The sequence below is a fragment of the Nycticebus coucang genome, chromosome 2 (genome assembly GCF_027406575.1).
Source record: "Nycticebus coucang isolate mNycCou1 chromosome 2, mNycCou1.pri, whole genome shotgun sequence".
Lineage (NCBI taxonomy): Eukaryota > Metazoa > Chordata > Mammalia > Primates > Lorisidae > Nycticebus > Nycticebus coucang.
The window spans coordinates 183,482,674-183,623,248 of record NC_069781.1 but is presented as its reverse complement, the minus strand read 5'-3'; the positions used below and the strand labels follow the sequence as shown (position 1 = coordinate 183,623,248).

The 140,575-nt window shown below is 57.8% G+C and overlaps 2 protein-coding genes and 1 pseudogene across 8 annotated transcripts in view; all 3 read right to left on the bottom strand.

Moving 5' to 3' along the window:
• The window catches only part of ZFPM1 (zinc finger protein, FOG family member 1), a 69,163-nt gene extending 17,532 nt beyond the window's left edge, over positions 1-51,631 (bottom strand). For 2 of the 7 annotated variants that reach the window (XM_053554696.1, XM_053554716.1), the window contains exons 1-4: positions 50,923-51,631; positions 22,654-22,758; positions 20,129-20,254; positions 636-769 (exon numbers count right to left, since the gene is read on the bottom strand). In XM_053554696.1, the coding sequence (XP_053410671.1) occupies positions 636-769; positions 20,129-20,254; positions 22,654-22,758; positions 50,923-51,523 (966 nt within the window). In that variant the 5' untranslated portion in view covers positions 51,524-51,631. Of the gene's footprint in view, positions 1-635; positions 770-20,128; positions 20,255-22,653; positions 22,759-50,223; positions 50,890-50,922 lie in introns of those variants that run through there. The other 5 variants (XM_053554724.1, XM_053554706.1, XM_053554750.1 and 2 more) reach the window with 5 other exon arrangements.
• Positions 51,632-60,736: 9,105 nt separating this feature from the next.
• ZNF469 (zinc finger protein 469) lies at positions 60,737-108,443 on the bottom strand. Its single transcript, XM_053554684.1, has 3 exons — positions 108,297-108,443; positions 75,409-75,473; positions 60,737-73,378 (listed from the first exon to the last, which is right to left on the bottom strand). Exon 3 carries the CDS (start codon positions 73,250-73,252, stop codon positions 61,889-61,891), a length of 11,364 nt encoding a protein of 3,787 aa, XP_053410659.1. The 5' UTR covers positions 73,253-73,378; positions 75,409-75,473; positions 108,297-108,443; the 3' UTR covers positions 60,737-61,888.
• Positions 76,829-77,775, bottom strand: LOC128561014 (pre-B-cell leukemia transcription factor 2-like; annotated as a pseudogene).
• Positions 108,444-140,575: the final 32,132 nt, after the last annotated feature.

Sequence of the window (140,575 nt, the reverse complement as noted above, 5' to 3'; positions counted from 1 at the left end):
CTATTGCCCTGGGTAGAGCGTAGTGGCATCACAGCTCACAGCAACCTCCAATTCCTGGGCTTAAGCGATTCTCTTGCCTTAGCCTCCTGAGCAGCTGGGACCATAGGCACCTGCCACAATGCCCAGCTATATTTTATTTTTTATGTTTTTGGTTGTAGTTGCCATTGTTTGGCAGGCCCGGGCCACATTTGAACCCGCCAGGTCAGGTGTATGTGGCTAGCACCTTAGCTGCTTGTGGCATATTTAAAAAGAGACCTTGTTATACCTGTCCCTACCAGCTGCAAGAGGAAACCAGACCATTCTGCTGAAAGTGGAAGTTAAATCCCAGATGGACAACAGAGGGATTCGTGTCAGGTGGGGTGGGATGGGGGAGAGGGGCCCTATCACCAAGGGACATTAGTGAGTATGGACAGGCCATGAGGGGCCTCATAGAAGGACCCATGGGGATGGCCCTGGGCTCTCTCCACTGTCCCCAACACCACTAGGTCCCACTTAAAGAAGCCCTCCTCTAGTAAGCCCTCCTTGGGGTCCTGAAGGCTCTCCTGGGCCCCCCACATTAGCACACAAAGGGGCTGTGCCCTAGTCAACGCTGCCGTGCACCCGAGTGTGGAAGGGCTCTGGTCGGGGCTCCTTACCGGTTCTGCCTGCCCAGGGGATGGGGCTCTGGTCTGGATGTTTCCGCTGAATGGGCCCCAGGACAGGCCCGCTGTGAGGCTGAGTCGGGCCCGCACATGTCTCTGCCCGTCCTGCAGCACCAGCTCCAGCTCATCTGCAGAGACACAGGGCAGGCATGAGGCATGGAGTTACCTAAGGCAGAGGAGGGCAGGCACCCCTGAGGCTAGGGCTGCCCCTGTCCATGGTCATTTCTTGGGCTATGGGGCTGAGTGGTCCAATGACCTTATGTCATGTGCTGACTTGTGACCCCCAAGAAACACATTCACCTGTAAGAATGTACCCTCGTTTGGAAAAAGGGTCTGTGCGGATGTAATTAAGGCTTGTGAGGTGAAATTATCCTGGGTTATCAGATGGGCCAGAAGTGTGAATGGTGTGGCCACCAGGGGTGCCCCGAGCCCCAAGAAGCTGCAGGATGGGGGTGCTCACCTGCCAGGCACTCCCAGGACACTCAGCCCAGCTGCCACCTCCCTTCTTGGACCTCAGTCTCCTATGGGATGGCAGGGAGGATGTAGCCCCTCCCTCACAGGGGGTCTCTCAGGACACACTCTCTGCTGGGAAGGCTGGGCTACTTCGTGCCTCTCCTGCTGCAGGGCTGCCTGGCCCACGGAGGCCTCACGTGGCCTGTCCTGTCCCTGGCTGCAGCATTGTGGCGGCCCCACTTCCTGGAGCCCCGATTGGGCAGGCTGTGGCCTTAATGGGCCGATTATCAGATAACTACCCGCCTAATGGCAGAGATAACATGTAAATACTCTGGGAGGCCTGCTAAAACGTTTTAACTGGGTCTTTGTCTTCTCAGGCAGATAAGATGGCAGAGACCCAGGACGGAGGCTGACCCAGGACTGAGGCAGAGAGAGGAGCTGCCCCTTTGTCAGCCCCCAGCGGGGGACGAGCCAGGGCAGGAGGTTGGCAACAGAAAGCAGGCCGGGTTGCCTCATGGCTGTCCACAAGGGACTAAGTCCTCTGCCAGCCCACCCAGGATGCCTAAGGCCTGGCCCTGTGCTCTGACCCCTGGCCACCCTGCTTCCTACAGGGCTTAGCATAGAGAGGGAAGCCAATGAGGGCTGGGGCCCAGCTTAGGGATAGGACATGGCCCTAGGGGACACCTAGTCACCTGTTCCTGTGATGTTTATCCCCCTACAGACAAAATGAAGGTCCGTGGAGGCCATGAATCTGGGTCCCAGACCCTCCTGGGTACACCTGTGTCTCTGGCCCCCACCAGGCCTTCAGGTGGGTATTGGAGAAAGGGGGCAGACTTCCCCAGGGGGTCAGCCAGGCACTTTGTCCATCTGTTTGTCAGGTCCTGAGATCAACCAGCCTGTGGATCACCCCTCCCACTGACCCCCCACTCAGGGCAGTGAGGCCAAGGGCTGGCATCCAGACCGCACCTGGACAGGCAGAAATGCTAAGCCAGACAGGTGGGCTTGTACTCAGGCCTGAGGACAAGGCCACTCATAGATCTCTTCTCCTGCTGGGGCTGTGTGGGCCAGGGTAGGGCGGGAAGAGGACCCCCACCTGAGACACATGACTTTCTCCTGTGTCCACAACACCTGTGACAGGAGCCACTGCTCCTGGGCCATGTTGCCGCCTGCAGTCTCCGTACCTGCCTCCCGGTCACACCGGTTGGGAGCCGAGACCCCTCCAGCCCCTGCCCACCCAGCCTGCTCTGCACCCTCGGCAAACGGCTCTGCTCCCTAATCGGAACTGTAGGGCGGCCCCGAGCCTCCTAGATAAGAGTGTGGCCGGCATTTCTTGTGGATATCACGCACTGCCAGAGAGGGCCGGCTGCCGATACAGGCAGCCGTTCTGCACTTGAAGGGCTTGGTGGCGGGGGTGGGGGGTGGGGGTAGAGTAGGGGCCTCCAGGGAGCCCAGGGGGCTGAGGGATGTGGGAAGTGGGAACAGGGTGACAGTCACCATGACAACCTGCACCTGGTCCAGGGCTGGGCCAGCTGTTCCTGAGGGTGTGTGCTGACAGAGCGCCTCCTGTGGGTGGACGTGGGCACGCAGGTGCCTGGCTGATCACCCAGCCCTGCCCAGTGCCCTTGAGCTGGGTGTGACCTAGGCAGCTGTCTATGGTGGCCCCTGGTGATGCTCAACATCCATCTGCTCGCAGAACCTACTTCCTGCCCAACCCCCACGTGGCCAGAACAGGCTCAAGTGTGGTTAAAGCCCAGTTGGCACCTCCAGAAACCGGCAGTGAAACTGCACCAGAAAAGTGGGGGTGGGTGAGGCCACCCGCTCCTGGCAGACCCAGCTTAGGTCTGAGGGTGAACAGAGGCATTGGTGAGGATTAGCCATCATGAGGGGCCAGGCTGCCGAGACGGGGACAGCAGGCAGAGCGATGGGCGGAAGGTGGCACCGTTGTTTCTAAAATGGTCTCTATAGTAGCCAGAGGACGAAGACAGTGGTGGCCATGGGGAGATGGTCTCCCAACCACACTGGGGAGGAACGCAGGCCCTGGGAGGCTGAGGAACATCAAAGCCCGCTAGACACTCTGACGAAGGCAGAGCCAGACCTACCACCAGTCTCTGGACTCCTGGCTGTGGTTGTGCAGTCACCCACTGGGCAACCTGAGGCAGTGAGAGGGAGATACAGCCTTTGCCCTGGGGGCAACTGGGGAACAGTCTGTGGCCAGACATCCCCCCTGCCCCTAGGCACAAGCAGTTCATAGACCTCTTCTTTGGCTGGGGCTATGTGGCCAGGGTGGGCTTCCAGGGGGAGGTGTCCTACCCTGGTGGCCTGTAGTGACCAATCGCTCTGCTTCCTGCCATAGCTCCAGAACATCTGGGTGAGGCCAGCACAGAGAGGGGCCAGGGACAAGCAGGTTCTGCCCAAGAGTCCCCCCCACCTAGAGAAGGGGGACAATGTCCCCTGTCCCCAAGAGCTCACAATCCTAACATAATCCAGGTCCCCGATTACAGGGCCTTAGCCTGCACACTCCGCAGGCCCCTCGTGGGTACACAGAGCGGGCAGGTGGGGTTTCAGCCAGGGCCCTGAGCCAGGCTTGGTCAGGACCGAGCACCCTCTTCTAGGCTGAGGTGGGGGGCACAGCCAGTGTGTCCTGTGGCTACTTCTCCTTGCCCTCCATCAGTGTCCCTTTCTGCAGATAAGACAGGCTCCACGCTACAAGGGTGGATCCTCCCATGGGGACTGTGGCCATCACTACAGTCCCAGCACTGGGATAAGGACTAATTTATTCTGACAAACAACCCTGCACATGCCATTTCCAGAACAAACACTCTGCGCTAGGATTCAATTTCACTCCCTAACATCTGCAAAGAACCAAATGAAAAATTTCAGCCATTGCATATTTATGATGTAAATGCCTCTGTGGGTCCAATAGCCTTTGATAATACCCTGTGGGGACAAGAGGGTGGGAAGAAGACAGAAAAAGGAGCCAGGGCTGAGTGCTGCTGACCCAGGGCCAGGTTACCACCTACTCTGCAGAGCCTAGAGCCTGGGTAAGGAGTGGCCAGGCTGATCTAGTCAGAGTCCAGGGCCTTCTGGGGCTTTGGGTGGGAGAGTGGGCTCTGGAATCAGCAGCTGGGCCACCCTGCCCTGCCTGCTTGCTGGTGGCCATGGGTGTGCTGTCTTTAGTTAGTCTCATCTGGAGAAAGGGGTGCTAGCATGACCCCTGCTGTAGGCCTGTGGCTGGAAGTCTCAGGGACATGTCCCTGGTGTCGCTGGTGTGGCCAGCACTGTTCTCTCTCAGCTACCCAGGTGGGTTGAAGAGCTGCCTCTGCCCTCTGACCCTGGAGGCCCTTGGTGGTCCCCTCAATACAGATATGACTTGGGGAAGCAGGTAAAAAGGTGCCCTATGGGTTTGCAGGAATGCCAGTGAACTTGGGGGCTTCCTCATGTACTCCACGGGCCTGCCTCTCCTTAAGGGGCCAGCTTGGTCTGTGCTAATGGCCAGTGGCCTCCTGAGTGCATAGTACAGCCCCCAGCCCCCACCCAGGATGGGTTGTGGCCACACCAACACCCACTTATCTAATCGCCTATCACTCTGCTTGGGCTGCCAGTGGCTCCCACAGGCCAGCTGGGCCATGGCTAGGAGTGGCCCTATCTCAGGGATCATGCTGTTTGCCTTTGATAAAAGTCACAAAAAGAGGAGAGAAAAAGGAGGGAGGGGAGGAAATCCCCAGACTGGTGGGGTTCTAGAAGGCTTTGTAGGCGGGGAGGCTGGAGTACAGGTCGTGGCCCTGAGAACATCTGCTCCCTACACGTCCTGCGCAAACACAGAAGTTGGGGCCAGAGAGGGCAAGCAGTTTCCCAAGGTCATATGTAGATAGGGGTGGCCGGCCAGCTGGCAGGGGGCCCGTGGGGGCACAAACACACTCTCCCAGGACAGTGGGCAGGGGCCCATGAATGCACACACTCTCCCAGGACAGCAGGCAGGGGGTCTGTGGGAACACACACACACATTTTCCCAGGATATCGCTGTGTGCTCAGCTCCCCTCATGGACACATCCCACAGACCCTTGGGGCCTGGAGCCCACTTCATAGAGAATGAGTGACTTGTCCAAGGTCACTGACTCCAAAGTCCAGCCCTTCTCCTGCTCCTTGGGTGACCCTCCTGACTGGAGTGACAGCTGTGGCCCTAGGACAGATAACAGGAAGGGGTGGGGGAGGGCCACTGCCATCCAGGGTGTGGCTGTCCTCCTCACTACCCCAGCTACTGACCCTGGACCTGCCCTCCCGAGACTGTGCTGCCCTGGGGGTTGTTGGGTGTGTGTGGGGGCTTACTAACCCAACTGGTAGGGAACAGTGTTAAAGCTCTGCCAGCCCCTTGGGGGTCTCTCTCTCACCTGCCTGGCCAGCTCCCAGCCAGACAGGTTCACTTCCCTCTAAGCCAGTAGTTTTCAACCTGTGGCTCATGACCCACAGGAACTGTATTAAAGGGTTGCAGCATTAGGAAGGTTGAGAACCACTGCTCTAAGCCCTCAATCTCCTCGTGTGAATTGGGGGCCACAGCACCCGCCTCAGCTATTGCCAGGCGAGACGACGTGGTGGGTGAGGTGCTAATAGGTGTGTAGCACAGGGTCGGCCCATAGTAGGTGCCAGTGAATGCTCAGAATAAGCACACCCTGTGAAGGGCCTGGGTGCCAGTCTGCATGACCAAGCCTCACACTCCACATCTAAAAACCAGGATAGCGCCAGCCCCACCTTCCAGGAGATGGGCTCTCAACTGTTCAGGGACAGGGCCATGGGGCCAGGAAGGGGGAAGGTCATGCGACTGTGAGCAGGCCTAGCTGTGCTGGGTTGTTGGGAACTGAGGAGGGGAGGGGGCTATCTGAACATCAGAGGCCTGTGGTTGGGCCCCTTAGGTCCTGTCCTGTGGCTAGGAGGGAAGAGTTTGTCCCAGGTGGATGTCATGATTGCCCAAGAACTGGCTGGGAGAAAAGCTGGACCTGGTGAGAGGTAGCGGGGGTGCTCACAGCTGAGGTCCCTCAGCTTTTGGCACATCCCTGATTCCCCAGGCCCCTTCCTGCCAGCCCCTTTTCTAGCTTCTTGTTTATAGGTGGGCAACCAGGGTCCAGAGGAGGGAGCAATTACCCAAAGCCGCTGTGTGGGACTCAGGGTGGGCTGAGGAAGGCGGCACCCTGTCCTGGGGAGGGATGTTGGGCTCTGGAGCTTTTCTCCCCATCAGCAAAGGAGCCTGACCATGTTGCGGGGCACCCAAACACCTGGCATCATTTACGAGGCCTTTTCTGCTGTCATGGGGGGGCCAAGGGACTGCCACCTCACCTCTAGGCCCCAACGTCTGCTGGAGCTGGGAGCATCTCCCATGTGGGCCAGTTTCCCCAGGCTAGGGGAACCAGCAAGACCCTCTCACCCAGGCTACTGGCAGAAGACTGGTGATGTCCTTCACCTTCTCTGTCCCACTGACCAGACATCCTGCCAGGGCACAGAGAAGCCTGAAACGCCCCTGGGGACAGGAGACACAGAGCCATGGAGCCCTGGCAGTCAGTGTGCTCCTGGATCAAGCTATACCTGAATATTAAACCAGAGAACAAAAGGGAGTCGGGGCTTTGTCCCACCTCTGGGTAGATCCCTACACTCTCAGACCTCAGCTCTTATCTGAAAACTTGGGAGACTGGGACAAGGAGTTGAGGGGACATGCCTAAGAGTGAGCTTTGGGGCAGACACAGCTTACTCCTGCTCGCATCAATCAGAAGGCTTGGAAATGTCGAAGAACACGTCCCAGTTCACGCACCCAGAAAGCAGCACAAGACTCAGGTCCCTCTGACCCCAACCCTGTCCATGCCCACTCACTTGCAGCAAAACCCATCCTGCAGCCAGGCCCCAGCACTGTCCCTTCCCATTCACAGGTGGGAGTCACTGAGCTGAGGGGCAGAAAATGGTCCTGCAAGGCTGGGGTGCTGTGGACCAGGCAGTGGCTGAGATGGGAGTAATCTGATACATGCTACTGAGAGGGGAGTCCATGGCACCCACCAGATAAGACGCAAAGCCATAGTGGCCGTTGACACACATGAGCTCCAGAAGCAAAACCACTCCAGGGCTTGGTGGACTGGCCCACCCTGCCTCTGGCCTGGACACCTGCCCCACTCCCAGGAAGATCTGATCCTTGCCTTCCCCAGCTGGGACCCACAGGCCATGATGTGTGCAACGGGTTCCGCGTCATTGTTGCAAATCCGATTTCACCTCCGACTGCAGATCTCGGATGTGCAGACACACTGCACATCCCACCCCCGCCTCCACCCCCAAATGCTGTTACACTCTTGGGTCCCCAGTCCTGGAGACAGGATGATGAGTGAAACCAATGGAGAAACTGAGGGAAAGGACTTGCCCAGGGTCCCTGAATCCTGGAACTCACTCAGCCCACCACACAGGACTCCCTGGGTGACCCCCACCCTGGAGGATCCCATCCCACTGCCTCCTGGGGGGGTCTCCAATTCATATTCCCCTGCCCCTGCTGGCTGGCACTGAGTGCCAGGCCTCTGTGGGAACATAGTCCCCAGAATGCCCTGACAGTCAGCCTGACCCAGGGTAGGTGGGATGTGCAGACCCCCAAGTTCTTCCAGGATGAGGGTGTCCCCTCACCCCAGGTCAGAGGTTACCAAGAGCTTTAAGCCCTAGAACTGCCTTCCTGGGATGCTTCCTTTGGACCCTGCACTCATAGGTCCCAGGTTGGCTATAGGGGGCTGGACTGTAGGGGGTTCCTACAGGATGGGACACACCTGTCAGTCAAGAACTCCAGAGCTTGCACACTGGGTATAGCACTTCTCCTTGACCAGTTCTGCTTGGAGCTGGGGCAGAGCCGGCTGGCAGCAATGGTCCTGGGAGCTGGCGCGGACATGGGCTGGCACAGGGGCCAGCAGTGCCAGGCACGCGCACCCCAGGAAGCCCGGCCCTCCCCCTCGCCTGCCTGTCCTCAGTTCCCCAGCACCTCCTAATTGAGTGAACACCTTGATTATTTATTAAGTCTGCCTGCTGGCTGGACTGTCTGCTCCCCTACTCCAGGGCTGGGCTGTTAATAGCTATGTCCCCAAGGCCCTGGAACATCGGGGATATGAGTGCCTGTGTTTGGAAGTAGCCTGGCATGTGGCCTGGGAAAAGGTGCAGCCTGCTTCCACTGGGCACAGGAGGGCCCTGTGGCCCATGCCGCCTCCTCTCTGTATCTGCTATCACCATGGTGTCCTCCCTGAACCCATGACCCTGGTGGGGGCAAGGTCACTCTAGCCCCACCTCCTCACAGAGGCCTTGGCTCTCAGACTGCCTGTCTAAAAGAGGCAGCAAGGGGCAGCAGGTGAGTAGGGGTACAGCCTGGCCCCACCTGGGCCTGGAGTGCACGGTGCAGCCACTGCCCACAGCTGCTGCGAGAGGGTGCGGCAAAGAGGGCGCCCGTGCCGGAGCCCCCGGCCGTGCCCGCCCCACCGGCCAGCTGGTGCCTGTGAACTTCTTTCCCTATCGCTTGGAACATCGCTGGGAATTATTGATTTTTTGACACAGAACAACAGCCCATCTTTATCGGGCTGAACCCTGGCCCCGGCTAATGGCAGAGCTGGAGCCACCTGGGAACAGTAGGCCACACAGGGTGGGGCCCGGCCCCCAGGTCCCGTCCTGGGACCTGTGGACCCCTCACACTCAGGAGGGCATGGGATAGGACCCTGAGGGGTCCCACGCAGGCCCAGAGCTGCCTTCTCTGAGAAAATCCCAGAGGGGGTCACAGTGGGAATACAGTGGAGGTCATGGTGGGGAGATGGTCTCAGACACCATCCTACCACGGCTGGACCCACAGGAGGGGCCCCAGGATACACGTGGAGCCCTTGTCTCTCCACTGGCCTTAGGGGCTGTGTGCTGGGCCCAGGGAAGCGCCCTTTCTTCTCCCTCTTTCAGACAGTATCTCCTGGGGTCACCCCAAAGCTCAGAGACTCTCCAGGCTTCTCAGGAGCTAAGCACTCTGAGTTTTCCCACCTGTGAAGTGGGGAGGGGAGCCGCTCAGCTTCTGGGCCCTGGGACGCTGGTCTTCAGGGGTCCTGTAGATGAGAGCTGGGGTGAGGATCCCAACTGATCTGCCAGGCAGGCTAGGGCAGGATGAGAGATAAGCTGTTTGCACAGGAGGACTGTCTTCACCTCATCTTGGCCCCTGGCCCGGTGCCCTGGATACCCCTGAGGACTCTCCTTCATGCCCAGCCTCCTGATGACTACCTCTCAGCCTGGCCTGGCCAGTACCCCCTGCTGCCAATGCTGGCAGGTGTGTTGGGGTCTGGTCCCTGTTTGTCCTATCCACTTGTCCCTGGGGGCCCTGTCCCTCCTCTTGAGCCTGGGAGTAAGGGCAGAGGAGGGTCTTGTCAGAGGCCCTGGGGGCTGCCCTCAGCCTTGGACAAGGCCTGTCCCTCTTGGCCCCGTAAGCATCTGGCCCCCAGAGATGACTGAGACAACACCGCCATCTAAGGGACCACAAGGACCTCGGAGCCACAAAAGACCTTCTGGAAAAAGGCCCCTGCACACCTGCGGGCCTTTCACACGGTCTCACCTGCCCAAGTCCCCAGGCTCCAAGTGGGGCCCAGGATCTCTGCCCCAGTCAGTCCAGCACAACCTGTGTCTCTGGCAGGCAGAGGGACATTGATTGCTAATGTCCCCCTCTGCCCCCCACCCCTGTGCAAGCCACATGTGGTTCTAGGTGGAGCCAACAGCTATCTGCTTTCATGTACTGATCAACTCAGTTACAGATGAAAAGACTGAGGCCCAGAGAGGACCCGGCCACACAGTGAGGTGGGGTAGTTTGAGTTCAAAAAGGAAAGGAAGAATGATGACGGGGCCAGGCAGCACTTGGGCAAGGAGGGGAACGCTGAGGAGGAGAGTAGGCCTGGAAGGCAGAGCAGGTGGGGCCCTGCTGCAGACATAGCTTCTTCCCTCTGCGCCTCTGCTCAGGAATGCTTGGGGTTCCCTACTGGTCCTCAAATTGAGCCCAAGGCCCCACAGCGACTCTAGGGTGGACCCAGATCAGGACCTGGGGCTAAGCTCCTGATTATATCCACATGCTGCAAGCAGGGCACTGGGCTTCTGGTTGAGTAGGGAGTGTAGGGGTGGACGCCAGAGCGCCTGTTCTGTGGGGCTGAGGAGGGTGCCTTTGAGCCCAGTGCTGGACTCCTCATGAGACACAATAAGCCCCAAGATAGCATCTCACTTCATCTCAGGCTCTGCTCGGCCCTTTCGGGCAGGATATGACCAACCCTCAAGCTGATGGTGGCCCTTTGTCCCATCTCCGGGGACCGATCTTATCATTCGTGTCCACCGCCACCAGAATGGAAGAATGTGTTGAGGAAATCAAAAGTTACGCACAGAGATTGAACAGTAATAAATAAATAAGATGCAGCCATAACCGTGTGGCAGGGCAGGGGGCTGGGTGTCAGGGGTCACTGGGGCTGGTGCCCATCCCAGGTCTGAGCGAGCCTCACCTCGTGCGAGGCCCGCCGGCTTGTTGGGCCTTGGTTTCCTCACTGATCAGAGCCCATTCCCTGGGGCTCAGGGGTGGGCCCATGACAGCAGCACCAGCCCAAGGTGCTGGGCCACCAATGGCTGTCATCACCAATCATGCGGACGTGGGCTGGCTCAGGGGCCAGCAGTGCCAGGCATGCGCACCCCAGGAAGCCCGGCCCTCCCTGTCACCTCCCTGTCCTCAGTTACCCAACGCCTCCTAGGGAGCCATGGAGTGGATACCTTGCGTTTATTAAGCAATGCTTCAGTGTCCCTCCCAGGGCAGGAGGTGGTGGCGAAGCCAGGCCAGTGTGGGGAGAGATGGCTTGACAGAAACCCTGATGTGTCCCCACCTGAGGCTACTGCGGTGCTGCTGGAGCAGCCAGGAGCTGTGTTGACCCCACATGTGAGCCATGTGCCTCAGCCTGCCCTGCCCCAGCCCACAGATGAGGAGTCTGGGCCCAGAATAGGGCATGACAGGCCCAAGGTCTCCAGTGAGAGAGGTGACAGCTGGCAGCCAGGCCTGCCCCTGTGCCAGCGGGCATAATGGTGATGCCTTATAGCAGTGATGGCACGGGCCACAGCAATGGCACCGATGGTAGTGGCGGCAGTTACAGTAAACACCGGGGGTCAGTGACAAGAGCTAGAACAGGGGTACCCGCAACACTCAGGACTGTCCCAGCATGAGTGACACTTACAGTGCTTGTGGCTGCACTGGTGGTCACACTGGCCATGGTCATGATGATAAGGGCAATTGTGCCAGTGACCACTGGCCAGCCCTGTCCTCCTGGTTGCCTGTGGACACTCATTGAGGAGACATAGCCATGTGGCAGGCCCAGGACGGAAGCTTCTGGAAGGCCGGCACCAAGGCTCCCACAGGTGAGGGCCTGGTGGGCCTGCCTGCTGCTGTCTGGGAAGGGCTGGCTGGCCGGGCAGGAAGCCGGTGGGAGGGGAGGAGGAAGCCAGGCTCGATTAGCCCCATGACCGAGATAGGCTGCCCTGGCCGCAGATAGCCACTCCCGGAAGCGGGGTGAGGTCAGCTGGCAGCATGCGGCTGGTGGCCAGACCCAGCCCCACCCACCACCAGGATGGCTCCAGACCCGTGGTCCTCATCAGGTGCCCTCTGCCCACCCAGCCCTGCCAGCGCAGTGTCCACAGCACCAGGAGGCAGGCCATACAATCACTGTCCGTTCCTCTCCCACCTCTCCAGCCCACGCTTCCACATCTGGGAGTTGGGTGCCCAGGTGCCTGCTGTAGGTCACTCGGCCAGCGCTCTTGCAGTTGAGTCTTTTCCTGGGTCCCTTTGCATCTGTCCTGGAGCCCACCATCCGTCCCTCTCGCAGGCCAGTGAGATCCAGGGAAAACCCCAGCTCCCCACCATATAACTCCCACCTGGCCCCGCTGCTCTCCCCACTGCCCTCGGCCCCCAGGCATGGCCCTCCCCTGGGGCATGGGGCTTGACCCCTCCCAGGGAGCTCTTTGTACAGATGCCCAAAGGCACTGGCCCCCATGGGCCCGTTTCTCAGTCTGCATCTCCTGGCCACAGTCTGGTCCCCTCGCTGGCAGCTCTCCCTACAGTGGTGGCAGCGGCTGCAGGGGCTAGTGTCCATTTATTCCATCCACACCATACACCTGCAGCAGGGCTGTACACAGTAGGTGCTCACTAAGTACAAGAGCCAGGGAGTGAGCAGATGGTAACGAGCTCCTGTGTGGCTGTCCTTACCATGGCTGCTTGACCCCACAACAGAGTCGGAGTCAGAACCAGGTCAAAGAAGGGGCTCCCACATGGCCAGGGTCCCTGTGGCAGAGTCAGCACCTCTGGGGTGAAGAGCCACTGACTGCAGAATGGGGGCTGCCTAGGCCAAGGGGTCAGCAGTGTCGTCCTGCCTTAGCAGTGCGTGGCACCACAGGCCTCCCCGCGCCTGGGATGCGGGGCGGGGAGAGGAGGCCTCTGGCTGCAGATGGCCCCTGGGCTCTGCCCACAGGGCCTGGCATGGGGAGGGCAGTCCTGAGCGCTGGTGCTAGACACGGGCCAGGGGTACAGGGCCTGATAGGCCAAGGCCAATGTGCTGGGAGGGGGACCTGGAGGGCATCAGGGGAAGAACAGCCGAAGTAGCTGTCCATCTGTCGGCAGCCACCCATGGCCACATTGGCCAAAGCCTCTGACCTTGGAATCTAGGTTCCAAGACAACCACCCTGCTCTTGCTGGCTTGGCCAGGTGCACTTGGGCCTCAGGTCCTCTGCCGGGCTGTGCCAGATGCCACCCCACTGTCTTCGGCTGGCCACTGGTTTCCCCTCGTTCACTTGGGACTTGGCTCAAATGTCAGCACAGGTGGGCCCCCTCCTGCCACCCTTTGTAGGATACTTGGTGCCTTCACACAGTACAGTCCGGGCTCTCTCTGACTTTATGGTACCAGCCTCCTTCAGGAAGGCCTAGCACGTGCTAACCCATGAGCACTAGTTAGACAAACGACCCTTCTGCTCCTGGCCCCTCCTGGGCTGAACACTGTTCCGTGTCTCCCACAGCATACCTCCAGCAGAGCAGGCCCTTACCCTGTGATGCTTGGGCCCCTTGGGCATCACATTCCACTCCCCAAGCCCTGGGCTGTCCAGCTGTGGAGCAGGGAGGTCAAGACCGCACAAGGTGCCTGGGGTCTCAGAGGATATGTCCCTCTAGGGGGGCTTGGAGCAGGCTGGGGACCTGAGGTCCCACCTAGGGATGCCCATGTGGACCCCCTTTCTTGGGACACCCAGAGAAGGTAGCTAAGGTCCATTGTGGGGCCTAGTTTCTGGAGCTGACCCCAAGCTGACCCCACCATCCTCAGCACACCTCCCCCGTCCACTAATCTAAGACAAATAGGCCCTATCGGCTGCAGCGCCAGGCCTGGTGATAACGCAAAATAGCTGAAATGATTTTTCCCACCCACACATGCAGGGCTGGTGGGGAGGGCAAGCGTGGCCGGGTATCGGCCCATCTCCCGGGGCTGTCCGTCAGCACAGGCCGTCCTGCCTCAGCCGCCGCCCGCTGCCGATAACAGACCTTGAGGTTTGCACAGAAACTCCGGCCTGTGAGATTAGCCAGACGAGCACAGCCCAGATAACTAGCCTGACGCCCTCATGCACACGCAGGGGCTGAGGGCTCCCAGCTTCCAGCAGCCCTGCTGGGACCCTGGGGTGGGGATCCGCATGCGCCCCTGACAGGAAACAGCTGACAGGGGATGGCACACACCCTGACCCCTTCACTGTCTGGCCCCTGCCCAGATGCCTGCCTGAAAGCCTTTCAGTGACCACACTCTACAGCTAAGGAAACTGAGGGGTGTCCTTGCAGCTTATGGCCTTGAGCCCAAGTCCTGAGCTGCCAGTGCCTGTCCAGTCCCTCCACATCCCACTCAGGCCCATCATTCTCCAGCCCTGACATGCTGGCTGAGCCTCAGGCCTTTTGTACATGCCGGCTCTTTGTCTGAACACCTCGCCCCACACTGCTTTGTCTTTTGGTTCCAGCTTGGGGCCAGGGACCAGGGCCTCCCACCATGGTGCTGGCCCTCTCATCTCTCACACCTAGCCCTGACCCTTGGGTGTCCCCTCTGCTGGCTGGCAGAAGTCTGAGGACATGACCAGCTTCCCCTCTCTGCCTTCAGGGCTTGGATGGAGGTGGAGACAGAAAAGGCATCAGCTGGTTTGGGCAGTCAGGTTTGTGTTGAGAGAGAAAAGGAGAGGCCAGGAAAGAGGTCCAGGCCCTGAGGTGCTTATAGGTGAAGTAAGTGCCATTTCTGGGGCCCTCAAGATCAAACAGCCTGGCCAGATTGGGGCAGGTATCCAGACGAAGCCCAGAGCATACCTCGTCACCCAGCTCCACTGCCCACTGCTGGCCGGGAGAACTCAGCCGGGCTGCCTCCCCTGCTGAGCCCTAGTTTCCCAAATTATAAAGTGGGATTGACTAGAGCCTCCCTAGCAGGACTGTTTGCAGGATTATGAAAGATAATAAAGAGTTAAGCTCAATACACACAGTTAGTGTTCAACAAAAAGAGATTTTCCTCAAGTCCTGAGCAGATGCCCACTGGTATCCTGTTCTATAGTCTAGCAGTGTGGGTGTGTGTCTCTCTCTGTCCCCCTCTCCCCTCCGCATCTTCCTGGCTAGGGCAGCTGAGGCCTTTTGAGCCTCAGCGTGAAGTGGGGCCATCAGAGGCAGAAGCTTCTGGGGCTCGGAGGGCACCCCAGGCTGCATCCCAACCAAAGGCCCAGACTTCAGGGGAGCAGTCCCCAGTTTGGCCCTGGAGTCAGGGTGGGGGCAGGAACGGGGCTAAGGTCTTGACTTTGCATGGAGATGGTTTGCTGCAGGAGGGGGTTGGATTGTCACTCTAGGAATGGGCACAGTAAGGATGGCTTCCAGCCCACTTTCCTCCATCCCCACTCCAGCATGGCTTCTTCCTAAAGCCACATGACCTCAGAATAAAGCCAGGCCCTGGCCAGCTGTTAGGGGCAACCCCACTCACCATGCACCTGCTGCACCCACCATGCACCTGCTGGCCACCACCTTGGCCTCGCACTGGGCTTGCTTTTGCCAGGGCTAGTCCCTCCTCACGGAAAACCCTTGTAGAAAGCCGGACAGAACATGTTTGCCGAGCCCACTGAGGAGGTATGCATTACCCCCCAAGGGCAGCAGACACAACTGTGGGGTGCCCAGGTGGCACCTGCATTGAATTGGTAGCTCCAGGGAGGCCGAGGGCCAGGCAAGGGCTGTGGCCACCCACACTGGGATGGTCGCTGCTCTGCCCACCTCCAAGGTCTGGGTCCACAAGGCAGCCAGAGAGTCTCACCAAGTCCACACTGGGACTCAACCCTTTGCTCCTAGCCTCCCTCTTGCCCTCTAACCCAAGTAGAGTCGAGCAAAGCCCACATCCCCCCCCCCAACCAGCCCACGCCACCTTGCTCCCACTCTGCCCACTGTCGGGCCTCTGTGCCCTCTGCCCTGGCCACAGGGCAAGACAGATGGGAAATCGAGGCTTGGGGCTCAGTCTCCTCTCCCACCCTGGGAGGCCCTATCTCCACTCATAATTATCACTTTCTTATGTACTCTGGGGTTCACTTGCTGGTTTTGTTTGGGGCTCTGAGGTGGAAAGGTCTGGTCTGATCTATGATCCAGTCCTGGCAGGAGGACACAACCTCTGAGCTCTACCTGGCCTCTGTGGGTTTCTGCTGTATCCTCCAACCCCACGGTGGGGAGGATGCTGAGGCCACACTGTGGCATTGCTGCCACTGAGTCCCTGGTGCCTCCCCAGAGCCTCCTCACTACCAGGCAGGTGGCGGGGCCTGTAGGGTGAGCTCGTCCTTCCTGTGAGGCTGTGATGGCCGCAACCAATAGGGGAACCAGGTGGCTTCCCCCTGCTCCCCAGTCAGGTTACTCGGCTGCCCTGAGGCATGGACGTGGTGCCCCTCAGCCACAAGAGGGGAGCCAGGTCACAGACAGCAGCCTCTCCTGGGTAAACCTGTGGCACCCGGCCACCCCAGAGGGTAGTCCCCAGGCTGCCCAAAGAGGGCGTGAGCACCTGCCAGGCTCTGCTTCCTCATGATGGTTTCGCAAAGGGGCAGCATCTCCATTTAAAAAATGTGAGTGCTGGCTTGGCACCCGTAGCTCAGTGAGTAGGGAGCCAGCCACATACACTGAGGCTGGTGGGTTCCAGCCCCGCCCGGGCCTGCTAAAGAACAAATGACAATTGCAACCAATAAATAGCCAGGCGTTGTGGCAGGCGCCTATAGTCCCAGCTACTTGGAGATTCGCTTAAGCCCAAGAGTTTGAGGTTGCTGTGAGCTGTGATGCTGTGGCACTCGACCGAGGGTGACATAATAAGACTCTGTCTCAAAAAACAAAACAAAACAAAACAAAACAAACAAACAAACAAAAGTGAGCATCGAGGCCCGAAAGGCCAAGGGGCCACCTGGGGTTGCTCAGCAGAGCGGGGGCCACGGTCTGTGCCCCAGCCTCTCAGAACAGTACAGGGCTCCTCTCTGAAGCAGCAATAACCAGATCAAGACACCAGCAGCAGTAACACTTAGGAGTTTTGAGAATAATACCCAACACCCACCGAGAACCTCCTCAGAGGAGCTCCAGCGTCACTGGGTACCAGGCAGGGGCTGTACATGGTCGGGAGGTAACAGGAAACCATGGTGACAGCCACTTGCACGCCCTGGGAGCGTGTACAAAGGGCTCGCACATACAAGACCTCTCTGGTGTTTGTAGTGTGTGCTGAGGACCTCCTGGGCCTCCCTGGGAGCCCCCTTCTCCCTGGTGCATGTGGGCACCTCCTGGGGGTCTTCATGGTCACCTGCTTGGGGCTTTGACTACCGCGAGACAGGGCCTCCTGGAGGCATCTATGTGGGGCTGCAGGCCAGGCCTGTCCATGGGGCTGAGGTTGGCCAATTTCTCAGCCACTTTAGTCTCAGCTACCCTTCCTAGAGAAGGGTTTGACTGGGGTAGGGGGCCCAAGACACCTACAGCCCAGGTCCAGCAGCAGACAGTAGCCAGCGTGGACTGAGCACCAGCTGAGAGCTGAGCCTGGGTTCTAGGCTCATCCATGTGGCTGGGCAAGACAGAAGGGAAATCGAGGCTTGGGGCTCAGTCTCTTCCCAAAGCCAGATTGTGCATGGTGCTTGGGTCAAAGCCAGCTCCTCCCCTCCACTCCAGAGAGGACAAGTGGGTGGTACCCCAATCTAGCATCGCCAGCAGGGTCCTAGGCCAGGTGGGCAGGGGCTGGGCTTGCACTATCCCTACCCTTGAGGGTGGTAGGGTGGAAGAAGCTACAGGTCAGAGATCAGGAAGGAGACATGGAGATAATGGTGGGGGAGAGATGGGGAGAGACGGGGAGATGGGGAGAGATGGGGAGATGGAGAGAGATCAGCAGATGGGGAGAGATGGGGAGAGACACGGAGACAGGGAGATGGAGAGAGATCAGCAGATGGGGAGAGATGGGGAGATGGGGAGAGATGGGGAGAGATGGGGAGATGGGGAAAGATCAGCAGATGGGGAGACATGGGGAGATGGGGAGAGACGGGGAGATGGGGAGAGACGGGGAGAGACAGGGAGAGACGGGGAGATGGGGAGATGGGGAGAGACGGGGAGATGGGGAGAGACGGGGAGATGGGGATATGGGGGAGATGGGGATATGGGGGAGATGGGGAGATGGGGAGAGATGGAGAGATGGGGAGATGGGGGAGATGGGGAGATGGAGAGAGATCAGCAGATGGGGAGAGATGGGGAGAGACAGGGAGATGGGGAGATGGGGAGAGATGGGGGAGATGGAGAGATGGGGAGTGGGGAAGGGGCACGGGGCGAGCTGCTCATGCAGGACTCAGCAGGGAGTAGTCCGATGGATAGCAGGGAGGGTGTAGAGGGCAGGGAAGGGTACTAGGGACATGTGGGCAAAGGTGGCTGAGCCCCTGCTGCACCCTGAGCCACTGGGCTGGGTGCTGCCTCAGGCCTGCTGACCCCAACAGAGCCCTGATGCCCTGCAGCCGGCACAGGGAGATAAGAGCTTGCTGGGCCCCCTGCTTCCCAATGGGTGATAGCAAGTCCTGCGTGTCCTGATAGGTTGTGGCCACCGCAGCGGTTGGTGCAGCCGCATATCGGCCCATCACCGCCCGCTGCTCCCGAGTTTGTATCTGTGGGCACTGATAGGGGACCTCCGGCCCTGGGGGCAGCAGCACAGGAAGCCTGGGAGTGCCTGACCACAGCCAAGATCTGAGGCCAGCCTCATGGGCCAGGCCCCTGTTCCCTGGGGCCTCCACTATCCATCTGGAAAACAGGGGTGATGATCCTATATCCCACAGATGGATGGACACCACCCTGGGTGACAATGGAGCCCACAGCCAAACTCAAAATTAGACCCCCGTCTGCTGCTCCCTAGCCCAAGGCCTTGGACTTGGCCTTCAGGCCTGCCAGGGCCACCTCCTCTGCAGAGTGGGATCCACAGTGCTGAATGGTACCATGTGCCCTTGAGGGGGAAACTGAGGCAGTCAGACCTCCCCATGTAAGACCAGCACAGCTTGTACTGACATGGCGGTGAGGATGGGGCCTGTTCTTAGGCAGGTGCTCCCTGGTGAGGAGAAGACGCTGGGCACGTTTCTGCCAGGGCGCCTGGGGCCTCCCCTGCTATCTCTGGTTCCTGAGACACCCGAGCTGCAGCGTCTGCTGTGCTGCACCCGTCCCCTTCCTGGAGGTAGCAGGAGGAGCCCCAAGGGCTGGCAGAGGCGAAGTCCCAGGGGGAAAGACCAGGGGGAGATGGGGAGTGTGGAAGGACTTGCCCAGGACTCTCTAGTGCTAGGCAGCCTGCAGCCCATCCAACTGGCCTCAGCTTCCCAGAGAAGGGGGTCACCACCTGGCTGTGCCCACAGGCCAGCCCCTCCCTCTCTGGCCTCAGGCCTAGCTGTGGGACGAGCTGTTAAGTGAGCAGGGACCTCCCAGCACATGGGCCATCGCATCCACTTGGCATACACAGACAGAATGAATTGGCCACCACATTCTCTCGACATCTGGGACCCTGACAAACAGGATCACCTGTCCACCCTGACACCCTTCCCATCTTGGCCTCTGGGGCTCCCCGAGGAGAAACAGGGGTCCCCTATGCCTCAGCGAAGCCTGCCCTGATGCCCAGCAGGGCAAGGCCCTTGTGCCCATTTGCTTCTCCACAGACATGAACTTGTGAGCTCTTGAGGCTGCCTGCTCCCAGCATACACAGCAGGAGCTCCAGCAGCTTGCTGCATCAGATGTGTGCCCAGCATTGAGTACTCAGCCTCCATTCCCTCCCTCCCTTCAACGGGGAGTGTGCCATGTGCCACCACCCTGCCTCTGCTAGTGTCCCTCCCTCCCCGCCAGGGCCTGCCTCACGTGCCAGGCCCCTGTTCCCTGGGACCTCCTCTATCCATCTGGGAAACAGGGGCAATGATCCTACACCCCATGGATGGATGAAAACCACCCGGGGTGACAATGGAGCTCACAGCCATCCCAAGCGCCCTTCCTGGTGCCCTGGGCTGTGTTATTTATTCATTAGGAACTACAAACATCACTTCACTGCCCATTCTTCCCCACGTTCACAAGTGGATGGAATTTGACGCAGTCCCCACGAGGCAGCCACAGGAGACACATCTGTGGGATTGCTGGGATGTGTGGAGTAGGGCACCACATCATCCTCTCCGACATCCCTGTGGCCTGGCTGGAGCCACCCCAGAGTGGGGTGGGGTCCTCTCCTGCCCCACCGTGGCTCCAGACACAGCCTGTCTCCTGTCCGCCTCTAGATGGCTGCCCTGGGCTTCTGGGACATCACTCCTGACACCACTTGTTCCCTGACTCCTGGGATCCACACTGCTCTATCCATACCCTTCCATCTGGGATTCATGGGGCATCACATGAAATGCCTGCCTGCAGCTATGCCACTAGCCACTCGGGGCTGGCTAAGACCCGGGCTGCCCTGGGCAGGTGATGCTGCTAGACCCTTCCCTGCCCCCTTCCAGGTTACCTGGGCCGCTCCAGGGCCTGCCTGGCTGCCCCTCTGCTTCCTCCTGAGGCTTGGGCTCTGGGTCCCGCCCTGCCTTCTCCTCAGGGCCTCCTGGGGACATGGGGGGTGGTGGCGGTGAATTAGCATCTGCAAGGAGGAAGACACTGTCACGTTGCTGCTGAGACCTGAGTTGCTGCTGAGACCTGCGCTGGGAGGGCTACTGAGGCCCGGGGTGGCTGAGCACAGGTCCCAAAATGTCATCTCCCCTCCTGGCTTGCTCTAATTGGAGGGGAGGGAGAGACATCCCAGTTTTTCTCTCAGCCTCTTACTACCCCACATCCCTTTCATTAAGTTGCCCCCAATAATAATTGTTATCCCAGCTGCTGTTAATCATCAGTGTGAGGAGGGCTCAGAGGCACACCCAGGCCAGTGGCACATGCGTGGCCTCAGGCTCCCTGTCCCCTCTGCTGGCTGCTGGGGGCCCCTTCACCAGGCCCCGCACCCAATTCCAGCCCAAAGGGCATATTTGCCTTCCCAGCGGGCCTGATAACCACCTCAGCTCCCAATCGATGAGCTCCCATAAAGCCCCCCCCTTGGTGACGTCACGCGCCCAGCAGATTATTAATACCCGCGATAAGGGCCATGATTAACATCAAATAAATCAATCACACAGTATAAAAGTCCCATTATTTTTGGCTATAAATCAAAGTGGCTGGCATTTGAGCTCCAGCCACCGCAAGAGTGCCTCGCTGGACCCGCCTGAGTGGCAGACACTCTCCCGCGCCGTCTTATCGCGCCCATCTCTGTGTTATCACCGCGGCCTGTGCCAGGTGCAACCCTGGCTGTTTTTTCCAGCTCCCTCTCAGCCCCACCCTGCCCCGCGCAGCCCCGGCCCCACATCAGATAGGGAGCCTGGCTCCCCGGAAAGCCGGCCCAGGCCAAAGTCCACTAGCAACGCCACCTGCCCTTTGGTGCAGCCCCCCTGCCAGTCTCCTGTGGTGGCCAGCCTGGCAGCACCTAATGTGACGATGACGGCAGGGCCACCTTAGAGCACCACACGCCTCACACGTGCCTGCTCCTTGCAGCTGCTATGTGGGGGCTCATGCCCGGTCTATGGATGCAGAAACCCACGCCCAGCGAGGGTTAAGAGACAGGCTGGGGGGAGCCTTTCTGTACCACCAAGCAATGTGTGGCGATAGGGATGGTAGCGAAGGCAAATCACCAGCAGCAGCACGTCCCAGCCCTTCACCCTGGCCTGCCCTGCGGTGGGGCGTGTCCCCAGGGAGCCGAGGTCCCCCAGGGCCTTCCTGCTGTGGAGGGGCCAGGGCCAACAGGCTAGATGTGCAGGGCCTGGGGGAGGGCCCACTGGGCTCCAGACCTGTGGCTGTCCCAGTGGGGACCCTGACACTCAGACTGGGAAGTGCTGGGGTGGGGAGCCCAGCAAGAAGCCCCCCTCTTCCAGGGACCAAGGTCTGTCTTGGATCCCCGCCCTGCCAGTCCCTTGCCCACCCCTCATCCTACCCCAGGGCCTGTGCATGGCTGGTGCCACTGCCTTGTACATGGCCCTGGGCACACATGGGGTCCACGTGTCTGTGGGGTCTCTGCTCTTGGCTGGCCACCCCGCCTCACCCGCTGCCCACCCTCCAGACAGCTGTGGCCATGTCCCCCCTATGGGGGTGGTCCAGACTTCATATGCAGAGGTTTGCTGTAGAGTGGGTGTGATAGCACCACTGTGGCTGCTGATGGGGGGAGCCGGCTCGCATTCTCTGTGAACCAGCTGCTGCACTTTCAGACCCTGGGAAACAGAGGTGAGGGTAGAACCTCCATCTCTGCGGGCCCCTCCTGGGGTGTTTAGGGCACTGATGGCCATCCTTGGGTACCTGGCTTGAGCAGGCATCCTAGAGTCAGGGGGTCTTGGGAAATACCCTGCCCCTCAGAGAAACTGCCCCCAGGAGAGTATTGGAGGTGCCTGGGGTGGGGTAAACAGCAGATGAGGTGGGAGTTAGGCTGGCTCCAGACCCATGTGGGTCCCTAATTGAGTGCCTACAGGCTGTGTGACCCTGGGGAAGTCACTTGACCTCTCTGGGCCTCACTGCCTTATCAGTCAAATGGGATCCACGCCGTACCTGTGCACTGAGGCTATGCAAAGCACCTGGCAGGTCCCACATCTCAGCAGGCCCCAGAGCCCCCAAGGACAGCAGTTTCATAGAGGGAAACTGAGGCTGGAGGCATGGCCCTTGTGTGGTCACTCAGTGGTACCTATGTGCCCTAACCCTGGGGCCTCCATCTGGGCTTCAGTCTCCTCACCTGCACCACAAGGGGTTGGATTCCCAGAACCTGTGTACTAAGGTTCATTCCTGCCCTCTTCCCAGCCCTCAGGCCTCCCACCCGCTGGCCTCCCCTGGCTGGAAGACAGCTGGGCATCTTCTGGCCCTGCCAGGCATAGTCAGCCACAGACACCGCCCAGTATCACGCCCAATGCCTAGGTATGGCAGCTACGGCTCTGCAGGTGGGGAAACGGGGTGGGAGGGGTCTTCCCAACTCACCTGCGCTGGCAGGGCTTAGGGGCTCAGGCGCTTCAGGCTCCCGCTCTGTGAGGCTGGCGTCTGAGGTCTGTACATCCTCTCCAGCCTCCATGTCTCCAAGGGAACCTGCAGACAGAAGCCCGAGGGAGCCTGTGAGCAGCTTTGGGATGAGACCTCCCATCCCCTCTACTCTCCTGCACCCTCCACGCAGGCAGGGGCCTGGGCAGCTGGCAGGATGGGGTCAGCCACCACATAAGGCCAGAGCCCAAGAGGGGACGGCCTCCAAGCAATGTGTGAACCCACCCTTGCTTCAACCCCGACCCCTGCAGCAATTACAAAGCCTCAGGGTCACCTTGCCTGCCCTCCAACCTCTTGCCAGGATGAGAGGTCCGGCCACTCCTTGTGTCTCTCTCCCACCTGCTCCCCCCAGCACCAGGGGACCGGCTACAGGAGCAGTGTTGGGGCCTGTGGATCGGATGGATGCTGTGGCCCTCGTCCTGGCCCCTGGGCCCCAGCATCCCATCCACTGCCTGAAGGTAGGTACAGTTTGACCCACACCCTCATGCCTGCCCTTCTCTCAGAAGCCTCCCAGGGACCCCCATCCCTGAGGGGTTCCCTTACTTGGTCCCCATGGTCTGGGAATCCCCTGAGGGGGGCACCAGCACTCAGTACAGGCCTGCACCAGGGAGGCACTCACAGCTCAGTCAAATGAACACGTGCGTGACTAGAGGGCCACAGGCGTCTGTAGTGAGCTGGGGGCCGGGGTGCCATGGGGCCTGGGGCTCCCTCAGAGACTCGGGCACCAGGGTCTCAACAGGTAACAAGGCAGTTGGAGACAAGCCTACTTGGCCCAAGGAGGTGGCATCTTCCACCCAAAGTCAGGCAATGGGGTCCCCTGTATGGTCTGTGAGGATGGTGGCACCCAGGAGGCCCCCTCTCCCTGCCTCTAACTGCTTCCCAGGACCCCCGGTCCTGTCTCAGCCTGGGTCCTGGCGGGATCTGGGCGTGGGGCCACCTCCTGCCCTAAGGACCACCCAAGTTCATCCTGTGCAACACCTGACCTGCCCCCCACCCACCACGGCCTGCCAGGGAAATGACCTCCCACTGTCCCTGTCTAGCCTGAGGCATGGGAGAGGGGCACCCCAGTCCACGGATTCCCACAGAAGCCAAGCCCCTCTTATTCCTGAAGACAATAAGCAAGAGGAAAAGTCTGGAAAACCTTCCAACATCTGTAAGTCCACATGTCAGTGGTGCTGGATGGCACAGAGCAGACCTGCTCTGATGGGGTTGGGACCGAAGGCACCAGAGGGAGCCCTGAGCCAGGATGGAATGGGCACTTTGCAAGGATGAGCTCCCTGTCCCTGGAGGCAACCAAACAAGCAGATGGGGAGTGGCCTGGGTTTGCACCTCTGTGGCTCGGCGGTGCCTACCATCACTGTGACCACTCTGGGGATTTGATGGTCCCCAGTGTGTCCCCAGAAAACCACATAGAGGGCCCAGAATGCTCTTATCACATCCTGGCCCACCCCCTTGTCTGTTTTCCAGGGAAAGGCAGGAGCCGGCAAGAGCTCAGCCTGCTGGTGTCTGGACACCTGCCCTCCCTGTCACAAATGTGTGGCTGGCCTGCATCCAACACTGGCCACAGTAGCTGGCTCACGTCAGGGGACAGAGGCCCCGAGATCTGTGGGTGAGTGCGTGAGCATTGCTGGGACAAAGTCCCAGGTGACTTCCAAAGCTCACGTGGGGCTCAGAGGGGGAAACCAGGCTTGGGTTTGGATCCGGCTCCCCTCTCAGATCCCTGTAGCTAGTGTTCCTGGGGAGGCAGGCAGCAGATGCTTTTTCTGCCTCCTGCTGACACCTGAGGACCTTATGCTGGCACCAAACTGCCAGACGCTGTGGGGATGAACCCACTGGTGAGGAGACAACCAGAACCATGGATGGGCCTCAAACCAAAAACAAATTGTGAAAACGCAGTGAGGGAAGGAGGCGAGAAAGGGATGAAGGCGGCAGGTCTCCAAGGTGACAACGTCGCTGATATAAGACCAACGGCTGAGAAAAGACGGGACAGACAGGGCATCATGTGCAAAAACCCAGAGGGGATGGGTGGGAAGGAAAGGAAGGCTGGGGCAGGGTGTGGAGGGATGGAGGCTAAGAGCACAGAAGCCTGACAACACCAACCTCATAGACCACGAGAAAAGCAGATCCTTGTCCTGGGGTCACTGGGGAGCCATGGAAGGTCCCAGGGGGTGGTAGGATCACTTTCCCAGCCTCCTCAGAACTTGTCAGAGCTGTGATTACAGTAGAGGGCTGGGCTCAGCCCTGGGCTAAGGTCTACCTTTTCTCACCAGCAAGCCACACAGCAGGCTCCCAGGGCAACTTGTGCCCCTGGAACAGGGGGTGTGACCTGTGTGACCTCCTTCTACAGTTAGCCTCTGCTCCACACCTGTGTGGGTCAGTCTGAGTTGGCACTGGCTTCACCAAGCCACCCTCAGTTTTGCCAGCCTCAGTAGGAGTGCTCAAGGACACTAGCATTAGCATACTCGCCTGCCTCAGGGGTTGCCTGGGGCTGGGGTCCCTCCTGCTGGGCAGTGCAGGGCAAAAGGGCCGCAGCCGCTGCTTTGGCAAATGGGCCTGAGGCTTCCTGTCTTCAGGTATTTTGGGGCCAGACCACCGGGGCTGGGCTGATGCTGTAAGTGTACAGCAGACATGCCTCTGCCCACACCTGCACCCCCAGGAAGGCAGTCCTAACTCCTGGTGCCCCTCCCAGGGGGGCCTCAGACACCCAGGGAGGCCCTGAGCTCGTGAAGGGTTCTCCCATTTACCGTAGAACAAAGGCACCCGCTCTGCACAAAGCCGTGACAATGAGCGTGGAGAAAGCGCTGCCAGGCTAATTTCAGTTCCAGCCACAATTAAAGCATCCTTGACAATGCAGCACCATCGCCAACCAGCACATTGCACAGCCCACAAACAGGACGTGGAGAGGTGCCTTCTGCCCGGGCCACCTTGGTGCCGGCCAGGGGGCCGCTGGGCCCTGTTTGTGATGCACTGGAGTCTACAGGTTGCCTGGGGGAGCCACAGTGTGTTCTGCTGCCTCCCTGGACCCCAACTGCAGGCCAGGCTGACCCATGGCCAGGCAAGTTGACTGATGGATGTTGTGTCTCTGATGTGTGACCTTGAACAACTCACTCTAAGCTTGGTTTCCTCACTTGGAACTCACAGAAGCTCCCACCTCACAGGACAGGCTCGCTGAGCACCTGCGTCACTGGGGTTCAGCACAGGGCCACATGTATCATTGGGGCTCTGGACGGGGCTACCTACATCACCAGGGCTCAGCTCAGGGCCACCTGAATCACCAGGGCTCAGCACAGGGCCACCTGCATCACCGGGGCTCAGCACAGGGCCACTTGCATTACTGGGACTCTGCACAGGGCCACCTGCATCACTGGGGCTGAACACAAGGCCACCTGCATCACCGGGGCAGAGCACAGGGCCACCTGCATCACCGGGGCTCAGCACAGGGCCACTTGCATTACTGGGACTCTGCACAGGGCCACCTGCATCACCGGGGCTGAACACAAGGCCACCTGCATCACCGGGGCTGAACATAGGGCCACCTGCATCACTGGGGCTCAGCACAGGGCCACTTGCATTACTGGGACTCTGCACAGGGCCACCTGCATCACTGGGGCTGAACACAAGGCCACCTGCATCACTGGGGCTGAGCACAGGGCCACCTGCATCACCAGGGCTGAACACAGGGCCACCTGCATCACTGGGACTCTGCGCAGGGCCACCTGCATCACCAGGGCTGAACACAAGACCACCTGCATCACTGGGGCTGAGCACAGGGCCACCTGCATCACCAGGGCTGAACACAGGGCCACCTGCATCACTGGGACTCTGCACAGGGCCACCTGCATCACCAGGGCTGAACACAAGACCACCTGCATCACTGGGGCTGAGCACAGGGCCACCTGCATCTCTGGGGCTCAGCCCAGGGCCTGGCACACAGTAAGTGCTCAGAAAGCAATGGGCAATATCACCAGTGATCACCACCAAGAGCCTGTAGGCCTGAGTTGGGGGGAACTGTTAGATTGCATGCCCTCTTTCATAGATACTGCTCTTAACCTCCATGGAGCCCCAGGAGGACAGCCAGTCTTTGTTTCAGATGGGGAAATAGGTGCAGCGGTCTGGCTCATATCTCAATGTGTGGGGATGATATGTGTAGGGACGGGGTGCAGGAGGATGGGGGGGGATGTCACCTGTTGTGGTGGGGGTGGGGTAAAGCGGAGGCAGGACTGTGAAGGCTGCTGTGGTATGAGTCACCCACCACTGCGTGCCCGGTATCCCAAGAGGCAAGCCTGAGTCCTGTCCACTTTATGGATGAGTAAACTGAGGCCCAGCAAGGAGGGCTGATCTGCTCATGACCCTCAGCAAACAGTGTTGGGAGTACTGGGACAGGACCTGCCCCCATTCCCCAGCCCTCCCTGTCCAGTACTACCTGCCTGGGGTATCCTCAGGCCACGCACAGTCACCAGCACCAGGGCAGCGCTGGGCTCAGCCCTGTGGTGCCCGGAGTCCCTGGGTTATCGCTGCAAGCAGACGCCCGCGCGCCCATCCGTCTCTTGCTCATTAAGCCGGATGCCGAAATGGAAATGAAAACATAATAGCTATTTGATTGGGGGTGAGATATTTTGCATATTGGCTCAGCGCTGATAGTGGAATTTCATCAACTCCCTTTTTTCATGCTTTAAAACTGAATTACGGAGACAGGCTCTGTGCAGCAGGGTGATCCCAACTCCCTCCAAGGGCCTGCTGTGATTAACACAGCCCCCCTTTTGATGGCAAGGTGCTGGGGGGCTCCTCTAAAATGACAGCCTTGTGGAAAACTGAGCAGTCACTGAGGAGGGGAGAAAAACTCCCAGACTGTAGCCCTGGGGGGGTGGACCTGCGGCCGGGATCCAAATGGGGCTGTGGACAGGTACTTACCAGGAGTCTGAGGCTCCTGGTGAGGTCCCTGTGGTCCCCTTGGTTCCATGGCCTTGAGCAGGCTTCCAGGGCCACTGTGTGTGCCTGCCTGGGGCATAGGTCACGTCTGTCCAGGCCTCTCTAGAGGACCAATTTATTCTTGGTTTGCAGATGAGGAAGCAGAGGTGCAGGCAGCTGACCAGGCCCCTGTCAATGACAGGGTGGACACAGGTACCCCGTCTTCCCTGCCAGCATCCTGGCTTACCTGGGTGGTGCAGAGCCAGGGTGGGGGGGGCGGGCATCAGGCTGACCCGAGTGGAGGGGAGAAGGCCAGGCCTATTTCCACATAGCTCATCTGGCTGCTCAACACACCCCTCCCAAGCCCTGGCTTGGCCAGGCTCTATACCAGATGCTGGAGGTCTGACAGGGACCAACACCATCCTCAAGATGAAAGGGACGGAGGCCAGCATGGCCAGGATGGAGAGGCCTCCTGGAGGAGGAAGTAGCAAGGAAAAGGGACGTGCTGGGAGAGGTCACCAGCACTGTGGGCAGCAGGGTGCTGAGGCTGGGGGTCACTGCTCTCAGAGCTGATCCCCTCATAGACAACAGGGAGTGTTGAATCTCTTGTCAAGGGTGGGGGGGGGAGTAGGTTCTGAGCACAGCACCTGCTGTGACAGTTTCCACTCCTCAGGGAGATGCCTTGTCTTCCCCTGGAGGGTGGAAGCAGGTGAGGGACAGGGTGGGGGTGGGGGCCTGGGCGGGGCCATGGGGGCCAAAGGAAAATAGCCCCCTGTTGGCTTGCTCTTCTCACTGGCCCTGGGCAGTACTGGGGGCACCACCCTGTGAGGGGGGCTCTGGGCAGTACATAGCAGCCAGATAAGGCTGATAACAGAAGGAAATAGCAACAGAGTTGGACTTTCCCACTGCTGGGCAGAGGGGCAGCTCAGGGAGTATGGGATAGAGATAGGGGCTCACCGTGGGAGCTTAGAGAGCCTGGACATGGCCTGGTATTTGGGCCTGGCCACCATTCCAGAGGGGCTCTATCCCCCAAGCAGACCCAAGAGGCAGGTCAGAAGCCCAACCTCTTGGCTGGAGGGCAGTGTGACCCCTGGCAAGAGCCACAGTCTGGCTACTTTCAATGCACAGACATTGCAGTCACTGCCTACAGCCCTCAACATTGGACTTGTACACACAGTTCTGATGTGCCCTGAGCCACTCTGCAGAGCCAAGGTGGGGGGAAGGTTCATGAATCTCGGAAGACTTCCTAAATACCCAGATGGCTGGGCCCCAGAGCTGGTGATGCCTTCCATCTGCCATGTCTGCTCTCTAGGTTGGACATGGCCTGAAGCTGCCAAGGCAGTGCAGGGCCCAACCCCTCAGCCAGTGGCCCAGGATGACCACCAGCTCCCTCTGGCTGCCTCCTCTCCGAGTGGGTAGGAGACGCTCACTCCTCTGCCTGGAGAAGCATCCACGGTCCAGCCCTCTGCTCCAGAGCTGGCAAGTGGCCTGGGAGGTGTCCGCTGAGCTCCCCAGTGCAGAGTTCAGTAAGCTCTACACAACCGTTAAAGTGGCCCCTTACAGGGGAAGGTCTCACAGGAGGCTCTAAGGACACGCCAACATGCGCTCTGTTGGGGGGTTTATGGCAGAGTGTGTGAGGGTCTCTGGGCTTTTGAGAGGCCTCAGGGTCAGTGCCTACTAACAGTGAAGGTGGCAACAAAGAGGAAGTTAGTGGTAAGTGTGGTGTAGGTAGGCTGGCGCCACACTTGGGCAGAACAGAGAGCACCGGAAGCCCCTGCAGGACTGGGGAACAGGGCCCTCTGGGCCCAGATGCTGGCCCTGCTATCTTGCCACACAACCATGAGAGAAGGCCTGGGGGCAGAGGACACATCGGGTTGGGCAGCTGGACCCCTCCACTCCTCTACCAAGGGTCAGCCAGATGGCACTCACACACACCCTGCCACGGGGCTCCAGCTGATCCTCTGCTGGGTCTGAGGCCTGTGTACCTCTAAGGTTGTCCACACATCTGCCTCTGTGGCCAGCTGTGTGCTCCTGGAGGGCCTGACCCCAACCGCACAGCCACACAGCCCAACACACCCCGAACGCCAAGCCCAGGAGGTGCCGGCAAGTGCCCATGTCCCCACAGCTGGGCTCAAGTAGGGATACTAGGCAGAGCATCACACCACACTCTGGGCCATTCCACTCCAGTGGCCCCAAACTCTCTGAGAACGAGGACTCCACATTCTAATGAATCAGAGCCACTGGGGCTTGGGGCAGCTTCTAAAATATTAACTAACACACTGACTGCCACATTAGCAATGTTCTCCCTCCTTGAACCCATGGTATTTTATTAGGTCAAGCACATTAACTGCCATGTGAGTTGTATTTAACTCACACTAGTTTTGAGCTCAGGGCCTCATGAAACATAGTAACTCACATGTCTCTTGATCTAATTAAACACCTGGTCCCAAAGGGCGCCGGCCCCATATGCCAGAGGTGGCGGGTTCAAGCCCAGCCCCGGCCAAAAACTGCAAAAAAAAAGAAATTTTTTTTCTAGTGGGGAGTCAATGTGTGAGATGTGTGAGTTATGTGTGCTTCACAAGGCCCCAGGTTTAAAACCAGTGAGTCAAATACAACTCACATGACAGTTAATACATATTAAAAATATTTCATTAACATAATCCAGGTACAATAAAACTTATCCTTTTAAGTGCTGTTTGGCCTTTAAAGATATAAGTGGTGGTAACATGCCATCCGAATAAAGCTGAGGGCCTCCCCTGGCCCAGTCTTACCAAGAAACAGGCAGCAGGGTCCAGACACAGCTCATTTCTCTCCAAAAGTTACAGAGGGGTCAATGAAAACTGCAGGCTCTTTATAATGCCAATCATCTCCCAGCATTCTGTCAATTGTCCAGAGCTCTCCTTTGGCAGCCCAGCCATGTCCTACCTCATGGCCTGGCCTCCCCTCCCCAGTCCAGCCTCCTCCTTGCCCTCAGCCCTGTCCTCTCTGTGCCTGTCTCTGGCTGTCCCTCAGCAGATGGCAGCAGCCAAGGGAGCAAGGCCCAGCAGCACACTCCTGAGAAAGCTTGTCCCTTTGTCCCTGTCAGCTGTGCATTCAGTGTGAGGGCTGCTTCTGGAGTCCTGGGCCCAGGAGGGGGACCACAGCTGCCTGCCTCTCCCATCCCCTCCTCCACCTCCGGGCCTGCCCCTGCCAGCCTGCAGGGCCATTGCCTGTTCCACGCTCATGTAGAACTCAACTGCTTCCCTCTGAAGCTGTCAGCATTGATTCCGCTATACAACTGGTGTGTGAACGACCACCTACACCTGCCTACCCCCCACACTTGGCCTTTAGGTCACTTTCGTCCCTCACCTTCATGACGTGCCTCTGATCAGATGCCTCGCAGGGCTCCCCACAGCTCTCGGAGCAGCAGCCTGGCCTTGCTCAGTGCAGCACTGTCAGTGGCTCCACCTGCCTGGACCCCAGCCTGCTGGCCACCCCAGTCAGCCTCACCTTCTCACAGTGGCCTCTGCTCAGTGGTCATGCAGGTGTCTGCCTCAGTGCCACAGCCTGGGATCTAGAGTGGTGCAGGTGAACCCACGAATTACTGAGGGGCTGGAACAGACTGCTTGTGGGACACTTGGAGTGTCGGGGGCCCCCAGAGCAGGGATGCTGCACCCAGGGACTGGTGCTGGGTTTGGCACCAGAGGGGACCTTCTGGGGTGGGTAAGCTACCTCCCTGGCTGGGCGAAGATGCCCTGAGGGCTAGGTGGGTGTGGGGGCTCCAGGAGGGGAGTAACAAGGTTCAGGGAGGTGAGGCACCATACCTGGGGAGCTGGCACCCACAGTCCCAGTACCCCCATTCTCCTGTGGTTAAACCAGTAGCTGATGGGCAGAAATCAAGGTCTGGAGCTGCCCTGCACTGCCCAGCCCTCCATGTGTGAGCCCCCAGCAGTGTCAGGGGCCCCTCCTGAGGGCCCTACTGTGGGTAGAGGAAGGGATGGCAGAGAGCCCTCAGGGCAGTCACAGTTCTGGGGCACTTCCAGTCCTCAAGCAGCCCCAGACCTGGTGTCAATCCATTTCACCAATGAGGAAACTGAGGGGAAGAGTGGTTATGTCCCTTGCTGAAGGCCTCTCAGCAGCATGAGGTGGCCTGCTGTCACCTAGCGCTGTCTTTGGGGGTCCTCACTCTCCAGGCCAAGGCCTTTCTCTCCTCTCACCCGGCCTCAGCTTCTCTTGCTGGCCCCTTGTCTTCTTATCTGTCTTCCCCTTGTTCCCACAGCCAGGGCCTGGGTTCTGCCAGCCACTTGCCCCTCTCCGCCCTGTGGGGGTGTCCACCTGCCTCCCTGCTGGGGTGTGGGTGGAGGCTGGGAGGCACTGCGGCTACCTCTGCCCCAGGTCCCCATAGCATGTGTGCACAAAACCCCCACAGCTCAGAGCCTCTGCCAGGGCCTCATCTAGACTTGCTTGTCAGGAAACTGGCTCCACTGGACAGATGAGGAACTGAGGCAGAGAGCAGCCACAGCAGCCCCTGTTCAGCCCCATCTCAGGTCTCAGGCCTCAGGCCCGCTGCTCACTTAGCTTTTCAGGGCATCCCAGGCTCTGGGGCACAGGGGACCTGCCCAGGCTTTGCTTTATGCATCTGGCGAATGGGTGTGGACCTGCCAACCTTGCAGAGTTTCTGTGAGGAGTGAGGGAAAGTGCTGTGGGACGCAAAGAGGTTCTGGACGTCCCAGCAGCCTGGGGTGGGGGTGTTAATGGTGAATAGACAGGTCCAAGCCCAGAATGTGTGGGGGTGGAGCTGGAGGGCTGACAAAGACTGCAGACAACATGGAAGGCTGGGGCAGTGTGCGGAGCAGGAGCCAGGCCAGCATGGGGGCTGGCTCCAGGTGGGGTGGCCGTGAGGACTTCTTGGAGGAGGTGACATTTAAGCTGTGACAGAAGGCACCCTTGGGCAAAGCTCCTGCTGTGTTCTAGAAACTTGGAAAGTAGGGGGTGGAAAGAGGGGCCAGTCACAGGAGCCCTTGGAAGGAACTGGTGCACACACTGGGCTGAAGGAGGACCCGGCCAGTGGCTGCCATGGCCTGCCACCCACCTCCAGGCAGCCCCTCAGCTCTGGGCCATCTTCTTGGGCTCCCTCAGGACCCTCCCCCTGCCCTGACTCTGCCCCTTCTCTTGGCCAGGCCAGTGGGCTGGTCCCACACCCTGTCCCCAGAGGCAGGGGCCCGGGTGCAGCAAAGCAGGGAGGCGGAGGGGGAAGAAAGAGCTGGGGCCTGAGAAAGCCCAGCCGGCTGATAGGGAGAGATTGGTTTCAGCCGGAGCCGCGGGCCTGCCAAGTCCACATCCTATCGGCGCGGCCTGCGCTTACTCAACATTCATCACTGCTGAACTCGGAAACTTTATCAACGCTAAAGGTTGGCGCCATCTCTGGGCCTGGCCACTCCCGGCCCTCCGATGGGCCTGATAGCTGCTGATAGATTACACGAGATTGTTTCACTGTGGAGAGCCGATTACAAATGCTCCTTGGGGAGGGGGTGCAGACCACGTGGATCGTGGCAGGGAGCCAGGGATGGGATGTGGGTGTGGCAGCTGTGGTTGGGATTTGTCATGGACACACTTGGGACAGCGTGGCCGAGACCATGGGATGGGGTGAGGGCAGGGCCAAGGCCACATACAGTGCTGGGGCAGCCGGCTGAGGCCACGCATAGAAGCGAGCCTGGGGAGGAGGAGGAGGAGGGAGACAGCAGCGTGGAGCAGCAGGAGCGCCTCTCCCTCCAGATGGGCGATAAGGCTAAGGCGGGTGAGGCGTGGCCAATGGAGGGGGCTGAGTGGGATGGATGGAGGCAGATGGCTTCCCAGAAGGGGCCAGCTCTAGAGCGACAGGCCCTGCACCCAACCCAAGAGAGACAGCAGCCCACCCACCTCCCTCTTGGGGGGGCCCTCCGCTGCCTGGCCTGCACCGGTGCCCTGCTCTCACCCTCACAGCCACAGTGACAGAGGCTTTCCGCCCACCGGTCTTACAGATGGCTGAGGTCTGAGAGCCCAAGGCCAGGATGGGAAGTCCTAAGAGCCCACTGAACCCACGGTTTTCATTCACCTCATTGAGCCACAGCCTGAGAGGGTGGCCACCACCTCCCCTTCCAGGTGGCCTGTACCTCGGGGGCAGGGTTTATACCTGGGCCTGGGGGGCCTCAGGGTCCAGACTGGTGGCGTGACCCTTGGGTGTCATTCAGGGAGAAAAGAAGAGGCTGTGCCCTCTGGTCAGCCTTTGTTCTGGCTCTCTGGCCAGGTCCCAAGTTGCAGGATGATCCCATTCCTGCTGCACAGATGGAGAAACTGAGGCCAAGAGGGGTCAGTGACTCTGTAGGGCCTGTGCCCAGACCTGATCTAGGAAATCCTTGTGTCCATGGGGCCCAGAGCGTGCTGTCTGGGAATCTCAAGTGACATTGGAGTACAAATCTTGCTGCCCCCTCCCCCAGCCTGCTTTCTCAACTAAAAACTGGGAGTTAAACCATCAGCCTCTAACTCGGAGGCACAGCAGAGAATGGTGGGCACCAGGCTGGGGGTGGACCTTGGGGCTCCTGCTGGGAGGACAGTAGTGGTGACCCAGCAGGGTGAAGGTGCTTCATGCTACAAGCTCAGAAAGCGGTAAATGGCAAACTTTGTTATGTGTATTTTTATCACAATAAAACAGAAAATTAAAACAGTGCTGTCCCTGAGCCATGGAGCACACAGTAGGTGCTGCATGAATGCACAGCACTGGCTCTCCTGCCCGTGTGCATCACCCCCATCCACAGGGATGCCTTTTCTCATCACCAGCTGAGGCTCGCCGGGTTGCACCCTGGGAGGGGGCTGCTGCGTGGCCATGGCATGGCAGGAACCAGACAAGATGACCTGTCCTGAGAATGTCCCCAGCAAAGCTCTGCTGTCCATCAAGGTTTGGCTCAGCTTCCTGGGGTGTCTGCTTCTGCTTTCCACAGCCCAGCAGACCCTGTTCCCCACAGTCAAGACTCTCCCAGACATGGAAAACCCCTCAGAACCACCACGGAGGGCAGACGTGCCAGGCTGGCCTGAGTGCCAAACATCCTCACAACCCCTAGCGCCCCCATTTTATGTAAGAGGGCACTGAGCTTCAGGGGTTGAAGTGGCAGGCCCAAGGGGACCCTGTGAGTGGTGAGCAGGGATTGGCACTTAGGCCATGCGGCCACGTAACCCCTCTAGTGTGTGCGAGAGCCACACTGACTATGGTTGTCTCAGGCCTTGAGTCACTGGCCTGTGAGGGGGTGGAGGTGACCCGGGGCTTAAGGACACAAGCTGAGCCTGGCGGGTCAGTAGGTGGTCAGGGAGCCCTGCTCTTGCCTGGACTCCCAGAGCCACTGTGGTCAGGCAGAGTAAGTGGAGAGGAAGAGCCTGGTACACCACAGCTGCAGAGCCTGCCAGGAGTTCCTTCAGTCTCAGGGGGACTCCTGCCTTGGGCCTAGCCCCTCTGCGACCCTCCCTACGTGTGGCTGGCAAGGGCACGTGAGGACAGGAATGCCTATCCCTGAGGCTGGACTGCCACGAATGAGTTGCTGGCATTTGAACTGGGCCCTGCGCGGGGCACATACTGTGGCTCACGTCCCTGGGACGACCTTCCTTGCTCAGACCTTCTGCTCTGCTGTCCCCTCTGTGAGGACACCCTTCGCCATACCTCAGTGTCACCACCTGCCCTCCACCAGTCCCCAGCATGGTCCCTGCAGCTCTGCATCAGAACACCTAGGACCCTCTGGAGGAGGGATTCACTTCTGTGTATTCATTCCCTTTCCCCACCAGGTCACCTAGGGTGCCGGTCCAGGCCTGGCACTGGGCAAGTACTCGGTCCATTTGGAGAACAAAGTGGACCCAGCCCCTCCAGTACCCTGCTCCTAGGCAGGGAGAGCTCACATAGCCAACAGGGGGCTAGGCATTGGGAACCCTGGAGGGGTGAATCCAAGCCCTGCGCAGTGATGGGAGCCCTTGCTCTCTGCTGGTGACAGACCCCAGTACCCTGGCACTTTCCAGTGCTTTGCCTGGACAGTGCTTATCTTGGAGGCACTGACTTTTTCTTCAACTTTCCCTTTCTCCTGTTTGCTGTGCCTCCTGGGTCACAGACAGGCATGGTTGGTATTTATGGAGCACCTACTGTATGCCTGGCATAGTCCTGAGGGAGCCAGAGCTGCCCTCCTGAGAGGGAGCCCAGAGTGAGAAGGACCTACCCGGTGTGGCTTGCTAGGCTGGGTCCTCACTCTGACCCTCATGCCACCAGGAGGGCACCGGCAACCATTTTACGGGTTAGGGGAACTGAGAGCAAAGAGAGGCGAGGGGCCTGGGCCAAAGTAATGCCTGACTCTGGTCCGACAGCCCCTCCCCATTTTCTCCCCTTAGATCTCAGCCTAGATCATCCCTCCTCACCCGCCACTATTTTCCACTTACGCACTTTTGAGAGACACCCACACCTGCTGCTGATTTTCTGTTTGGGAGGCTGGTTACACTATAGGAGCCATCAGGGCTCCAGCCAGCAGTGCGGCCGCAGGAGCCTACCTCAGCCCCATCTGGCCGACAAGATGCACCATGGGGTGCAAAGTGCAAAGAACAGGATGCAACCCCCCTACAGTTTCCTGAGCATCTCCTATAGACATTTCTCCCGTGAATTCCTAACAATGGCAGACCTAGGTTTTCAGAATGTGCCATAACCACCCAGAGCAGACCTGCTACTGCCAGGGCCTCCCAGCAGGCACAGAAACCATCCCAGGAGGCACACGCACTGATCTCCCCCCGTGTTATAGATGAGGGAACTGTGGCTTGGCAAACGTCTTCTGTTAAGATGGTGCCCCATTGCCTGCCTGGCGGGACGGGCTCCGTATGGAAGTCATCATGGGTAGAAGGACCCAGTCGCAGGAGGCCGCCCAGCTTTGAACTCAGGCTCCCTCTGGCAGCCAGAGCTGACCGCAGTTATCTGGGGAACACCCACATCCTGGCCCTCCAGTTCGGGCCTTGGGTTCTGGGCTCTGAGGGTCAGGAGGCCATTGAAAGGCCAGCCTGCCCATCCCCGTGGCCAGGCAAATCAGGGCCCTGGCAATGAGCCCTGCGGAACATTAGGTCCAGCACTGGGCAGGGGTGGTGGCACCTGTTCCCTCTTTAAAGGCAGCCTGGGGAGGAGGCCCCGCCCTCGTCGTGGAGGCCCACCCAGGCACAACAGCTCAGCCAACCCCTGGGCCTCACTCCTGCTCATTTGCATGCTCTTTTCCATTGGATACCAGCCAGGGTTTACAGGTTGGTGCCTGGGCAGTGGGGGGCGGAGATCTAGTGGGGCCCAGTTCTGCAGGGCTGTACTCCCAGAGGGACCAGCTAGGGGGAGGAGGGGCTTGGATCTAGGGGTGCTGTGCTCTGGGGATCCCAGGTCTGGGTGGCTGCACTCTGGGAGGGCCCAGCTCTGGGGGGCTGGGATTTAGTGGGGCTGTACTCTGGGGGCCCAGTTCTGGGGGTGTTGTGCTTTGAGGACCAGTACTCGGTTCTAGGCTGGGGGGGGTCTCAGCTCAGGGGGTCTTGACTATGGGGCAGTGGGATATGAGAAGTCTGGTTCTGGGCATCTGGACTCTGGGGGAGCTAGGCAGTGGCTGGGCTCTGGTGCTATAGGACTGTGGGTGACCTGCCCCAGCAGGTCTGCATGGGGCGGAGGTGGGGGGCGGTTACTTCGGCTGCAGGGCAGGCTGTTTCCCTTTCTGCTAAGTTTTCATTAAAATCCATTTATGGCTGACTCGAGGACACTGCCTGGGTCACACAGCCCGGATGCAGGCACAACTGGGCTTCACCCACGAGCCACCCCTCGGTCCCAGCCAGGGATTCTTCCCTCCTGGGTGGGAGGCCTGTTGAGGGCAACTTATTTTTAGCTGTGCCTCAGGGATGGCTATTTGGGGGCTTTCTTTGCAAAATAATGCTGGTGATGAAGATGACTGCCCACCCTTCCCTTCCAAGCTGGCGGCACCAGCTTCTCCAGCTGTGTGGAGCTTGGGTGGGTGAATGTGCGTTGGCTTTTGTTCTTAGACTTTTGGGTGGGGTGAGATAGGGGAAAACAGAACCACTCAGGGCAGGCAGATAGATAACAGCAGTCAGTGACCCTATTGCCCTTTTTATCACAGTTCCCTTCTCGCTCTCTCTTTTTTTTTTTGGTTCGAGACCCACCTCCTACTGCGCTGGAACTGGGGGGTGGGGACCCCCCGTCTTGAGTCCCGGGGGGAAGGGGGGACAGCTTAGTGCCCTGCTGCCAACACTGCCCAGAGCTCCCAGCAGGAAGAGTTATAGGATTTGAGAGGCCGGAGGAGAAGCAGAGGGTCACAATGTCAGAGGACACCGGTAGTGGCAGGCAGTGGCTTTGCCCTGCAGAGTGCTCCCACAGAACATCTTGTTAGCAACTTGAAAGGACGCTGACTGGAGTGGGGGCACTGACCTCCAATTTCCTAGAAGAGGGTGGCAGGGTCCAGAAGGGGACAGTTGCTTGCCCAAGGGTTAGGTGCAGCTGAGAGTTGGGCTGAGGCCTCTTTGGCCTCGAGGCTGGTCACTTGCAGAGTGGTGCTGAGTGAATCTGGGCTGGCCACAACTGGGTGGGACAGAGCTGGTGGTGGGGAGACTTTGAGGCAGCTGGCCAGAGTCAGCTAGGAGCTGTGAGCTCTTGGCCTGCTGGGGTCACTCCATGCTACACTCCTCAGCCTTATTTGACGGATGTGGAAACTGAGGCTCAGACAGGAACATGTCCAAGAACCAGAGTGATTGGAGCAGGCAGGCTCTGAGCCCCTGTTGTGTCCTGTACCACTGGGTCTGGGTAACTCTGACTACAAGCGGGGCTTGTCCAAGAGAAGACTCCTGGACACCAGGACTACTGTTCTGGAGCCGCCTTGACAGGGCAGGGTCCTGGACCATCTATAAACAGCAGCCATTAGCCCAAAACTGTCTGAGAACTCTGGCAGGATCCACAAGGGTGGGCAGCAGGTAGAGAGGGCTCCAGTGAGGCAGACCCAGCCTCAGGGATCCCCAGCCCGGCACAGGACCCCCAGATAGTGCCCACTGCTGCTTCTGGGTTCATTAAGACCTGGATTTTTAACCCAGTTCTCTCCCATCCAAGTCCAAAGGTTGAGGATGCTGGAACTGCAGTGCCCACTATACAGGTGAGTAGACTGAGGCTGAGGGGTGTCATATCACTTGCCCAGGCCCTGCTCCTGAACTCCAGTCACTCCAAGTAACATGCTTTCTTCCTCCCCACTGGAAATAACTGACTTCCTTTAGAATACTGAAATAAAACCAAACCCTGAAGACTGCAAGAAACTTAACTTTCTCACCAAGGAGCCTATTTCCTGGGGGCAGATGAAATGACTCTAAGAAATAAGCAAGCCCAGAGCAGGCCAGTCTCAGCCTACACTCTGCAGCTCCCAGAGCAGGCCAGTCTCAGCCTACGCCCTGCAGCTCCCAGGATACGGCCCCCAGCAGTAACTTGCCCTCTGTATCTGATGAGAGAGGTGGGGTGCCCATGGCTGCAGATGCCCCAGAATCTCCATCCAGGACAGGGACCAAGACCTCGACCAGGCCTCTAGAATCCCTTCTGCTCCCTCCCATGCTGTGTGACCTTCGGTGAGTGACTCAACCTCTCTGAACCTTAAATTGAGTTCTCCAAGGCTTCTGGGAAGACAGCATAGACAACCCCAGGCCTTGCATGCAAGTGCTCAGGAAAGGGAGCTACTGCCTAACAATGGCCACCATTATGGAGTCGGAACCACCCAGAGAAGTCACTGCCCACCTGCCCACCCCATGCCCCCTTGGCTTCCTCCCTGTAGGATTCCCACAGAATCTCATTTCTCAAGTGTCACTTAAAAAATAAATCCAGAAAGAAGGAAAAATGGTCAGCTGCCTCATACCTGCTGGGAGCCCCAAGCAGCTCCCCTGGGGGATTTTCTGTCAGCAAAGGAGTGGCCTTCTCTGGCCACTGCCCCAAGAGACATGGCAGCTGCCTGTGCCCCATCTCCCCTCCTGCACAGCGGGGACCCTGCCCACCCCCCTGTGGCTGCCTCACCTGTCCCTCAGTGGGAGGATTAGCGCACGCCAGGCCCTAATCGCAGCTAATCGCACCATCAGCGACGGATCTCAGATCAGCTGAAGGAGGCGGCTTTATCCAGACAGACGCAGTGATGGCACCTGAGTCCCATCTGGGCGCTGTCACATGCGGCCACGAAGGCAGGATGGCTGGGACAGAGTGGGAGGCAGGCCCTCCCCTTTCCCAGCTGGCAAGTGGACTGTAGTGGCCCCCACGAGCTCTGAGCACCTCCTGGGTACCCAGGCCCTGTCCTAGGCACCAGGGAGCTGATGGGGCACCAAACAGGCCAAGTTCCTGCCCTGGGCCACTGCACCCTCTCCACAAACCCATGAGGAGGGTGCTTGAACCCACTTGACAAGTGAGGAAACTGAGGCAACGACTCACCCTCCCCCAGGGTCTGATCCTGGGCAAATGGGTCCAGACTCCCGGTTCTGCTGGGACATTCAGGAGGATCGCCACCCGTCAGGTGCTCCCACGTTACTGCTACTCCGCTCTCCCCTGAGCAGAGGTTTGCACCCTGTGCCTACCGAGCCCAGGCCTGGGCACAGTCTCCACACAGAGGCCTCAGTAGTGTGGCCTGGCCTGGGGGTCAGGGAGGGTGGGAGGGATGGCCAAGGGCTCCCCTCCTGGGCCCCTGTCCCCCCTTCCTACCTTCTTTTTCAAAAACATAATTTATCTGTGTATTATCAAGAAATCCAGACACTTTAATCAGTGAGCTATGAAGTCAGAATTTCCATTCTTATCTTCGGGAGGAGTGGAAATGGGGGAGATAGCGCCGCGCGGATCGCTGGTGGGAATGTTAATGGGTGGAGAGGCTGGGCCATTGGCCATGGCGCAGCTATCTCCTCCATTATCAACGCTGTATCTCGCCAACCATCTTGGCGCAGTAATGGGGCCAGTTCAACTTTCCCAGTTATCACAGGAGCTGAAACCTGTGCCCGCCAGAGGCCTGGACCAGGAGACAGTGTGGGGCGGTGGACCAGGCTTCAGCCTGCAGAGCCGTGAGGGAGAGGTGATGGCTGGCCAGCAAGGGCCTGGGTGCCCACCGACCACCAAAACTGTACAGTGAGGGGTGAGGGAGGTCCCTCTGCTTTCTGGATATGGGCCTAAGGCCCAAGAGGGGAAACTGAGGCAGGCCGCCTCAGGGTGCCAGGGGGCTGGGGTAGTCCCAGGCCTTCCTGAGCTGTGCAGAACCATGACACAGAAGGAGGGTAGGTGGTGTACAGGGAATGCGGGCAGGGGTGTAAACACCCTCTCCTTTTGCCTTGGGGCCTGAAGGGTCCTCTGTGCCCACTGGGATAGGTGTGGGAGCAGGAACCACATGTGTCTGTGATAAAGACAGCCGGGTGGGAGCACCCTGGTGGGCTCTGCCGCTGCAGATCCTGACTGAGGTGCAGCTCACCTGCCCCAGCATCACCCTCAAATGTTGGAGGGCTGCTCACATGTCTGCAGGGCCCCACGTGGGATGGGGCCCTGGGGCCTCATAAACACAGCGCCTCCATCCTAGGAAGGAAGGCACCCCATGTCCACCTGTTCCAGCCCCTAAGGAGAGAGGAGGATAAGTAAGGTATGGAATGAGGGTATCTATCACTCAAAGACCCCCAGCTGGCCAGAGCACTGTCCCATGGGTCTGGGAGCTCTGGGACCTGCCCTGGGCTTGCCTGGCTCAGCCTGTGCCAGACTTGGCCATGGCTCTGGCATCTGTCCTACAGCTCTAAGACCCAGACAGGGAAGGGACTCGTCCAAGTTCACACAGCCAGGGAGAACAAGTTGACACTAGTGCTGGACACTGCCTGGAACCACACAGAGTCCTCAGTTTCCTGGGTTTGAAATGGGTCTCCCAAGCCTGCAGGGAGCAGGGAAAGGTCCCCCATGAAAACCAGCACAGTCGCCATTTTGGGGCAGCTTTTCTAGCAGGGTTGGGAGCTCAAGCACCAGTGCTGGGTCTGACCTCTAAACTCTAGGCCTCAGTTTCCCCTTTGTGCACTGGGTCTTTTGTAAAGGCTGCTGAAAGCAGGATGTGAGGTCACATCTATAAAACCCTAGGCACAGTGCCACACAGGAGGCAGGGGCCTGGAAAGTACTCAAACGCCAGCTGTGACCTAGTGGCCAGCAGGCTTGGCCCAGCACTGCACACAGAGGCGGCTCAGGCCGTGGCTGGCAACAGCTTTGAGCCTTGGCCGCCCCTCCTGTTACAGGCTCTAAGTGCCTGATGCCAGAGGAGCCTAGGCGTGGCTGAGTAACCCTGGGTACTGCTGTGGGAAAGAGCCCTCTCCCTGTTCCCTGCCTTGATGGGGAATCGAGGCAGGTGGCTGTGACAAGTGCAAGTGCGCAGGGCAGATCAGGAGCGCTGGGGTCTTGGAATCAGATGCCAGGGGGAACTGGCAAGGAGCAGGCCCGAGGAAGGCTGAGTGCTGCAGATACCCAGGGGACAGAGGCAGTCTGGGGAGTGGTGCAATGGTCCCCTCTGCCTCTTTACTTTGATTTTGTGACAACACAGAGCACACAGGGGCTTGACCCAGGCTGTGGGGTCAGGTCCCACTAATCCTCTGCCCTGGAAGTGGGCATCACTGTCCACTTCAGGGCAAGAAACCAGAGCTCAAGGGAGTCGCATGATTTAGATGGAGACAAGGCACCCTCAGACCCAGCCTGTGCCCCACCAATCCCTACTCTGCAGATGTGGAAATGGTGGCTCAGAGAAGAGAGGTGACCCATAGCCACAGAGTCTGAGCCATGATTCCATGTCCCAGCCTGTCCTCAATGGTGTCTGTCCACAGGGCTGGAGGCCCCTGGGTTCAGAAACCCCATCGGGCTGTCTCCTCCTTCTCAGGAAACTGCACAGCTGCCAGTTCCAAGGTCCTGGGACACAGGTAGCCAGCCTGGGAGTTGGGCAAGGCTTATGCCAACTACCCCAGCCCCAGTCCGCTATTCTCTAGCAAGAAGATCACTTGTGTGCTGTGTGACCCAGGTATAGCCACCTATCCTCTCTGAGCCTTCATTTACTTGTGTGCAAAACGGGCTGGGAACCTTATCCTAGGTTAGTGTCTGGAGAGTCACAGGAGGGGATACCTGCAACGCACTTAGCAGACAGGAGCATGTGGGATGCTGGGCTGACATAGGCTGGAGGGTCCCTGTTCCCATCCAGCCCTGGGGCAGGGGATGAAGGGGACCAGGAGTGCCACAACCATAGAAGCTGCACTAGCCCTAGCACCCATTGTAGAGGTGGGGAAGTGGAGGCTCCAAGCAGCTACAGGCAGTGGCCCAGGGAGGCAGCTTATCTGTCTAACCCAGCTCTGGCCAAGGTCAGTTGCCACATTCCTACCCCAGCAGGGCCACTGCCTTCTTCCAAACAAGGGGCCATGAAGGAGGGAGACGGAGGAGGGGAGGACCCCAGGCTGGAGGAACCCTAGGGATGGCACGGGGCAGGACATGGGGCAGGCTTTGACCACCCCTGGGATCCACAGACCCAGCTCCTGCACCACCCTCCAGGGCCTTAGTTTTCTCACCATAAAATGGGTTGACCAATACTGACAATGATCTTAACAGCATGTAAGATCCCTGGGCAGAAAGAGGACAGATGGGGCTGGGGCACCAGGGTGTGCCACAGCCAGGGAGAGTCCCACTGCTCTTCAAAGGCTCATGCTGGAAGGGCAGGGGAGGCAGCAGACGGTGAAATGTCCAGCCCTCAGGGCTTCTGGCTGAGTATCAATAAGGCAACCAGCAGCTCCATGGCAATCAAGCCCACCAAGGAGCTGACCCCAGAACAACACCTGACAGTTTGCATCCAGGACCTGATGCACCCCACACAGAGGTGAGGGGGTGTTCTTCTTAGTAAACCCCCACTTGAAAAGCAGAAACTGGGGCACGAGAGGAGCCACTTGCCCCAGGGTCACAGTGAGGCACATCTCCTGTCCCCACCCCACCCCACCCCACCCCACAGGCAGTCTCCTGCTACAGGGTGGTTGGTCTGTAGCCCAGACTTGGGGGATGAAGCTCTGGTGCAGGCCATGGGGGTTGGGAACTGGGGGCCTCTTCCTGCTGTCCTCAGACCGTTCGGTGGTCCTGTGGACAGGCCCAACCCAGGTCCCCACCCTGACCCAGGACTCTAGGCCTGGTGCAGAGGGCTGCTGTATGTTAGGCACTATTGCATAGTGGCCCTGCTTGAATCTCAGTACAGCTACGCAGAAGGGGCCCGCGCTAGTCCTGTTCATGGATGAGAAAACCAAGGCTGGGACTAGGGACAATGCTGGCTATGGCTACTCATCTAAGAGCCAAATCCGTCATCTCCACTCTGGATTCTTAAGTCAGGTTCACGAGCTGAAGAAGCCCAGGCCTCTCCCAGAGCTAGACCCCTACCCACTGCCCCCAGGCCAGAGGCAGGACTCAAGTCCCAGCCTCTCAGGACCTTCTTGTCCTCATGGGAAAAATAAGGCACTGGAGTTGGGAGTGCCCAGTGAACCAATGGGCAAACAGAAGCAGAGAGGGGCACTGCACCGAAACACTGGGGCTCCTATGAGGCGCCACTCAGGCTGCTTGCCTGCCAAGGCCCTGCTCCTCCTGACCCACCTTCCAGGCTGAGATGAGCCCCCTGCCCTCCTGGCCCAGCCAGCTACAGCTGGGGACTCTTGCCGAGCCCCTTCTTTCTCACCCAGGGGGTCCTGGGGTCCCCTCACTGGGTTGCTGGGCCCCACAGCCCCCAGTTCTTGCTGGCTTAGTGCGAACCCTTCCAGACCCTCCTGGCCCTCTCCTCTGACAAGCAGCATGAGCTCCTGAGCTCCTTGATGGCTCTCTCAGGCAGGAGTGCCCTGGACTGAAGACCATCCCAGGACCCAGAATACCAATACCTGGGAATGAGCACTCCTCCTCCTGGCTGTGTGCCCTGGGCCCATCCAAGGCTGGGTAGCAGGAGGGGAGGGCTAGTCAGGCAACAGGGGAGTGCCAGGGGCCATTCTTGATTCCCCCCCAGTTCCTGTAGCCAGGGGCTGTGGACCACAGGGTCAGAGCCCACATGCGTTTACATGCTGGGCTGTCCTGAGAGACAGCACGGGAAGAGGGACTTCTCTGTCTCAGATAAGTTGGAAACCACAGTTCTGACCCCACCAACTGACCGTGAAGAGATAGAGGAGGAGGAAGGGGGGAAGAAGGGGAAAAGAAAGGGGAGGAGGGAGGAGGAGGGAGAGGGAGGAGGAAGGGAGGGGGGGAGGAAGAGGAAGGCAGTGGCAGCTGTCTCAGGGAACAGGTGTTTCCCTTTGACTCACAGAAATGCTCAAGGGGGCAGGTACTACCATTGTTGCCACTTTTCAGGTGGAAAAACTGAGACTTATGCAGGGCAGGCCACATCTCTGGTCCCATGGCTAGTAAATGGTAGATCTGAGCAAGCCATATCCATTTTACTCCCTTTGGTCATTTATTAGAGTTCCAGTGAGCCCACTATGGGAACAGGATAGACCCAGCCTGCTCTCAGGGGGCTCTCAGGACTAAGAAGGGCCAGCAATGGCACAGACTGTTGACAGTGGCCAGCCAGGGGCTCTGAGCACTGGAGCAGCCATGCAGAGGCCGGCAGACCATTTGTGAGACTGAACAAAGCCAGAGAGAAGTTACCAAGTCTTAGCTTGGACACAGGCCTGATGAGGCACTTGGCCCTGGGGACAGCTGACTTTCCTCCTCTTCAGAGCCACACTGTTTGGGACCTGGAGGTAGCTGAGCTCTCACCCAACAGTATAGCTGAAGACCTGGGACCTGAGTGGTTAGGATGTGCCCAGGGCACACAGCCAGGAGGAGGAGTGCTCATTCCCAGGTATTGGTATTCTGGGTCCTGGGATGGTCTTCAGTCCAGGGCACTCCTGCCTGAGAGAGCCATCAAGGAGCTCAGGAGCGTGGATGTGTAGCTGTGGCCTCAGTTTTCCCCTCTGTGAAATGGGGACAGGAGCCACTGGGCACCTCCAGTAAGGTCCAGGGGCAGGGTGGCCAGGCTGGCCTGCACACAGGCCCAAGCCGGGGTCCGTGGGGTTGGTGATACCAATCGGCGAGGCAACAGCTGCCTCCACGAGGAGGCCTGTCGATGGCAGATAGGCCGGCCGGGAGTATTATTCACAAGCCCGTCAAGCCCAGGACGTCTGGTTGGCATAGAAACAGGAGATAAGGGGCACAATTAATGGCATCACATTCCCTCCTCCTTTCTTCCCCAACTGACCCATTTAAATCCCTGGCGAGCTCGGTGCCATGTTGGGTTCCTGGTGACCTCCGGGGAGGGGCAGGCGGGCCCGGAGGTCCCAGGCCCTGGAGAAGGGCTGGGTGAAGCCTCCCTAGGGGCTGTCCCTGAGCAGGAATACCTCAGAAGGAGGCTGCCTGCCAGCCGGCAAGGGGAAAGATCCAGGGGCCTCTGCTCCCAAGGCCCATTTCCTAGATGTGAAGATTGAGGCCTGGGGGCAGGCAGAGGCAGGAGGATGGTGAGAAGGGTGTGATGTTCACAGACACACTGGGTAAGAGCACAGCCAGGACCCATCACTTCTTAGGGGAGAACCTTCTCTGTGGTTCACTTTTCCCAGATGAAAAAGAGTGATAAAAATAGGACTTGCTGTAAGTGAACACAGAGCTGGCCCAGTGTGGCTCTTCAAGTATTAGTTATTATTAATATTACTAGTAGCGTCAAACAAACAGGTGAGCTGTTGGTATTCCCTGAGGCCCAGGAGTGCAGAAAAATCACCACCGGCCTAGAGCCAGGGTGAGGCCCCACACCAGCTCCAAGGGGACAAGAATTTGGGCTCCAGTGTCCCCAGAGCCCTGGCTGGAGGTTCAAGGGCGGGGGCTCTGAGAGTCCCTCCCAGTCTCTAATTCCCAGGACTCTGCAGTTGACCAGGGCTAAGGCCAGCTTAGGGCAGGACTCACACCCCTCCTGACCCTTGAATGGCAGATACTCAGACACCTGTTTTTCAGAGAGTAAAAAAGGATGTGGAAGTAGCATGCCCAAGGGGAACCAAGCACTTTGGGTGGCCGGGCTACTGAAGCCCTTTCCAGCATTCCCTGCCATCACGCTGCAAGGTGGTCCCCGGAGTCTTGACCCATGGGGCCTCTCACACTGGGAAGGGGAGTGTAGACAGCTCTGTGCAGACAGCCACTCTCATGGTCATAAAGTACCTCAGAGACCACCGCATTGTCCTCCAGCCCTAGCCAGACTCTCTTTGGACCTGGAACTGGAAGGGGCCCCTGCCAGGCATGGCCAGCACTGTGACCAGCCTTGTGGTGGGCGTGGGTGCTAGAGAGAGCAGGCAGGTGCCTGCTTGGAGTGAGTTAGTCATCCTGTGGCCACCAATAATTTGTTGAATCAAACTCTGAGAATGTGTGAAAAACGCCCTGAGATGGAGCAGTGGGGTGGGGTGGGGGCAGGAGAACCCAGCCAGCCTGGTTTCCGTTGGCATTTGGGATGTGTGGGCTCCCAGTACTTTCAGCCCCACCTGAGGGCTCCCAACAGCCCTGGGGGCTTATTCCTGACCTGGCCTTTTTGGGGAGAGAGCCTGAGGTTCTATCCTAGTCCCCCCTGCCACCACATCTGTGCCCAGGTGGGTCTCAGTCTCCTTTCATTAAACTTGGCCAGAACCTCTCCTAGTCTCCTCTCTGGGTACAGTGCTGAACCCCCCCCACACACACACACAGTGTCACATGCCTTGGCTATAACCAGGAATCATTGCTCCATTTATCAGAGTTGGAAACTGAGGCCCTTCCCTGACCTGACTCCTCACTCTGCTCTCAGGCCTGCTCCCCAATTCACTCACCAGCCTCTTGCAGGCCACTAGGGCAGTGTCTGGGGCCCAGTGCTTACATACAGCCAGTGCACAGCGCCCCCCTCCTGCTTGGGGAACCTGCTCAAAAAGGCATCAGCACAGCGGGTTCCCCCCAAACAGCCCCAGCCACGGAAACCACCTTGATATTTTCTCTCTCAAGAAAACTCCGAGCAGGTTACACCTGATACTTGCAGGGAGCCAAAGCCCAATATGATTCATGGGGGAAAAACACCCTCTCCCCTTCGGAGGTGACAACCCACCTCTGGCTGTCTTGCACCATCTAAAAGGAATCAAGGCGGGGCGTCCTCCCTCCCCCAACCTCCTGGTGGGGCAAAGTCAGTTTTCTTCCTTCCTGACAGGCTGTACTGCCAGCCACAGGGCACGGATCAACTTCTTGGGAATTAAGCATGTTTGGGGAGCAAACTCCAGACGGACCAGAGCCGGACGGCTGCTTCCCCCCCACCCCCTCGCGTTCCAAGGCGCCCGCTCGCCAGGCCGCCACGCCCCCGCGCTGCAGTTGCCTCGAACCCTGCCGGGCCTGGTGGCCGTAGATAAGGCCTCTTATCGCCCTTGGCGATCGCCATCGGCCCGACAGGGCTGGTGCTTATCGGATCTCACATCGACCCGGGCGGGAGGAAAGCTGGCGAGCTGAGGGGCGCCGGGGGTCTCGAGCTGCGCCCTGCCCTGCGCTCTGCGCCAGCGCGGCCCGGCCTATCGTCTCAGCCATCTGGCCGGCCAAGGCCGCGCTCCCGCCTCGCCCTCCCCCCGCTCCCACGTTTGAAGTTAATAAATGGAAGCGCCTATCGCAGCCACCATCGGTTGCGCGCCTTATCAGCGCGGCACATCTATCTCCGCGCGGAACAAAAGGCGCACAGAGGCGCGGGCAGCTGCGCCCCAGCTTTGATGGGGGCGGAGAGGGGAGGGTGGCTCGACCCAAAAGCGCTCCGCCCCCCTCCCGCTGCACCCACAGCCGGGCCGCAGGTGAGGCCAGGGCAGGCGCAGGCCGCAGCAAGGGCCGCTAGCGCAGCCGCTGGCAAAGGGCGGCAGGGCGCCGCCGCTTGGTGACAATCAGCCTTCGCATCTTAACGTGCTGAGATCTGCCAGGGGAACGAGGTGCCCAGGGCCTGCAGCTGCAGGGAGGGTCTGGGCCGCCTCCTAGGTCTGGCCCCCTCCTCTGCCTGGGTACTGGAGGCTTAAGGGTAGGCTTGGGGGACTGGGTCCCAGTCCCCAACTGCAGGCTCGGCCTGACCAGTTGGGTTGGGCTCTCGCTGGCTCTTGAGCCCTTATCAGCGCTGGCAATCGGTTCCCAACCTGCGATCTCCCTGCCTGCGCTATCTGCATTTCTCATCACTCTGACACACACACACACACACACACACACACACACACACACAAAACCACACAGAGGCACACAGGGGAGGAGGGGAAAAGAAACCAGAGAGCCAGCGCAGACCGGGACCTGTGGGTGGTTTTTAATAGGAGTTGACATGATAGAAGGCGACTTTCAGAAAACAGGTCCTGGGTGCATTGGGGGAGCTGGGTTATGGGAACCTAGATTCATGCCTGCGTTCCCCCACCAGAGACTTCTCACAGGCGAGCCCACATAGGGTGCTGGTGGCAGTAGTCATGTAGGCATAGACGGCAGTGCCCTGGAGTCTGGGGATGGTCAATTCCTGGCGGACAGGGCACAGATGACCTGCCAGTTTGGCCTGGAGGCAGCGGCCCTGGGAGGAAGCCTGATGCCTGGCCCTGGTCTCCAAGGGCAAAGTTATTAATGAGGTAGGGTGGAGAGGGGCGCTTCCTGTGTCCTCACTCCCTAGAGGGGCCCAGCAGCCCAGGGGCCCCAAGAGCGGGAGGCACTCCTTCAGGGACACTGGCCACGAGAACATGCAGCCTAATTCTGCAGAGAGCTGCTCTCTGGCTCACTGGCAAGAGACTGGGCCTGGGCCAAGTGCCCGGGCCTCCTCCCTGACTGTGGGCAGCCCCCCTGGATGCCAGGGAGTGACTGTGGGCATCTGGGGGCACTATTTGCTGCTCATGCCACCTTGGTCAGGACACTGGGGGAGCCAGGAGAGGGCAGGGAGCGCTTGCGTTTAAGTCAGTGATGGAGCTCCAGGGTCTAGGTGGCTGGAGCCAAGTGCAGGGGCTGCAAGAGCTGCACCCCCTCCCAGCCATGCGGCTGTGCGGCCAACATGGGTGGCAGTGGAGTGGGCTGCCACTTACTTGGCCAAGCGTCTCCACACCAGGTATCCCCCTCCCCAGCTCTCTCTTTCTGTCTCTAGATACAAAGCCTGGGAGAGTCAAGCAAGAGATAAGATCACAATTTCAGCCCGTCCCGACAGAGCGATCTTATCAGGACGGGACTTGCAGAATGGAATATTTTAAACTTTATCTGAGCACAGATCGGGGCCACCCTATCGCCGCACCATCTCTGAGATGCGGGGGAGGGGCAGGCGGCGAGGTGGCCGCGCACCGCCCAGGCCGCGCCCCCAACTACCTTCCTCCCAGCCCTCTGGGCGGCAGCCCTTCTCGGGCCGGACCCTGGAGCCCGAGCCGACGCGGGGGCCTGGCCGGCCGGCGGAGATTAGGTGACGGCGCGCTTGGCACACAGAGTGGGGGGCGCGGCGCGGGGTGAAGGTCGCTGGCGCTCGAGGGCAGAGCGGGGCCGGGAGGCCGTGCGGGGGCGGCGCGCGGCTGCGGGGCCCCGGCGCAGGCCGTGGGGGGGGCGGCGGGCAAAGTTTGACTCACGCTTGATCTGCCGGGGGTTGCTCTGTTTTCTCCTGGACATGTCTCCGGCGCCGCGCGCCTTCCCGGCGGCCGCCTCTAGCCCCTGGCGGGCGGCGGCGGGCGGCGGGGGCGCGGCGGGGCCGCGGGGCAGCTCATGCCCCCGGCCCCCGGGCTCCGCGGCTGCCCCGGTCCGCGCCCCCACCCCGCTGCGCCTGGTCCGGGAGTCGCCGGCGTCAACGCGGAGGCCTGAGGCCACGGCCCAGCGCTGCGGGCGTGCGGACTGCCCGCGGGCCGGCGGGCGGCTGGCTGGTCCCGCTCCTCCACTCCCGCGTGCACGCCGCGCAGCTCGGCGTTTCTCAAGGGAGCCCACGGGCTGCGAGCGGCGAACCGGCGGCCGCGGCAGGGGAGCGGCGAGCTGGAGGGCCGGCGAGGGGCAGGGCATTCACGGGGCGGGGCCTGCGCGGCGCCGGTCTCCATTCGCCCCGCCTCGTCCCCGCCCCCGGAGTCCGGGCCCGCCCGCCTGGGCCTCTCGCCCGCCCCCAGCCCTGCCCCAGGTGGCCTGGACTTCCCCTCGCCGGTCCCGCCCCAGGCCCCGCCCGCCTGGGCCTCCTGCACCCCGGCCCGGCCCGGCCCCTGGCCCTGGGCAGATCCACAGCCTTGTCCACTCCTCCTTCGGCTCTGAGGCTGTGTCCCAAGGCCGGCCAGGACTCGGCGACCTACCCCGTCCCGCTACCCAGCGGCTCCAGGTCCTGCCGGGCTCCGTCGTCTCTGCTCCCGCCCCTCGGCACCAGCTCCGCCCCCAAAGCTGACCCGATCTGGTTGGGCCCTGAGACCCCCTGGGCCCCGCCCACGACGCTCTGCCCCCCGCCTCTTCACTCTGTGGCCCCGCCCCAAGGACTAGGCCCCGCCCTAGACCCCGCGCCTTGGGGGCCGGGAAGATCTGGTCGGAAATCTCCTGGCCTTGCCCAGACTTGGGTGTAGGGTGGTTTCTGGACCGGAACTTCCGACTGAGACTACGGTGACAGCTCAGACCGGCTGGAAATAGAGGAAAGGGCGCGGAAGCCAGCAGCCCTGGGCACTGCCTTTTGGCACCTCTCTCGTTGCTGACCAGGGGAACCTCTTCAGGGCAGCCCGCTGGAGGCCCGTGCAGGACGAGTCCAGCGATGCCTCTGCCTACATTTCCTGTCCTGTTTGGGACAGTCCAAGGCAGCCGGGTCCCTGGAGGCAGTACTGTCTGCTCCAGTCCCCAGAAACGAAGAAAATTGTGGATCAGGGACTGGCTCAAGGTCACACAGCAGCCAGATGGTATTATTATCATCATTTTGTCCTATTTCTTTTACAGATGGGGTCTCACTGTCGCTGAGGCTGGAGTGCAGCCGTGCAGTTGCGGCTCCCTGTAGCCTGAAGCGACCCACCCACCTCAGTCTCACTGGCTGAATTGTATATTACTTTGTTTTGACATTCTTGGTTTTCATTTAATGCCTGCCCCCTCTCTCCATATTCATAAGAAGCAAGCGTTAGCAGGGTCCAGGGGCTAAAAGGAAGGCCTTGGCAGAGAAGACCTCCGTGCCCCATCACACAATCATTCCCACCAACACCCCATGCCGGGGCTGGTGAGTGTCGTGTGCTCTGCTGAGACCTCGTATCCTTCCAACTTCTGTGCCCTGTGCCCAGCTCTGTGGTCAAGGAGAAGGGGAGAGACACTCCCAGAGCCCAGCTCTCTTGCCTGCCCCTGCCACCAGCCTCAGGGAAGGCCACAGGGCAGGGGAGTGGCAGGGAGGACAGCAGGCTGGGGTTGCTCCAGTCACCCATCTGTTGAGATAGGAACTCTGGGGCCAGGAGGCCAAGAGATTGGCCAAGGGTCACAAGGCTGAGGGTCAGCTTGTCTTGCTCTCTGCCATTGTCCTCCCTCAGCTGCTCTCTGGGGAGGGTGGCCCACATCTGACCAGTTCATGTAGTCCTGGGTCCCCAAAATGTTTGTCAGCTGTGTGGAGCACCCTACCTGTCTGGGGTTCCCACTGGGCCTTGCTCCTTACTAAAGGGAGGCCCCTCTATAGGACAGGACCTGGGAGCAGTGGCAGATCCCTGGAGGAGGTGGCCTTGGGTTGGCACCTGTGCTGGGTCTGAGGCTCCCAGGCTGGCACAGCTGGAAGGCCAGAGATCTGTGTTGAGATAGATTCGAGGGTCAGCAGGAGGAAGAGAGCCTCGTTCACTAATTCGTGATGTCTGTCCAGGGTGCAGGAGAAGATGGATGTTACTTTGGCCTCTTTTTGCCTGACCTGATTTGTTTCTATGATCCCATGTATGGATAAAAAAAACTCAGGCTCTAGGAAAAAGATCACCCAGCAACTTAGGGGCAGGCAGAGGGTCGAAAACAGAGCCTGTGGACCCAGCACCATCATTTGTGGGGCCCTGTCCAAGATGAGAATAGGACAATGTATGTGTGGTACCTGTGGCTCAAGGAGTAGGGCACCAGCCCCATATACCAGAGGTGGTGGGTTCAAATCTGGCCCTGGTCAAAAACTGCAAAAAAAAAAAAAGAGAGAAAGAGAATAGGAAAGTGTGGAGCTGCATGAGGAACTTAAACATTCTAGGGCACAGGAAGCAGAGTGCCAACCAAGCTGTGCCCCCACACCCCCAGACCCCCCTGTTGAGCTGGGCCAGGGCTGTTTCTTCAGCACAGTCCTCCTACACTCTGTCCCTCTACCTGCCTGGGAGGGGGTGATATACAGATGAGGAGCTACAGCTCGGGAGGGGAGGATGATGGCTTTGCACACACTACTGCGCCCTCAAGGAGGGGGTCTACTGATCATGACAGGCTGTGGGGAGCCCAGAATTGGAGCAACCACTGGATGAGGTGACATTAGGTGGGACTTCGTAGGAGTCTCTGCTCAGGTGGGAGAGGCACAGCAGGGTATGGGGTCACTCCAGGGTGTCCAGGCCGAGCCCACCTGGGCATCTCCACCTCCACAAGTTGCCCACTACAAACTTTAATTTCCATGTGTCTGTGAGGTGTGCCAAGATTCACATTCAAAGTCATCAATGGGGAAAACAGAATTGCATTTAACCTGCATTCTGCACTGTCACCACCCTAGGCCCCTACACCCCCGTTGGGGTTATCTCCTGCTCTCTAGATTTGAGCCATCAGAAGCTGCTGGGGTCCCCACCCTTATAGCAGGCTCCCTAGGAGGCACCAAGGGTACCCAGCCCAGGAACGTCCACTGCGGAAAGTCCCATCCTGGGTGCCCACTCAGGGGCAATGTCATCGTCACAGTCAGCATAACTTGCACTTCCTGGGCCCTTTTTTGGGGCTGGTCTGTGTTCTTTTGGGACTTTGTGCAGACCTCTGAAGGTTATGCCCACCAGGGTCTCCCAGGCTGGAAGTGGCAGAGTGAGGACCTGTAAGAAGTGCTGTTATGGTGGTGGCCCAGAGGCCTCTCCCCATGAAAATGACATCTGTCTGAAGAGCAGAGCCCAGAGCAGTGGGGGTGCACAAGGAAAGGCAGGGCCAGCACAGACAGGAGCCTGGGCTTATCATGGAAAGACGTGTGTGTGAGCCAACATGCTCACAGTTCCTCCTGCCCTGAGAGGCTCAGGGCCCCTGACCCCATCTCTGGGTTCTGCACCTTTCTTTATACTGGGAGGCCACGGAGGAGCCACTCAGAGGTGGCCTATGAGGCTCCCCACGCTCCCCAGCCTCCCTTCCTTGTTCCTGGACCTATATCAGTGCTCAACTCTGGGTTTGGATATGTGTAGGATAGCAGCCACAGCCACTAAAAATCACACTGATATATTGCCTGCAAGCCACACCAGGTCAACGTGAGTTTTGCATAACCCGCTGTGGTGGGGGCTTCAGTCACACCACATAATAGAGGCAGAAACCAAGGCTCAGAGTGGTTGAGCTACTTAGTGGCAGAGCTGGGGTGTCACCCCAGGAAAGCACCATCTGCAGCCCAGAGTGCCTGGGGCTGCCACAGCTGGGATGCACCCCAAGGTCTGGCCAGATGAGGCCTCTGCATCTGGGTTGCACCTGACTCCTCTACATGTTCCCCACAGTGTCTGTGATGTCATGTTCTCAGGGCTCTGAGGTGCTCTGACACACGCTGCCAGCCTACCCTGTCCTTCCTTGCCCACTGTCCACCACCCTAGTTGGTCCTCCACTGCAGGGGGAAGCCAGTGGGACCTTCCCAAGACCCATCTGTGGTAACCTCAAGCCCCGTCCTGCCCTGCCTTAATCTTTGAACCTCCCTGTATATGGATCCAGGCATCCTGTGGATCCACAAGCTGTTTTAAGCTGCCAAGTGCATTCTTACTGCCCATTGCCTGGCCTGGCCCTCTCTGTTCCTACTTGTGGGGCAGGCCCAGATGCCCAGCACTCAGCATTCTGCACTGGACATCTTACCCCAGCACTGTCAGGCTCAACATCATGGAGCAGCCTTGTTGAGCTCTGACATCCATCAATGCAGCCTGCTCACAATAGCTTCTGAGGAAGGGACTGGTAGGACTCCCATTCACCAGATGAGTAAACTGAGGCTCAGAAAGGGAAGTCACTTGCTGGAAGCCACATAGCAGGCCAGTGGCAGAGCTAGAGTTGCAGGAAACAAACTTTGGGCTGGCACTGGCAGCCACATCTGGGGAAGGGGTCCCAGGATCTGCCCTGGCCCCTGTCTGTCCAGGCCTCCCTCCCAATCCCCAGGCTCTTGAGCCACCGGCAGGCGTGCCAGGGACCGTCCTGACATTTGTCAGCGCTGGCTCTGTGAAGGGTTTAATTAACTTCCTGTTTCAATGGCGGGATAATGAGTTTTAAGCACCACGTGATTCAATAAGGAGGTCAAACGGCAACGCAGATGTCAAAATAAATTGAGGAATTGGGAGGCCGCCTGCTGGAGGGGGGGTTCGGTGGGCTCCTGGGTACTGCCTGGGCCATGCCCCTCTCCAGCAGGCCAGCTGCTGCCATGGCAGCCCCATCGCCACTGGGGCCAGGACTGGCCTGGGGCCCCACAGTCCCGACAGCCAGCAGCTCTCACAGGTTCACCCTCTGACAGCCGCAGACTGTCCTTGGGTGTAGGCTGGGAGGTCAGTCATGCCCTGCCCAAGTGGGTCCCATTGACCAGGCCAGGCAAGGTAACCGTAGGCATGGGCAGGAAGTCTCACCTAGACGTTTCCTAACGTCTGAGACTAGTAACGTCACAGACTTGTCTCCCAGCTCTCTCCCTTCCCTCCCTCCTTTCCCTCCCTCCTTTCCTTTCCTCCCTTCTCTTCCTGCTTCCTCTGTCATTCCACTTACAAGCATGTTGGGGGCCCCACTCGTGGCACTGAGCTCTACCAGTGAACAACGCACACATGTCCCTGTGTGTCGGGAGGAGAAGGAAGGGACAAAATGGATGATGGACTGTGGACACCATTAGAAGGGAGGAGGGAGAGGCACTGGGATAGGGTTTGCCACCTTGCAGGGGCCCGGGGGAGACTCCACAGAGAAGGTGACACTTGAGCGGAGACCCAGAGAGACCTGGAGGAAGGGAGAGGGGTGCAGCCCAGGCAGAAACTTGCCTGTGTGTGGCCCGGAGGCAGGCTGTGGGCTTAAGCTCAGACCTCCACAGCCCAGGTGAGGCCAGAAACCCTTACGCTCTCAGCCACAGCTCTGAGGGCTGTTAGCAATGGACAGGTGTGACAAAACACTGGTGCTCAGAAGCAGAGGACGTGTGCAAGAGCTGGCGCTGCTGGGTGAAAAAGGAAGCACATTTCCTGTCTCTCCTGTCAGAGCAAGATTCTCCCGGGAAGAGGTGACTCCAGAGAGTGCAGTGAGCCTGCAACGTGCTCTGAGATCTCAACAGGGGCCAAGAAGGTCCAGTAGGCTGTAGACCAGACCAGAACCTCCCAGGAGAGTGGGAAGCTATGTCCACAGCAGTCAGACACATCCAGAGGTCTGTCTGAGGAGTTTTAAGAGAGTTGTTCTGGGAAAGTGCTGTCAGATTAGACGGAAGGAGGCCCATGGATCCCCAACCTTTAATGGAGGGGAACAAGGCAAGAGGGCTGCTTAGCTGGAGCAGAGAGAACCATGCTGCTGGAACAGAGACCAAAGCAAAGCTCACAGCACCAGGGGTCGCTTTCAGGGGGCAGCACTGGGCCCCAACCAGCAGCCTCTGCGTGAGTCTGGCTGGATTTCAGAAGCGCTCTGAGCAGTGACGGCTGCACATCATCCTTTCCACTTCCCTGACAGAGCATTGAGAGCGTCTGTCTTCTGCCACATGTCCTAGCCCACGTGTCCTATGCCATGAGGCAGAAGCATTCTTTACGAGGAATTACCCAAGGGGCCTTGCCACTTCTGGCCTGACCCAGATGACAGGACCCTGGGCCTGAGCGTGACCCCAAAATAGGATGAGATTTCTAGGAAGGTCTTAAGAGAGGATGATAGTGTTTTGCAAGTGGGAGGAATATAAATAATTTATGGACAAAGAGCAACTTGGAGGGTTTTAGAATATGGCTCCCAAATTCTGCAGCACTTCTCCCCTGGGGAGGTCAAACTCAGGTGCCTTCTTGCATCTGGGGTCTGTGGCTGCCTGACCAGCAGATTATGGTAGAAGTCGCCAGCTTCCAGCCCTGTCCCTGCAGAGGCCTGCGGCTTCCACATCCTGTCTTTGGAGACTTTATTTGGAGACAGAATCTCACTTTGTTGCCCTCAGTAGAGTGCTGTAATGTCATAGCTCACAGGTACCTCAAACACTTGAGCACAGGTGATCCTCTTGCCTCAGCCTTCCAAGTAGCTGGGACTAATGGTGCCTGTTACAATGCCCGGTTATTTGTAGAGATGGGCTCTCGCTCTTGCTCAGCCCGGTGTGAGGCAATCCACCCACCTTAGCCTCCCTGAGTGCTGGGATTACAGGTGTGAGCCACCACACAGAGTGAGATTTTCAGTTTTGGAACTCAGCCACCATGCTGTGAGGAAGCCCAAGCTGGACAAGGCCACAGTGGGGGCCAACAGCCCTGCTGAGGGCCCAGCTGACAGCCATTGTCAGCTCCCACTCGTGTGTGAGCCCATAGAAGACTCTAGCCCCAGCTGGTACCATGTGGAACAGACCAGCCTTCCCTGTCCAGCCCTGCCCAGATTGTAGATTTGTGAGCAAAAGATAATGATAGCTCTACTAAGCCACTGAGGACTGGGTGATTTGTCCTGCAGCCAGAGATGACTGAGACCAATGCAGAGAGGTGGGAGGACCCATCAGTTGGGGCCCTGGTGGATGGTGGAGGTAGGTGAGGAAGGCCCCAGCACCATGCTGTCTACATCCTCTTCCCGCTGTGAGAGAGCACGCCGCCTGGGCAAGCCCAGCTGCTCATGAATGTGATCTCACCACAGTCCTGTGAGATCTTATGGGCCCATTTTATGGATGGGGAAACCAAGCCTGGGGGGTGTGAAAACTGGCCTGGTCCAGAGGACAATGGCACTTGGCCTGGTGTTGAGCTCTCAGAGGGAGCTGCCCAGTGTCAGGCCTGGAAGGTTGTGGGGATGGTTGTGGTCCTCAGGGCCCCCAGCTCAGAGCCCCACCACACCTCGCGCCTCATCACGAGAGCCTGCCTTCTTCCCCAGGCCTTGGACACGGTCCTGGGTGTCTCGTGGGCAGTGTGGGCTGAGATGCAGGTTGTCTAACTGCTGCTTACCCTGGGTCTGGGGGACTCTCCTTCCTCCTCTCTCTGCCTGGGAGTCCCAGGGTGGACAGAGGCAGTGGCTTTGAGTTGTGGCCCACCCCCCGGGAAGGGGGAGACACAAGGGCTGAAGAAGCCCGGCCACAGCTGAATGTCAAGGCCCACAAGTGGACAGATGACACGGGTGGGACTGTGCTGCCCACAGCTTCTGGGGCCTCCAAGTCCCTTCACCTCCTGGGGGTGCTTCAAACACACCAACATTGGCCACTCCAGAGTTACGAGGACACAGTCCCCTCCCTGGCACTGTCTGCTCCTCTGAGCATTCCCACTTTCTGAGCCCACAGCCACCCCTATAGGGGAGACCACCTTCTCAAAGGCATCTGCAGTCCATAGCCTAGGAAAGCCCACTTTAGGTGAAGAATTTTCCAGCCAGTTGCCATGTCTGTTCCTTGGGGAAAGTCTGTCTCAGTCCTGTCATTGACACTGCCCAGCCTTTTGTGTTCCCACCTGGCTGCCTGGTCCAAGGCACCCTCTTCTCTCCCACTGTCTCCCTGAGCAGCTTTGGTCAGGCTTTGGGGTCTAGTCCTGGGTGCTGCTGGACAAACAATACAGTGACTCACATTACCTCTCTGGATGTACATGGTACTCCCTGCCTCAGTTGGCCCCTGAGATGTGTTGGTGGCCCAGGGGACTCTGCTGCCATGGAGGCAAGCCAGGGACGCTGGGGTCCTGGCCAGGAGGGTTTGCATGGACAGTGACGTGGCTATCAGAGGGGCTGAGACTCAGGTCCACCCTCTCCCTCCTTCCAGTCCCAGCTCCCTCAGGGATGCCAGGCCAGACGCCCAGATGTCCCCAGTCTCTTGCACCCTCTCTGAGTACGCTGGTGGGTGGCTGCCCAGATGTGACCAGAGGCAAGCAGGCCTGTTGTGTGTGGGCATGTGTCCATGTGCGAATACTTCTCTGTGCGTGCCCATGCCTACGGTGTCCATGTGGTCGAAGCTGTGGAGGTGTGCACACACGTGCGGCATATCTGTGCCTGTGGTGCTTGCATTTGTATGTGGAGGTCCCGCTCTGTTCACATGGATGTGGGGCAGACACGATGTCCCCGGGTCCCCTGGCCGGGTAGATGCTGCCACCTGGTGGTCAGGAGGGGCTTCCACATGCTGGGTCTGCAGCCTGTGGGTGGGGAACCGTGCAGGCAGGGGAGGGCCACTCATTCCTGTTCCTGAGCAGTAGCCCTCAGGCATCAGCCACCCCCCAAGGCTGGTGGAAGCCCAGAATGCCACCCAGAGCATCTGGCCAGAGTGGGTCTCGGTGAGTACTCCAGGGATGCAGAGGCTGCTGTCCCCGGACCCACCTGAGATTCACTGAGCTGAACAGTGGGGGAGCCCAGGACTGCAGATGCCGAGGAGCCACCAGACCCTTCCCCTGGATGATGACACCCCTGATCCACCCTGCACCAACCCTGACCCAGAGGCCCTGTGAGGCCTGAGGCCCGGACCCCATCATGGTCCTGCCCTCCAGCCCTGCCCTGTCCATGGCTCTGCCCTGTCCCCCACAGACCCCTCCCTGAACGCTGAAGCCCCCTAATCACAGCCCTGGATGTGCTCCATGGCCCAGGACACAGGCTATGTGGAGGCCCTGGGCCTCAGGGCATACCTGCCTGCTTCTGGGCTGGGTACTCTGCACAAGGCATCACCAAGGGGCTGGGGCAGTGGGGATGAGGCCACCAGGCAGGCCAGAGGGCTGGTTGCCCCTGTGGAGCTTCCCTCTGCAGGGAGAGAGAGGCAGCCTGTGACATGTAACTAGAGCCAGGGGCAGATGAGGGTGGCTGGGAGGGGTAGAGGTAAAGGGTGCTCCTGGTAGCCAGAACTGCTGGGCAAAGGCCTGGTGGGTGGGGAGTCTGTGGGGGTGAGGGGGCCACATCACAGGCCCCATTACTCTGCTGGTCAGGAGTCTGCCTTCGTTTCCCTTGGTGGACGCAGGACATCAGCATCTTTGGGAGGCTCTTTAGGTCATGGGACTAAGGTCTGAGCCTGGTGGAGGCCTCTGGCCCCTTCCTAGCTGCCCCACCCCCACCCTGAGCCTTGCTAAGTGCTTCCTGATAGCCCCGCTCTCCCACTGTGCTCTCTGAGGACCCTGTCCAGGGCTGTGACATTGAGGTGTCCCTGGGTGGCTCTGCAGGCCCCGTGGGGGACCAGACAACTGAGCCCAGCAGATGGACCTCCCAGCGCAGCTTACTGGGGTGGGGTCCTGAGATGAGTCCCTGCTCATCTTCCATGACCCCCGCCTGGGAGTGTGGGATAACTCAGAGCCTGGTCTCATCCCCTGCCTGGTCCGTACTTGGAAATTGGTGCTTTGGGATCATAAAGTCCTGTGAGCTCCTCTCGGGGTGGACTGTGGTCCCAGCCCTGGGCATGACTAGATGTCCCTGGTCCCCTCCCAAAGGTGAGCAAACGTCCCCCTCCTGTCCTGCTCCCTGGGGTGCCCCCAACGTTTTTTGAACCTCCCTGTTCAGGGCGGGTTAGTCCTGAGACGCCAGCACCAGGAGGGGGAACCTTTGTGGGGAGCCCAGGTAGACCCCTCCCTCTGTTTTCTGTGGGCAAAGGTAGCACCTGTCCCCTTCCTGGGTCCCCAGGTGGACGCCTGCTGGAGGGGCATGGGTCAGCCTGCCTGAGTTGCTGGTCTCCTTTTTGTTCCTCCTGGGGTGTCAGGGAGTCTTCGGGGGGGTGCCCTCAGGGCCCCCTATGGCCATGTGGTGAGTCTTGGACAGTCCAGTGGCCCAGGCCGGCACTGGGCCTGCATGGGCCCCAAGACACCTCTTAGTACCATGTCCTGGGCTCAGGTGGCGATAGGGGATAGATGCCACGAAGCTAAGAGGTATCCTGTGAAAATAGTGGGATATATTTGAGAAGCTGAGTTCACCATAGCATGTACAGTACAACCTCAGGTCTCTCCATGCTCAGTCTGCCGACACCAAGGAGGCATTTTGAATGGCCCGCCACATCTCCCAGAATGGTGATTTTGGCCCAATTTGGTTTCTTTCAAAATATCAAAATAAAAACTTTTGACACATACATTGCACCCAAGGTAAAAACTAGAAAACAGAGCAAAATGGACCAAGAATCTTTCAGATACTTACAGAAAGAACAAAGCTGTCCCACCTACCCCATTAAGACATGACTCTGTGGAAGGACAATGCCCATAGATCACAGCAGTGCATGGGACACCTCCTTGACCTGATAGCACCTCCATGGCCCTGGCATGAGTGTCCCCGCTGGGCTCCTCAGACTTGGGCTCAGAGCCCAGCTGGGGGCCCTCAGGGAGCTGTCCTCCAGCCTACCCTTCTCCCCTACCCAATCCCCCAGGTACAAAAGACATCACGGAAGGCTTATTCACATTACAACATGAAAATAGCACCAGAAACTTCAGAGTAAAATTGCTGACACTTGGAGCCAGGAGTTTCATGAAGGAGGAAGGCTCTAGAAAGGGCTGAGGCAGGGGATGGGGAGGGAGACCGCAGGAACTGGTGGATGACCAGCCCTCTCCATGTTCCAGATGGGAACCTGGTGCCCGGGTCAAAGTATGCTGGAGCTGGGCGTTTCCCTTGTAGCTCGGACAGGGCCTGACCCTGCGGTCAGGGGACCAGGCTGCTCAGGAGCCTGCCTTCCCCGTGTGGTTTCTAAGGTCACTTCGGAATTTTCCACAGCAGCGATGAGACTGAGAGAGTGGCTGCCTCGACTTACTTTCCTGCTGGGTGACTTGGGGTAGGGATTTTGCAGCTCATGGTACCTGGGGCACATTGGGCTGGGCCAGGGGGTGGGCTGCTCCCTCCTCAAGTACTTGTTGGTCTCAAAGCAGCTGCTGCTGGCCCGTCCCTCACCCCCAGCCTTCCAGCATGAAGGAACTGCTGCCACCCTGGCTCTGACCAAAGCATCACCCTCACAGCCCAGACACAAAGTCTGAGCCTTTGTAGGACAAGGCAGGTGGCCACAAGTTGAACCATGTGAGCCGAAGCTGGTGGGAGGGCGCCTGCTACCATAAATTACTCAGAAATGTCTTTCTTTAAGGGGATCTTGAAGCCAGTTAGTCTCTGCCCAAAGAGCTGGCTGAGGAGGTCACTCTGGGCCTCAGCTGTCCGGTAGTCATGGTCAGCAGGCTCAGCACCGTGGACAGCTCTGCCCCTCCTGGGGGGCCTGAGCAGAGGTCTTGCCTGGGGGAAGGTCTTGCCCTGTACATCTCTCCTGTGAGGGTGGCCAGGCTCTGAGGGCTGCGGCTTCTGCTTGCTGGTCTGGCCACTGGGTCTGGGCTTGGCTGGGGGCACTCGGCTGGGGGTTGCCTGCTTTCGAGGGGCCCGGAGGGGTCTATTAGGGGCTGGGGGGACTCTCCCCAAGTTGTCTGTATTGTCACTGCTAATTGGCCCTGGGATCTGGCCCTTCCTTCTTTTCTCACTCCCGACCCCCTTCTCCCTGGGGCCTGGGCTCCACTGTGGCCCCTGGTCACCACCTCCCCTGGGCCCCTTGGTGTAGCCCTTGGCTTGGGCTCGAGGAGGGGTCTTGTCAGGTGTGGGGCTCTGGCTGGGGACGTCAGGCTTGGCTGGGGTGGTGGCTGTCTCGCTTTGGAGCTGCCCGCTGGCTGGATGGGGCTGGCTTCCACCCCCAATCTTGGTGCCAGGGCGGGGGCCCCCACTGCCCTGGGAGCTGGGTCCTGGCCTATCTTTGGGGGTGGTGGCCTTCGTTCTGTTCTCGGTGCTGCAGGCCAGCTCTCCGGGCTCCAGGTTCCCCACGGCCCTCCTTGGCTGCAATGGGAGCTTGGGTGCTTGGCTGGGGGTGGATGCTCCTGACCTGTTTTTTGATGAACTCCGGCAGCCACCAGGCTTGGTGGCATTGCTCTTGTGGGAGGGTCCCCCCGTCCCCACGTCAGGCACCAGGTGGCACGTGGCCATTTGCTTCTGGAGCACAGAGGGGTCTTCCTGGGAACTTTCAGGGGCACATTTGCCACGGGTGCCTGGGGTCCTGCGTTTCCCTGAGAGCAGGAGGGGAGCCCCTTTTTCTTCTGCACCTTGGCCTCTGGTGCTTGGGTGGGGCAGCGATGGCCCTGATAGGATAGTGGGCTGGACAAAAGGCCCAGGGCTGCCCGGGGAAGCTTTATCCTCCGGCCTCCTTAGGGCTGGGTCCAGCTTGTGAGCGCCTCTGCCATCAGCCAAGGCAGCTGGGAAAGGAGACTGTGATGGGGGTAGGTGCTCCTGGGGGTCAGGTGGCAGGTTGCACCGGGTGCCCACGTGGCCTGCCAGGTCTACAGGCCTCTCTGGAGTATTGGGTGGTCCCTCAGTGGTGCTGGGAGCTGCCTGTGGACAGAGCTGGAGCAGAACTAGGTGGGACTCCTCACTCCGGGCTGGGCTGCTGCTCTGGGGCAGAGGCCTGTCCATGCAGGGACCCAGGGGGCTGCCAGGCACAGCCACCCTGCGCCGTTTGCTGGGCAGCACGCCCTCGAGGGCTGGGGCCTTCTGCCCCAGGGCTCCTGGCCTCCTCACCCCACGGAAGGTGAGGGGCTGTTGCCCCCGCCCCAGGTGCTTATCCATGTGGCGGTCAAACTGCTCCTTCTTGGCAAAAGTGTAGTTGCAGGCGCTGCAGGCGAAGGACTTCTTGATGATGCGCATGACGGTGGCGCAGAGTTCGCAGGCGTACAGCGGCGTGTGCTGCAGCTCCGGCTTCTCCCTCACGCCGTGCGCCCCGTCCAGGTGCGCCAGCAGCTCGCGGTGCTCCGGGTAGACGCGAGGGCACCGGGGGCACAGGTAGACGCGCTGCGGGCTGTGCACCGCCAGGTGGCGCTGCAGCTTGAAGGGCTTGGGGAAGCGCTTCCCGCAGTGGTGGCAGTCGCGGGAGGGGTCCTTGCAGTCCTCGTGCACCGGGATGGCCTGGAGGAGGGACTCGCTGCCGGACCAGGGGTCGGGAGACAGGCTCGGGGACGTCTTGGCGGGGTCTGGGGAGGTGGCGGAGTTGCTGGCCAGAGCAGGGTGCGCGCAAGCTGCGGGACTGCAGGACTCGGCTGACGCACAGGCCAGGACTCTGCCAGGTGTGGAGGCGCCATCTGGGCCCGAGGGGGCAGAGCTGCTTCTCCCTCCAGCTTTCGCCTTCTCCCTCCGGCTGTCTTTCCCGGCTCCCCTTGACGGCTCTCCAGGGGTGCCGTGGGCCTTGCCAGCCGAGCGCTTGCCCCTGTGGGGTTTGCATGCAGGTTCCGGGACGCTGTTCAGGAAGTGGGAGAAGGCACTACCATCCTCCAAGCAGCTAGGCAGGCCCCCCAAAGACCTCTGCACCTGCCCCTTGCGGGCGAAGCGGACGGCGTGCTCTCGCAGGTGCTGATTGTACATCCAGACGTCGGCCACCTCCTTCAGGCACATGCCGCATGCCCAGGGCCCCGCCTTGCCCTGCAGGTGTTTCTCCTGCAGGTGCTCCCGCAGCAGCTGGCTGGAGCCAAAGGTGCGCTCCACGCACATGTAACAGGTGGGGGGCGGGGCGGGGCTGTGCGCCAGCTTGTGCAGGTCCAGCTCACCCAGGCCGGAGAAGCGCTGGAAGCACGCCCTGCACTTGTAAGAGGCCCTCTTGCCCTTGGCTGGTGGCACTCGGCCTTGCGCCCTCCTCTGCCCAGCTGCCTCCTCTGTCATTTGGTCCTGTGACTTTGCTGTGGCCTCAAAATTGAAGAAATTTGTGCCAGAAAGACCCTCGGGGTCTTCAAAGGGTCCCAGGAAGCAGAGGTCTTGCACCTCAAACTTGGTGCCCAGCACCCCAAAGTCCATGGCAGGCAGTGGCAGCAGGCTGGTGTTCCCAGGGTGCCCATCATACCGTTCTCTTTCCAGGTTGGGGGGCTCCGGGCTGGCATCCCCCAGAGTAAGTGGTGTGTCATCAGTGGGGACCTGCAGCTCCGGACCTCGCCAAGCTGCAGGCACCATGTGCAGCTTGGGAATGGTCTCCGGGTGGTCGTCCTCAGGGTGGAGGGGAAGCACCTTCTCCGTGCTGGCTTCACTGTTGGGCTCCAGGGCCCACAGGCTGAGGCCAGGGGCCCAGCGGTCAATGCCAGGGACCTTGCTGCTGAGGAGCCCGTCCAAGAGGAAGGACTCAGGCAGGCCTGTGGCCTCGTCCTCCCACGGATCCTCGTGGGAGAGGCAGAGGGAGCCAGAGTCGCTGAGATCCGTGGACAGGTGGGCACAGCATGGAGGGGAGCCACTCCTAGCCTCGCTGCTGGGCTTGGGCACCGTTGGGCGCTTTGGTTTCTCACTGCGCTTCCCGTACACACGTGGGTTCTTCTTCCCTGTCAAGCGACCGCCCAGAGGAAAGAGCTGGGAAAAGGAGACCTCATCATCAAACAAGCTCAGAGGGTCCTTGAGACCCAGGCTGGGGGCCTCAGGAGTGGAGCCTCCAGGCCTCTGGTCCCCACTCTGGACTGTTGGGTTGTCCAGGAGGCTCGCCTCAGAGCTGCAAGTCTCAGGAGCACCTGGGGGGCTCGGGGAGGGAACATGACCCTCCCAAGCACCCTCCCCTGGGCTGCTCTCGGCCCCTCTGCTGTCTTTTGCAGGCTGGCTCTTGGTGGCCTGAGGTGGCTCTCTGCAAGCCAAGGCCCTGGCCTCTCTTGGGCCCCAGGGCCTCCTTGCCAAGGTCCCCTTGTGCTCAGTTGACCATTCCCCAGCAGACGCCTCCTCTGTCCTCCTTTGACACATCTCTGGGTCTCCGGGCATCCCCTCTGCACACAGGGCCCTGGCACCCTTCTCTGTGGCAGCCTCTATCTCCCTGGGCCCTGGGGCTGCTGTAGGCCCTCCCTCTGGTGGGAGGCAACAGCTTGGAGGGGCTGGGTGACTGGACACTGCAGCTGCTGGACTCGAGCAGGGGCCATCTGGGACCAGGTCAGGGGGAGCAGTCTCTCCCAGCCTCCTTGGTTCCAGCTTTCCCCCTTTCTTCCTTGACGTCTTTGCTAAGTTGCTGAGGGAGCCTGCAGGCTCTCTGAGCCGCCTCTGGCCCTCTCTCTTGTCTGCCTGTCTGCGATAGAGCTTGCCTGGCTCTGGCTGGTCTGGTCTCCTGGATCTGGAGGCTGGGGGCTTCCCACGCATCCCACGTTCTCCCAGGCCCAGAGAGTGGGGCTTCTGGTTGGGTGGGAAGCCTGGTGTTCTGACCCTTGAGCCCTGGTCAGGAGGGGGCTCAGTGGTGTGGCTGGGGCTTGTTATTGAGTGGTGCAGTCCATCCTTCCCAGGTGCCTTTTGGCTCTTCCTCCTCGAGGTCCAGCATGGTTGGACTGTGGGGCTTGGCGGGGAGTTGCCCTCAGGCAGCTGGTGCTTCCTAGCCTTGTGCCGGGTCAGGCCAGGCCTGGAGCGGAAGGAGGCCATGCAGAACTCACAGGTCATGGGCAGCGTGCCTGGAGCCTGGCCCCTCCAGAGCCCATGCTCTGTGGACATGGGCTTCTTTTTAAGGCCATGGGCCTTCTGTTCGAGGGCTTGAAGACCTAGGGGTTCCTCTTGGGCTGTCTGGTTGGGGGTATTTCTGTTGTTGGCGGGGGAGTGGGGCCTGAAGTCACTGGCCATCCTGCTTGGAGATGTGGCCCTGCCAGGGCAGAGTCCTTCAGGAGGGCAGGGGACTATGGGGCTGGCCTCACTAATGCCAGAGCACCCAACTTCAGGCGCCCCCAGGTCCTGCTGTCCCTGGCTGCTGGCCCCCACCTCATCTTCTGGGCAGGTATGGTCATCTGGCCCTGAGGCCCCTACTATAGTAGGGTCAGCGGGCACAGGCCGGGCTCCCTGGCCTTCCCTGCAGCTGAGGCAGGCACTGTTACTTGGAGAAGGTGGGGAGGAGCTGCTGGGCAACCCATCAGGGCTGGTGGGGGCTGGGGCTATGCTGCAGGGTGGATCTGGCACCCGAAGCGCTCTGGCGGCCTCCGTCTCATCTTTGGCGAGCAGGCTGGTCACTCTGGGGGAAACAGTCCCAATGGGGGGAGGTGGGGTATTGTGGGCAGGCGATACCCCAGGTCTCTTTTTTCTAGAATCCTCTAGAGTGCTCAATGTGCTGTCCCCCGAGATACTGACAAAGCCAGGCTGCTGTGAGGGGGGGTCTCCCAAGGGGCTGCTGTCCTCCAGGAGAGGGCAGCGAACCAGGACCTCCTTGGGGTCACAGGGCTGTGTCATTAAGGATGGGGCAGCCTCTGGGGGCCCCCCAGCTCCAGCATCTGTGGGGGCCTGGACACAGTCAGTCTCTCCCAGAGAAGCTGTGAGGTGCCCGGGGCCGAGAGGCTCCCCGCTGGGTGGGGATGGAGGGAATAGACCCCTCCATTCCCCTTGGGCCTCGGTGGAAGTCCAGGTAGGGGGGTCTTGCTGGGGCAGGTGCTTGAGGTTGCAGGGAATGGGGGTGGCTGGAGTGGTGTGTGATGGGGCACAGGTGGCCAGGCTTGTCCCTGTGAGTGGCACCTGCATGTTCGGGCCTGGTGTGGTCACCTTCTCCAGAGACTGGTCCTCAGGCCCGTCTTGTGTATAGGCCTCTGTGCAGGCCTGCTTGAGGGACACTGCACCAGGGCAAGGGGGACTTGGGGTGGTCTGTGACTTGTACTGAAGGCCCGAGGCTGCCCTGCGTCTCTTGAGCACTGCCCCCTGCAGGGCTGCTCTCCTGGTGGGCCTGGCTGGTGTTGTTTCAGGACCAGCACCCAGGGTGGGGTCATCTGACTGAAGCTGGCTGGCTTGGCCTTGGCCCTTGGGCTCTTCAGTCTGGCTGAGCAAGCCCAGGTGTCCATCTGCCTGATGTCCAGCCATCATCTCCTCTCTCCCTGGAGAGCCCTTGGCAGGGCTGTGGGCCGTGTTCCTGCCTTTCGCATTGTGCCCTTCTAGACTGGGGGAGTCCTCTCCCTGAGGCCTTGGGGGGTCAGCAGGTGGTGGCCCCTTTGAGCCCTGGGTGTCATTTTTGCTCCCAGCTGCTTCAGCTCCCACGGATTGGAGTTGGGGGGTTGAGGTTGGGCCTTGGAGCCTCCCGCTAGGGCCAGTGTTGGGCACGCAAGTAGGACTGGGCACAGGGACAAGCTGAGCCTCCCTGTCTGGGGGGGCCATGCGTGAGGAGGCCCCTGCTGGTGCAAACTCACGACCCTCAGAGCCAGGCCCCTCCACTATGGAGTGAAGGACCCTCCCTGATCCCCCTGTTCTGCCTCCAGAGGGTCCCAGGGTGGCTTCGCTGCAGTGGGCCCCAGGAGGCCAGATGACATCCAGATGGAGAGCTCCATCGTCCCGAAATAGCAGGTCAGATGGCAGGCAGGCATTGGGGCCACTGAATGGTTCCGATGTGGGGTTCTCCTTGTGGGACCTGCCTGCCTTGTGGGACTCTGGAAAAAGCCTTCTCTGATCACAGGGACAGGGTAGCAAGGTGCCTTCCCCTTCTTGTGTTCCCACAATCTCCTTATTTTTAGGAAATGGAAGATCTGGGTTTGGGCTGCACCTTGCTGAACTCTTAGCACTCGGCAGGGGCTCCAGCTGCTTGGCGGGGCTGGGAGTGCCTTCTCCTGCTACCTCCGGGACTCTGGCTTTCTGCACCAGCTGAAAACTGCAGCTGGCCTCCACGGGGCCAAAAAGAGCCACAGAAACCAGGTCTTCCTGAGTGAACAAGGCTGGGCGGGGCCACTGCCCTGGGGGTCTCCTGAGAGCCCCTTCCGTGGTGACCACGGATGGTTTTGCACCTTCCCCATGTGAACTCGATTCCCCAACACCAGTGAGGTCAGCTGCAGAGCATGTGTCCCTGGGGGTCAAGGTGGTCTGGTGGGTGGGCAGAGATGAGGATGGCTCCGTGCTTGTGCCCAGGCCCACCTTGCCCACACGCTCAGCTTCTCCACCTGCTCCAGGGGCCCTGTGTGTGCCTTCACTTCTTCGTAGCTGACTTTCTAGTTCAGTGACCAATCTCTGGATCTCTAGCTCATCCTCTGACAGGTGGCTCATAAAAGTGGAGCTACACTCGCTTCCCTTCCCAGGCAGCAAAGAGGGAGGGCTGGGCACCACTGTCCCCACTCCAGGACCCTGCTTCCTGAAGGCCTTTCCCTCCGCAAGGTCAGAAAAATGGCTGGGCAGCACCGGGGATACTTCTTCAAGCAGCAAAATTGTGGGGTACTGAGCATTGACCTGGGATTTCTCCTGGGGAGGGCCAGCACCTGCAAATGGCACATGGGGGTCCCTGTGTGCAGACAAGCTGTCATAGAGGGGTGGGCCAAATCTGTCCATGGGCAACCCCAAAAAGAGGGATGTGGACTCCAAGGTCAGTGGGGATGTAGCTTTGCCTGGGTCCGTTTCAACTGTGTAAGGTGAATTCTTAGGTGGTTTCGGCTTCAGGGAACAGGTATCTGCGCTGTCATCACAGAGATAGGGGCTGCCAGCTGCTGATGTGTCCACAGCCGCAGGCGTGGAGTACAGGTCATCTGGGAAACAGCCAGCCAGGTCTTTGGGTCCAAGGAACCCACTACAGGGATGGGGCCCCTTCTTGGCAACTAGAACCCCCATGGAGAGTCTGTTAACATGAGCAGGGCTACCACCACCATCAGAGTTCTTTGAGAACAGGATGCTGGGTTCCGGGTGGGCAGCACTCACGGCACTAGCAACAGACCCCAGAAATTCCCCTGGCTGGTGGGCAGAGGAGTCCTCTTTGACACAGGGGACAGGGGGCCTCATGTCCCCAACAGCACGCACCAGACCATCTGCGGCTGATGTTGGGGACCTCCCTTGGGACATGGTGTCAGGGAGGCTCCCCGAGGGCTTGGGGCTGCTGTCCTCTCTGTCAGACTGGGGCTGCTCTGGAGGTGGTGGCCTGAGGCTGTCCTTTACACAGGTGGCTGGAGGAGCACTTAAGCCCTCTCTGAGTTCTATGGTGTTGGGGGGTGACTCTTCAGCAATTCCAGGCTTCTTGGCCCGCTGGGGGTGGTTTTCTTCTGGAGTCTTGGTGTCTGGGGGAATCTGTAGGGGTTGCTTGGGGGCTGCCATGGGGTGGTCAGCATGCTGGGGGCCTCTCTCTTCAGCTTCTGGGCTTGGTGGGGGGCCCAGGGAAGGCATGTGTGGTTGCTCTGGGCTTGGAGGGCAGCCATGATCCCCCTGCATCCCCACCTTCCTGGGCTCTGGTACTTCTTTGTCCTCACTGGTACCCTGGGCCAAGCCCAGGTCCTTTCTCTTCCCCTGCTGGTGCCAGCGCCGGCAGCTACGGCGGGGCCGGCCCCTGGAGCCACAGTCCCGCTGCTGAAGAAGCTCATCCTCTGAGTCTGAGGCATCCTTGCACTTCCGGAGCCTATCCTCGGTGCTGGGCTGGGGAGCCTTGGCCACCAGGGAGCCACGCCTGCCACTGGGCTGTGCCTGCCGCTGCAGCCTGTTCTTCTGCTGCACGATCTTGTGGATGAGCTCCTTGCTCCAGGTGCCAGCCCCCGCTTTCCTTCTCCGGGCATGCCTGGAGCTCCTGGTCTCCTCAGCAAGAGGGGTAGCCCTTGGGACTTGGGTGTCAGGTTCTGTGCTGTCCTTGGGGGCCTGAGTCCGGAGGTCCTGGGCACAGTGCCGGGGCCACTCTGCTTGGCTGCCCTTCCTCCTGGGCCTCAGGCAGGTGGCTCTGGCACCTCCATCAGGCCCCTTGGTTGTGTTGGCCGTGTCCAGGTCCTTCTGGAACAGCTTCAACTGCTTCCCTCTCCTCTGGTGCCTGACAAGGCTGGTGGCTTCTGTCTCTGTGGGCGTCAGACCCAGGGAGCGGGTTTTGGGTCTGCTTTGGGCTGGGCGGCCCCCATCCCCGGGGCGGGGAGCTTGTGGCTCCAATGTGGCTGCTGCAAGCGGGGCCTGGGTTCTGTTCTCTGGAGTCATCCCTACCCTGGTCTTGGGGAGCTTCCCAGCGCCAAGTCCTCTGGGGCCAGAAGGTTCCTCGTCAGCAAAGACATCAATGAAGCTGCTGTCGATGTCCGGACTGTCTGGCTGGTGCTCCATGCCGTTCAGGGCCTCGGTGATGAGGCTGTCCAGCTTGGCGTCATCCTCCATGTCCAGGTCCGTGGTGGGGAGGGGCAAAGGGGTGGTAGCCAGGCTGGGCAAGAAACTCATCCTCAGGGAGTCATCTTTGCCTTCTTCCTGGATGTCCCCAGAGGACAGGAAGGGGGAGGTCTTACTGTGGCTGAGCAGGCCTGGGTGCGTGTCAGCAGCTGCTTTGGGGGTGTTGAGTGGTGAGGGCAGCCCCGGGGGGCCCTGGGGCTGCTGGTGGCTGTCCCTGGCCCTGGCTAGGAGCAGGCTGCAGAACTGCCGGTGTGCCAGGAAGGCGGCTAGACTGCTGTAGTTGCGGTCACACTGTCTGCAGGTGAGCAGCACGTCCAGCTGGGCCAGGCTGGCACTGCTGAGGGACAGGTGGTGGGCAGAGCATGGGGATGGCTCGCGGGGGAGCGGGGCCTCCTCCAGGGCCTGGAAAGCACCCTCGACCCCCAGCCTGTCTGTGGGGAATGGGAAGACCTTGGCAGGCTCTGGCTGGTAGTGGGTGGGGTGGGCATGTGGAGGCTCTGGGGATGAGTGGAAGAAGGCTGGGGGCCCAAGAGGGCCGGGGAGCTGGCTCTCCTCAGAGCTGGGGTTGGCTGGGCTGCTGGACAAAGGTGACAGGGAGGAGCAGGTGCTGCCAGCAGCATTGGTGGCTGGCGAAGGCAACGGGGACTCACTGGGGGAGGCTCCCACCACTCTGGCTGGGGGCAGGCTGGGGGTCCCTTGGGGTGAAAGCTGGGGCTGAGCCACCCTGAAGAACAGGGGCTGTGCTCCCGGGTCCTTGGGCCCACTGTAGGTGAACAGCTGGCCTGGACTGCTGCTCATGGCAGCCAGCTTATCCCCAGGCCCGGGTGTCCGGCCAGTGGTACCCAGGGCTCCCTGGCTGTACCCCTGCCACTCTGGGGCTGCAGTGGGGAAAGGCAGCCGGTTTTGCACATCCATTTGGTGGGGATTTGGCCCAGCAGTTGGGAGCACTTGGGCCCAGGGCAGTGGGGGACTCTGGGGGAGGCAGAGCTGCTGGGTGGGGCTAGGCTGGCTTTCGAAGAATGTATTCTGGGTGGTGGCTGGGGGGCCCAAGGGGAGTGTGGGATAGGGGGCTGCTGTGGGGTCCCACAATGGAGGCAGTCTGGTGGGTGAGGGCCCTGGAGTGGCCAGCTCAGTGTCCAGAGGTCCTGGGCTAGTGTCCACCCTGGTTCCACGTGCCTGTCCTGGAAAGCATCTCTGGGGCCGGGGGTTCAGGGGTCCCCTTGGGCTCCCTAGCCCATCCTGGGCTGAAGGTGGCCTGTCGGGAAGGACTTTGGTCAGGCTCTTGTGCAAATTGTCCGAGAAGGGGATCGGGGCTGGGTGAGTGACCCCTGGGGCAGAGAGGGCACTGCTGAGGTCTCTGGAGGGGTTGAGGCTGCCCGGCTGGCCCGGGTAGCAGGGCAGGGCTGGGAGTGCAGGTGTGGCAGGTGGGTAGGCTGGGCCTATGCCCACAGCCTCCCCTGGCCATGCACCTGGGGCCTGGTGGAAGGTGAACACCAGCATCCCATCAGCATACTTCTGCCCAGCTGAGTCTGCAGGGAAGGGCTTCGTGCCCGCCCGGTGCAGTGCTGGGAAGGAGAACGGGAAGGAGACCCCCTTGGGGCTGCCGCCTGGCCCACTACCTTCAGGAAAAGGCTCTGGCTCCGTGGGGGGAACCCCAAAATTAGCACCTGGGAAGCTGTTCTCAGCAGCAAGAGGCCAGGAGTTGGCTCCACTGGCCGGGAATTGCGGATAGGAGGCTGGCCTGAGGGGGCTGGCACCTCTGCTTGGGGGGGCCCGCAGGGTTGGGGGCCTGGGGGTGGTGTTTGCTGAGGTATGGTTGATGGAGGTAAAGCTGGAAGGGGCCTCTCGGAAGCACCTTTGGAAACTGAGCTCTGGCTGGGCCTCAGCTCTCGGAACGCTGGGCCTGAGGGGAGCTTCAGGCCCAGGACCCCGGGAGGTCTCCGCCTCTGGGAGCTGGGTGGCCTCAGGCTGCTGGCCCTCAGGGGCCTTGTTCAGGGCAGGTTTGGACCTTGAGCTGGCAATGCTTAGACTATACGTCTGTGGGGGGCTGCTGGCCACCCCACCTACCAGCCGCATATGAGCCTGTGAGGGGCTCCTTAATGGGGGTTCCTGGGTCCCATCTCCCTTCCCAGGGCCACTGCCCAGGGCCTGGGTTCTCAGGAGTGAGGCCTTGGGAGCCCCCACTTGGGCCTGCCGCAGATGGGCTTCCCGGGGTTCCACAGCCTGGGTCCTGCAGCCAGCCTCCCTTGTGCCCTTGGCGGGCCTGCTGGCTGGGGAGTGGTCCTTGCAGGGGGGCTGGCAGTGGTGCCCTGGGCCACTGGCCACCTGGCAGGGCTGCCAGTCTCCATTCCTGGCCAGGGCTGGTGCTCCTTGGGGCTGCTCCCCAGGCATGGCCCCTCTGTCCCGGTGCTAGGAGGATGTGCTGGTCCGAGGGGGGCTGCGGGGAGTGGACTGGGTGGCCATCCTCGCCCCTTGGGGGGCCTGGGGGAAGCCTGTTCTCATGGTCCTGAGTGGAGCCTGCAAGGAAAGGGTAGAAGTGAGAGGGGCCATGGGGGTGGGTCCAGCAGGGCCCACACTGGGCTCTTGGCCTCTCACAGAGCCTGTGGCCAGGCAGGGGGCAGATGGCCCTGAGCTTAGGAGGAGGGGATGTGGTTCAGGTAGCATGCTGGAGGAACAAGAAGGGAGAGCCGCAGGATGAGAGGGAGCTTCCTGGGGTCTAGGGCCTGAGCAGGTCACCTGCCTCCTCAGAACACCCCTGCTGGGGTTGGCCAGGCCACGGACAGGAGAGTGCCCTGAAGGGTACATAAGCTCCAGGCCTGCAGAACCAACCCAGGGCAGTGTTGGGGGAAGCCTTGAGGGGCAGAGTGGATTCTTGCACCTGCCTGAACACGCCAGCACGCAGCCCATAGCTCACACTTGCATCTCCGAGGGGCCTTGGAGTATGGTCCTGATGGGCATCCACCCTGCCACCAGCCAGGACTCCTGGATGGGATGGCCTTCCATACCCCTCATCCCTGCTCCAGGCTGGGGCAGCCTCTGGAAGGTGCCAGCTTCTGTTCCTGATCTGTGGAGCTCTGCCCAAGGCCACCGAGCCCCTGGGTTCTGTGCCAAGGACCTGGGGCTGTGGTGATTGTGGCCTGTACCTACAGCCTTTGTCATATCTCTCCACCTCTGGCTGAGCCCACTCCCATATCAGTGGCCACTCTGTCTCATGTAAACACTGGGAAGGGGTCTTAGTCACAGCAGGTGACTGGGGGCATGCCCCTGCTCATTCCTTGGTACTCACCAAGGAGGCTCTGAGTGCTAGGCCACAAAGCTTGAACGTGGCTGAGGTGCCTGCCCAGCTCCCTCCTTGCTCAAGCCCTATTTCACTCAGCTATTGTTTGTGCTCTGGGTTATGACATGTGGGACTGTTATCTGTGCGGCTGGGACTCAGAACTGAGGCTGAGAAATTGTCCTTGCCACTGAGCCCTGGGTCCTTACAACAGGCCCAGAGAGGCCAAGTGACCTGGCCAAGGCCACACAGCCTCCAGGCAGCACAGCTGGGAGCTGAAAGGATCAGTCTGGACCTCCAGGTGCTCCAGGGCTTCCCACCCTGAGACCACCTCAGGGCTTGTAACTTAGGGACCCTGGGCCCACCCACTGCCACCTGGTACTCCCTGCTGTGGGGACCTGCCCTGGGACCACACCCCTCAGTTTGGGCCAGGGTCTGCAGGGTGGGTGAAGATCTGGCACCCCCCCCCCCCGTGGAAGACACCATCCTGCCCCCCAGCTAGGCCAGGTGGGGGGCCTGGGCTCCACTTCCTCTTCTGTCCCACCACTGAGCTCCCTCTCCATCTCATTCCATTAGCCTGCAGAGAGGTCCCCTCCCTGCCTCTGGGCCCCACCGGTCATGGGGTGAAGGGCTCATGGGCAAAGCTCATTGAATGACTGAACGATAATGTTGATAGCAGTAACTTTCCAGCATGTCTCCCTTGTCCTCCCAGAGGCTTGGAAATATCAGAACTGTCACCCTTGGGGCTGAATCAAGGCCTCACAGCTAGTGGAGGGTGGGGTCCTCCCAGGAGGGGCACCTCCCAGCCCTGCACACCCCATCATCTCCTGCCCCATTTGGGCTTAGCCACCTACTTGGGGCCAGGATCCCAGGTGTGAGGACAGCAGCTGCCAGGGTCCCCATCTTATGGGGGATACCCACACCCTGAAGTTAGGAGCCTTCAGCTCAGAGTGGGGACCCCAGCCCAGCTGGGGCATCGGCAGGAGGTGCTGATGCATGACTTCCCGCTGGTGGTGAGGTGTATTGGTTTAGGAACAGCTGTGCCCCAAGTCCTTTCTCCAGGAAGGTGCTGGGTCTGATGTGGTGAGGTCCCCTGGCTCTGTGGCCCCCATGAAGAATAAGAGGTGATACTTCTATCCTGCCCACCTAAAGCCACCTGGCAGCCCAGTTTACCGTCCTCAGTATGGGTGTGGGGGTGGGGGAGCCGGGGACGAGGGCACCTGCGGTCAACAGCAGCTGGCCAGCCTCCATGGCAGCTGCCCCTTCTACATACCTGGGGAGTCAGGGGCCCCTCTGCCGGGTCGCCGCACGACTTCCTGAGCGGTGAGAATTTCTTGGCTGTGGAGAAAGTGGAAAGCATGTCAGGATTGGTGTGGAACTTGGTTCTGGGCCGAGAGCCCTGTGGAGCAGGCAGGGCTGGCCATGAGGCCCCCTCAGGGCACCAGGAAGCTGGGGTGGGAAGGCAGCAGTGAGTGGTGAAGGCCAGCCCAGGACCCCAGAGGGCTTGGGGGTCAGTCGGCTGCCTTGGCAGTGCGTTTCATGTTTATTTCACATTTCTTTTCATTAACTTTTTATTTTCACATAGATGATGCGTTCATGTGGTTCCCAAACTCCAGGCCCTATGGAGAGGTCAGCAGCAAGATGGCTCATTCCCCTCCCCTGCTGTGACCCTCTCCCCACTCCTGCTCCCGGGGGGGAGCGGTCTTGTCCCACAGTGTTTCTTGATGCAAATATTACCAAACACAGATGAATACTCCCACTTCCCCCCTCTCCACTCACAGCTCCCTGTCTCAGCTTGGTCCTCAATGAGGAAGGCTGGGGCCTTCACCACATATTCCCTAATGGAGTCCCTGCCTGTCCTCATCACGACTGAAGAGTGTCAACTGATCATGTACCCAGATTTCCCACAAGTTGCCTTTGCAAAAACCCACCACGAATACACACACAAGTTAGAGCATGGGTGAACCTGAGGGACGGTGGCGTGGCCACATGCATTTGTGATGTGGGCAGAGACGTCAGATTAAAACCAAGGCAGTGTTCAATACATGGCCACGCATTCGTTGACACCCCTCTTCAAGGTACAGGCTAACTCCCTCCATGTGCTGTCCAGTGATAATTCACTGAACACGGGAAGATGAGGGTGTGTGACTTTGTTTTTTTCTACGGAGCAACTCTATTGGTTTAAGATGAGCTGCGTAGGAAGGGGAGAGGGTGTGGAAGCACAGGGAGGCATCGCCCATGTCCTCTGTCCAGAAGTTGTGCCCCCATTTTTGGAATCTCTGGTAGGGCAGGACTTGTGTCTCCACAGATTCCAGAACACGTAAGTGGGATGGGGGAACCCAGAGAGAGTATGTAGGACAATAAAGGGGAAAGAAGGGAAGATAGAGGAAGGGAGAAGGAAAAGAGAGAGAAGAAAAAGGGCTCTGAGAAATAGGTTTCTGGCTGTGTGTGTTTCTGTGTAAGGGAGAAAAAAGAAGAAAGGGGGAGACAGACCCCACTCTCCTGTAGGACCCCATCTTCCTGCTGTGCAGTCAGCACCCCCAGCACTGAGAGAGTCCAGTTGGGGCGGGGATGACCCCATTTGCCCGTCTCTGTCTTGTGTTTTTCTTGTATTGGGGTTTGTCCTCTGGATCCCTGTGTCTTCAACAGTTGCCTGTGAGAACCTCCACCCCTGTGACCCTGATGGGGCGAGGTCAGTTGGAGGTGTCAGAGTGAGCACTCCCTGGTCCCTCTGTTGGCAGTGTCACTGAAGGGGGGTCACAGCCTCCTGCCAGCTGCTGTTTGCCCTTATTTCCCGAGGCTGTACATCTGGCCTGCCCCGAGGTTATCTCCACAGCCCCCTGGCACCATCGAGGGTCAGAGAAGGGAATAGGAATCTACACTGCACCCAGGCATCCCCAGGAACATGTCTCTGGATCCTGAGAGATTGAAAGAGCTGCCAGAGCCTGCAGAGGAAGGGGGTGTCGGGGAGCTGGTGCAGCTGTGGTCCTCCGTGTGACTGACACAGCAGTCTTGACGGCATAGATGTTTGCCTCCTCTTGGAACTTTCCAATATTTTTCTTATATCAAATGCACTTGTTGCCAAACCAGTTGGAGACCTGAGAGACTGGGTTGCCACATTTCTTGGTGAGCTCCTCCTTTGCCTCCTCACTAGGATATGGGTTACTCAGGTGGGAACAGAAATGCTCATTTAGGACCTCAGTGGCCTGTTCGCTGAAGTTACGGCGCTTTTCCTCTGGCATCCGGGAAGCAGAAACGCAGGATCATGACAGCGTCACAGGCGCTCTCTGCCTGAGCCATATCTGGATGGCTTTGAACTTCCGATGGATGACACTCACCATGTGCTCCATCTCTCTGGGTGCCACCGGCCTTGTGCAGCTCTGCTCCCTCAGCAGGTTCACATGGGTTGTAAACTCATTACATGATGTTTGTTCATACTTCTCCAGCTCCGAATGGTAGGTGTGGCGGATCTGGGCAAGTTTGCTGCAGTAGTCTGAGTGTTTGATGGAGTTGTCAGGGGACACACTACCCTCGGATGCTGCAGTGGCTGCAGCAGCTGCTGCTGAACCGCCCCCCCAACAAGCCCAGCCACACCCTTTGCCAGAAGCATGTTGTCCAAATGCATCAGCTCCTCCTCTTGGAAGCTTCGAATGCTGAGGCCAGTTTTCTCCTTGACTTAAAACAGGATGCTAAAGAGAGCAGGCTTCATTCAGAGGAAGCTTAGGCCATGTTTCTGCGCCTGGGCCTCGTCCAGGCTCTAGTTGGTGATGGTTATCTGCTACAGAATGTCCCCAACGTCTTGCTTCCCTGGGTCTCCCAGGACCCCCACTCCTGCTACCCCCACCAGGGTCTCCACTACCGGGAGGCTTGGCAGGGCCCCCAGGCTCCCCACCCACTAATCCCAGGCCCCCTCATCCCCACCTGGAGGGGGTAGCCCCAAGCAGCAGCTTGTCCATAACTGGGGGGAGGCCTTGAGGCTCCCTCCCCTCTCCCTGCCTGGTTATATGCCCCATAAACTTGCTGGGGCCACTGCTCCCTCAGCCCTAACCCATGCCCGTCTTTCCCCTTCCCAGCTCCCCCGGGGTTCACCCCAGCACAGAAGGGAGACGGGGGGTACCAGCTGGGCCCCCCACAGGAGACCCTGGCCCCTGGCGGTGGAGATAATGGAACCAGAGAGAGAGAAGAGGCCCAAGCAGGGGTGTCGAGGAGGTGTGACTTTTGAGAGCAGGCTGCTTCCTCACTCTGTCTGGGATCAGACTCCAGGGAGAGGCCAGCCACTGCGCTGTGAGGATGCCCAAGCAGCCCTGTGCACAGGCATGTGGTGAGGGCTAAGGCCTTCTGCTCACAGCCTTGTGAGAGAGCCACCTTGGAAGTGGCTCCCCCAGCCCCGGTTGAGACTTCAGGTGACAGCCCCTGCCAACATTCTGGGGCAACCTCAAGAGAGCCTGACCACAGTCACCCAGCTAAGCCACACTGGTGTCCTGACCCTGAGAAGCTATACATAGCGACAATCAACTTGAGTCCCTCCTAACAGTGTGGAGAACCCAGAGACCCTAATGTAAGTCCCAGAGTCACTGAAGAGAAAGGGGCCTTACCCAGAGATGGGCAGACTGGCCCAGAGAGGGCAGAGTCGTGCAGCCAGCAGGACTCATCACACCCTCGCCCCCATCCATCCACTCATTCTCCCAGCTCCTCAGATCTGAGTCTGACAGTGTACCAGGCACTGGCACACAGTGGTGTGTGCCTGATTCATGGCCTTGGGCCAACTGGAAGAGTTGGGAGAGTTAAGGGACTATTACCGGGGAGGGAGTCTTGGCTCAGAGAGGTGGTGTGATGTGTCCAAGACCTTCTGTGATCATGCTCGTGAGCAGAACTTGGCTGTCCCCTCTTTCCTCAGGACAGCCGACTGACGTGCCTGCAACACCCCAGGTGCTTAAAGACTGGCTGGCTGCTTCCCCAGGGATGTAAGGACCTGCAGGGCAGGCTGGGGACAGCGTGCAGCCCAGGCCTCAGGTTCCAGCCCCCACCCAGGCTCCTGGCAAGGCCACTCTGTGCCACGGTGCCGGTGTGGGTTTCAGCAGGCCGAGGGCCCCTTTGAAGCTGGGAGATCCAATCCCCTAGATCCTGGTTAGGCTCAGGGAGCCCCTGGGGCAGTGCGGGCATCTCCTTTCTCCAGGAAACAGTAACTGGCCACTCTGGTCACCAGCCTGAGTGTTCCGTAATTCAAGATCACAGCGGGGCTGGCTGGCTCTGGCCAGTGGGTGTGGGCTCTCTGCCTGTCCTCTGCTCCTGGCCTCCCCGCACCACCTCTTCTGCTCCTGCCCACTGGGCTGTGGCCTCTCCATCCTCTGTGAGCTGGGTTCCCCCACCCCTGCCTGCCCCTCACCTGGCCATCCCCAAGTCCCTTTTGGGGCTCTTGCTCAAGCAGCTTCCCAGTTTGGGACACCTTCTGCTTCCGCCATGGGCTCTTGAGCCCCAGCACTCCTCTAGGCCAGGTGGGTTTGGCTCTGGGTGCTGGGCCTCGCTCAAGTCCTGGCCCTGATGCTTCTGGCAGGGGCCACAGAAAGCTGCTCTGACCCCAGGGCCACACACCCAGACCATCTCCTGGGAAGCAGCAGTCAGTAAGTGCCTGGCAGATGGTTGCTCTGAAGGTGGCTGTGGCTCTTCCAGGAAGCCCTCCCGTATGGCTCATGGGGCAAAGTCCATGGTGCACGTGTCCACCCAGAGGTGTTTGTGAGGATTCACCTGCAGTTATTAACTATGCTGTAACTCTCCAGGTGGCACATCCTGGGGCTGTCCTGTGGGCACCCAGCTGGAATCTCAGCACATTTGGCTGCACATATGACCTTGCACCTCCTGGCTTGTTTCCCCAACTGTAAATGAGGGGTTGGATCCAAGGCACCTTCACGCCTGTCCCAGACACATAGATTTCAAAGCTCATGATGAAGCCTTCCTCAGAGTGCACATCCTGGCTGCCAACTCCTCCTCCAGGCCTTACCTCACCTGCTGCCAGGCGCCGGGTGGGCCCATGCTTCTGGGGCTGTTTCTATCTCATCGGGGAGGGCAGGGCTGCACCTTCCCGCACAGCAGGAACCATTTAGAGGTCTATCTCCTGCCTGCTCTTCCCCGCTGGGGAGTGTGAGGTGTTGACCACTCCCGACTGCTGGGGGAACACTGGGGTGAAGCATCACCCAGGGGCATGTGCTGCTGAGGCCGGGCATGGGTCCCTTATGACTCATGGGTAGTCCCCATCCCTGCCCAACCCCTGAGCTGGGCTCCTTGGTCTCTCCCTTGGGCCCCACCTGTCCCCAGCTTGGACACAGAATAGGAGGCAAGAAGCATGAGCCCTGGGGCAGGACTAGGGTGCAACAGGGCTGGGGAAGGCCACTGGGCTGCAGCCTGACCCAGATGCAGATGGGGAGGCTGAGGCTTGGGGAAAAGCAGGGCCCGGCATACTGAGAGTGTCTGCAAAGCAAAGCCTGCTCTGCCCGGCCCCCTGCTGTGCTGCAGGCCTGGGGCATCTTCAGGGCACCATCCTGGGCCCAGCTCAGCCTACCCTCAGTGCTGACTCCCTCTGGCCTCTAGTTGCCCACTGTGGCCAACCCACCTGAGCTATGCTGTGCTGGGCACTGTCCTCCCTTAGTCTGCACCACTCTGGCCATCCATGCTCTCCAGCCAGCTGTCTGCTCCCCAATGGGTGTGGTGGGTGAAGCCAGACGTCCTGTGTACCAGCTCTGCTGGGCAGGGCCCCTGGCCCCAGGTTGCCTGAGACAGGGGGCTGGACGGAGCATGGCACTTGCCTGTGCCCACTGGCCCTCGCCTGGCACCTGTCTGCCTAGTACACCCATCCCAATCTGTATACAGCTGGGTGGGCGGCTGGGCTTGCCTCAGCCCCGGGGATGACGCCAGGGTCTCCACCTTGCAGTCAGAGGTGAGGGCAGCGAGTAGGCACATTCCACTGTGTATTTACAAACGCCCCCTCTCTTTCATTTCAAAGGCTTTGCTTAAAAACTATCTGTTACCTGAGTGCTCAGATAAACTTTTGCAGGTAAAATTATATCTGAGATATGGCCTGGAGAGCACGTTTGAGAATACGGCACAAATTATCAGCTGCATTTATCTTAATTACTTGGGGGGGAAGTGGAGGCCGGCTTTGGGGCCTGGAAGCGGTGTTTGTCCCACCTTATCAGGGTGCACATTTGAGATGCTTTAACAGGAGGAAGATAAAGAGACACGTGGGGAGAAAATGATGTCTTCCAGCATGACAGGGGGGCGGCTGTCGGGATGGAGTTTGTGCCTAAAAACAGTGCCCTGTCACCTACCAAGATTGCCAAGAGCTGGTATGGGGCAAAGGGCAGGCATCAGCCACCCTCTCCTGGGTCCCTTTGCACAAAAAAGGCCAAGATTTGGGGGTGCATCACATTGTGACCCTGCTGCCGGCTGCGGCTCTTCCTTACTGGAGCTCAACTCCCCAGGAGGATGCTGTCCCTCCTCCTGGGATCCTCCCCGACATGCCTGTGGCCTTGGGATCAGCCTTCAGTTCAGATCCATGCCTCCTCCTCTAAGAAGCCCTCCCTGCCCGGGCAAATATTGTAGCTGCTGCCGCCTGAGGCTGCTCCCACATTCAAGGCCCTCTGTCAGTCCTGGCTTAGCACTGTGGGTCCTAGTGCTGTTCGCCAACCCCTCTCCCTGAGACTGGCTTAGGGTTGGTGCTTGGGAATCCTGCACAACCACACGTACACACACACGGGAACAGGCAGACACAGAGCACACATATCAATGCCCAGCCCACGGGAGGCTGAGGGCTCAGCTACTATGTGCTAGCAGGCAGAGGCGCTGTCTTGGGCCGGAGGTGTGTGAGGGTGGGTGTGTGCAAGGTGCCTGGCTCACAGGGATTGTACTGGGGATCGGTGGCCCAGGGACCTCCCAGCAAAGTCGAGGTGAATGAAGCCAGGGCTGGGCTGCCCCACAGCTGAGAGAAGACTTGTAGTCCTGAACCTGGGGCTTCATGGAACTGACTTTGGAAGCTTCAGCCCTCAAAAGCTCTGCCTGGGAACCCTAGAGCAAGGCCCTTGGCCTCATGTAGTGTGCTCCCTGCACAGATGGGAGTGGCAGCTCTAAGAGGCCTGGGCCTCAGACCTATGTCACAGAAGAGGACATTGAGGCTGCCAGGATCAAGGAATCAGGAGATGGCCACCCAGATCCCCTGCCAACCCAAGGCCCCTGGGTAGGAGGCTACCTTCTCTGTTTTTTGGAAACTGGATGCATCTTGCTCTGAGTTAGGCCTCTGTGTGAGGAACGGGGACCCAGGGGTCTACATGTAGGTCACTGCCCTCCCCCTCCTGGCTGGGTGTTGTCTACTGAGTAACATGATTAATGAGCCTCCTGGGGCCTGGTGGCTGCGTTAATTACCCTGTGCCTCTGCAGTCTTCAGAATCCCATCAGCCTCCTTTTTCAATTAAAAGTGATTATAATTTGGCTTCCTAAAGATAAGCAGATTAGTAAAGCACCCAGCGGCAGGCTCTGGGTGTGAGGGGGGGTGTCCTAGGTGTGCCCAGAGATGGAGCGCCCAGCTGCTCGGCTGGAAAAGGATCCCAGGGCGTGACCCCAGGTGTGGTATCCCTGGCAGGGGCTGTGCTGACCTGGCCGGGGGTTACACTCCATGTGGCTCTCGGCCCTGGGTGGATGGGGAGATGGAGGATCAGAGTCAGCTCTGTGTGGGACTGGGCCCTGCACCAGCTCTGCCATGTCCAGGCACCATTTGGCCTCCTACTGGCTATCCTTAGGTCCTGGACAAGCCGGGTCCATGTCCTTCTGTCCCTGGAGGATACCTCGGTAGCCATCAGGTACCAGCTGTGATCCTGAAGACAGCCTGCAGTGGGATCCTATGCTGTCTGAATCCCCAGAGTGGTTCCCAGGGTGTGCTGGGCTCTGATGACAGCCATGTCCTTCCTCCCGTTGGAGAGGGAGGTCCTTGGTCAGGGTCTTAGCTTCAGTGTGTTCAGGAGCAGCAAAGGCCTGTGGAAGATGCCCAGAACACCTGTGCTGAGCTCCCAGGATGCAGTGCTATCCCCTCTGCTCCTCAGGCTGGGATGGCCACTGGGTAGGGGCTGAAGGCTGCATAAGGCCCTAGGCTGAGGCTGTATTAGGTGGCCCTGCTCCTCTCAGGGGGCCCTGTTCGCCATAGCCACCATTGGCATGACCAACCTGAGATCCCAGAAGGCCCCTGAAGCTGCAGGGGCTTGCAGCCAGCACAGACTAGCTAATCCTGTGCAGACCCCATGAGCTGTTCTGTCGCCAATGTTCAGTCAAGAGACTGAAGCTTAGAGTGGGGAAGCAACGTGTCCAAGGCCACACAGCTGGGCAGCTTGGGCCTGGGCCTTCCCAGCAAGACTGCTCAGGGTCCTAGTGTGGCTGGCCCTGGAGGCCTCATTCGCTTTGTGGCCTAGGCCAGTCTCTAGGTAGCTGGACTCAAGAGGCCTGGCAGTGCTGCCTGGGCCTGCCCTAATCTGGCTGACTGACTGTCTTTGAGAAGAATCCCAAGGGTGCTGTTTTCTGTGGGTGGGTGACCCTGCCTGGGAGGGGCTGGGCAGGGTGGTGAGTGGATGTCTGGGTAGCACCATGGACTCTGGTGGCAGCAGCCTGGTAAGGGGTGGCCCCATGCTGAGCTGGCTCAGAATAGGGAGGTTGGCTTCCCTTGCAATGTCCTCTTGGGCTCAGCCCAATCCTGAGGGTACAGGCCATAGTCCAGAAGGGCAGAGAAAGACTTCACGGGTGCCAGCCTGAGGCCATGGGACACTGGTGGCCCTGGGCCCTGGGGCCCGTGCACTGGCCTCTCCCTCCATTGACCCTGCTCCTAGTCACACAGGCCTCGTTCCCAGTCTTCCCAGAGGCTGCCACCTTCCAAACCCTCGCTCCTGTGGCCATTCCACAGACTCCCTGGGGCTCCGGTGACTGCAGCCCCTGGTCCCAGGCTCTTTACCGTGGAGGTAATGAGCACTGGTGCCCCCCTTTCTGCTGTCCTGTTGGCCATCTGCCAGGCCAGGTGCACCTGCCCTTTCCTACGTTTGTCCCCAGTTCTCACACACTGCAGGAGCTCATGTCAGGAGGTGAAGGCCATGGGCAGTGAGGAGCCCTGGAGGGCATCAGAGAGGCCAGGGAGGCCTGGACACAGATGGGGCCTCTAGTCCCCAGGCCAGACCCTATTCCATCTTCTTGGGGCTTGGGATTTAGGCCTGAGTGGAGTGGACAAGCTTCAGGGAGGGGCTCCGAGGAGCCTGCAGCCTCCATCTGGCCAGTGGGGAGATACCGACCCCAGGGTGCAAGAGATTCCAGGACTGAGGGGGGCTCCCAGGACAGCTCTGCCATAGTCTTGGGGGTTTCATGGCCTAGCAGCAGCAGCAACATAGTCCCCTCTCCTCCCCTGACTGTCATCCTACTGGGTAGAGGCCAAGGGCCACTGTCTCCCTCACACCATGGCCTCCCCCGGAAATACAAGCCCCAGGGTCGGCCTGGGCTCCAAGTTCTGCCATCCCAGAGCCCACCCAGGCCCAAGGGTGGACACACAGGGCTGGGACCTGGGGTTCTCCGGTTCCCTCACCCTCTAGATCTCGGCTTCAGTGGCCACTGTCACTATCACCCATTTCACAGATGAGGATGCTGAGACCCAGACCCACAGCTAGAGGTGGCATCAGGACTGACAGGGCCCTGTCTACAATGCTGGCCCCACCTCTGCAGCACCCCTCCAAGACGTGGCTGGGGCAGGTTCAGCAAACTCATCACTGGACACCAGGAGGCCACCTGCCATCGGCTGCTCCTCTGTGACCTCCAGGCGCCCACTACCCAAAGCTCCAAAGCCCTGGGTGGTGTTGGGGGTGGTGCAAGAAGGGGAGGCCAGGGCAGGTCTGTGGCACTTGCTAGATGCAGCGGCCTCCTTAGCCTTCTCCAGCTTCATGTGCCTTTCACCAGCCTCACACACACATTTTGTCTCTCAGCCTGTTTGTGGCTCCTGTACCCGAGGAAAAGCTTGTATTGGTCTCGTGCACGGCTGGGCCCAGACAGGGCCAGATCTCAGCACGTCTTGTTTAAGGAGGGGGCGCTGAGGACACCATGCTACTGGTGTCCAGAGATGCCCAAGAGGGCCCTGGGTCTCCCTGTCACCTCCCTTCTCAAGTGGGAGGTCACAGGACCACATGCCCACGGCTGGGTAAGTGGGAATGGCCCGGGCTCCAGCCGATGGTGGCTGCTGGGAAAGGGAGCACAGTGGCAGGCCTTTTGATTTTTCAGGAAAAGCCAGAAATCCAGGTTTTAAAGAGAGATCTCCTCATTTTAAAACTTTGGCAAGAAATTCATGTTAAACAAAATAACTAGTGTGTGGGCTGAGCCATCGAGGCCAGATCTGGCCTGCAGTTTGTTGTGTGTGACCTTTCTCTGAGAGGCACACTTTTTAAGCTGTCCCTACCCTGATTCCACCCCCAGGTCACCCACTCACTCATTCATCCACACAGGGAATATTGACTGACATCTAGGGCAGATGTCACTGTGGAGAGACAGACCATGCCACAGCACTGACATCCCCATGGGCCCAGCTCGGGGCAACCTCAGGACATCAACAAAGGTCTCCAGACGCCACGGCAGGTGCAGGTGCTGGAGCAGGGAGACCCTTCATGGGCAAAGAGCCTTGAGAGCTCCCTCTGCATTGGGCTCAGAGGGGTAAGTGCCATGCCCAGGGTCTCACAGCTACAGAAGGCAGGGAGGTCAGAGCAGACCTGGGGCCTAGGTGAGACAGGGGCTGGACACCTGGCAGGTTCCCAGTGGTTCCTGTGTGGCTGGCCAGAGACTAGGCTTGGTTCCAGGAGGAGAAGGAAACCAGACAGTGACAGAAATGGGCTGAAGATGCACTGGTGTCAACAATGCTCCCCAAAGCCTCGGCCTCTTCTCCAAGATGGCAGAGGCTGTTATCATCCCAACCCGCCACTGTGAGTACCTGGACCTTGGCCCTCTCCCCACCACAGCCGGCTTCAGTGTTTCATGAGCATTGGGGCCAAGCATCTCAGCGAAGACTGGGAATTTGTGGGTGGTTATGGGAGGCCCCAGGACATTGGGACAGGAGGGACCCTAGACTCCAGACTGTCTGGCCTCTTCCTACTACAACATAAAGGAAACTGCAGGTGGGGTGTTACTGCACTCTACAGAGGGAAACCAAGCTCAGACAGGGTGAGGAACTTGCCATGAACGCACAGCAGTGGGCCACAGGCCCAGAGCCCTGGCCTGGCATCTGTCCTGCCTGGCCTTAGGGCACCAGCGTCGTCCCCCCCACCCCACACCTGGTTTCCACACCTGTCTCTGACCCCCTAGGTTTCCTTCACCACTCTCCCAGGCAGCCAGGGGGATTGTGCCAAACACAAACAAGGCCGTACCCTGTGGTGTAAAAAGTTCTCAGCTTCCAAGAGTTGGGATCGAGTCCCAGCCTGGTCCACAAGCCCCTGCATGTCAGCCCAGAGGCCCCAGGCCACACATTCTAGGGATTCCGAGCTTGCTCATGCCAAAGGGCCTCTGAGCCCCGCTCCTCCTAAATGTCTTGCGCTGGAGGCCTTGGCCCAAGTGTTGCTCCTTAGAGAGTTTAAACCCCACAGCCACTCACCAGCAAGTACCTTGTGTTGTGTGTGTAGAGCTCCTGCCCTCTGACCCCGACCGCGTGAGAGAATGGAGGGCAGAGACAGTGGGTTGGGAGGGCTCCAGATGATGGGAGCTCCCACCCCATGGCGGTGTCCTCCCAAGAAGAGATACTCAGAGGAGGAAGCCCCATGAAGACAGAGACTGCAGGGACTGTGGCCACTGGGAGCTGGAGAGGCAGGCAGGAGCCTCTTTGGAGGCCTCTGCAGGGAGGTGGCCCTACCCAGCTGATAGGTTTTTGCCACCTGCCCCCTCCCACATCCCCCTTCTCCTGCTGGGCCACCCGGCCCTCCCTTTCCCATGCTCCTATCTTACCCCATCCTCGGCAGACAGGGCAGCTGGGAAGACCTGTGCCCAACCACCCACCCAAGTCCTCACTCCCCACACTGACAGCCCCTCCCCAGACACCACCTGCCTGCTGTTGTCCTCAGGCCTCTCAGGCTGCTCAGCCTGGACACCTGTCCTACAGGTGCTAGCCCCTTCTCCCTTTCCATATCATCACACCACACTGCACATGCATGAAACACACATTCAACATGGATGTGCAGTGTACGCCGCAGTGCGGGGCACATCCCACCCATCCAGAGGGTCTTCTGGCCCCTGCTGCTTTCACCCTGGTGACGCTGTGCATGGAGTCAAACTTGATGGTGGCGCTAAGCATGGAGTCAGACTCGACAGGGACGCCGTGTGCGGAGCCTGGACTGGCTGTCTGCTGCACCCCGCTCTGTTGCCCTTTCCGTTCCTGAGTGTCAGGGAAGGGCGGCGTGCCTTTCCTGCCTTTTTGTGGCTGGCTCTGTGAGGTCTGTGAGGCGCTGTGATCATGCTCACCTTGCAGGTGAGGAAACTGAGTCACAGCTGTGGGGATTTACCTCCCAGCGTGCTGACCTGAGACTGTGCCTGGGGGAGATGCCATGGGGAGGAGCCCCCAGCTCCAGGCCACTCTCCCGGGAGCCCCTGGCCAAGTGACCTGCACCATGACAGAGGGGCTCCAGGGGAATTCCCTGGCCCCGTCTCCTGCCGTGGGGCACTGGCAGGCACAGCTGAGTATCACTGACAGCCCAGGCATGGCTGGCTCTGGGGGCTTTGAAAGGTGGTGCAGGCAGAAAGCGCCCCCACTCTTCCCTAGGAGTGTTTTTCTTTTAGCTGTTTCTTTTTCAGAGAAAAAGTAGGGAAGGAAGAAAGGAAGAAAGATCTTTTGCCAGGGACTGAAGAAGGCACAGTGTCTGACAGCCTCTGCCGGGGTGTGGGGTGCTGGGCACAGGCGGCCTCTCCCTCTGGCCTGTGAGGTTGGGTCAGGCCAGCCTCAGAAGCCAGGTGAGCCACGTGGACTAGAAATAAGCTGGAGAGAGAGATGATTCCAGAAGGGCGAGTGAAGACATAACAATTCAGTTCTACAAGAATGGAGAAGCATGAATCCTATGTACTCAATTTTGAAATGAGGACAATTAATGACAATTATGGTTATGGGGGGAGAACAGAAAGAGGGAAGGAGGGAGGTGGGTGGGGCCTTGGTGTGTGTCACACTTTATGGGGGCAAGACATGATTGCAAGAGGGACTTTACCTAACAATTGCAATCAGTGTAACCTGGCTTATTGTACCCTCAATGAATCCCCAACAATAAAAAAAAAAAAAAAGAATCATGTACCCCATATTGATTCATCATATCATATTTTTAAGATTTTTTTTTTTTAGTGATTTAGATTCACAGTAATAGCCAGCACAAGGTACACAGATTTCCCACACATCCCCTACCCAGACACATTCAAAGCATCCCTTCTGATCATGCTGTACCAGAGTGGTACATTTATTCCAATTCATAAACCTACCTTGACATATCATTATCACCCAAAGTTCATGGTTTACAGTAGAGTTCACCTTTGGTATTGTTTCAAAAAAAAAAAAAACCAAAAAACAAAAAACAGTTCAGTTCTATGCGTATAGTTGGTACCAGATAAATGTTTACCGGATGGATCTATGGCTGGCTGGCAAGGCCAGTCTGAGCCTCATACAGGTTGCGGACCCTCATTGCAAATGGAGGCCACTCTCCCACCAGCCCCATGGTGACAGTCTTTCCTGATCATTCTGCTTTAAGTTTGACTTTGTTTCTTCAAACCAGCACTGCCTTTGCTCCAATAAGTACTAGAGGAAGCTTAGGAAAAATGATGCCCACCCTGCTCGTTGGCTTAGACACAAACCAGAAACCAAAACCCTTATAGAACACCCAAGCACTGAGCTTTCTCGCCATCAAGGCGAAAAGGGAACAAGGCTCAGACTCACCTCTCCTATCACCCAAACACAGGGCAGTGAACCCAGGAGGGCCAGAGAGCATCTTCCTGGAGCTCACCTAACCCAGCTTCACCTCGACATCTGTGGTGAGTTAGGAACGGTGCCAAGAGGCACATGCATGGTGACCCTGAGCAGAAGTGCTCCACAGCTGTGGATCCCCCCAACTGTGTTACAGGTAAGGAACTGAAACGTGGGGGGCCCAAGATCTTCCAGTGGGCCTGGGAGGCCTGATGAGGCCCCAAGTCACCAGCCCAGACTCTTCCCCAAACCAAGAGGGGTAGTCACAGGGGCTGTGGGTGGGGAGCCCGCCACTCAAGGTCCTGCCAGCCCAAACTCCTGTGGGCTTCTCACCCCCCAAAGAGGGACACGAGAGACCCTGATGTTTTAGAGGCCCTCAGGTGGGGAGAGTGCAGGCAGAAGACTCCCTGGGGCCCTGGCTCTGGCCGGAGAAGCCAACCCAGGGGTGACCCTGACAGGGCGAGGATGACCTGTGGGTGAGGGCGACAGGACCCCTTATGAGCTAAAGGACCAAAGGGCAGTGGGTCCTCTCTGGTAGGGTGAGATCTGAGCAGACACCGGCACAACCATTTTCTTGCTATGTGACCTCAGGCCACAGATTCAGCCTCTCTGAGCCCCTCATGCCCTTTTGTGAAGGTGTCTAACACCCTTCTTCCCGAGGCTTGCGGGGTTACATCAGATGGTGCACATAAGACATTCTGCTCACAGAAGGCAGCAGTGAATGTTAGCTATTACTGTTGAATTATTATTGTTTTTCTATTAGAGTCCATCCACCCCATTGCCCTAGGGATGCACAGATTGGCCCGGAAATAAGAGCGGATTTAAATATTTAAAAAGTAGTGTTTTAAAGTATCTTTCTGGGACTCTGTTTGCGTATATTACTCCCCGCTGGCCCTGTCTCTGCCCCTGCCCTGGGCACTGTCTGGGAAGGTGATGTCTCTGGCAAGTGTGTCGTGGTGACCGGGGGTCTAGCAGAGGCAGCTGTGACTTCTGCTGCTGGTCCATGTCCTCCCCTCCCCTCCTGCAGCTGCCCAGCAGATGGTGCCTGTTGGAAGGTTCCAGACCCAGGCAGGCTATGAAGAAGGCGGGGAGAGTGCTGTGTGCACGTGTGTGTGGGCATGTGCAGGCAGCACGGCCATGTGTGCACATGGTATTTCCTCTGTCCTATTCCTGAGATCGTCTTGATGTGCAGAAATGTGCACACAGAGGCAGAGTGGATGCCAGCAGGGGCCCTGACGGGAACCCCGTGCCCCTACTCACGATGGCAACATCTGAGCACCACAGGGCCCGAGGTGTCCCCACCTGGATTAATTTAAACCTGGGTGCTCAGGTGGGACTCAGGGGCCTGCGAACTTTAGGTGTAAGCCTAGGATCCTGGCTCTGTCACATGCCAACTGTGTGGGCAACTGACTTGCCCACTGCTGGTGCCTCGGTCTTCCCCTGCATGAAGTAGGGACAGAGATGACATCGATTGTGCAGGGCCTGTATGAGGTACCAATATGAAGGGCCTCACTCAGGGTCACATGCCCAGGACCCTCCCTCAAATAATTAACAGTGACACAAAGTGTAAGCACTACTAACACAGGTGTTCAGAGCCATGGGGATCAGCTGTGAAACGGCCACACTGCCCCTCTCCAAGCCTGGTCTTTCCTTTGCAGCCATGAAGGGAGCTGTGAGCCCTCCCACGAAGGGGCTCCAGGAATATCCCCTTTCTGTCCCAGGGGGACCTTGGCCACCCAAGCTCCAGGCCACTGCCACTGCTCCACCCAAGCTCCAGGCCACTGCCACTGCTCCACCCAAGCTCCAGGCCACTGCCACCTGCTCCAGGAGAGCTGGCCCTGAGTGCGCTGGGTCCACCAGGCCATGGAGGTGCAGACAGCAAAGGCCCAAACACCATGACTACAGTGGGATGGCCAACTGTTCAGACTGAGGCCACGGTCTCCAACACTGTAGACAAATACTATGTGTCTTTTTAAAACACAAAGTGTTTATGCTCATTTTTCAGTCAGAAAAAGATTTAAGAAATAAAAGAAAATGCCCACCGACAGCGACTTGGCAGAGTGAGTGCCACCCCATCTTTGCAAAACTGCAGATAAAAGCCACCTAGCTGCCCAGCCACCTAGATGCCTCCACATGGGGAGGTGGGCCAGGCTGCCCCCTCCCCTGGCTGTGGAGATGTCCCCATCTGGGCTGCTGGCACTGGGCTGGGGTCACTTTAACATGAAAAGGACCCAAGAATGGTTCTTCTGAAGAGCCTAGTGATCCTCCCTGAGCAGGAGGTGCTGGCTGGCCCGGGGCAGCTCTCTCTGTGGGGAGGAGGGTGGTGAGGGCTTCCCAGCCAGAAGAGTACCACAGGACACCCTGGGATAGGCAGGTAAACTGGGCACACACATGACCAGCAGAGACACACGCACTCTACCCTCCCACCCCATGTCCTGGACTCAGCTTTGGGCCCCACAAGAAGGGAGTTTCCCTGTGGATCCCACCTCTGGCCAGGCCAGACCAGATTGTCGGGCACGGCTGGACACTATAGCTTGTGGTAGTGGTGGTGGCAGCGTGGTCAGCTTCAGGCTGCTCCCTCCCCAGCCTAGTGGAAAGTTGTCCCTGGCTCCTGCCACCTTCCAGCTTTCACATCTCAGCTGGTTTTAATTAGCTTCCTTCAAAGTCCCCAAAAGCAATTCAGCCACGTTAGCGCTCACCAGCTGCCAAGACTTGGCCACAGCGCGCCTGCGTGTTCAGGGTGGGGTGGGAAATGCAGAAACCATCTTGGCTGCAGCCTGTGGGGGCTTCTCCACGTGAGGCCATGGGCTGAACAGCTGGGTGACCCTGGCCGGCACAGGCTGGGCTGGGCCTGTGGGCAGGCTATGGCTAGCATGGACGCTACAGGCCCACTGTGGCAGCTCAAGGGGCTGGCCACGTGCTTGGACGCCAAGCTTTGTGTGCACTGCCCAGGGTCTCTGGGTACTTGTTGGATCTGTGGGCCCCTCTTTGCCCTCTGCTCTGCTCCACGTATGTTTAGCAAAGTCTTGTTCGTGCCGACCTTGCTGGGGGCCCATGCCCACCCTCTCTCCCCACCTCTACTGGCCACAGTCCCCTCAGCCCTGAGGCATGGATGCAGGTGCTCACGTGAGGCTGGTGGGCAAACAGAACACAGACTGTAGCCAACATGTGACCTCATGGCTTTTCCCAAGGGGCAGGCAAATTGCCCAGGGGCATCCCGGGCTCAGTATGGCCACTGCTTGCTGGTTTCCAGCAGACACTTGGAATTCTTGTGGACTTCCAAAATGTAGCTGGGGCGGGGGGACTGCCAGTTTGCCACCCCTATCCTGCATGTGGCTACCCACCAATGCCCAGGCTCAGATCTTTCTCTGCCTCATTTACACACTGGCCCATTCTTGTGCTGCAAATGTCCCCTCTGTGTGGACAGATGCATTTCTTACTTGCCCACCATCTATTTCCCTATTGTTGGCAAAGTTCTGGAGAACGCCCTGCAACCCAGACCATGTTCATGTGGCTCCCGTGGGAGCTGATCCTTCCCAGCCCCTTGGACTTTATCCTGATGCCTTTATCTTTGAGCACCTGGAGCTGGCTGTGCCTGAAGGCCCTGCACAGTCAAGACCCTCTCCTTTCTGCTAAACCTACTTTGAGTTGGGTTATGTTCTCCTGTGCCTGAAAGGTGCCCTAACCAACACAACCCCATGTGGGGACTCACAGGTGACCTATTGAGTGCTGGGTCCACCATCCTGAGAGCCAGCTCAGCCCTGCGGCCACTACTACCCTTCTCGTTGGGTTGCCCAGACTGTGTCTCTCCTGGTGGCCTGTGCCTCCTTCCTGCAGTGGCCCCCTGTCCGCTCTGGGAGATCAACTGCCCGTGAGCATGCTGATTCACACACCAGCATGCAGCCGCCCTGCACTGGAGGCTTCCGGGTGTTCCCTGTTCTTCCTGTGTGACCTGGGCACAGATGACATCCCCACTGTGGCTCAGCTATGAATTTTTTTTTTCCTTAACTTGCTAATTTCATTTTTATTACCATCAGGTATTTTTTCTGTAAACTGAAGGGTAATTTTAAAATGTTTCTAGCTAAACACAGTTGTCTTCACTCTCAACAGCACGTTGTTCGCAACCAAGACGTTTGGCATCATCTAGGTATGTCTGGGTGTCACCCCAGGCAGGTGGGGGTGTCGGGGACGTACGTGGCACCCTCAGGCCCAGGACAGCCCTGGCATCAGTAGCTGCAGTGGAGAAACCTCACCAGAGCAGGTGCGAGACCCTCTCTGGGACTGGGGTCCTCAGTGCACTGGGGGAGAGGGAGGCTAAGCAGCCTGGCAGGTGGCTGCACGCCCACACTTGTTACTTGTCCAGAATAGTCTGAGTCTTTCCCCGGCTTCTCTGGGCCGGACAGGAGTACTCACCGTGCCCCTAGGAGGGTGACGACTGAATGCCCCTGCCTCTTCCTCATCCCATTAAGAGGGCCTAACAGAATGTGATCAAAGAAGGGACGTGTGATCAGGTCCGTCTCCAGTCCACTCTGGTTAAACCATGTGGGCCAAGAATGTGCTCATACCGGTGAGCCGCTAACACAGCAGCTACCTGTGTGCCGCACCTCTCAAGGGCCTGCTTGGACCACACGATGTCCTTATAGGCAAAACGACCTGGCGTCTGGGATTTGCTTTAAAAAAAGTAAAACAGCAAGACTAACTATAGGGGCAGAGTCAGATGAAGCCAGGCTGCCCAGGGGTCAGGGACCTTTGCACAGGAGCATGGGGTTGTGACACATCTCTCGCTACATTTGTGTATGTTTAAAATGGTCCACAGTAAAATCGTAAAAACAGTGATCCCATCAACAACTATCACCACAGAAATTCCAACCATTTTTCTAATGGTCCTAGAGTTGCAAGGGAGGGGCTCTGGGCCCTTGGATGGTATGTGGGCTCTATCTGCACTATTGGTTTGGAAAGGCAAGGCTGGGGGGGAGCATCCCACAGTGCTGTCCAGGCAGCAGAGCTCAGGGCTGCCCCCTGCCCTGTAGAAACTGCTGAATTTGCTGGTTAGGGGTGGGGAGCAGGCAGGGATAGGGCACCTGAACCAAGCCAGAGGTGGGTCCAGACAGGCCTGGTAAGGCGGTGGGTGGCAGACCAGAGAATATGCTGTCCATACTGGGCAACTTCCCAGAGTTTTAAAAAGGGAGTGAAAAACTCAAGTTACAAGTTTATAATAATTGCAAAATGGGAAAGGCCGATAGTCCAGATGGTCACGAGTAGCATAAACTGTGGGCAAGGGCAGGAGGTGCTGTCCCCTGCTCCAGCGCTGTCTGCCACACCACCCGGACAGTGCAGTCATGGATGGCACTCACAGACCCAGCCCTGCCACGAGGGCCTCCCTGCCCTGAGACCAGAAGGCACTCTCCATCCCTCTGCCCCAACTTCCAGCCACTGACCTGAGAGCAACGTGCTGGTTCTATGGTGTCTGGGTAAGAGGTGGTCTGTCTGATTCCACCACTGTCAAAGCTAGACCAAACAAGCCCATGCTGGGGATTTTAACACAACCATCCACAGACTGTGTTCAACAGTGGAAAATCTGCCGGGCCCAATTGCTCATACTTCTCGTCCTAGATACCTGAGAGACTAAGGTGGAAGGATCCCTTGAGTTCAGGAGTTTGAAACCAGCTTGAGCAAGAGTAAGACCCTATCTCTAACAAACATATAAAACCTAGCTGGGCATCGTGGCAGGTGCCTATAGTCCCAGCTACTCATGAAGCTAAGGCAGGATTGCTTGAGCCCAGGTTGTGTCACCCAAGGCACACATGGGCCCTGAATCTGCCTGCTGGGTATAGCCCTGGAGAGGGAGCCACTAGCGGAGGGGCTATCTAGAACCCTGCCCCTGGCTGTGGTCTCAGAGCTCTGGTGCCCGTGGTCACCCCTGCAGGGCTGGGCACTGCATGAGATAGAAAAACTGGGGCTTTGTTCCCAAAGCAAAGAGGGGTAGGCGGTGGGTTCCAGCCATGTGGGAGGGCTGTGAGGCTGCAGGAGGGTCAATGTCTGTGTCTGGCCTGGCAAGGAGCATTCTGATATGGAAAGCATTTTCCCCTGACCTAGTGGCTGATGTGGGGCAGCTGGGAGGAATCACAGTGAACAGAGTTCTGGCTCCTGTGACAAGGGGCCCGTGTTCCAGCATGGCCCATGGGTGAGGGTGGTGCTCTCTGCTCTGACTTGCCACCCACATCTGTGTTTCTCCTGCCTGGCCCGGAGGGCATTCGCATTTGTGCCTCTGGGTCCCAAACAGGCCTGGTTCAAATCCCAACTCTGTCATCTTCTAACTGTGTGACACTGGGCAAAGAATCTAAGGTGGCCACTGAGAATGTGCAGGACCTCCCATCAAGACCTGGGGTGTCTCTATCCCCAGAACGTGGCTGGCCCAACTTGCTTTGACCAGCAGTATGGGGAAGAAGTGATAACATGTGAGTCTGCAGACTCCACCATCAACAGGAATGAGCAGAGGGAGCTGAGGGGCCCTAGACCACAAGAGTGGAGCCATTTGAACTGGTTAGCTGCTGACCCAGGGCCCAGGTAGGACGGCAAGGGCACTACAGCCAAGCCCAGAATTGTGGGAAATGTGGTCTTAGCTGTCTGCAGCCCTGGGCCGGGCTGTTTGTTACGCAGCAGTGGGTGGCTATAATGCCCTCTCTTGCTTCAGTTTTTTTTTTTTTTTTTTTAATCTCCTGAATGAGAATAAAAACAAAGTCCCCTTCACAGGGTTGTCAGGGGATTCAATGAGACAGTGTACCCCAAGCTCTTAGCATGATGGGTGCACACAGTGACTTTACCATCATCTGCTTTGTCCCTGGACCTGTGGAAGGGACCAGGCTCTTGTGGGAACTGACTCAGATCCAACCCAACCATCAGTCACAGACCCCATCCCAGACGCTCTAGGCTGCTGCCAATTACCCAAGTCTATCCAGCACCTCACGTGTGTCCCTCCATCCACAGGTCAGTGTCTATTGCTCATGGCCTGAACAAGGAGCCAGCAGTGAGGAGGGGGCACCCTGCACCGGTCACCCTAAAGAGCTGGAAGTCACAGAGAGGCTCAAGGGAGAGGGAGGCAGGGATCAAAGGCATCCCTCCACGAGGAAGGAGAGTTTCATTTCCTCCCGTGTTTCCTTTATGTACTGACAGCTCACTGAGGCTTTGTTGTGCTTTCTCTGACCCAGCTGTGTCCAGACGCTGACAGCAGCCCTGCCCTGCCAGGCTGATGCTCCCTGTGGCTCCTGTGCCAGCTCTGGGCAGGGGCACAGGCCCTGGGAGACTGGGCACTCTGACCCCGAGGCCTGTGCCTGACCTCGGCTCTCACACCCAGTGCAGCCTCCACCACATCTAGGGCAGAAGGAGTCTTGAGGTCATCAGGATGGGGACCTGCAAAGTTTCCAGACACCAAAACCTGAATTCAGACCCGCAAGGGAAATCTCACAGAGGGGGTCTATTATTATCTCTCTACTCATCCGTCCACCTTCCTGTCTCTCACACGCTACATGCATACATTTCCATACAGACATCAGACTCACGCCTACACCATGGGGCAAAGACCAGCACCGAGGGCACCCTCCCTTGCCCTCCACCCATGAGAACACTGAAGTTTGCTGGTCCAGTTTCTCTCCTTCACTCTCTTTCCCTGATAGTTCCTCTTCACTGGGAGGGGGCCAGGCTGACCTGCAGGACAAAGGAGCCCGGGGGTGCTTCTCTGGGAGCTTGGATGCCTGGTGTCCTTGTTAAGCCAGCAGGGCAGAGGCCTCTTAGACCCTTCGGGAGGGTCTCCTGAGTTTGGAGCCATCAAACAGGAACGCAGAGCCACAAGATGATGCCTGGCGGCTGGGGCAGCACTGTCCGAGAGCTTGACCCCAGCTCTGCCTGAAGCCCGTCCTTCCACAAGTCACTAATTCCCTTTTGCATTGTGCGCTTGAGAGACCCACAGTACAACGGCACATGAAATACAGCCAGGCTGAATGAGGTCACTGGGAAAGGGCACAGAGTAGGACATGTGAACATGACCTAGAACTGACAGGTGAGTCCAGAGCCACCCTTGGACCTGCTCTCTGCTGCGTGTGGGAGGCCTGAGCCTCACCACACAGTGGGATGACCCCAGAGTTCACTGGGACAGCCCAGAGTCCTGACCTTGTAGGCAGGTATACAAGACAGCATGCACTTCTGATGGACCGTGGCCTGACCTGTGTCAGCGTCTTCTGCCCCTGTGACACACGTGACCTGCACCTGTCAGCAAAACACTGGGTCAGAGTGAGGGAGGCAGTCTTCTGAGCTGGCTCCTTGAGGTTTCAATCCCTTCTTGCTGGCCACATGGCCCTGTACAAGACACTTCAGCCTCTAAGCCTCAAAAAGGAATTACGATTACAATGTATGCGCCCGCAGAGTTACTTGGAGGATGACGGCACCAAAGATTTAGGCAACATCACAGCACAACTCCTGGCATAGGGTAGCCAGGAATGGCACACCCAACCCGAGAATGAATCATAAACATGTGTATTATATATGTACGTATAGAGGGTGCTAAAAAAAATATGTATTAAATTTATAATACTCAAGTCAGCCGGACTTACGCAGTTATAAGAGGTGCTCAACTTACATTCATTGTTTGTTATTGGTATGAATTGAGCATTGAGATTTTAATAGTTTTTCCTTTCTTAAAATGCACTCCATTTTTTGTAAATTATTTATATACGCTGTAATGTACAGTGTCATATTTCTATCCATGCACACAGTGACTTCAGTGTGTGTGTGTGTGTGCGCCTCTATACATGTGGCCACCAAAGCCATGGGAGAGCCTTCCTCCCAGCTCTGCCTGCAGAGCTCGCCTCCAGCTATGTGGGTCCCGGGGCTGATTCCCTACTGGGGGGCCTTGTGAGCCAACCTGAGGCTGCACTGGGTAAGACGTGGCAGGAGAGCCCAGACTCTAGAGTGGCAAGGCTGATCCAGGCAAAGCTGTTGCTGGGGCCAAGGCATAGTAAAGTTGTCCTCTGGGAACAGGGAGGGTGGGAGGGGCACAGACTGTAGGTTCAGTGCCCAGTGATGGGCACAGGTATCTGTGGGGCTCCTGTGGAGAGGGGCCACACAAAAGCCTTGGTGACAAGACTGACTTGTCCAAAGGGAGTCCCAATGTTGTCACCACACTCTGAAGGCCTCTGTGTCTCTTATTTTCTGAATAACTGGATGTCTCCTGGCCTCTGGGGCCAAGAAAACAGCAGGTGTGGCTGGGATTCAACCAGCTCACAAGTTGGCAGAGGGGACGCCAGGTATGACCTGGGGGCAGCAAGGAACATGACACCCCCACAATCCCTGCAGGCCTGCCCTTCACTGCCCTGGTCACATGCTGCTCCCAGGAGCTTTCAGTACCATGAGTGTGGGTGAGACACACCACGTGTGACCGACATGCACCATGTGTGACCACACCTGGCCTGCATAGACCAGTTCAAAAGAATGAGAAATGTGTCATCAACAGTCTTTACAAACCCAGAGTATAGGGGGAAACCCCTCTGGGTGTGCTGGGTTCAATAAAATGTGCCACTGATGCTCGAGCAGCCACGAGAACATGTGGTGTGCCGTGACATGGACATGGCCCCTCTGCCTGAGGCCCCTGCAGCACCCTCGCACCCGGGGCCCCACCAAGCCCTCCTGAGCACTTAGCCTGAATGCCCTGGCTGTGTGAAGCAGTGTCTGCCTCACCTTCTGTTGGAACAGCAACGCTGGCTCTGTCCTGTGGCTCACAAAGCTCTTTCAGAATAATCACCAGCCATGCTGCTATCATCCTGGGGGCAGGACCTGTGATACCAGGGTATGGGCAGGGAAACCGAGGCTCAGGCAGGTGAAATGCCTTGACAGAGACAACACCCCATGACCACCCAGAGCCTCGCTCTGCCTGGCATGGCCAGCCCAGCCCCTGGGTCCTGCCCACCTTTACTCTTTCCTCTGTGGGATCTGGGCACTGTCCACTCTGCACGGCAGGGCCTGGGTCCCAGACCTCTAGGCACCCACCGAGGACTCTAATTAGTTACCTGGGCACTGGCCCAGACGTCCAAGAACAGCAACTGCCAGTGCGGGAGGCTTTCCTAGAGCTCGTGCAGCCTCCCAGTGCTGGGCAGGCCTGAGTGCACTCATAGCAATTGGACACGAGGGCCCTGAGCTGACCCCGTGACGGGCACGTTCCCACTCACCAGGAATCACCACCTCAGCCAGGGTGCCGCCGGCTGCCTTCCTTCCGCTGGGAGGGCACCACAGGGCAGGTGGGGCAGGAATGCACGTGGGCCGGTCTGCGTTTAGAATATATTTATAGACCAGCCCGGCTGCCAGCCGCGAGGTCAGCTTCCTGCCAGACCCTGTGGCCAGATGTTTACTGAGATTGCAGAGACGGACCCGCCCACACATGCCTGGATTTATTTCACATCCACGCTCTGAGGTCTCCCTGTGCCAGGACCTGGCAGGCTCTGGGACTCAGAGAAGAGGGGACAGTCTCCACACTCAGTGGGTGTCAATGCTCCAGGGACTTGAGACACAGGGCCGTGTGCCCATGGCAGATTTCACGAGGAGCAGTGGAGGCCCAGGGGAAGGGCCTGTGCTGCCTCAGAAGGGAAGGCAGGATGATGTTGGAGGTGGGTTTTGAAGGATGAATAGGAGTAGCCCACGTTTTCCAGGTAGGAGCAATCAGCATGGGCAGGGCACAGTGGTGAGCGAAGAAGCTATTTGGGGACAGTTGCTGGGTGGGTGCCTAGAACTTAGCACCCAGAGTCAGAGAGAAAAGGCTTTGGTCATAAACCTCAATGTGTGTAAAAAACACCAGAGGAGCCTGTGAAAGGCCCATAGGAGTCAGGGAATCTGGGGTTCAACCAGCCCTGAGGGAGTCTGACTGAGGGCCAGTGAGCCCATTTTAAGAAACCAGGTCTCAGAGAAGGACGAGGTCCATGACGGCCTCCTGGGGAGATCCGGCAGGAAGCCTATTGGGGGTCAGGAGCTTGGCCAGGGCTGGGGAGAGGGCACCTGCTAGGGGTTTGGGGTCAGGACTATACCACTGAAGGACCCTAAGAGACCAGGGTGCAGGGCTGAGCCACCGAGCCGTTGAGAGGCCTCGCCTATGGCTAGACCTCAGGACAGGGCAGCAGAGAAAATCTAAGCTACCTTACCCACCTTGTACTGAACACCTGCTGGAATGGCAGTATTTCATAATTCTCTGTTAAGTAAAATTCATTTCACCTGTTTCTTTTTTATGTTTGAATGTGGCTAAAAGTTACCTGTGTAGCTCACCTTGTGTTACACTGTATCATGTTTTCATATTACAGTGTGCATTGTAGCACATTAGGCTATGTTAAGGTGTCACGTTACATCTTTATGTGGTATTTTACCTCACCATGTTAAGTTGCATATCATATCATCTCATACTATATTTTTCTAGATATTTCTATCAGACAGCTCTGACCCATAGGCTGCAGACGTGTACAGGATTCAAAACATTTTCTAAAAAATTTCTGGATAGTTGCCAACATTTCAAAACAAGAGATTTTATATAAAAGTCCTGACTTCTGGCTTCTCTTGAAAGCCTATCAGATGTGGCTGTGCCGAGCCTATGTCCTTGCAGGTGGCAAACATGGGGAGATGTACGATCACTGTGGGCCACAAGCTACACTATTCCTTGTTGCCTCCCATCCCTTAGTCCCTCTGCCCCCGTCCCAGGTGCCTTCTCCCCTGCAGTGTGGGCTGTGGGTCTGTGGCTCTTGGAACGAGCCAGCTCTTCATTCCACAGAGAGGACACCAAGGTCCTTGGGATGCACCCTGCCTGGAGTGGCAGAGACAGCAGACTCTTAGAGTCCTTTCTATGTTCAAAATGATGACCCTGAACTTGTATCCAAGGATTCATCCAAGGTCAGGCCTGAGTCACAGATACCTGGACCTGGGAAGTGCAGACGGCCAAGGGTATGGTCACACTGGGCTCCATAGGCGGCCGGAGCTCATGACCCCTGTGCTGCCCAGAGCTTTCCCTTCTGCACAGGGTGGCCCCAGGGAGCTGCCTTGGTGCTCTGAGGGCTCCCCCTTCTCAGAGTTCCACTTCACAATGAGAAAACTGAGGTGCTGAGGAGGGGGTACATTGCCCACAATCATACAGGTCAGAGGTGGCAGAGTGGGACTCCACAGTCCACCTGCCAACCTGTGATAGCAGGCAGAGGACTGGCAGAGCTGGCCCCCTTCCTAGGCAGTGGCCTATTTTGGAGAGGCCGCCTGCAGCCAGCTTACTCAGGCCAGGGCGGCTCACATCACCGAAAGCTGCAAGCCTAGGTATTTTGGAGGTGTTCATGATACGCTGCCGAGGTTCAGGGTCAGTTAACAGGGAGATGACTCTGTGTCTTTGCACACGCTGTGTCCTCCATTTGGAGTGTCCTCTTCCTTCTAGAGTGCCTGGTGAGCTTCTAGTCATCCTTCAAAACTCAGCTCAGAGACCCCTCGCTTCAGAGAGGCTTTCTTGTAACCTCACGCACTGAACTGTCCCCCTGGTCTCATCTGCTGGCCTCTGCCCTCCGGGGAGCAATGTGGGGGCAGTGCTACCCCTGTGGCAACCTTTGTGCATGCTCTGACGGGTCTACAGACCAGAGCTCTCCACGAGGGGAAGCCTGGAGTGGCGGGATCACAACGTGCAGTTTAACACCATTTTTGTTTTCAGAGACCTATGTATCATACAAGGATTGTTCCATGTACTTATGTGCCTTCCCCTGCAGTGCCATGTGGTCTCATGCAGACACAGCTTGCCAACATTGGTATATTCACACTCACGCCACGGGGCAGCCTGGCCCAGGGAAGCACAGTTCATCCCAAAGAGTGTGTTTGTGTACCTTAAGTGTGTGTCACACTGCAAATATCAACTCCAACAGAGCTAAGCAGTCTTTGCAAGTGTGTATCCATGTGCTACATGTAGAACTATCCCAAATTGTTTCCCACAACTCTGTATTAATTTTTCCAATAAAAACAGATGCAGGTGCAGCAAAGCCAAGGTTGGACCCTGGCTTGGTGCCTCTGGTGCTGAGGCCCTCCAGCTGCCCTGGATCCAGCTCCTCTGGATCCACCTGCCCTGGACACCTGAGGACAGTGCACCTTCATCTCCCTGTAAAATTGAGAAAATGCAGCCATCTCTGGGTGTGAGGAGGTGTGGAGAGGACAGTGGGGAGCTGGGACTGCCTCAGGGTGGGGACCCCCACTGGTCCCTGCAGATTCTCACCCTTTCAACCCCAGAGAATGAGCTGGGCTGGCCTGGCTCCCTCGAGTGGCTCGCATTGGCTCCCCACCTCTGGGCTGGAGGTGCTGGTACCCGCCCACCACACCTCTGTCTGCTGCAGGCGGCTCAGCCCACACCCCCTACAGTGTGTCTCCCCACCACACCGTCACACCTGCCCCACAGCTGCACAGCCCCAGTCCCTGGCAGCCCCCAGCCAGACTGCTCCAGGTGGGACGGGGCTGACCCCTTCACAGGGCCCTCCCTACTTGTTTGCTAGATGCCAGCATGAGGCCAAAGGGTGCCCTGTCTGGTGGTGTCAGGATGTTAGTGCTGTGGGAGTCCCTGTGTGAAGACAGTTTCTTCCAACTCCGAGCACAGGTTGTGGCTCAGGAAAACATGCTGCCCAGGAGGGAAGAAGTGGACCCCCAGACCCCCATGGCCATGTCTACATGGGGCTCAGAAAGCAGGAGTGGCTGAGTGGCAGAGCGGCCCCTCCTATTTGTGCTGGAGAAGGAGACACGGTGCTTGGAGGGTCCTCATGGGGTCTGTGGTCTGGCCTGAGCCCCTCGAGCCCTCCAACTTCTCCCTGCTGGGTGGGAGTGCTGCTGGATGCTGGGCCCCGTTGTTCAGCTGTGCATTCCAGGACTGAGGGCAGGTGTGGACCCACCAGGATAAACTCCAAGAACCACCTGACTTCTATAAGCCCCTCTCTGACTGGGGAGCCACAGGGAATCTATGTCAGGTTAGAGCCAGGGTCCAGCAGTCTGGGAAGGTCTGATTACGTCACTTTTCCCAGGGCACAGTCACGCTGGTAAAAGGCCACAGGCCCTTTTGGGGGCAGCTGGGAAGAGACACCCAGGGTAAAGTTTTGGCTGAGTAGTAGGGTCCTTCCTCGAGTGGCTCTGGCCTCATTGTGGGAGGTCCCTCAGGGTTCCTGTGTGGACTAGACCATGGCCCGCCACATGGTGAGCGTCCCCTAACCCAGGGCTGTGGCCTTCTCAGGAGGTTAGAGAGGGGTGGGGGCCACAGGACAGAGCCTCCTGTGTGACAGGACTGTCCCTTAAAGACATAGCCTTGAGGCTGTGACTGCCATGCTCTGGCCTTTGATTCACCATCCGGAGTAGAGTTTGAATCCATGCCTCCATCCCCAGCTGTGCCCTAGGCCAGTGCCCTGCCCTCCCTCCCCTCAGCCTCCTTATCCTTGGAAAGGGGCAAACAAGGTCCTAATGCCCTCACACACCTGGAGGATAGGAGCTGGTGCAGCTGCTGTAGGACCCAGCAATTCCGCCCCTAGGACCCACCCAAGAAAAACAAAAACTAAAAAGCACACAGGGGCTCAGGGCATCTGGTCCCTGACAGCCCAACAGCAGGAGCAACACGCAGTCCATCAACAGAAGGGGCACACACTGTGTTCCCACACAGGGGACTATTATTCAGCCATAAGGAGGAATGGTGTGTGACCACACCACCCTGCAGAGAGACCTTGAGGCCGTGGCGCCCAGTCACGGAAGGCCACACATCACAGGATCCATTCACATGAAATGTCCAGAGAAGGCAGATGATGCGGACAGAGAGAGTTCTGGTTGCTGGGGTTGGGAAGGGAGGACAGGAGTGACTTCTGTGTGGGGTTTCTTTTTGGGGTGATGGAAAATAGTGGTGCTTGTACACATCATGGACAAATTGAAACCCATCGACTTTGAAAGGGTGAATTTTGTGATGTGTTACCTATATCTTAAAAAAGGCTCCTGCCCCAAAGGGCTGATGGGGACACAGGGTGGCCGTCAGCACCCACTCCCCAGCCTCGGTGGACGGAGCCACGTCTGCCCCTGCAGGGGCCCGTTTGGCGGTGGGCTGAGCACACTTCTGGCCCTGCCTGGAATGCAGAGAAGCTCCATTCTGTGGCCTGCCACTGGGCAGTGCCCGGCTGGCCAAGTCCAGGGCCCAGAGGGGCAGGCTGTGTTTACGCATGGCCACCTTGGCCCAGCAGCCCCAGAGGAATGCGGAAAATGCCGCTCAGGGACGCTCCCAACGGTCACATTGTGGAGGCCGCTGCCATGCCCAGGCCCATAGGGAAGGCTCAGAGGCTGCTCATGAATGTGGACTCTGTTTGGCTGCTGGCTGGGATGCCAGCCCTGTGAGCAGCCCAGGGACAGGACAGACGCTGTTAGCAGGCGGCCAGGGGACGGAATGTCCCCCATCCTGCCTCTGGCCCCGGCCTGCCTGCCAGGAGGAGCTGAGGGTGGGGAGGAGCTGAGGGTGGGGAGGAGCTCCAGCCGTGTCTCCCCTAGCAGGTCGGGCTCCATTCACACACACTGGCCATTCACCTCCTCCTCCCCTGCTGGCTCACCCTCCTGTATGCACATGCGCTCAACGCCTCCCTCCCAGGCACTCTTGGTGGCCACTCTGGGGTTGGGTAGAGGCGGCAGCTTCCTTGGCCCACTATGTAATGCCAACCTGCCTTGTCTTACTTTTGGGGCCTAGGGGCTGAGTAGGACTTGGTCCCAGGTTCTGAGGCCCCCAGGCTCATGCTCTTTTCACTCAAGGGGCCACGCAGCTGACCAGAGAGAGGGCAGAACCTCGCTGCCCACTCCTCAGGACAGGCAGTGGCCCTTCCTGCTTCAAGAGCCGCTTATGGGAAAGATGGGGTCAGGAGGGCCTGGAGACCCTGAGGGGGCAAGGTAAGTAAAACCCCATGTCCCCCAGACAGGCAATGCCCACGCCCACTAACTTCCACCTCAGCCTCTCCCCACTGGGCCAGAGTAGAGCTTATATTTGGAATTCTCCTCCCCAAAGTCAGCTCCATTTAAACAACAATGTAATTCCCAGAGACCACTTCAATCCCGGCAAGAGTTCGGATGAGTAATGAGCAGGAAGCCTATAGTTTGAGGCGGGATCATAGTCCCCAAACTCCTGCCAGTGGAGTTGCTGAGCTCACTTTCTGGTCACTGGGACTCAGGACAAGCAACCACAGGCCAGCCGTGTGAGGGGGTGGGGCTGTAGGCTTTGAGGAACATCTGGACACAGCACTGGCCGGGCAGTTCACAGTTCCCCAGCACCCTGGGGCGGGTCCCTGCCGCCTGCTTCTCACCCCTCCCCAAAGGCGGAGAACCCAGCCAAGGGGAAGTTCTGAGAGTGATGCTCGCCCGGAAGAATGCTGAGGGAGCCTGGGTTGAGGACAGCACCTGATGAGGGAGGAGGGAACTACAGGAGCCTCGGCCTCTGGGGGCAGCTTCTAACACACACAGATGGGGTTGCATGGAGAGTCCTTGAGAGCAGAGACAGCTACCTACCTACACCACACATCTCTAAATCAGGGCCACCACTGGTGCTATGCGTACCTTAGGGTGTATAGGACAAGGTGCTCCCCTTGGTGAACACAGCCATGCAGTGAGTGGGAGCCTGATGAGCACAGTATAGGCTAGGTGCCCTTGTGCAGTAGACAACCTGCCCAACTGTACCAGTCCACATTTCCTTCTACCCAAGGGAAATGGTCAATCCGCAGCTAACTCCATAGGGAAGTACAACATTGTGGTCAGTCTCTGAGGACTGCCATCCCACCATGGCCACCATGACTTCAAAATCTTTTCCACAGATGCAAAAAACCTTTTCCGCCATGACACAAAACCTTTTCTAGTCTCCTGCAAACCTGGTGCAGTGACCACAGCAGGTGGCGTGTCCTAAGCACTCACAGCATACCAGGCCCACCCTAGGGTGTGTTGTTCATCAGCCCGGCCCATCCATCCTTGGGTGGGTTTTCTGATGGGACAGTCATGCCCCAGAGAGGTTGGGTGACTTGCCAAGGCCACACAGCCTCTGAACAGGCTGTTTCTAAAGCTCATGTTGTCTACCATACGGTGGCCTTCCTCACATGCCTCACCCCAGGTTTTAGGCAGGGAAGCTGACAGGGCAACTGAACTCTTAGGAAGAGTCAAAGCCAGAAGGAAAGGCGGGGGGCGCTGGCTTAGAAGCATAAGGCTCTAGAGGAATCTCAGTGCACTGGTGTCTTTGGCACCATCAGTGGTGTCAGAATTCCAGAGGACAGGCAGGGGAGCATCTCTGCTGCGGGCCACCCTGGTTTGAGGTTTACTTGTGTCTAGCACCTGTAGGGAAGGGACAGACCCCTACTGGCCTTCTCTCAGGGGAAGTTGTCAGGGTGGCTGGTACCTGATCTGGAATGCCAGGTCAGAAAAGGTACAATGGCCTGAAAAAATTAGGTTTTAAAGGGGACATATAATCTCGCGATTAAAATTCTCCAAAGCCAACCATGTGTGAGTTACCCTGACCTGCTGCGTGTTGCCCCAGGGTGACAGGACTAGAATCACAGAAAGCACAGGTGGGAGCAGAGCCGTCTCGCCAGGGCCCGTGGATGGGTGACAGGGAGTGAGTTCCCTGTTACCAGAGGTATTCAAGCAGAGTCAGTAACCTGGCGGTGGGTCTGGTGGAGACTGAAATACTAACGAGGGGTTCAAGTTCATTACCTCCAAGTTCCCCTTGCCTCTGAAATCCTGAGACTGGCTGGTTTCCATACCACATGGCATCCTGCTCAGCTGTGCTTCCTGGGCCTCCACCACAGGGGCCTGGGGCTCCCTTCAGAATGGCTCCGCCTTCCTATTGCCCTCAAATATTCCGATTCACAGGGAGGAATGGCCAGTTCTCACAGAGCTCTGTCCTGGGGTCTTGAACCTCCAGGTACATTGGCATCAGAAGGCTCTTCCCTCCCAGGCTGCCCCATCAGCCCTGCCTGAAACTGTAACCCCACCCCTGCCTCTGACCTCCCCTGCTCAGCTTAGAACCCATGGTCTAATAACACCGTCCAGGCATTTTACCATTTATCTTGTTTGTTTTCAGGAAGGCAGGGGTCTTGACTGTTGGGGGCACCTAGGACAGGCCAGGCACAGAGAGACCACAATTCGCATTTGTCCAGCCAACAGGTACAAGTGGACTGGAATCTGTCTTGGCACCTTGGACGGGGCTGGCAGTGACTCTGCCCCTCACTGGCCCACTCTGACCAATTTGTTTCCTCATTTGGAACATGGGGTACCACTTCTTTCATGATTTGAGGATTAAATGCCATAATACGTGGCACAGTCCCTATACCGTACTGGGTCAGCTCCAGTCTGGCGGCTAAGCAGTTAATGCCTCCGCCTGGGCCCAGCCGCAGAGTAGACTTCGCAGCCTTCCCTGCCCCCCACCCCTCGCAGTCCTGTCCCTCTGTGTTCGCTCAGGGTGCAAGGACAAGGTCTGGGTGGGCAAGGAAGTCCCCTGGGCCCCGCTGGTCTTCCCTTCCGGCAGCTGCCGCGCGGGGCGCCGCATCCTCACAGGTCCCTCCGACTCCCTGGGCGCCTGAGTCTGCTCGGGGTGAGGGGCTAGGTGGGGGCGCGCGTGGCCTCTGGGGCAGGAGCCCAGAGCATCGAGCCCCCAGGGTCAGCCAAGCGAGAGATCCCATCCCAGACCCAAGCGTTGACGCGCCGCCGCCCCATGAGCCCGCGCCCTACTTTGAGCACTGCGGGGCCAGCGCGCCCGGGGGCGGCCCGAAGGAGGCAAAGGAGCACCCCAGGGAAGAGCTGCTCGATCCGCGATGAATGAGCCACCCGCGGCCCTGCTTCCAAGCACCCACGGGAGGCCGTGCTTCCCCGCTCCGCTGCCCGGCCGGCTCGCAGCCCCGGGCACCGCGCTACACTTTGCGAAGTGCCCGGTGGAGCCAGCCTGGCGTCCACAGCCCGACGCCCCGACTAGGGCAGGCGCGCAGGGCGGGTAGGGGCCGAGAGAGTCCGGGCTCGGGGTGCGGGGCGCAGGATGGGCCGAGGACCCTCAGGGCGCGGCGCAGCCCGGGACACCCCCTCTCCCGTCCGGCCTGGGTCCCCGCGGCAGCGCCAGCCACAGGCGTCCTGCTCCAGAGCCCGGGCAGCGCGTCCACACTCACCTCCGCCTCCGAGGCCCGCTCCGTGCTCCGCGCTAGCCGCCGCAGTGGAGCTCCGGGAAAGCGAGCGGGCCGCAGGCGCCCGGCCCGCGGAGGCGCAGTCCTCATCCCCGCCCGCAGGCCCGCCCGGGCCACCCGCCCGCCGGGCACCGAGCCGCCCCGCCGCGCGCTGCCCCGCAGGGCGGGGTGGGAGGTTCAGGAGCGGCCTCCACCCTGCCCAGGTCCCCGGGAGCCGGCCGGGCGGCGCGCCTCTCCCGGCCAGCGCGCCAGCTCCAGCCCGGCCGGTGCTCAGAGACGCGGCAGCCCGCGGTCTGCCCCCGGAGGCTCGGCCGGCCGGCTTAGGTTACACACTTCGCCGCCCCCGCCCCCCCAACTCCGGCTATTTTTAGCGACGCTTTTCCTAGGTGTCTGTTTCCGCGGATCCACCCTAGCCACGGGGGGCGCTGACAGCAGAGGTACCTCCCTAGGACCCCTCCTCGATGCTCCCGGCTACCCACCCCACACGGCAGCCTGGCCGGGCTCAGATGGAAATGGTGGGATTAGCACAACTCTATAACGGCTGCCAGGCTGCCATCGTGCTGCTGTGAGGGCGCTACTGTCTCCGAGTTCTCTCTTAGGCACCCACATTTCCCCTGTGCGTCTGGGGCGAGGATGTCACAACTGTCACTTGCCACCTGCTTGGGGAACTTCCGCTTGAGGTTCACCAGGTTGGAGGAGGTGCTCCTAGGATACTTTTCTTAGTGGGCAGCCGACACTCCAGCCCCAGCCCTGCTACCTTGAGGCTGGGCCCCTCCCGCAGCCCTGGGCCAGCGGCAGCCTGGCTGGGGAGTTCTGGAGTGTGGCGAGCTGGAACCACCCAGGCCCCCAGAGAGGGAGAGGCCCTGGCAGACCACGCAGCCAAGAGCTTCCTTCACAGACGAGGAAACCAAGGCCCCAGAAGGCAAGGGACCAGCCCAAGGCCAGCAGGCAGAAATGGCTGTGTTAGGGCTGGAGCCAGCAGACGCCCAGTGTGGGACTGTCTCAGGCTGTCCCAGATAGGCTGGAGGGCATTGGCCTCCTCTAAGGTCAGGAGTGCAGCCCTCAGGGGAGGCAACCATGGACAGATCAAGCCCCTTCCCCACTTTAGACAAACACCAAATTGTGGACTGGGTAGGCTTACTGGAAGGAATCCTTTCCAATTTAGTACTGTAAACGAAGCTCACTGATGCAGGAGTCAGGCACGCTTTACCTGCCCAGTTCAAATTCCACACCCTTTTAGGGACACCTTTATTATGTAAAGTGAGGTGTGGCTGACCCAGGAGGGGGCCTGGCCAGAGGCCTCTCCTGTGGCAGCTGGTGGCCCATTTCTGAACTCTCCACACAGTTTGCAATAAACTAAAATAAACTGTAAACCAGAGATGATTTTTCTGTGGTCATCTGCTGCAGCCTGGAGAGGAGGGTCCAGGCATTCCTGCCAGGGGCAATGGCGCTAGGAAGCCCCCGGGGCCGCAGCCAAGGCTCACGTTTCTGCAGCATCATTGAGGGCCCTGGGCCTGGCAGCTCCATCTCCCTGGAAAACAGCACAGGAAGGAACTAAGAACCCTCTAGGGTGAATCAGGGTTTGAATCACGTGGGTTTCCTAAAGTTTCTAGTGTGGGGGTCCCCTGGCTGTGCGCGAAGCTCCCAGAAGGTGTTTCCTTACCTGTGCTTTCTACTGGGTCGACTCATGTTTCTAAGAAGGGGCACAATCTCAAGACCCCTCTGTGTGTGTGTGTGTGTGTGTGTGTGTGTTTGTGCACATGCGAGAGCCCACTCTCTTCTCCAAGCCTGGGACACTTGAATGCTGTCTGCACATGAGAGGTGACAGACGCCCTCACGCAGAGGCCACACCATGACCTCTAGTCTTAACAGTTGATTTACCTGTGCCCACCCTCGGCCAGTCACAGGGAGGGTTAGCAATATACCCAAGGCCACACAACATGCCTTACCTACCCAGGGCCACTGTCACACCCTGTGCCCCATCCTAATCCTCCAGACCCAGTGCTTCTCAACATCTGGCAGTGTCTAGAGATGTTTTTGGCTGCTCCTGGTATCTACCTGTTTTTGGTTGCTCCTGGTATCTACCAACTGGAGGTTAAGATCTGCTAAGCCTCTGAAATGTCTGGGACAAGTCTGTGACAAAAGACCCCGTCCTGGGTGTCCATCTACAAGGGGAGAATTATCCTGGTATCAGTGCTCTCCTGGGGTGGCCAGTGGTCAGGCTTGCATCTGGATTCCTGTTACTCCCCTGCCATTGGAGAGCTGGACAGTGGAACCATGTCCCCCCCTCCACTTGGGACACATGCAGGGGGTGCTCTGGAGAAAGCTGAAGCTGGGAAGGCCTGTGTCCTGAGCCTCTGCTCTCTCTCCAGGCTGCTGGACTCACTCACAGTCACGGCCACTGCACCCAGGTTCCTCGCTCTGACCAAGCCCCTGTGCCACCCAGTGCTTGAGGCCTGCTGCTGGGTGCCCTCAAGGGGAGGGGTTTCCTGGGCCACTGCAGGCATCAGAGCTTGACTCAGCACTTTTGAGTCAGGCCCCTGACTTTTGCCTGATGTAAAAATGAAGCTGTGGAGACATGAGGTGGGAGGAATGAGAGGCGTCCTGCAAGTCCCAGGGGCATATTGCCTCGTGGCTGCTCAAGCTTGGCACTGACCGCTCAGCCTGTGGACACTGTCCAGACAGCCACAGAGCTGGAAAACAATGTCTTACCCCTTGCCCTGTGTGTGGGTCCAGGCCTGAGCCAGATGGGCCCTCAAGCACCCAGGCCTTTGTCCCTGAGAAGGGAGACCTTGGTGTGGTCTGTAGGATGTTTAAAAGCCTCTCGAGGGTTTTCAAAGCAAGTTTCACCTGTGATCTCATGGGCTCCTTAACCCTATTTGCCAGAAAGGGGGACCTGAGGCTAGAGACGGCAAAGAACCTATCCCAAGGACGTGGAATTTAGTGGCAGAGCCTGTCCCACATACCCATGAGAACACAGGTGACAACAGTTATTCGATCTTGCCAGGAATGGGTGCCCTGGCTGCTGCAGAGCTGTCTGTGCCAGAACCCCAGACCCAGGAGGTGGGCCTCAGGGAACACTTTAGGACCACAACTGATGCTTACAGACTTTGTCATGTAGCCTGTGAATTCAGGTCTGTGGCTGTAGAGGCACAGGCAGGCCAACAGGCCAACCTCTGTTCCCTCCTCTGCTCCTGCCAGCTGTGTGTCCCTGGGAGGGTCAGAAACCCTCTGAGTCTCTGCTGGCTATTCTGAGAGGTGGCAGTCACCATGCCCACTAGTCTGAAGCCAGAGCCAGCACCCAGAGTCCTTGGTGCTGCTAACCCCACACTGCCTGGCAGTGAGCCAGGGGTCTCCTGCAGCTACAGCAGGCAGGTCTAACAGTGGTGTCCAAGGCAGGAGAGGCGAGTGGTCTGTGGACTGGAAGCTGCAGGGCACCCATCCCAGGGCAGGCTTCCTCTGACCCCGAGGTGCCCCCGTGCCCCTTAAGTACCTGACCAGGACTGAGGCCAAAACCCATTTATTTCCTGGCATCAGGAAAAAAACAAGCAAACACACACGCACACACACACACACACACACACGTGCGCGCAGGCTTTAGAGTGCACAGAGGGTACGGCAGGATGGAGACGGACAGATCTGTGTCCCAAAGCACAGCCCCACTGTCACCAGTAGCTCAGCTCTAGTGGTGACAGGGAGCCCCCCTTGGAAAGCTGCCTGGGTGGGTGTGCTTGTCTGGTGATGGCCAGAGAGTGGTGGTGGGGAGGACAGAGTAGGGACGGAGGGAGGCCTGAGAGGGAGCAACATCCAAGGAGACATTCCAGACGGAGGGTGGTGCATGACTCAGATGCCAGAAGCCCCATGACCCTGCCCATCTTCCACATGGCCCCATTTGAGAGCAAAAAGATGGTGGCAGAATGGGTCCCCCTCCCAAGGGCATCTTACACAGGGACACAGGCACACAGGCCACCACATGCCACCAACACCCGGCTCTCACACCGGCTGCCCGCACAGGCTGGTGTAAGGTGCCTGCCCCTCTGTGAGGCGCTGACTGCCAGCTCCCCCTCTTTGCAGGAAGCCCTCCCTGCATACATAACCATGGCTCCAGCCTTCTGAGCCCTTCCCAGTTCTCCTTGGGGCGTGTGGTCTGTACCCCTGGGAGCCTTCCCCATCTCCTGCCCTGCGTGGAAAAGACACAGGAGAGTAGCTGAGAGCTCCCTGGTTTGAGCCCCAACTCTGCCTCTGAGGCTGGCGAGTCCTTCCCAGGAGATGTTGAAGCTGTGCTGCTGAGGGCCAGGCCTGCCCAGGGTGACCTGCTCCTGCCTCAGGCCCAGCAGCTTTACAGGGGAGAAGGCTGGGCCTCGGGGAGTCTGGAACCCACCTGGCCTGAAATGCACCTCACCCATGCCTGTGCCCCCTGACTAATGGGAGCCCATCTGGGTGTCTGAGGTGCGGTGGATAGTTGGAGGCCTCCGTCTAAATCTTGTCGCTGCCGTCCGTCAGCCATGTGGCCTGGACACCTCCCTGAGCCTCAGTTTCCCCATCTTCCACTATAACCCAGGGAATGTGGGGCCACAGGGAGCTTTTCCCTCCAGACACTCTCGTCTGAGCATCCTTGCCTCAGCCCTGCAGACCTTAAATATGGGAATCCTTCTAATGAAAAGAAAACAGAGGTGGCAGGGAATGGGCTGGCCGCGGTAACCCAAGCCAGCGGCCTGGCGCATGAATGGGGCCTTTCATGGGGCAGCCACAGAGCGAGGGCCTGGGGTGGAGGCGTCCCGGGCTGGGCCCAAGGAATGGCAGTGCCTGGGGCAGGTCCAGGCAGGGGGAGAGGACATGGCCTTCAGCCCTGGCCCGGGGCCCCCTTCTTCCTCTTGGAAACCCCCTCACCCCAAGCCTGGCTGCATGAAGGAGTCAGATGTTTGCTGCCCAAATCGCCACTGTCCTCATTTTTCTCCTATAATTATGTCTCCAAAGGATGACTACAAATTTACATTTTGCCCAGCTCAGTCGTTTATTTGGAGCCGGAGAGGAAGGCCCGGCAGTAAAAGGCGCATTGACTTGTCTCAGTGCTGCGCGGGGTGACTGGGAAGGCGTGCAGGGACAACTGGCCCTTTTAGCTGCCCGTCGTGCCCAGCAATGCCCTCTCCACCACCTGGGCCATGTGAAGGCCGCCCCTCACCAGGCATGAATGGCCTCAGTGTACGCGGGTTTTCTTTTCCATACCTGGCCACCAAATCTTCCAACATTCTTCTAGAAAAAATGTGGCCCATTTCCCTGGGAGCTTTTCCTCTCTAAATTGCTTATCCATGCTGGTCCAGCCCGAACACGAGCCAGCTCATCTTCCCTTCAGCGACATTAAAGAAAAATCAGTTTTCCGTTTTTGCCACCTGCCGCTAGAGCCCAAACAATGGTTCCTTCTGATTTCAGGGGGCACAAAGTTTGGCCATCAGGCGATTTCCTCCTGCAAGTCTTTGAAGAGACATCGATAGGCTGACAGTACAGCTTGGTATTCCTCCTGCAGTCCGGATGTCCCAGGCCACAAGCCAGAGGGCAGTGCAGCCTCATGCCTGCGATAGCGCCTGGTACACAAAAGGGCCCCTATCTGTTCAGCAAATGAACAAAGAGATTTATAAATGGCTGGAAGAAAACCCCAAAGGGCCAGCCAAGATACTGATGAGGGCTCTGCGTAGGTGTGTCAGTGGCTATGCCATAGCACCACTTATGATGATGGGGACAGCCAGAAGGTCCCCTGTGCCTTGGTGATGCTCTGTGTGGGAACTTTACTATTTTACATAGTAACTCACCCAACTCGGGGCCGAGTGGTCCAGATGCTTGCTGAGGGCACATAGTGATATTACTGCTCTGCCTCGTGTTAGCGGGCCTTGGGCAAGTGGCTTTGGCCTCCCTGTGCCTCAGTTTCCCTACCCTTGTGCTTGAAGGGATTAATTACAGCCTGTATCAGGAGTGCAGAGCAGTCCAGGCTGGGTCCTCCTGGGTGCTGACCCTCACTCTCAGCATCTCTCTGAGGGACTCACTTTCTCTTCCACACCTCTCCAGACTTCCACATAGGTCAAGGGTTATATTCTGTGATCAGGAAACCCAGTCTCCAACGTCTGCTGCAGCATCTGGGCTTGTCTTCCCAGGGACTTGCCTCAACTATGTTCACCATCCTGCTGCTTCTGCACGCGCCAGGTGTCTGTGTGGGCAGCAGCCCCTGTGTTTTTTGGAGTCCTGCACGTAAGCATTTCATCACAGACTCTGCCATGCTGAACACTGGCGAGGCATTTATTTAGAGCCTGCATTAGCCACGCAGGGACCTCTGTCACCACGAGGGGCGCTGGCAATCCCCCACACCTGTCGCGCCCAGAGCTCAGCAGCACCTGGCCTGGCCTGGACAGCTTTTTGTTATTGCAACTAGTTGTGTGGCAGTTGCAAAAGTGGGCTAGTGTCAATAATAAAACAGTGTTCTACCCAATGCAAAGATGTCCCAGAGCAGCATGAAAGTCTTTCTAAAACATGAGCTCTATTGTGTCATACACCTGCTTACAAGCCTCACATGGCTCCCTAGTGCCCACAGGATGAATGTACACTCAGCTGGAGACCCAAAGCCCTGCCCCTGCAGGGCCCCTCCTCCCTGCCTCTCCCACTCCACCTCAGGCCATCCTGAGGAGCTCTCATACCTCACTAATTCTGCATTTGATGGTTCTTCTTCTTCAGATAGCACCCACCCCATGTGGTGCTCCATGCATCCCTGTGGGCTGAATCCCACCTTGCCACACACTCTGGTCACCCCCCAGGCTGGAACACTTTGATCTCTGATACTCCAGGGAGCACTGTTAGTGCTTAACCCCGTGTGATCGTGTGACGTGGGCAATGACATGGAGCATCTGAGAACACCGGCACCAGAGAGCCTTCTAGGGATGGTCTGGTCTAGGCTTTTCATTTTCCAGACAAAGAAACCAAGGCCCAGGGAGAGAGCAATGCCATGTGGGGCCCAGACAGGGTGGGACCAGCTCTTCTGAGGGGCTTTGTGCTCTCCATGGCGTCCGTATTTATCTCCCCCCAACAGCCAAGGCTCAACACCCCCATCCAGAGATGCTGGCTTTCCAGGTTCCTTTTGGGATCCAATTCCCAAAACTACACACCCAGGAGATGCTCTGCAGCGTGACTGTGGTCAGTGCAGGAGGCTGGCTCTGCAGACTGCCAGAGGGGTGACTTTGGGCAAGTTGCATTTCCTCTGGGAGCTCCAGTTTTCTCTTTTGAAAAATGGAGGTGACGCATGGAAACCACCTCAAATGGTTGTCAGTGATGCAATGATATATGTACTTACAAGAGTACGTGGCACACAGCCAGCGGATTGCTGTCATTGCTACAATATGACAAAGACGGTAAGAGTGATGGTGATGATGGTGGTAATAGTGGTGATGAGGGTGAAGATGGTGGTGGTGATGATGATGACAATGATGACAGTGAAGATGATGGTGATGAGGGTGGTGATGGTGGTGTTGGTGGGGAAGATGGTGATGATGAGGGTGGTGATGGTGGTGTTGGCGGGGAAGATGGTGATGATGAGGGTGGTGATGGTGGTGTTGGCGGTGAAGATGGTAGTGATGAGGGTGGTGAGGGTGGTGATGACGGGGAAGATGGTGGTGGTGATGGTGATGATGAGGGTGAAGATGGTGGTGATGAGGGTGGTGATGGTGCAGTTGGTGGGGAAGATGGTGGTGATGAGGGTGGTGAGGGTAGTGATGACGGGGAAGATGGTGGTGATGACGGGGAAGATGGTGGTGGTGATGGTGGTGATGAGGGTGAAGATGGTAGTGATGATGATGATGACAATGATGACAGTGAAGATGATGGTGGTGATGAGGGTGGTGATGGTGGGGAAAACGGTGGTGATGACGGGGAAGTTGGTGGTGATGATGATGGTGACAATGATGACAGTGAAGATAATGGTGGTGATGAGGGTGAAGATGATGGTGATGAGGGTGGTGATGGTGGGGAAGATGGGGGTGATGAGGGTGGTGATGGTGGTGATGACGGGGAAGTTGGTGGTGATGATGATGGTGACAATGATGACAGTGAAGATAATGGTGGTGATGAGGGTGAAGATGATGGTGATGAGGGTGGTGATGGTGGGGAAGATGGGGGTGATGAGGGTGGTGATGGTGGTGATGACGGGGAAGATGGTGGTGATGACGGGGAAGATGGTGGTCATGAGGGTGAAGATGGTGGTGATGATGATAGTGACAATGATGACAATGAAGACGATGATGAGGGTGAAGATGATGGTGATGACGGGGAAGATGGTGGTGGTGATGAGGGTGAAGATGGTGGTGATGATGATGGTGACAATGATGACAGTGAAGATGATGGTGGTGATGAGGGTGGTGACGGGGAAGATGGTGGTGGTGACGAGGGTGAAGATGGTGGTGATGATGATAGTGACAATGATGACAGTGAAGAAGAAGATAATGATGAGGGTGAAGATGATGGTGATGATGGGGAAGATGGTGGTGATGATGATGGTGACAATGATGAGGGTGAAGATGGTGGTGATGACGGGGAAGACAGTGGTGGTGATGGTGGTGATGAGGGTGGTAATGGTGATGATGATCACCTCCCAAAAACCCAAATCAAGTATAATAAATGTCTTGATGTCACCAAAAACAAGAACAAAGCTGTGGTGTGGGCTCTGGGTGTCTGGTTAGTCCACTCGATAGTGACGTGACTGAGGAAGAGCTGGAACCAGAAGTGCCAAATCCCCAAACCAGGCCTCTTCTGAGCAGGAGCAGCAGTGAATTTCATCCACAGCATAACTTTCTCACTTAGATCTAGAAGAATTACATTTAAGCTCTGCCTCTGTGAAGCAGACCGGTCCCTTTGAGCAAATCCCCTCACCTCTCAGAACACTGCTTTTCTCAGCTGCCATGTGAGAATTGTGAGACCTGCCTGGCTTCTGCCATGAAGTGGTTATGAGAATTGACAAACCCCTAAGTTAGCAGCTTAACCGGTAACGTTGATTATTCCTCAGGATTCAGCAGAGTCTGGCTGGTATCTGCATTCCTCGGTGGCTGGATGGGGGCTGGGGCGTCTGATGATTGACTTGCTGTCAGCTGGGGGTGGGGTGCCTGGGCCACAGACCTCCCATCCCCCAGGACAAGCACATCAGGTGGGGATTGCAGGGATCCTGAGCACAGCAAGAGCCCAAACCCCCATGAGCAAAGGTTTTCAAGCTTTTTCTACGTGCCTCAGATTTGCTATCGTCCCATTGCCAAAGCCAAATTCAAGGGGTAGAGAGAGAGACTGTGCTCTTGATGGGAGGAGCCCAACGTCACCTTCATAGGAGCTTGGGTGGAGGGCTGAGGGGAATCTGTGGACCCCACTGCTGTGCAGTGCGAGGGCTCACACTGCCTCTGGACGCGTCAGTGTCAGACCCACTGGAGGGCGCTGGGCTAGTTGTCTCATCATGTCTAAGCATCAGTCTGCTGACCTGTGACATGGAGAGGAAGAGGGGACCTTCCTGTGTGAGGTTGGGGCCAGGTAGAAAGTCACCCAGTGCCTGGCACACAGCCAGAGCTTTGTAAATGCTTATACCTGCTACTATTATCAATTGTTGTATTCTTCATGAAGCAAAGAATGTGCTTTTCTTAAAAAAATAGAAAGGGATGGTGATGTCTTCAAAGGGACAGGGCAGCTTTTTAAGTTGACTCCAGAGCAGATACTCCTAGAGCAGCTGAGCTCCCTGCATACTGTTCTCTGTGAGCTGGTAGGGGGCTGAGAGCGCCGGGTGGCTTTCCTTGTGGGCCCTGAGAAAAGGGTGCGCTGGCCGGGGCTGCTGGGAGGGTCTGGGTGCCTCGAGAGCCCAGCTGGCCCTCTGCCATTGGGGTCTTCCATGCTGGACATAGGGGGCATTGTCCTGGAGTCTCAAGGGGAGCCTGGCCCTACCCATGCCTGGATTTCAGACTTCTGGTCTCCAAACTGAGGAGGATAAATTTCTGTTCTCTCTCACCCAGTCTGTGGCATGAATACCCCTAAAGGCTAAGAAATGGGCCGTGACACAAAGAGCCAACACAAGAAAGAACTGTGAGTGGTGAATCACAGTGTCCACTCGCAGACGTGAACGTGACGGGAATGAGATATTTTTCTTTAGTAAATTGTCAGAGATTTAAGGTATACAGATCCTTGATGGTGGCCTGGGTACAGGGCAATAATACACACGCTGCTGTGCTCTAGAATGTGTCTTTGTTCAGCTTTAGCTCACGAATTTGTTCTGTGGAACAAAGAGTGATTTGCGATGGGGCGGTAGCCCCATGACACTGCTTAGGGTACCAAAGTTGGAAGCCATGTATGCAAGTGTCTGCAGGGGAAGGACGGCTTCAACGGGTACACTGTAGCCAGAAAGTGCCGTTAAAGTCACACTTTCATTGACACGGAATACTGTTCCTAATATGCAATGTGCAAAGCTGGTTACAAGAGACTAATTTTATTAAAGGGCAACACAAAGAAGCTTGTACCCTGGAGACAGGTGGGAGGTGCCATCATGAGGTCAGCGGTCGCATCTCTGGACCATAGAATCAAGGGTAATTTTGAAATTTCTGTTTGGGTTCTGCTGTGGTGTCCAAACTTTGTGTAAAGAACAGGTATTATTTTTGAAACAAGAAAACAATGCAATTGAAAACAGTTGGTGGAGGCTATGTGACCAAAGCCATATGCCTGGCCCAGCCGATGGGGAGGTGGGTCCCCAGGAGGTCAGAGTACACAGCTGTGGTGTCCTAGGGCACAGCAGGAGCAGCTGTTGTGACTGCACCACTGCCTCCAGGGGCTGGGGCTGAGGGTCAGGTGGTAGCTTTTCTGCCTGAGCCGTGCTTGGCCCTGTCTTGGGCTCGCCTCCTCTCAGCTCTGCAAAAGCCTGATTTGTCATCTGAGAAACTGGGTGTGGGGACAGCGTTGCTCCTGGACCGGCATGGGCCCGGGTCAGCATTAAACGTTGTTGTGTTCAACTTCAATTCCCATGTCCTCCCCACATGACTTGGGTGCTTCCCGCATAGAGAAGTGGGGAGAGGGGGCCATAGGGACCCCATCCTCTGGGCTGCCTTCATCCTACAAGCCAAGGAGTATGGAGGTGCCCAGGAAGAGACAGATCATTTCAGCCCAGTGTCATTTGCATGCAGTGTCCCAACAGTGATGCCCGGGGGGCAGGGAGATGACCCGAGCTGGGGCTCCTGCCTGGAGCAGTGGTCCCCTAACCCTGAAGCAGACCACTTCTCACCCTCCCCAGAGGAGGAGAACAAGGCAGCCTGGAGTCCTGCTGCTCAGACCTTTGAGGAGAGCAAAGAGCACAGAAAAACAGTGAGCTGACAGCACTGCTGAGGCTACACCCTCCCAGGCCACACCCTCTCAGGCCACACACCCCTGGGCCACGCACTGCCAGGCTACACTTCCTAGGCCACACCCTTCTGGGCCACACTTTGCAGGCCACACCTCCCAGGCCACATCCTCTCAGGCCTCGCTTCCCAGGCACATACCCCTGGGCCACACTTCCCAGACCATGCCCTCCCAGGCCACACCCTCTCAGGCCACACCCCTGGGCTACCCCTCCCAGGCCACGCCTCCCAGGCCACACTTCCTAGGCCACGCCTCCCCAGGCCACACTTCGCAGGCCACACCCTCTCAGGCCACATACCCCTGGGCCATACTTCCTAGGCCACACCCTCCCAGGCCACACTTCTCAGGTCATGCCTCCCAGGCCTCACTTCCCAGGCCACATACCCCTGGGCCATACTTCCTAGGCCACACCCTCCTGGGCCACACTTCCTAGGCCACACCCTCCCAGGCCACGCCCTCCCAGGCTATACACTCTCAGGCCACACCCTCCCAGGCCTCTTTCTCTGCATACCACTTGCTCCCCAGGCCATGCTTTTGCCAGATCATGCTCTTCCCAGGCCACCCTCTCTCTAGCCATGCTCTGTCTAGATCACACTCTCCCAGCCATATTTTCCTTTGGCTGTTTCCTGCCAAAGACTTAGTTCCATCCCTGGAGGAGGAGAGCCCAGATGGTCTCCAGAAGCCCACACAGCATGTCCCTTGCTCCTGGAGCCCCTGGGGATCTCTGCCCTTCCTCAGAGCTGAGGCCTCTGTTGCAGCTCAGGGATCGTGTCCGGCTGCAGGAGGACCCTCCGCGCACTCTCTTGACTCCTTCATCACCCTCCCCTTGGTTCTATTGAGCCTGAGTGGCTCAACCATCTGTCCAGAAAGGCCCAGCACCTGGATGCCAAACTCCCTTCCTGGGCAGAAGTGAGTTCTAAAGTCAGATGAGGGGACAGGCTTGTTTGTGTTTGATATAAGCACTAGATTGTTCTCTGCCCTCGTCAGCTATTATGCAGAGGCAAGTCCTAAAATAATATTGAATTTCCTCTCTCATAATTTGCAGGGAGGATATTCATCTGGAATTAAGCTGGGATGGGGAATGCTTTCATCTGCGGGCACCGGGGGACTTATGTGCCGACTCCCGGCATGGCGGGTAAGAATGCAGGTCTCTGTGTTTGCCACGGGGCTGGTGCCGATGCTGGCCCCGGCTCACCAAGTTCACAGCATGAAGCCTGCTCTGGGAGAAGGACGTTTTTGTTTTTTAATAAATATGTCTCTTCACTGATTGTTCAGAATTCCAGATGGGGCCTGGACCCCAGGGACCGAAGCCAAAGACTGGCTGATACCTGACTATGGCTTGAGCTCCTGAAGGCAACCCTGGGAGGTGGTGGTGCCTGGCACGTAGTGGGTGGCCACTGCACGCTCGGGTGGGCTCCAGCCCAAAGAACACTCACAGAACAACCTTCTGTCTGTGGTCAGGAGCTGCTTTGCTTGGACTTCTAAACGGCTGCTTTAGTTTATCGCAGTGGCTGGGATTCTTGGCTCCGTCTAGAGCCGTTGAGGTTCCCTCTGCCTTCGTTGTTGCCGTGAGTGTGCTGGTGCCTGTGCTTCAGGGAAAGGGGCAGAGGTGGTTCTTCACGGGTGTCCCCATGGGGACAAAGCCAGGCGTCAGGGCCAGTCAGACCACATTCAAATCCCAGGTCCATCGCTTACTAGTTCTGGGCTTAACCTCTCACATACTCATTTCCTCATCTACACAATGGGCTCGGAATACGCACCTTGACGGATCGCTGTGAGGACGCTGGAGGACAGCCCCAACAACTCCTCACAGCCTGCTACTGTTATTAAAATGAAGGTCAGGTGTACAGCTGGAACTTCATACACTAATTTCTTTCAGTTGCTCAAAAAACATTTGCTGAGTACCTAGGCTCCATGACAGGCACTGAGGGTACAGAGAGAGAGGAGGTGTAGATCTCGTTCTTGAGTGAATGAGACGCTAATGGGGATGGTGATGATGATGGCAGTGGTAACTGGACGCTGACGTTGATGACGGCAGTGTTGACCAGGATGGTGAAGACAGAGATCGCGCTCCCTCTGCCGTTGCTCCTGGTGACGATAATGGTGATGGTGACCGTGCTGGTGGTGGATCGGTGGAACATCCTGCCAAGCCCTGCAGAGCAGTGAACTGAAGTGTGTCTGGGTCTGTGGTTCTGTGTCATAAACGAGGCAAACACCAGGTGAAGCTGGGTGACCTATGTCAGAACTCTAACTAGTAGTACTAATCTGTACGAATTAAAATCATTTCAAAACAAATTAAAAAGAATAAAAGGAACGCCACCATCAAACATCTCATGACCTCTAGCTGGATACCTCCTACTGAGGAAGAACTCACCACCTATCACACACAAAACACCAATTCATTCCTCCTGGCCCCCCAGATCTCATCCAACCTGGGCATCCCAAGATAGCTGGGTGTCACCACTTAGCAGCACCTTCTCCCCAATCTTGACCTCTCTAGGTCATGCACCAGGGCACTCTGACACACTCATGAAGACTTGCTGATGGGATGAAGTTCCCACCTAGCCCAGCCCCTCTCCTCTTTAGGGCCCCTTGAGAAAAGCACCACAGCACACAGACTAACCCCGCCAAAGACATTCACATCCTCTTCCCTGCAGCCCATGAGCATACACTCTCACAGTGAAAGGGACTTTGTGGATGTGGTTAAGGATCCCTAAGACAAGAGATGATCCTGGATGACCCGGGGGCCTGATTTAATCCATAGGGTCCTCCAGAGAGGCAGGCAGGAGGTCAGAGTTAGGGAGGGGAACCTGAGAGTGTGGGTCTGCTATTTGGAGGTGGATGGCGTCCTGGAACAGGGTATGTGGTGGCCTCATCTGGGAGCCGAGAAAAGCTGGAGCCTCTAAGGCAGTGGTTCTCAACCTTCCTAATGCTGTGGCCCTTTAATATAATTCCTGTGGGTTGCAACCCACAGGTTGAGAACTGCTGCTAAGGGGAGCCAGCCCTGCTGATATCCGCATCTGAACCCAGTGAGACTCTGAACTCCAGAACTGTAAGAAAATAAAACATTTGTTTTAAGCCACTGCGTTTGTGGTCCTTTTTTTACAGGAACAATAGGAAACTCATACACCAGCTGGGTGGTGATGCTAATACAACACATTGCCTTGAGCCCAACTGCGTGCTGGCTGCCTGTGCTTTATACAGTTACACTTTATTAGTCACAACCAGAACACTGAGGTAGGCAGTGTTACACCATCCTTACCCCATCCCACTGGCAGAAGATGGGGGTTGGCGAGAGGATGATGCTGAGGAACTGAGACCTAGAGGCTTGTGCAGTGTCACCTCCATTGCCCTGATGAGCAGATGGGCCCCCTGGGCCCCTTCACTTGCCCTGACCACAGTAAAGGGCTCAAGGCTGGTAAGGACATCCACCACCACCCTCCACCCTGAGACCCACACTGGCCCGGAGGAGCTGACCTGGGCAGGACACTCTGGAGGTGAGTGGCAGAAATGCTGACCCACAGGGACCAAAATGAGAAAAGGCTCTGCTTGTCTCTCATAGCTGGAAGGTCCAGGCTGTCATCCAAAATTACCTAAGGTATGAAGAATCAGGAAAATATGACACTTTCTCAAGGGCAAAGACAACCCACAGAGACCAGGACTGACATGACCGAGAGGCTGAACTCAGCCGACAGAGATTTTAAAGCAGCTCCCTCAAGAATGTTAAGGGAATTATGCTTACAATAAATAAAAAGACGGAAACCTTTGACATAAAAATAGAAACTGTAGAAAGGAAATAAATGGAAATTCTAGAACCAAAACATAAATTATCTGAAATAAAAAGCTAGATGAGCTCTACCAAAGGGTGGAGATGACAGAAAAAAAAGAAAGAGTGAACTGGAACAAAATCCTCAAAAATGATTTAACCTGAAAGCAGAGATATAAAGATCAAAATTAAAGTTAACAAAAACTTGGCAATCTACAGGATGGCATGAAAAGGTCCATCGTGTGTGCAATTGGATTCTCAAGGGAGAAGGGTGAGAATGGGTGCCCCCCCCCAATTATTTGGACAAAATCGCAGTTGAAATTTTCCCCAATTTGGTGAAGATACGTTTATGGATATAAGTCATTGGATGCCAAGAAAGAGGAATACAAAGAAACTATGCTTAGGCATGTCATAATCAAACTTCTGAAAACTAAAGATAAAGGGAAAATCTTAAAAGCAACCAAAGATAAATGGCACCCAAATCCAGGGGAATAAGGATGTCAATTACCACTGAATTCTCATTAAAAGCATTGGAAGTCAGAGGACAGGAAAACACCTTCAAAAGCACCTTCTTTGCTGAAAGCAAAGCAAAGCAAAACAAAACCAAACCCTGCCAACCCAGAATTTTATGTCCGGCAAAAATATCCTTTAAGAATGAAGGCGAAATGAAGATTGGATAAAAGCAAACTAAGAGAATTTATCAGCAGCTGACCTGTGTTACATGAAATAGTAAATAAAGTTCTATCTGGAAATGATACCAGATAGAAATCCAAGCCTTCTGGAAGGAATAAAACACACCAGTGGTGATAAAGACGCGAGCGGGTAGTGTAAAATGAGAGCACAGCTCTTTCCAGATTCCTGCCGTACCTGGACCTTTGGATGTGTCTAATTCCAATGATAACCTTACCAGGATTTTCCGGTGGAAATCAAAAAACTGGTTCTAAAATTGATAGGGGCATTTGAAGGACCGTGAATATCTAAGACAGCATTGAAAAATAAGAACGGGGTTGAAGAACCAGCTGAATTTTAAGACCCAAACTAAAGCGACAGAAGCCAGATGGCAGGAGCCAAGATCAAGTTCAGTAAGCAGATTGGTGGGCAAGGCTACTTTTTTTTTTTTTTCCAAAAAAAAGTGCACAGCAATCTAATGACAGATATTTCCAACAAAGGATGCTGGTGTGACCAGCTATCTGCATACCCCAAATCAATTCAAGGAGAATCACAGGCCTAAAGCTTTTAAGAGAAAATTTAGGTGAACATCGTCACACCTTGGGGATTGGAGAAAGCTTCTTAGGACATAAAAAGCAATAACTTACGAGAAAACTATAAATCAGATTTCAACAAAATAAAAAACAAGTGCTCGTGAAAGGACTTTTTTAAGACTGGGAAGAGGCCCGCCGTACACTGGAACAAAAGATCTGACAAATGTCTGTCTGAAGAAGAGTGGGGATCCAATTTATGTAAAGGACTGGAACAAAAAAAAATTTTTTTTAAGGGGCAAGTAATTCAAATACATCAGTGAGCATAGGAGAAGGCCCCAGTGTCATGAAGGAAATGCAAAATATGGTTTGGTGTTTTAATTTTCACACCACAGATTCATTTTGCCTATTCTAGATTGTTCTATAAATGGAATCACACTGTGTGTGCCCCCTCTGGGGTGGGGGCAGGTGGGGTACAGATTGGCTGGGAAAGAGCATGAGGGCAGTGTCTGGGGAGATGGGGGTGTTCTGTACTTTCACTGGTTTTGGTGAATATTTGTTGCAATTCATTGAATGCCAAGAAATGGTTCACTTAAGATTTGTGAATTTCATCGCATATGAAGTTTACCTCAAAAGAAAATCAAGAACCAATACATAGACATTGATCTCTAAGTTAACATGCTGAAGTTTCCTGACTACGTGTGCTAATGCATATAACTTAGCTTGAAATGCATCTAAAGATAAGATGGGTTGATGGATCAACAGATGTGGATAGAGACGTGATAGAGCCAGTATATTCAGTGTTAATTGCAGAGTCCAGGAGGTGGGTCTAAAAGTGATCACTGTAGAATTCTTTCAAGCATTCTATATTTTCAAACATTTCATAATCAACGTTAGAAATTAAAAAAAAAAGGAAGAAGAAACCATATGAGCCAGAGAATATATTTGCAATGCTTTTTTTTTCTAAACAAAGGACCGTATCTAGTAAGGATCTTTAAATAATTCTAAAATCAAAAAGGAAAGACGACATCTTAGATAAAACTAGAGCAGACACGTCACAAAAGAGGATTCCCCAATGGACAACAATGTTTGGAAAAGTTGGCAGCCTCTTCAGGCTGCAGTGAGTTATAAATCAAAACACAATAAGAATCTTTCCCATGCAAACTGGAATGACTAAAACGGAAAAAAAAATAATAATAAACCCAGCAAAACAAAGCACAGAAAACCAGACAATGCCAAATGTTGGCTAGGACGCAGCACCACCAGGACACCCAGACACTCATGAACCATGATGGGATGGTGACTTGCCATGAATACTCTGAATGTTTGCCCCCCCAGGGACTGAGTATGCACCCACCAGTGACTCAGTGATCCTAGAGGGAGTCCCACCAAGAATGGGCGGGCACAGTGCACGGCTAAGGCATTGCTGCAGAACGTGCTTAGCCCTGCAGAGCAGAGGGGCCAAGCCTGGGGACATTGTGCACCCACCAGGGGCAGAATGGGAGACAGCAAACACATTCACCCGAGGTGGGGCTGACTCCCAGAGACGCAATGATGGTTAAAAAAGGCCAGACACACGCTCTACTATTTCATGATGAGCCTGACCCGCAGTGAGGGGGAACAGACCAGCAGCTGCTTTGGGGGTTTCTGACTGGAAGGATTCCCGGATGCTGGAATGTCCGGGTTACTTTGCAGAAGCTTGAGTGGGGAAGTTTTCTGTATACAAACGATCCTACGATACTGGAAACACGCCCAGCCTGCAGTGCTCTTGCCCCAGGAACCTCTGCCTGACATGCCCCTGGAGGCCGGGAGTGAGGCCAGGGGGTCAGAGGTCCAAGCCCCCAGGCATTGGGCATCCACCCAGTCTGTTTGCTTAGGTGGCCTCTTCATAATGCCGTGTCTGTTTCTCCCAGGCCTAGCGGAACTCCTGCGCATTGGCTGTGAGCTCCCTCTCTGCTTCAGTTTCCCCTGGGTCACGTGAAAGTTTGGGGCATCCCCAGGGGCTCCTGAAGAAGTGAGAGGGCCTTCTGCCTCCCCCGGATCTGCCCGGCAGACCCCACGTCCTTACGGCGGCTCCCCTGGCCCTCCTATCTGTACTTCTAGGCCTGAGTCACTCCCTTAATGACTAACACAGTTTGGGAAACATTTAAGGCACGCTGCGCATTTTTTTTCTCACTGCATAGGCAATAAAAAGATTAATTGAATCGAGATCTCCCCTAAATACAAATGGGAAATAAAATAACTCTGCACAGCCTCAAAATAAACCTGATGTGCTTCTGAGCTGAGTCGCAGCTAACACAAACCAAACCCGGGCTTTTCCCGTCACCATCCCAGCCATCCCTGCGCTCAGCTAGGGCTGTCATAGCACCACAGCCGCTGGATTGGAGAGAGGCCTCTGGTTGACCTCCCAGCTGAACATCCCCCAGGCACGGGTAGGGGGTTCCCAGGGTTGGGACCCTGTACTTCCCTTGTCTGTTGGGCAGCCTTGTCCCAGGGGTTGTGGGTCAAAACAGGCAGCATCAAGGTGCTTGTGACTTGTGAGGAGAGGGGTGTCAGGCTACAAGGACAGCTGCTCCTCCAGCCTCTGCACACGGCTTGTCACCTCAGTGCACAGGTGGGGACTGAGGCCACCTAAGGGTGTGGTGAGCTCCAGAAGGAACCCAGGTCTGACTCCAGATGCTCCCACACTGCCCTGGGGAGACCACAGCCCACCCCTTTCCTGTCGGGGGGTCGGCCCCATCAGCCCAGGTTGGGGGTGGGTGGGAATTCTGTGGGCATCAGAGGATTCTTCAAGGCCAAGAGAACTGCTGGGCTGGTGTCCTCTGACCTCCGCCATGTCTCCCACAGTCCTGGGGAAAATGTGCAGGCTGACGGGGCTCCTCAACACAGCAGGGGCTGGAAATCCCAGCAGGTGGGGGCAGCTGGAGTAGCCGTGGCCCTGTGCCTGTAGCTGCCCTTCTTGTTATTTCATCTTCAAGGTAGGAACAATGACTTCTGCCTTGGGTCGGTGTGCAGCTTCAAGGTGACAGTGATTCTGTGTGAAGGTCTGGGCCAGTCAGGCAGGGAGGCCCTGCACGCTGACTCTAGTTTCCCTGAGAGCCCTGTCAGGGCCCATGGTCTTTTTTGGTGATTAGTGGACAATGGCAGCTGGACACATCCATTCTCATGACCTCACGAATCAGCCAGAGACCTCCTTCCTCCCCATGCCCTGCCCCCTGTGCTGGCCTGTCCTTGGGTCCCAGAGGCTGTAGGAGAAGTGGGTCCAGGACAGAACCACTAACCCCACCCCCAGAGAGGCAGTCAATCATCAACAAAGGAAGAGGAGAAATGGAATAAAGATTCTTTTTTTTTTCTTTTCTTTTCTTTTTATTGTTAAATCATAGTTGTGTACATTAGTGCAGTCGCCTGCACCCATTCTAAGATGCACCATAGATGTGGCCCCACCCATTACCCTCCCTCCACCAAAACCTCCCCCCTCCCTTCCCCTTCCTTGGCCCTTTCCCCATAGTCTTGTGCTATAGTTGGGTTATAGTCTTCATGTGAAAGCTATAATTTAGCTTCATAGTAGGGCTGAGTACATTGGATACTTTTTCTTCCATTCTTGAGATACTTTGCTAAGAAGAGTATGTTCCAGCTCCATCCATGTAAACATGAAAGAGGTAAAGTCTCCATCTTTCTTTAAGGTTGCATAATATTCCTTGGTACACATGTACCACAATTTGCTAGTCCATTCGTGGGTCTATGGGCACTTGGGCTTCTTCCATGACTTAGCAATTATGAATTGGGCTGCAATAAACATTCTGGTACAGATGTCTTTGTTATATTGTGACTTTTGGTCTTCTGGGTTAAAGATTCTTTTTAATGCTCTAGGCTGCTAAGTTCAGCACTTTAGCCAGAACTTTATCTGAGTGCGCACTCACGGGTCCTTCCCTTCCAAAACTCTGCCTCTTGCACTCTGGCCTCAGCCAAGAATAATGGGAGCAGACGGCACCATTCTCCCGGTCTTTCCAGATGACAGGGCTGCCAGGTTGTCATGGTGAAATTAGGGAGGGAGTCTGTTGAAGCCAGGCCAGGTGGACAGAGGCAAAAGTGCCAGGTCACCTCTATGGGCTCGCAAAGTCATCACCATGCCCCAGTGGGTGCACTGGCCCAGACTCAGCCCTGCTAAAAAACAGACCAATTACTGATAACATCTGCCTTCTTTCCCAGCCTGGGGAGTGTCACCAGTACCAGGAGAACCACAGCTGATGTTTCACCAGAAGGAAGAAGCCTTTGGAAAGGGCCCATGTGCTGCATTATGGTCAGTCCCCAAGGCTCCTGTGGGTTTGTTTTCTGCACAGCACCCTAAACTGTGGCTATGACTATGGCTGTGGCTGAAGGATTCACAGTTCACCCATAGCATCGTCCTAGAACACCAGCCTGGGGTACCCTCTTGCTTTACAACTCGGAGTGACTGTGGTGGGGCCTGGATGTGGCCGTCCGCCCAGAGCTCACACAACAGCAATTGCACCTGCATGATCTAGCCCTGGCCATAGGTGGCTACTTAAGTTTCAGTTAGTTACAGCTAGAAATCTGGTTCTCCAGTCTGACCAGCCACATGCCAAGTGCTCAGAAGCCCTGGGTGGCTGATGGCATCTGGGCTGGGAAGCACCCATGTGGAACAGTTCCATCATCATGGAATGTGCTCTTGGACACACCATGCAACTCTCTTCTCTTGCTCTTGACAGTGGGGAGGATGCAGACCAGCAGTCCAGATGCCTAGGTGGGCGTCTGGCTCTGCCTCCTTGTGCTCTGGGACCTCAGGCCCATGTCTCCTGGAGGACAGGGAACAGCAGGATGCACAGCCTTCTCAGGCCCCTCCAGAACTTGCTGCAGGACTCTGGGCCACACCAGCTGAACCCAAAGTCTGGCAAACAGGACTGCTCCTCAGGGATGTCGGGGCTCCACGCCCAGTGCCTTCTGTCCTGCGGAGACCCTGTGCTGGGAGACAGAGGAAGGGTGGCCGTGTTCTGGGGCTCCCAGTGCATGGGGTTCAGGGCCTGGTAGTTTGTGGAGGAGCTCTAAGTCTGGCCCATTCTCACCTCTGGGATGGGGGGCCCATAGCCATGAAGGCCCCTCCTCAGAACCCAGACTCTTTGGGGAGACCTTCTGGCCATAGCCTTAACCCCTCATGGCTTGGTAGAGAATTGTTCCTCACACAGGTGTGACCACAGGCACAAAGGGGTGTGGTCACTGCCTGAGGGCACCCAGCAAGGCGGTAGAGCCAGTTCAGTCCTAACCTGACCCTCTTGAAACTGACCCTGACACTGTCCAGGCAGCTTAATCCCCTTCTGCAGGGGGCCTACCCTAGATCCTGTGCTACACCCGCTGGCCAAGCCCCCAGCTCTCAAACTCTCAGCTTTGGAGCAGTCTGAGATGGCAGACAGGTTGCAAAGAGTGTGGAGAGCCCCCTGCTGCCCTGTTCCAACGTCCTATGATATTATGGCACGTTAGTGATGACCAGGGAGCAATGCTGATGTCACCACAGCAGCCCACCTGGGGGTTCTGCTCTACTTCCCGGGGGAGACTTGTCCCTGCTGCCCCATGAGTCTGTTCATCTAGTTGGCTCTTGTATTACAGACTTGGGTGATGGTTTCACTCCTGGGCTCACACCCACGCCGGCTCTGTGGCTGCCCATGCCCCTCTGTCCTGGCCCCCTGTCCTGTGAGCTTGGAGCATTTTCTAGCTTCCTGGCACTGACAGCTGGCCTGGGCCTGGTCATTATGTCCTCTGCCCACTTGACAATCAGGCATTCTCCAAGAAGCCCTGGTCCATTCAACTGGACAGTCTTCTGGAAACCAAGATCTGGCCTGGCTTCTCTGGAATCAGTGTCACCAGGCCCAGGCCTCCCACAGACGGAGCCAGGAGCGCACGCACCCTAACCTGGGCAGACACACAGACCAAGGCTGTCACTACTCCCATCCCCCTGTGAATGCAACCAGCTAGACACGAATCCACATGGATGTCACCCACTGACCAGGGACCAGCCATCCTCCAGGCTATGTACTGAGCCCACCAACTGTGAACTGTCCCCCATTCATCCCTATTTTTGGTATGGAGGGTGAGGTGCCACCAGGCGCCAAACCTCAGCTAGCCACAGGCACCCGCCCTCCCTTGGGCGTCTCTGACATCATCTTAACCCTACCCTTAGCGCTGGACGGAGGCCCAGGAGAGCAGGCCCAGGATGGACTACCTGGGATCTAGGACTGCGGGGTGTCAGAGAGAAACCCAGTGGTGCCTGCCTGCTCCCTTTCTGCCAGGACTTGCCCCACACCTGTGGTGTCCTGTAGCTGCATGTAGACAAAAGCTTGCAGGGGTGATGGCAACATGTGGATGGCACTGTCACGTGGAGGTCTTGTCACGTGGAGGCACTGTCACATAGGAAGCACTGTCCCATGGTGGTACTATCACGTGGTGGGACTATGACTCTGTGGCACTGTCGTGTGGTGGCACTGTGATGCTGTGGCATTGTCATGCAGTGGCATCAGGTTATTTTCTTCCCACACTCATTTGCTCCCCACCTGCCCCTGCCACGCAGCAGACGTCATAGTGAAAAGGACAAGCAGGGACAAGCTGCTGCTGGCCAGCCTACAGCACCATTCAAGGCAGGCCTGCCCCCAAGTTGCAGGGGCCCTCTTTCCTGGCAGGCCCTGGTGGGGGACTGAACAGCTCAGTCCTGAGCAGGGCCGTTCTACCTCCCACATCAGTGAGGGGCAGGGGCTGTGAGCAGCAGCTCAGGGTGGTCAGTGGCTTCCAGCCCATGTGCTGCCCCCTGTTCTCCATGGCTATGAAGGGTTCTCAGGCTCTGTCCAGGTGGGTTGGTGGCCACTGCCCTGCAGGGTTGGTATGTTTCCTGACCTGTTAGCTGTTCCCTGAAGCTCTGTGCTCCAGGACCCTGGTCCTCTGTGAAGCATGTACAGGAGACGGGCCTGAATCCCACCCAGTCCTAGTACTGGCTCCCTGGGTGCTATGGGCGAATGTCATGCCACTTTTCTAGCAGTGGGGGTTGGGGATGAGCTGTGGTGGGATGGTGGGAGCCTCCCTGCCTCTGAGCCCCACCTCACCTGCTGCCCTCACCTCTCCAAGGCCTTCCTTGTCCATGCCCAGCTGGAGTCCCACTAGCCTGGGGCCCTGGGGACAAGCCCGTGCATTGTTGGAGCTGCTACCCACGCCTGGAGCCTGAGGTCCCAGTGTTTGCGTCCATAGCCTGGCACTCCCAAGCCCCTCGAAATCCACATGGCAATGCTGAGCCACCCCCACTCAATACCCAAACCTACCTTTTCCCTGGTCCCCCAAGTAGCCAGTGCCCGTGGGTGTGCCTTTGGCCCCTAGCCCATCAAGACCTTACCCAGAGGCCCACCAAGCCCATTGCATCAACATGCCCGGACATACCAGTCAAGGCCGGCTCTTGCTGGGCACCTGGTGATGGCAGTAGCCCCCAAATGCCTGACCCACGTACCCTCAGCCCCTGTGCCCAGCTCCGAGGACACCCTGAGGACCACCAGGCAGGGGCGAAGCTGAAATACCAAGTGCATGCCTCTGAGCTGCCATCCCGGCCCTGTCTGGGCATTGGTCCATGGGGGGCCTAGGGGGTCCTTTCCAACCTAGGTGTCAGCTTTCTGGGGCAAACACACAGTCAACGGCGGGAGGAAGTTAGGATTACGTCAGAGAGCCGGGGAGAGTGGCTTGATCTGGGAAAGCCTGGAGGATAGCCCAGAATAAACCCCCAAAGAGAACAGACCAGAAAGCAGACCCCACGCCCTTTCCTGCTGCATTCTAAGTCTGTTAGAAAGCAATAATATTTTCCTCCTTAAACACATTAACCTCCCAAGCGTCGGGTCACCAGCTCTTCCCTCTGGCTCTCAGCAGCGGAAAGCCCAGGGCAGGCATCTCTCCCTGACTCCATCCTCTGTGTGGTACCCTGGGGTCCCCACAGCCGGAAACGGGGCTGAGGCTGGGAGCCTGCCCACGGCGCCTGCCCTGAGATGGACCCAGGTGTGGCTGTGATGGGGCTGCCCCCAAGGCAAGGGCTCTGCACTGCAGACCCCACACTGTGCACCACCTGGCCTGTGCTGCAGGGCCTGTTACCCAGTGCTGGACTGAGGGCCATGGGCAAGGATAGGTGGCCTCCGCAGCTCTAGTGCCCAGTCTGGAGCCTGCCCACAGGCAAAGGCACAACCTCGATGGCCACTGGGCAAGAAGGTAGCCCCACAGTAGCCCCATGGCTCTCTTCCTGGTCCCTGTGCTCCCTGTGACTTTCTGGTTACTCTTAGGAAAAGATGTCTTAGCTCCCTGGCCTGCATCGAGTCTGCAGTAGAAGAGGGCGTGTTTTAAATATCGGGGCCTCAACCTCTTGTCCTGGGTCCACGGTGGCCACATGGGCATGGGGTGAAAGTGACAGTAGGTGGGTCAGACAGGCCCCCGAGGTGCCTGGGAAGCCCTTGAATTGCCCTGACACCCTCAGCAGAGAGCCAAGGTCCCTGCCTGGTGAGGAGGCCGCCTGCCCGCCTTGTGCGGATGACCCTGTCCTGCCTGGCCCTGTCACCCTGGCCTCCTGCTCTCTGCTATTCACCAGCCCCACTTGGCCCTGGGGAGCTTCTGGTCAGCCCTTCAGTCCCCCTGACGTGTCCCATTCCCCTTGCCTTTGTGTCTGTGGCCCACGCAGGCTTTGGGCAGCATGGTGGTCTCTTTTTCTCTTAGTGGGGCTGTTGGGGGATCAGGGCATGGCAGACGAAAGGGCCCCCTCAGCTGCTCCCTGGGGCTCCCAGAGGCTGCCTTCTCCAGCCCCCCGAGACACTGGCTTGGATAATGTCCGGGTCTGATCGCCTCTTGGCCTCATCCTTCAGAGCCCCTAGAGCTACTGTGTAGGTCCCTGGGCTCATCAGATGTAGGGAACCACTCCGACCTGGGTCTGCATTCTTGCTCTGTCCTGTGTGACCTCAGACAAATTGGTGCCTTTCTGAGCCTCAGTCTCCTCACCTCTAAAACAGGTGTAAGAAAATGCCGGCCGTTCTACAAGGAAGGGGACCCAAGCTCTAAGGCAGCGGTTCTCAACCTGTGGGTCGTGACCTGCAGGAACTGTGTTAAAGGGCCGCAGCATTAGGAAGGTTGAGAACCTCTCTTAGGAGAGCAATGAAGAACCTCAGAAAGGCCAAGGCTCACATTCCTGCAACCTCCTAGCAGTCCCCTGCTGGAAGCCCGCGAGGCTCGAACACACGCGTCCACTGCAAGATTGATTCTGAGAGGGAGAATCATAGTCTGTCCACAGGGTAGGAAACTGTCGTCCCAGAAACAGTCCTGAGAAATCCATATGGAAAAGCCCCAGTCATAATGTTGAGATTCCTGGGGTGAAGTAGGTAAGTCCACACGGCGAGTGCTGCTCACGGGACGTGACCATGTGGCAGAGCAGGTGTTTGACCTACGGGCCACAGCTGAAGCAAGGCACCAAGCCTGGGCCATCAGAGACCCCTTGGGCCCTCACCACAGGGTCTCTGAGCTGCCCTGTCTGACCACCCGATGCTGCATGCTGGAGTGGTCTCAGCCTGCTGCCATCCACCATGATGGGCTGTCTGCCTGTGGAACCGCTTCACAGATGTCACACGGAGCTGGGGGTGGTGCACCCTACGCTGCATGTGCTCTGGCTAGGCATCAGGAGACGTGAGGACACTGGGGTGGGGGCGAGGGGTGAGCCTTACATTCTGTGTTTGACCTGCATTTACGCCACAGCCCCTTCTTGTCCCTCACACCCGGGAACAGGATCACAGTGCCTGTCATTGGCAAGATGACACACCTTCCCAGCACTGGCCACCAAGGAAACACAGCGAAGGAAAAGCTTAGCTGTGCTGCTCACAGGCCAGAACGTTCCCATGAGCATCACCCGCAATGTGCTCAGTGGCGCTGCACTACTGCTCACTCACCCCGTGGCTCTTTCACGCCCCTGTGCACCCTCTGGGACTGGGGCTGAGTAGGCGCAGATGGGTAAAGGGAACTGCTCTGCCTTCAACTGCTGGAGGCTCCAAGGCGGGGTTGCCCCAGAGGATGGGCCTGGCCGGCTCTGCTGCCGGGTATGGGACTCCCTGGCCTGGTGGGGCAGTGGCAGGAAGTTTGAAGAAGCCGCCCCTACGCCTGCAGCTCCCCCCTCTGTGAGAGGAGCTCCTGGAGATGCCTCCTGCCCAGCCCGGCCCTGGGGACTGGGCAGGCTGGCCTGCAAAAGCACTTTGTAAAGTGACTCGGCCAACATCAGGCATCAGCATTAGCAGGATGGCAGACTCGATCTGATGACTTTGCCAGGGCTCAGGCGAGTGGGATCCAGGGCCAGGGAGGAGCTGCCAGGGAGGCAGTTGCCAGCACCACACTCCTGCCTTGAACCTGGATGTGCTCTCGGGCCCCTTGGGGGCCAACACACCTCTGTGACAGTGGCACGTGGTAACATTGCCCTCCCCACACCCTGCAGATCACATCCTTTAACACCCAGGCGGCTGGTCAGGTCCCGGAGGAGGCAGCCGGAAAGATCTCGGCCAGGGGGCTGGAGTCTGGGGTTCCCATCCCACCTGACTGAAGAGCAACCTGCAGGCCTTAGCTTTGGTGGTCTCCCCAATTTGCCTTGCAGACCCGTCCTCTCCCCGCAGTGCCCAGGGTTCACGTCTACCTGGAACCTGGGAATGTGACTGGTTTGGAAATGGGGTCCTGGTGATGTGGCTGAGAAGTTGCCCTGTGGTGGGGTGGTCCTGATCCAATAAGACCAGGATCCTCAGAAGAGGAGGGGATAAGGTGGAGATGCACAGGCCAGACGGCCACTGGCTGAGGGACAGAGACAGGAGCAAGGCGGCCACTGGCTGAGGGACAGAGATAGGAGCAAGGCGGCCACTGGCTGAGGGACGTAGATAGGAGCAAGGCGGCCACTGGTTGCGGGATGGAGACAGGAGCAAGGCGGCCACTGGCTGCGGGACAGAGACAGGAGCATGGTGGCCACTGGCTGAGGGACAGAGATAGGAGCAAGGCAGCCACTGGCTGCAGGATAGAGATAGGAGCAAGGTGGCCACTGGCTGAGGGACAGAGATAGGAGCAAGGCGGCCACTGGATGCGGGACGGAGACAGGAGCAAGGCAGCCACTGGCTGAGGGACAGAGACAGGAGCAAGGTGGCCACTGGCTGAGGGACAGAGATAGGAGCAAGGCTGCCACTGGATGCGGGACGGAGACAGGAGCAAGGCAGCCACTGGCTGAGGGACAGAGACAGGAGCAAGGTGGCCACTGGCTGAGGGACAGAGATAGGAGCAAGGCGGCCACTGGATGCCGGACGGAGACAGGAGCAAGGCAGCCACTGGCTGAGGGACGGAGATAGGAGCAAGGTGGCCACTGGCTGAGGGACAGAGATAGGAGCAAGGCGGCCACTGGATGCCGGACGGAGACAGGAGCAAGGCAGCCACTGGCTGAGGGACGGAGATAGGAGCAAGGTGGCCACTGGCTGCAGGGCGGAGACAGGAGAAAGGTGGCCACTGGCTGAGGGACAGAGACAGGAGCAAGGCGGCCACTGGCTGCGGGACAAAGGGTCCTGGGAGTTCAGATGGGCATTGGGACCCTTTGGCGAGTGTCAGACACCATCTATGTCCAGTGTGCCCACAAGACAGAGGCACAGGCAGGCTGGAGGCTGGGAGACCCCTGTGAACCAGCAGCAGGGGGGGGCTTGGACATGCATCAGCCTAACGTGTGCTGAGCCCAGACACATGAGGACCTGCAGCTGTGACTGCCTCACACCAGTGGCCACGTTTCTTTGCCTCATTCACTTGCTTCTGTGGAACTTTAGCTTCCCACGAAGGTGATGAAGGACCTCTGTTCCAGGATCACCTGCACTATAAGAGAGGACGGGGGGGCCCTTCATGGAAGGGCTACTCTGGGCAGTAGCAGGCGTTGGTGGTGGCACTAAGGTGGACAAGCATACCTGAGATAGACCAGCGGTTCTCAACCTGTGGGTCACGACCCCTTTGGGGTAATTAAATCTCTAAGATATTCACATCCCGATTCATAACAGTAGCAAAATCATAGTTATGAAGTAGCAATGAAAATGATGTTATGGTTGGCGGCTCACCACAACATGAGGAACTGTATTAAAGGGTCACAGCATTAGGAAAGTTGAGAACCACTGAGATAGACCAACACACCTAAGCCCAGCACGCCTGAGACAGACAAACATCATGGGAATGATCTTGTCGTAGCCTTGCCACACCATGAGGTGGGCAAGGTCCTTATCCCCAGTTTGCAGATGGGCAAGTCAGGGCACAGAGATGCCCACTGCTTGTCTGCCTGGTTCACACAACTGCCCAGGCCCCAGGTCATCTCCCTGTGAAGAGGGACCCCTTCCCCATGGTCTGAGGAGAGGATTGGGCAGCCTGGGGTCTGACCCACAGGTTGGACACTGAATCCTGACAGGGAATTTGGGCAGCTGTTTGACCATGGGCCAGACTCAGGGTAGGCAGGAAGAAAGGCTGGAGTTTCCGTCTGAAGCCCAGAGGGAGGCTGAGGGTGTTTTCCAAACCAACATTGGAAGGATTAGCGCCCGGAACAGAGTAGAGAGCCCCCCTCTGAGGGCACTGCCTGACTCTCCACTGTGGCCGGCAGAGAAAGGGCCCCCAGGACGCCTAGTCCCCAGCACCTGTGACTGTGTGACCACACACAGCAAAAGGGACTTTGCAGCAGGGATTCACTGAGGACTTTAGATGGAGAGATGACCCCAGAGCCCCAGGGTGGGCCCAGCGTCACCCTGGAGCCTCACCATGAACAAGAGGCGTGGGAGGTGGCAGGCAGGGGTGAGGTGGGTGGCGGGTGCTGTGCTGCCAATCTTGAGGGTGGCGGGAACAGATCTCCCGGGAGCTTCCAGGAGGAGCATCCCTGGGACACACTGTAGGCATCTGACCTCCATAGAGCGACAGATTTGAGCTGCTCCACACCATTAATCTGGGTTGTTTGTGATGGCAGCCACTGTACACTCATACACTTGCTTGGTTCACGTGGCCAAAGGGAAAGTGAGTGGTCAGTGGGAGGACCTGGCAGGTGGTCAGTGAGGACCATGCAGGTGTCCTTCCTGAAGAAGGCAGGGCCAGCCACATTCAGGTAAGGCCCCCAGCACTCAAGTCTATGCCTCGGTGCCTCCCCTACCGGTGCTTCTCCAGGACGCATAACAAATGTCTTGCTCTTTCTAGAGGAAACTGTATCCGGGGAGAAGCTGGTCTCCAACCGATGGGAGGCACAGGGTGCCCAGGCCCTGGCCCTGGCACACGTGAACCCAGCTCCCCTCTGGCTTGAGCCACAGTCTCCTCTTTTGGTTGTAAGTGGGGTAGCTCTTCTTTCGTGCTTCTTGGAAACTGAGATCATTTTTTTCTGCCAGTGAAAGTTAGGGAAGTGACGTTCCTCCTCAGGTGGTATGAGGGTGTGAGTCCCTGAGCTGAGTGAGGGGCTGTGGTGTGGAAGGGGAGAGGGGGCACCTGCAGGAGATGGAGGTGGTGGTGGTGGGGCCCTCCTGATCTTGTTGGAGCAGCTGGATCAGGCTCTTCCTGAAACCCCATCTTGGCCCAGAAACCCCCGACACTTTATTGCTCCCACCAGGAATAGAACGCCCACAGGCGCTGAAGAGACAGACATAAAACCAGCCCAAGAAATACTCCTCAGAGCACAGGCCCAGGGTGGTAAGGTGGGGAATGGATTTCCTGAAAGAGAGGACTCAATCCTAAAGCAACAATAGACACTGTAGAGCTTAATTAGAGGGAAGAGGAAAAGTTTAAATAAATACTGAGAGGCAGCTGAGAGAGCTGCAGACTTGGGGAGGAGTGGAGTGCTGGAACAAAATGCAGAGAGAAGCAAAATCCTCAAAATCGAGCAATACAACCAACGTTGGAGATTTCAGGCTGAAATTGGAGGCCTGTGTATGCTGTGGGTTCTGGGCTTGGTTGGCCCCTCAGCAGATTCATTGGTTTTCCTTGTTCTAGGGCATGTTGGGGCTAGGTCTCTGCACAGGAAAATCTCCAAGGTTGGATCTCAGCCACCTCAGCTGCTCCCCTCTGGCTGGACCAACTGGCCCTCTGTGCTGGTCTCCCTGGGGAGGCCACAACAGTGTCCATAAAACGAGCAGGTTGAAACAATAGACGTTTATCCTCTCACAGTTCTGGACACGGCAAGTCCTAGGTCGAGGTTGGGGTGAGTGGGTGGTCTCTCCTGTCTCCCTGGTGACCCCAGGTGCTCTTTGCTTGTGGATGTGTCATTCCAGTCTCTGTCTCTGTCACTGCAAGCCTTCTTTCCCATGTATTTTTGTTCTTGAACCTCCTGCCCCCACAGCATTTGTCTGGTGGTTGCTGGCTGTAGGTACACAGAATGGGTTTGTTCTTCTGAAATGGCCCCAAACCTACAACTTGGCTTCAGAACCACATCGAAACCCAACGTCCAACAATGCCTGCAAGGACTTTGCTGATGGCCAGTTCCAGCTGCAAATCTGTGCCCAAGCGTGGAGATATCCAGCCATGAGAGCCAGCGCAGTGGGGGTATGGCACGCACTGACGACCGCGTCAAGGGTTCCCACGGGGTGTTTCCAGGCCTCAGGCACCCATGCCAGCTCCCCACAAAGACTGTGTCATCCTCATGCAATAAGCCACAGCATTCTTGGATGCCATACTGAAACCCGACCCACTTAATACCTAATAGGATAGCGCATCTGGAATGCTGATTTCCAATGAGTCATTTTCCATCCTCAGTCAAAAAAATGCAACTTTGTTTATTTCTGAAAGAGTCCCACAGTGGCTTTACTAATGGCAACTGAACACAAAGGAAGAGGTGACAAGAGACACCGTGACCCACATGCCTGTTCCCGGGCTTCAAATGCCCAGGCCAAGGGAGAGGGCCCGGGACTGAGGGGCTGAGCAGGATTGAGCTCTGCCCTCAGCACAGCAGCCTTGGGCAAGTCACTGCTGCTCTGGGCCTCAGTCTTCCTATGAATGAAGAGGGCCAACATCCTAGGCTTCCAGGACTGTTAGTGTCTCCGTAGAGGGGGAAATGAATAACAATAATGATAAGGGTGGTGATGGTGGTGATGGTGAAGATGATGGTGATGGTGAGGATGATGGTGATGATTAATGATGATCGTGATGGAGGTGGTGGTAGTGACGTAACAACGATGATGGTGATGATAATGATGGTGGTGGTGGTGATGGTGATGATGATGATGGAAGTGGTGGTGGTGATGATAATGTTGGTGGTGATACTAACAATGATGATGCTGCTGCTGATAATGGTGATGGTAGTGGTGGTGATGATAACGGTAGTGATGGTGATGATGATGGTGGTAGTGATAGTAACAATGATGGTGATAATGGTGGTGGTGGTGATGATTATGATGGTGATGGTGATGATGATGATAGAGGTGCTGATGGTGGTGATGATAATGGTGGTAATGATGATGATGGTGGTGGTCGTGATGGTAACGATGATGATGATGATGGTGATAATGGTAGTGATGATGATAATGGTGGTGGTGATAGCAATGATGATGATGATGATAATTGTGATGGCAGAGTGGTGATGATAATGGTAGTGATGGTGATGATGATGATGAAAGTGGTAGTGGTGATGATAATGGTGGTGGTGATGGTAATGATGACGATGACGACGATGATGATAATGGTGATGGCGGTGGTGGTAATGATAATGGTAGTGATGGTCGTGGTGGTGATGATGATGATGATGGAGGTGGTGGTGGTGGCGATGGTGATGATGATGTTGATAGAGGTGGTGGTAGTGGTGATGATTATGTTGGTGGAGATGATAATGGTGGTGGTGATGGTAACGATGATGACAATGATGATGATAATGGTAGTGATGGTGGTGA

What these genes read in the sequence shown, in the direction of transcription:
- ZNF469 (XM_053554684.1), bottom strand. Translation starts at nt 73,252, where the DNA reads ATGCCTGGGGAGCAGCCCCAAGGAGCACCAGCCCTGGCCAGGAATGGA.